Genomic DNA, 111,203 nt, shown 5'->3' with positions numbered 1-111,203 from the left:
ATGTAAGAAATGTAAACAAAATATTTTTAAGTGTTTTAGGGGGCTTTCACACTTGGTTCGATTGCCTGTTCCGAACCCGAGTTCGATTGCTCCCCCCTCACCCCTGCCCCCGATGGACTGTGTTCACATTATATATTTGTATCCGAACCGCGGTACGCTTGCGTCATGAAGCTGCAGCTGGTGCGTAATCGTGTTGCTTGATAACCGCGAAATGAAAAGGCGTCAAAATTCAATGAATAGACTTGCTCGGTTCACATTTGTTCTTCTTTTATTTAACCTTTGGTTTTGTTTTCAACATCAAGATACAGAAACACACTTGCGTCTGTCTGCCACAAAAATACTGAAATCGTTCAAAAGACAGCGGGCTGTCCGCCGAAGACAATTTTTGCGAAGGCAAGCAGAAATCATCTCTCTGCTTGCAGTGCGTGTGCGTCAATCCCGCTTTTCGTCAAGGTAAGTGTATTTACACACACACACACACACACACACACGCACGAAAGTAAACCCTTTCCGCTCATTTTGAAAGTGACGCGTGTGAGACTGACGACCACATTATATGTCATCAATAGTGGTTCACTTCCGCGGTTTGGTTCGATTGCATTCATATCAGCAGCGAACCGTACTGGAGTTCACATGAACCGTACCCCAGACCACCTTTTTAAGCGGACTCGAGTACGGTTCGCGGGTGCGCACCCAAGTTCGGAAGACAGCGTTCACATCATCCAAACGAACCGAACTCTGACGTCATTCGAACCGGGGTGCGCACCAAAAGTGCTAGTGTGAAAGCCCCTCAAAATAAAAAATAAAAATAACAGTAATCCAGTTTTTCTTACCTCTCTCTCTCTCTCTCTCTCTCTCTCTCTCTCAGGACGAGCTCTAACATACTGTATGCAATAAAAATGTAATGGCATGTCATGAATAGGTGCATTTACTGGTGTTTTAAAATCCAATGGTGGGAAACAACATGCACTCGTATGCTATGTGATTTTGACAAAATGATCTTGCTTCTGACAGAAAACATGACAGAAGACGTCCACTGATTGTCACTAATATTTCCCCCAGCCATTTCTGTCAAGTGTAGCATATGTGTAAAGCAACATCTGATATTTCACACATCTCACGTGAAAGGTGTGTGTGTGTTTCAGTTACATTTCTCTCAATTTGTTAAACATTCTTAGCAGTTTGGGTGTGTGACACCCAAGTGATCTTTAATAGTTCTGAAGTGATGTTTTTTAATTAGAAACAGAAAGTTGTTTGCAGTTTTGAATTTGCAAAGGATGATCCTGATTCATGGTGTAAGAAGTAGTTCCATACACAAATGAGTTTTTTTGTGACAGTTCTTAGATTGTGCAAATTTGTTTATTTACTTGTACTTTGAATTGTTGTATAAAAGCAATATTACACATGCAATCGTGCTGTATGTGTCACGATCCTGTCACTCTGTCAGTCTGGATATTTGTGTGACAGGGTCATGACGACATTGTTCAATGTCTGTCTTGTGCTTTGTCTTCTGGTTTCCCTGTTGTGCGCTCTTCGGTCAGTCTCTTGTTTCATGTCCGGAGCATGGTGACTGGATTCTAACTGCCATGTCTGGTTCGTTTCGGTCTGTGTCGGGATCTGGACACTCTTGCTCCATGTTCTGTCTGTTATTGACGTGAGCGCATTATGCGTCAATCGTTTATGTCTTTCTCTCACGACTGACCATTGGTGCCAAACTCTCACACATGTGTCCTGTCTTGTTTTTTCACCTGTTGCATACATCGCGTGCTGTTTGCTTCATTGGAGAATTGTGTTTTCCCCTACTGTTGTTTATGTTTGGTTTTCGCCTTTTTGGTTCAATAAATCCTTTTTGATATTTTTTTCACTCAGCGTTTGGGTCCTGCCTCTGATTCTCTGCTTCAGTCGTGCTGTATGGCCCTAAATTACCACTGCTGTGATTAACTGTGTGCTGCTGTAGGTACATACACTCTTAGCAATCTTGCTCCTGTGACATTGCTTTAACCTGTTGATACGCACCCCCTTTTTTAGCACAAACCATGAAAATGACATACCTGAACTTAAATGGTTGTATTTTTTGAACCCTTTGGAGTATGGACACAGTTGTAGTATCTTTTGAAAGAAGACACTTTGGGCTTTATTTAATTTCAGAATTAATATATGTTGTTATTTTTTAAAGTTAGAGAAGCTGAAGTTTATTGTAAAGGAAATATTTTGTGCTGAACATGTTTTTATAATCTAAAAAAAAATAGAATGTTCTCAAAGCCACAAGTCTAAAGAAGTTATGTTTCAAATTTGAAGATGATCTAACAAAAAATGAGCACAAAAATCCTGCCAGCTTTTGTCTCTGAAAAAAACCCGTAAGGCTCCGCCTTTCAAGATGGCACAAAATTTGACCACACTTCCTGGCTATTATGAATAAAACTATTCCGCATTTAAAAGAAAAAATACTTTGGAGACAGGCTCATTTTGTTTACAGGACTCTAATATATAAGATCATATACAGTTTTAAAACAGGAATGCTGCTCAGATTGCATAGTTTGTTGAAGAACGATGACGAAGGGTAATTCTTTCAGGCGAGATCTCAAGTGAACAATGGAGACTATATCAATATTTTTCAGATTTATCACTTTTATGGACAAAAAGTGCTATTGGATGTTTTTCAATGAATGCTTAACATGGACAATTGACCCCTGTGTGGTGAACTGGATTCATCTTGCGATCGCAATTTCATAACAAAGGTATGAAGTACCGTTATGATATTGCATGTTTTCATTTGTACTCCTGGCACAAATAACTAAATTGCTGTTTATGGAGCATTGCTATCGTGAAACAGAGATCGGATATCAATGTTAAACCCTTAGACCTTTGAAAAGATGTATAATTTGTTAACATTAATAGCATTTATAAACTGTAAATTATATTGTAAATGTAAGCAGAGTGACGTCACTCCCGAGTGCGGTGAAATTGCGTATCAACAGATTAATATATATATATGTATATTCCCCTTTCTCATTATAATGCTTACTATAGTTGCCTTTTTATTTGCTTCCTTAGTTTAGATGCTAGTCATTTTTTTGTCTTTGGAACACTATTATGATTCTTTTGTTGGGTAAATATTAAGGTTTTCTTTCAGATAATAATTTATAACATTTGTTTGATTCAATTATAAGTCCCAGGCATGATAAAAAAAACATTTAAAGGGTCTACAAGAATAGTGTGACATCAAATAAATTGATATTAGTGACGATTGCCATTCAAAAGTAGTAGACATATGTTACTTCCTCTAGACTCAAATTTAAGACATAATACAGTTAAACTCAAATCCTTTAAATTAAAAAAATAAGATTAAGGAACAGCCTTAATCTCAATCAGGAAGCATTATCAAGTTTAGTTGATCAGTCTTGAAGAATAATTTTATTGAACTGCCAGACAGTTACATTGCAGCAGACAAAGCTGGCGAGCCAAAACATTATTTACAAAAACAGAAGGCGAGAACTTAGAGAGGTGAGGAGGGAGGAGGAGGTGCCTACTGCAACTATTGCTAAGACCGAACCATGTTGATGTCATGCAGGGTGTGGTCATGGGTGGGGTCGGAGAGGCCTGGAGAGTGTGTGCAGAGTTTGAAGATACAGGCAACAGCCATGTCTTGACCACGAATGTCGATTTTTCCATGTAACCCTTACTTTCTGCGGCGAGCAGCAGCACCTTTCTTGGAGCTGAATATCATGACAAAGAGAGACAGAGTTAGTGGTGCTGACCTTTAATGACCTGCAAGTGGAAGAATGAGAAAAACACCACACAGGACAGGGATCTGTGATCAAACCTCACAATCTGAAATACAATGTCATAATACCAATGTCCAATTGTCATTAGCACATTGTTTATGTTACAGTGTCAAAACAAATATTCCAACGTTACTGACATAGAGCCTCCCCTTTTTTTTTTTTTTTTACCAATTTTCTCAGTCCAGTCCTGCAAGATATTTTTCACATCTTTTATTTGTTGTGTTCCCAGCACTGGGAGTCTAACTACAAAATAGAACATGCAGTCTTACATGCACATTGATCTGAAATTACATTTCACTCCATGCCAGACTTACCGCTCTTTCTCTGAGCTCTGTCAGTTTGTTAAACAGGCCTGTCTTAGTCTCAAATTATTTTCACCATAGCAACTGCTCTACACATCACATTTTCACCACTGATTACCTCATGTACACCAAACACATTCATCACAATTCTGTAGACACCAATGAAAAATAAGCCAGATCTGCAACATACAAGTGCTTGCTATGAACTGTATGTTGAGTTTTGAATCGAAGTGATAAAAGAATAGGCTCTATTTTTCATTGTCCGTAATTCAATTGAGGAATCATTGTAGGAGTAGCTTGTGTGAGAAGACTTCAGAGAGTGTTCGCTGTCTGCCTCGGGGAAACAACAGTTTAATACAGCTCTGGAGATGCTCACTCTCTCAAAGCCTTCACGCTTCAGGACATCTGTCACAGTGCTACAAAAATGTCCCAAATAATTACCATTTCTACCACAGCCTCAAGAGTGCTGCCCCATGTTCAGTTTTAGGACATGTTTTGTAAAGCCTTGCTGCCAATGTCAGTCATATGCTTGCTAACCAATATGACTGGCATATTGTGTGTGACAGTTTCTTAAGAGTTAAAGGGTGTGGTAATGAGTAGATAATTTAGTAAAGCACTTTTCATACTTGAAATTGTTAACTTATTTTCATCATTCTTAACCCTGGGTAAGCGATATCCTGAGTTATCTTGTTTCATGTTTCCCACTGTTCATAATTTACCCTGGGTTAGGAATTCAGGTTTTGAGGTTTCACAATGTAAATTTGTGTTGCAAGTGATTTATTTATTTGATGAAATGAAATGCAGAAAACAACTATTTTACCTGTCAGATATCACTGTAATATGTGCCATGAAATATCACACCTGTCTTTGTACCAGCCTTAGGCTCGGTAATCAGCAGGGTAAAAGATGTACATGGTCCGCAGTCATAACATTTGTTTAGCCAATCAGAAGACTTTCTGCCTGTCAATCATTGTGTGCATTAAACGGGCAGCCCATATATGCTTGTATAAGTGCCGGTAATTTGTCCTGCTCCCACAAAACACTCAGGGTCGGATAGCAAAAAGCTCATGGGGACCCCATCCCCTCCATCTCTAGTGTGTTTTTGTGTGTGCGCATGTGTCTTTGGAAAGAGGAGGTGTGGCTACTTCGATGGCTGTTCTGTTGGAAGTTCCAGAATGACTAAAATCGCATACAGCACATTTACCATTCTTATTTTTATATTTATGAGGTCAATAACAGTGATTGGATGAATAGAGCTTTCGACAGAAACACAACCTGCATCAATAACTGCTTATCTGTGGAAATGTTGCAAAATAAATTCGCAATTTGAAACATGCAATGAAAACATTACGAATATTTTTATCACAGCTGTTATTGCGTTTTCCATCACGGTTTCCCTCAGATGTAGTACGGAAACAGCTCATGAAAGTTTCTGCAACTGTGCAAAACGTGTGAAAATAAAATTACGTTAACACTGAGGCATCAAATTATTGGTTGTCTTTTGCTAAAAAACGTTTTTTTAACATTCTAACACTCTGAAGCAGAATTTCATAACCCAGGTGTAAACGAGTTGCCAACCCCCTGTGTGAAGTGTGAAACGTTCCTTTACCCGCAGATTTAAAAGCTGATTACCCAGGGTTAAGCACAGTGTGAAAAGCCCTTAAGTAATATTAGAGTGAAGACAGAAGGGAAGTAGTCAGTCCATCCGTGCGCTGTGTATGTGTGGTGGTAACTGGAACTACTCACTGCTTCTGCAATTCATCGATGCGGTTTCTGAGAGAGACGACCTGAAAACAACACATTAGCGTTTTTAAACCTGCCAGATCATTACCTTCATCTCTGGATCCTGGATTGTGACAGCTGTCGTCTACCATGGAGTACTGACAAGCACAAACGCAAACCATTCTGACTTGATTCTGGATTTATAAAGCATCTTTGTGCTTATTTGTATTACACCATGTTGAATGTGGTGGAGTAACCTGTGCAGATAAAGCAAGACTGTGTGGAGCTTGAACAATCACTTACCTGCACACTTACACTTACCTGCAACAAAGACATCTCGGATTGTCTAACCCTAGATTGTCTAAGATCAGATTCTTACTGACTGTACAGTGTATATTGTATTCGTTTAACAATGAAACACAGCTCTACTGAACAATAGGTGTAAAAGAGATCCAGCTCCTCTGTTGGAACAGAACTGAGTTTTTGTAATGGCTCACACACCATACATTCGGAGCAGTACAATTGACCTTTCACCTTTGGACAGAATTGACCTGTTTCCCAGGGGCCATGAAGACCAGAGAGTCTCTTGCATGCATAACATGCTGTCACGTCCCTGTTGCTGACCAAAGCTTGTTGCTTAGCTTCATTTTTTTTCAGTTACTCACTATTTACTGAGCTCCTCCACTCTTTTACGCAGGGCAGTAACCTGCAGAACACCAGAATACAACTGAGACCTGTACTACCACACACATACATACTCTGCTCATGAGTGTTTGCCAAATCGAATGTGATAGTTTATGTCTAAATTTTGAACTATAAACGATTTAGCTTTTATGCTAAAAGCTAACTGCTTTATTTTGCAACGTATAGATGGATTAAACAACATATTTTCTTTCTGTCAGTGAAGCAGAATGCCTGATTATGAATTACTATGTGTATGTGTTGAATGACTATATTTGTATTTATGTTGTGTTTTAATAGTGTGTGTATATATCACACAATGTTTTGGATCGTTATGCTTATAGTGTGTCCAGGAAGTTGGAAAAACTAGTGGATCTCCCCTAGTAAAACAAAGATTGATCATAATAATAAATAAAGGAGTTTATCAACTATGTATTGTGTAATAAACGTATTAAAGACAGTTCTCTCACCTCATACTTCTGCCTCTTGAGTTTCTCCATATGGTCAAACTTCTCAGACTCCAGGGAGTACATCCAGTCCCACAGCTCTTTAGCCTTCTCCCTGTATAACATATATATATATATATATATATATATATATATATATATATACATTCAATAAGTCATATATACTACAATACAAACACAATCTGTTTAAAACAAAATCTGCAATTCATAAGAATGTCAATATATCCTATATATTTTTAAACTTCACACTCATTCTTAAGGGTCTAAAAGGGGTCCTCTCTGTTTTATGTTTTTTGTCAACATAACCAAAAAAATGGCCACCTGCTTGTTGGTTACACCACCTGATATTGATTTGGTGGACACAAGTTTTTCCATTATTCATCTTATTTTAAAATACAACTGTTTCACATAATCAGACTTTTAATGTCTCCAGAAGTGCACTCTTTACCCTAAAGCCACAAAACATTTTTAATGACTTTCAACTCAGAAATGGAAAACATGCACATTATAGAAGAGATGTATTCAAGTATTTTTTTGCATACATTTATTTTTTTAAATGTATTTTTAAGTAATTGAATAGATTTGGACCACAAGAATAAAAAAAAAATGAAAATAATAATAATAATAGCATCACGTCATTGACTCTTAATCAATTCAATGGAAAATGTCTCTTTCTCTATAAGCTTAGATTTAACAGGTATTTTTGCTGACCTCAGCTTGTCCTCATTCAGATGGTCAATGTTCAGAGGCTTGCGTCTGTCTGCCAGAATCTTCTTCTTCTTCTCTCTCTCAGTTTGCTTCTTACCTCCCCTCTTGGAATCAGCCTGTGTCAGCAATACACAAAAGAAACCCCTCACACTCATTTTCACACTCATATTACACGAGTGATGACTGAAAGTATCAATGGTGCAGGTGATAGGAACTATTGTCTCTGCACCTTCTGCAGGTAGCTGCTGTACTGGGAGCCCATGCTGGACAAGGCAGACTTCTTCTTGGCATCCTCATCTGCCCTCTTCTTAGCATCAGCCTCCTCCCTCTTCAGCCTCTCTTCCTGTCAAACCCACAAACAACAACAACTGCATCATTGGCAGAGTTTGGGGGTGCAGATGAAGAAAGGTTGAAATTGTTTAATAAATATTTGAGTGTGTGAATATAACAAATAAAATGTCTTTATTTTTTCATTAACGATTTTGTTGTGGATAGAATGGTGTAGTTATCATAATGAAACTAACATGTCAGTCTACTGAGTCTACCCTATCTCTTTTCCATTGTCGTGACAATCAATGCATGCTTTTTTTTCCTGTCTGCTGGTCACAAGAATCAATGTTCGAGTGCATGATTCATGGCTTCCTGCAGTTTTGGCCATGCTACTGGCAGAAGTTGTAAATGGAGAACTACGTTTTTACCAAATGTGACCACTCACGAGTCTGGTGTGTCAATTAGCGCCCCATAAACTTATTCGACATCTATGCTTAAAAGCCTGTGTCTTCTCTTCCAGGTAAAAGTCCCAAATTCGAATACAATATATCTCCACAACATGCTGGAAAAGAGGAATATTGGGGGCCCAACAATAACAGATCTCTTGGTTATTTCAGGAGTATCTTTAACATGAGCAACTGAATTCAGATTTTGAGATTTCAGAGGTTTAGAGAGCTCAACAGATGCCTTTGTGAATAAAGTACAGAGACTATGGGTGGATGACGTTCAAGCTATGAACCAAGGTTAGTTATATTGATATCATTAACTATTTTGAGTTGTTATGACAACCAACAACTGCACACAAGTTGAGCCTGAACAAATTTTTACTTCAACTAACAGCTAAAATGGATGTTGTTCTCTGTCTGGAATGCTCGTAATGGTAGGAACTTATGGAGACTATTGTCGTGATTTCTGACTCCCTAAAATTGTTATGTTTAGGGGTAAGTGTAGGGGTAAGCGTAGGGCTTTAGAGATAGAGACCAATCAGTTAGTGGGGAGTAAGAATCTGGTGGGGAGTCATTCGTCCATTTGTCCAATTAGATGGTGGTTTAAGATCATCTGTAGATCATATATGACCTCGTATCGGTCACAGCAATATCTCTTTGGAAAATTCAAAATGTTTGCGATTGGAGTTTGTTCAATTCCAAAGTAAAAATTTTAAATACACGAACAGAAGCTCCGGGGTAAGTGGGTCTTATTAGAGTAGACGTGATAATGATGGTGATCTGTAAAATATTATAAATTATGTAAAACCCTGTTTTTGTCCTAATCCAATGATCCTGATGGAAATTTAAAGAAGCCCACACCTGTAATGATCTGTAGGATATGGTTTTTCAACCCCACAAGCAGCACTTTAGGGATATTTTCAGCTCAATATGAGCAAAGCACCCTCTTGGACTCTCTCTCTGTGATGCTAAAAGAGCCCGGAAGTGCCAGAGTGTTTGCTTGTAAACAGTAACTTCATCTACACAGGTTATCAATAGGGTTTCACATAGAGACTGGCTAATAAGACACTACGAGTGACTGTTTATGGTGCTTCTGATATTCCTTCTGTCACTCAGAACTCAGTTAAGTAAAGAGGTTGTAATAATAATAATGGGTTTTGAAATAATATTGTGTTTGTGATGCAGCATGACACACCTCACGTCTTGCCTGACGCTCCTTGTCTTTCTCAGCACGGATCCTCTGCTGTTCTGACCTCTCAGCCCTACGTTTTTCCTACACACACACATATGCATACAAATATGTCCATAATACAATCATAACACATTGCTCATCTTGTTTGATGCGAGGGGATAATAGCATTTCTGTAATTCCATGACACTCACAATTCTCTCTTTCAGAGCGATAAGCTCCTCCTCTTCCTTCTTCCTGCACTCAAAGTGGGCATCAATCAGGGCCTGCAGCTCACTGTGGTCCTTGTTTTGACGCTTCTTCTGAATGTCCTGTTTGCAGATACATAGATATGAAATAAAACATGTATTCATATTTAATACTTTAGCAGCTAAGCTAAATATATAACACCACCAGTCGGATGCAGTATGTCCTTACATCAAAGTCCACCTTTTCCCCATCAGGGATTTTAGGTGCACTTGGTCTGTAAGAAGTAAAAGGAAAGTGTGTTTTAGTGACATTCTGGGTCTCATAGAACAAGGAACTTCTCCAGCTCCTCAGGAAAACATAAATTACTTGTATCAAATCATGTTGTACTGCATCGGTAGAATTTGTCTTCACTGTATTACTCCACACTGACTAGGCACTGAACACAGCATTAAATTGGAAAAGGGTTTAGTGGGCAATTCTACTTACTTGAACTTGGGCTTCTCCTCTGTTATGAAAACAATGAAATAAAAAAGGGAGAAGGATATGTAACATGGTTAGAGAAGTTTTAATAAAGCTCAGTCAACAATCAGTGGAAGTTGAGTTAGCCATATCGATGAGCAAGGAGTTATTCTTAGTAACAACTCAGTATTGGACTCTTGTTACACTGAGCTTATAGAAGTATGTTTATGAAAGTAAATAACATATATATTTTTTTGTTTCAATTAATAAAGAAAGTTAGTGAGAGCTTTGTGAAACAAATACATGATCAAAACACTTAAACAGTAGAAGAATCATTGCATAAACATTCAGGCGATGAGGTGCTTTTGTAAGTACATGAGTGAAAAAAGAGCTCCTCTCGCTTTTCCAAGAATTAACACAATGACAAAGCCTTGTTATAAGGCTTGTTGTCCTTCATTCATTATCCCATCTCTTTTGAATAACAATGTCTAAATGTTAATTTTATCTTTGTGCATCATGGCACTCTGAGTAGACTCTGAAGGTGGGCTGGATGAGTTGTTTGTGCCATTGCAATATTTCAGAAACATTTGGCTTGACCTTCAAACCCACAAACACAAGCAAAAGCTACTCCACAAACTACCAGGAAATACAAACTACCATCTTGTTCTCCTTTCTCCACTGGTGTGACATTCATGCAAAAAGAAAGAAGCAAAGCACAGAGCAATTTCAGCATTTCATATTCTTTCACCCTTTTGAGTTCCTGTGATTCCCCATTCAGAATCTAATGTTGTAACATGAAAAACGTCTTGGACCTGATTCAACAGTGTTCTTGCAGGCATAAGCCCCTCCCCCATGCCTTCCCTCCAATCAGAAATGACAAATACAAGAAAATGACCAACATACCTTCCTCTTCATAGGCCTCTGCATGCATCAAGTGTTGAAAGCAAGAGTAGAACAAAGAACATTAATAATGCTTGTTGCTGCCCTCAGCAGGGCTGTGTGCTCAGATGCAAAGTTCAGCTGAGCGGACACTCAATTTGAGGTGTTTGCTTATATCAGAAAACACTGATTCAAATGACTTCAATGTGCAATAATAAACAATACCAACTTATTTCAAATGGTCTTTTAAATGGAACACCTCAATTTGAGCAAAATGAGCAAAAACTAAATATAAGCTAAATAACAACATTATATTTCTGATTAGTACTGAACAATTATATCTCTGATCATTACACAATTTAAGTAAGCATACATATTTAATTAAACACGGCTTGGAATTTCAAAGTTGACAAAAATGCATCTTAGCAATGGATGCCGGCTCGTTTGACACTCGAAAAGAGGATGTTATAACTAGAATCAAGTTAATCTAATGATATACAGTAGATCAATATGTTGCCCACAGTGCCAAAGAGAGCCTTTCCAGTGTTAAGCAAATTACGTTAGATACAGTTACTTTATTAAAAGTAGCTTTTTTTGTCACTTTGAAAGTTTCATACAAATATATTAACCATTTATTTTGGAATCAGTACGTGCTACCACATTGTTTTAAACATAGTTATCCAGAAGCATCACATGAATGTTATAAATCACACTAGCAAACTGAAACTGTTGTATTTGTTGCAGAATTATTATAACACATGCAATAGTTTTACTGATAGATTCATTGTCAAGGTGCAGCCTACAGTAGCATTATGCTGGTGGCAACCCTAAGAAAGTGCTTAATGCAGGAAAGGAGTGCAGAGAGTTTAAAATAATTGTCCAATTAGCATCATTTCTGCACCAGAATTGGCAAAAGCAGTGGCTGTAGTATGATTTGTTGACATGCCACCTGCATTCATCTGAAAGAAAGCTGCATTTTAAGTGTGATAAGCGCCATGTCTGCTATAGCTTAATCGTTCCAGATCACTCCCCACCATTCTGCAAGTGAATTTGAATAGGAAAACTCCCTAAAATATTTCCTGTTTATTAAGGGGAAATATGTAAAATTCTGATACATACAGTAATTCAAATGGTGAGTGGTAGGGACTGAAATGGCATAGATCCAAGGTCCTCTGTCAGCTTTGTCTGGTATTGCCACACTGGTCTTGTGGTGGGCCAGTAAGAAGAGGAGGTTCCACCAGTAGTGGTTAAAGTTTGGTTTGGTTTGATTGGGGGTAAGGGTACTACTAGGGAAGTAGGACTACATTAACATGACTAAATTTGTCAGGTGAGGTACAACTGACTGTTTTTAGTTTGTTTGGGGAAAATGGGAAGGATGAATGAATATTCATGCCACATACCTTCCTCATGCACCTCTGGTTCTGGCTCTGGTTCTGGCTCTGGTTCTGGCTCTTTTTCTGGCTCTGGCTCTGGCTCTGGTTCTTGCTCAGGCTCAGGCTCCAGTTCAGGAGCTGCCTCTGGGGCTACCTCTACCTCTACTACCTCTTCAGCTAATAATACATGCAGCAAGCAACCAGGGGAAGGAAGGTTGGCAACAGTTAATGCAGTGCAGTGGAGGGAGCAGTCCGAGATTGGAGATTATTTGTTGGTTAAAGAAAGTGAGAGAGAGAGAGAAAATGATTACATTATATTGACTGAGAGGATGCATATAGGAGGAGAACCTGGTATGAAATTATGAGACCAAGAGGCTCCAGGATTCCTCATGCCAATAAAATTTCCAGGAAAAATGTCAAGGCCTGTTTCCTGTTTGTCAAGGCCATTTATAAAAAAATAAATACAAATCTAAAGGTGTCTCTAACTAGTTTGTGCTTGATAGGAAACTAAACTAGAATAAAACCCACACTTTATGAAAAAAGGACTACTCGATAATAATAACATCTCAAAGACAAAGCATTAACACTACAGATTATTTAAATGACCTTTTCAACAGAAATACAGTTTACAACTTCAGGTTTCCATTAATCGCAGTTGTACAGATCCATACATTCACATTTTGCAACCCTTTGTCTGAATTCTGCTGCTTTCTGTTCAAAAGGTCATCATCTCCTGGCATCCTTCAAGCAGGATGGGCAGCACAAACTGCCAATCCTGATTAATATGTTGATTATTTTCAAAATTATGATTTAAATGAAAGGGTTGACTCATTCAAAAGATCCTTGAATGAATCCAAAGTTAGTTAAGCAAATCATCTTCATTTTCTGCTTTCAGTTTTTTTATTTTCAGTTTACTTATTAACAACTTATTTCAGAAAATGTCAGGCAGGTTTCAAAAGAAAACTGAGAAATTGTGTTGAATTAGTACATTGAAAGACTAGTTAATAATCAAATCCTTTTGATTTGTGGTTAATAATAATCTGTTTGTTTATTTGCATTCATTTTACCTTCCCCTTCGACCTCTTCATATGCAAGAAAAGAAAGCAGTAAAGGAATACAAGAATTAAGAATTAATTTTTTTTGCTGCTATTATTGTAATGATATTACATCATACACTTAATGCATGCAGCCTTTTCTTGTTGGTGTTCTGTGGAGTCAGTGCTCACTTGTTCTGAACAGAACCACATTATACAGGCAGTTATTACAAATGATTAATGAGGAATTCTTGTAAACGCAGAAGAGGCTTGTTTAATTTAGTCTGATTTGGCTTCTCTGCCCCCATAAGAGCATTCACTTCAGAGAACACCAGTAACATGAGCATCATTAATACTGCCTTCAGCCACTGCACTTGACAAGTCAGCCTCAAGAGATGTTCCTAAAAAAAGTCTAGGTATCAGTGGCAGATGGCAGATGGCATATGCTGGCATGAGGACTCATAAACAGCTGCCAGACAGCAGGTGGCACATTTTCAGTCACTACAGGCAAATTCAGAGCTCTTGCACTGGGCATATTCATATATGAATAATTGAATAGTTTTTGCATGAATCTAATTTTAATGCTGAATGGAGTAAAGCCAAACCTGCACAGATATTTCATCAAGGCTCACACTGTTTCTACATAAAGAGTGATCTACTGCTAACATACCAAGAATACATTGATGCTAAATGAATAATAATCATAATGATAAAAATTTAATATATCAATAAAATGGATGTTGAATGGAAAAGTTTGTATATATACTGTAGTTTAAATAACAGCATGGCAAAGTGTATGACAGAGTTAAAACTTGAAACTGGTAGAGGTGCAGTAAATGTATCCCAAAAACAACTGCAAAGATGCAAAAAAATAATTGTATAATAATAATAATACAACTGATAAAATATTTTTATACTTACCCTCGACCCCACTGAATAAAGAAAAAATACATTCGATCATTATTGTCTTGACCAGAGTGATCTATACATATGTGTGTGTGTGTGTGTGTGTGTGTGTGTGTGTGTGTGTGTGTGTGTGTGTGTGTGTGTGTGTGTGTGTGTGTGTGTGTGTGTGTGTGTGTGTGTGTGTGTGTGTGAGTGTTTAGGTGCTTTCAAAATCATAATGTCAGAATACTCACACATCCTCTGTGTCAGACATGATGACAAGTAATTTTAGACCTGTATGTAGCAAACAGAGAGAAACACCATTATTTTTGTATTATTCATGGTGTTTTATACCACTGTGACACAGTTCATCACAAACTCTGAGGTTTCAGTGACAGGCAAGACATGGTACCTTGCCATGCTAAGTATTTTATGAAGTTGGTAACAATTTACAAGATCTTTTCATCTTGTCAACTGCATAAAAATCAGCAGATGTCTGAATAAAGTGTGCAGAAAATGTACGGTCTGTCTGACTGTATGAGTGTTATATTCCTGAATAAGTGGCCAATTATACTCAAAAAAAAAAGGAAAGTAAAAAATGCTAAATGATGAACAAAGCGGAACTTAATTAACTAACTTGACTGAAGCAGAGCTTCACACATTTAAAATAAAATGCTCTGCATCTCAATTTCTCAAAGATATTTCACTAAAATTCTGAAATTCAAGGTGACTCCACTATATCATGTGTGTGTGTATATGTGTATGTGTGACTCAGATCTCCAGCACAGCTGCAGTAGTGCTTCAGGATTAACACATGATCAGATTACCCTGCATCAGCTCTCTCTCTTTTAGTCAGTGCTCAGTCCTGTCAGCCTTGCCTTATGTGGGTATGACTGTCTGCCTACATTATTATGAGCCATTAAAGGAAATGAATGGTAGATTTACTTGATGTTTCTATTTAGACATTAGGCAACAAAAAAAAAAGACAAAAATGTGATATCACAATGGAATTCATTTAATTATGATTCTTTTTGTATTAGTGCCAAATGGACTATCTAATTTGTGTTTGAGAAGTCGTTAGAGCATTGCTGTAATACTTCAGCACTATTTGTGCTGTTATCATTCTGTTGTCACCTGTTCTTTGGTAAGCCTCCATTGTCATTGCTCACATTATTGGTATTCAACTGGACAGGACAATGTTGAAGCCAACAATGTGTAAATCTTAAATTGCATTGTGGTGGTTGTTAGTCGCCTTATCTCTGCATTCACACTCTGCATTATCTACAGAGTCATCCCACACTATAACAGAACTGCCTCTTCTTTTATGGTGCTCACCCACAAATAATCAAAGCATTTTAATTTATCAAATAATGATCAACATTATCAAGTCAAATTTCTTTGTCATTCTTCCCCAATGATTTACCCCACAAACACAATAAAGAGACAGATATAATATCATGCTATCATGAAGCACAACAATGATTTATAACAACATGTGAGAAGTAAACCACCAGGGAGAAATTAAATTACGAAAAATTCTGCTAAAAGTCACCAAACGCTGAGCTCATAAATTAGTCAAAGAGACAATTTAAAGAAAGAAGTACCAAGTAGATTTTTTTTGAAGATGCCAAACCTTTAAACCCTTACCTCAGAAAAGCCGAAAGGAGAGAGCGTCTCGATGGAAGACAAACTGGAGGCTCCTGCAAACTTTGAAACTTATTAAGTCCTTGAGTTATACTGATACTTGATCTTCTAAAGAGTCTCATTGGCTGAGGAGGTAATCTTGGGTGGGGTAGGGAATCTGGACCATAAGGAGACCTACAGAATGTGCTGGAGGACAGGACGATCAGATTTGGAAAGCCGAGACACCCAATCGCTATATCTGTCATAGCACAAGTCGAGCAAAAATAAGCCCATGTGAAGTAGGAAAGCATGCTAAGGGCCTACAACACTTATAAAACTGAGCTTGGCATGCAGGAAATGTCTCTGTGTGTTTAGCAGTGGAGAACAAAACTCTCTTTGTGGATGCTGTGTGGCACAGGGCATTGGGTGTCAGCATCAGTCATGCATGGACATAGACATCTTAAGCGTGAAGTGGAGGTCACAGGCTGAAGAAAATGGCTTTATGGGAAAATGATATATTCCATGTTCAGCCAGAAGATTAGTTGGACATAAATTTTCATCAGCATCAAATCTCATGCTCATGTTGATTATTGTTATACAGTATGTTGTAGAAAGTAAAAGGTATTCAAGGCACTATTTGGGGTTTCTCACCCGCCACACCGTCAGCACCCTCTGGAAATCTTCCAAACACCCTTTAAAGGAGTCTTAAATATCTTATTTATGTACTGGAGGAACTTCAATATACTGTATATTTCAAGGGCCTTAAAGCCTTTCTCTTATAATGGGGTTATTGAAAGAAGTGTTGACAATGTCTAGAGTTCTTAAGACCACTTGCCGGCACAAAGAGTAAGTTTCTCAGAGAATTAAAGGTTATTTAAAGCTTAGAGGTTCTCGAAATGGGGTCTTAAATTTTTTTTATGCCAAGCACCCTTAAATATGATGGTCCCCATCCGAAGGACCTCCTTCTAAAAGTAAAAAGGCATCCACTGTATCGGCCGGAAGGACAGCGTCTCTCCTACAGAGATGGAAGGGGAAGTAGGTCAGTCCGGTGACGCCCTGGCCTGAATCGGGCAGGGGAGGAGTGTGATGAGGAGGAGGGCATGAACAGGCCATGAGTGTGCATGGCTGCCGAATCAGCTGATCAGCAGGAGAGTGAGATAAAGGGGAGCCGGATATGCCAGTTTTTTTTTTTTTTTTTGCCTTTTTTTCTTTCCCAAGTTTATTGTTTACTGTCTTTTATCAAGATGCCTTTTTCTTTGACAATACTCTGGACTAGACTGGGATTTACTTGCAGTGACGTGATTTAAATGTTTTTTATTTATTTATTTATTTATTTTTTAGATGCCAAGACCGACTACAAAGTAAATTCAGCAGTTGGCTGAAGTAAAGAAGACAACACCATTTTCTGCCTTAATCTGTTTTTCATGTTCTGAAATTTGGTAAGTTGTTTTAGAAATTAAATTTAGACTGAAGTAATGGAAATAAATTATTGTATTGTTGTTAAAGTGTAAATGTAAACTACACCAATTTTAATGTTTGTTTGAATTTAATGCAACTGAAATGATAAACTGCATTTGAATATTACCATCAACATTGCATTAATACAGTATTGTAAGCAGCATTATTAATTTAGTCACTATTGTCACTGTGTTTAACCAAACCCTTTATAGCCAGGCCTTGCCAGAAAAAAAATCAGACAAACCTCTAACATAAAAATAACACAAATCTTTTACTTGTTCTCTTAGGATTTTAATGATGCAGGCCTCTTAAACATTTCGGTGGGACTCCTCTGCCATGAGGATAATGTGTCCCAAAACCGTGCTCTCTCAGCTGAACCCATCAAGAGTAGGGGTTATCCTGGAGGCCAGTCTCGATGACCTGAATAACCTACCTCAGGCAATGTGTCTCTTGTTTGGACTAACTTATCTATTGTGCTTGCAGTACCCAAAGTACATGAAAAACACTTTTACCTTTATTAAGCAGGTCATGCTAAACCTGGGCAAAAGTGAGCTGTCATCCAAACTTCAAAACCTGAAAAGTAAACTTGCTGAGTGAGACACATTTATGATTATTGCTCAACTGTTCTTAATGTTCCTTTTTCTGTTGTGTGGCACAATTACACTGCAGTGATCTATTTAAACAATCTGCTAGTGCTATTTTAGTTTAGTGTTCCATCTGGTCAGAAATGTGTTTTCTCAATCTTGAATCTGATTTTGTATTTTGCAGTTGAATCCACCGTTAAATTGGCCCTGCTAAAGATGTAAGATATTATATATTCTTTTTAAATAAGAGGTTCTATATTGAATATTGTTAATAGAAATGTCTACAAATAAGTGAAATTGAGCAGTACAAGGTTTATGGGCTGCTGCAAAATATTTAACACTGTTAGAATGAAGAATAATATTAGAAAAGGGAAAAAAACTTCACACTAATGCAGTTTTTTCCACTTTCAGTGTCCAAATGTGGTTCTATATCTGGTTTACCATATTCACATTAAGCAACAATGTATAGATTTTGTTGATATGTCATCTCTAAATAAAAATGTAAAAAGGCATTATTTTTTTGTTTATTAATCAAGTTAATTAAAGTGTTCATAACTTAAACATTTGGGTATTATAAATATAATAAAGAACTAAATACCACAGGAAAAATTTAGTCATTGTAATTTATAACCATGAGTTAAACAGGTGAGCAGCAGGGCTGATTTTGCAGCAAGTTTTGAGTACTAATAATTTGCCTTTTAGTAGACTAAACTTAAATCTTCCAGTCCAAACTTTAAACTTAAACTTTTAAGTTGATTCTACTCAAATAAATCTGTGTTATTTACAATGCCTTGCTTAAAAAATATTATACAATCAGTTGCCTTAAATTATTAATAAAGTAAAATCAACTTATCTGGGCTTACAAACATTCTGAGAGGGAGGGCCCTGAGGACTGGAATTGAGAAATGCATTGTGTTTCATTTTGTTTTATATAAATGTTATACAATTTATAATATTATTAATACATTTTATTTAAACAATTTTTCATGTATGCCTTTTTTTTTAAACATGGCATCAAGGTGAAACTGTTCATAATCAGTACTCAGAACATTAGGCAACATAAGTTCAATATGGCATTGAACTGATTCTTCACCGTCAAGTGTGTTTCCTGACCTATTAAAGGGCTTTGTCCTCTCTGGTTCAAAACAAAACATGAATGGTAAAGAAATGGTTCACCAAAAAATGAATATTCTATCATCATTTACACACCTTGTTTTTCTAAACCTGTATAATTATATTTTTTCTGTGAAACTTTTTTTGTATGGGAAAAAAAGATCCAATGAAATTGAATGACTGAGGACGTCATTCTGCTAATATCTCCTTTTGTGTTCCACAGAAGAAAGTCATACATGTATTGAACAACATGGGGGTGAGTAAATAATGACAGAATTTTCATTTTTGTGTTAACTATCCCTTTAATAGACAGGCCAACAATATTAGAACTGCAGTTCCCTACAGCATATCAAAACATTTTGTGGCCTTCACCAGACAAGAAGTACATTCATATCTATATGCAAGGACGGTAATAGACTGCCAGACCGTGTTAAAAACACATACAGTACACTGGGCCTGTGATATATCCAGGCCTGCCGTCAGGGGGGGTCAAAGGCCCCCTCATAAATGCAAATGTCTAAAGTTGACCCTTAATGGGATCAAGTACAACAATTTACTTACTGAATTATATCTCTGAAAATATAATGCATATGTATTTACATGATAAATACATTATGCTTTATCATTAAAACACATTTCAACTTCTCATCTGATTCTGATACCCCATCTCCTGCTGTTATTGTGAAAATGGTTCGGTTGAAACACCTGGCCAATGAGATGTGTGGAACACACACGATGTGCATTGTGCATAGCGAGGACTGACTAGAGAGTCAAGATGTCTCACCAAAGGTTATCAAATGTTAATGTGGGACACGTTGCCAACGCTGAGAAGTCTAATTTTTTTATATGACGTCTATCTAAATGAAAAAATAAACATCGCGATTTTCCCCGGCGCTATGTAGGCAGCAAATATGGTGACTGGTCCACCTGCACTTGACCCACATTTGCGCAGTTTGATTGACATCAACACAGCCCCTGGATGACAGCCTTCCATGCTTTCTTTACAGCCATTGGATACAATTAATTTATTGACATTTTAGATTTGTTTCCAGTGAGATATTGAGTTTATAGTGACTTTGCAGGTGTAAACATTACTGTTACTGCTCTAGAAACAACATTCTTTTAAAAAATAATATTTTTTTATCAATTATTTAATAATAAATAATCTCCACCATGCAGAGCAGGTCCACTGAGGGAGAGACTAGCATCCCTAAACAGTGAGTGAGTGAGTAACTCAAGGATGGGATGGTTGTGTGGTGGTGGAGGGCGCTGGTGTGGGTGGTGGCGGACGGTGCTGTCTTGGGCAGTAATGTTTTAAGTAGGGGTTGCTGTTGTTTTTTGTTGTGGTTTTTTTTAAATAAATAAAACAAAAATCATTAAGAGTAAGAAAACGCTCTTTATTAGAATATTAGTTTTTCATATTCAGGTTGGCAATGAGCATGTACAAGCAGCGTACAAGCACTAGGCACAGTCAAAGTCTGTCACACCCCCCAATTTGGAAAATGTTGTCCCCCTGTCCATAAATACTGATGGCGGTCCTGGATATATCTCAGGTGAAGTGGAAAACCCCTGCCTGGTTACAGCTCAATGGCTGTCAGAGAACAACATGAATTCAGTGTGGAGTTTTATTTTGGGCATGGAAAAGGGGTAGGTCACCATGTCCTGTATCTCTGTTCCACTGATCTCCCCACACCATTCTGGGACTTGGAGCCTTCAGATGCACACACATTTCCACATCAACACTCGCACAGGTAAACACCCCAAAATTGCAAATTTCATCTTTCAATAACCATGTAACTGTGATCTGTTAATGGCCGCCTGGTGCATGGCTCTGTGTGAGGCATTAGGCCTCTGCTCAATGTGCTAATTAGCACTACAAGTGTCAAGTACTATCAAAGTACACGCTTTAAAGTTGAAAGCTGATTTTGGCATTTAACATATTTGTTTGACATATTGTATATTTATAAACCATTTGTGTACTTTGTATTAGGGCTGTCAATCGATTACATTTTTTAATTGAATTAATTACATGGTGTCAATTAATTAATTGCTATTAATCGCATATACAAATATTTGCTGAGAAAGCCCCTCATATAACAATAATTCAATATATAAAGATTATACATATTTATATCAATAATTATACATATTTATCTTTAAATATTTAAAAATATATATATATATATATATATATATATATATATATATATATATATATATAATTCAAAATATTCAGATAATTAAAATGTATTACATTCTTGTGGCAGAAGAGTTAATCATTGATAAGACAATACAAAAAGCGGCTTTAGAATACAATGTATTGTTTACTATCATATTGCTGACCATAAGACAATCATTGGCATACAGTTCACAGCAATCCATTTCACAAGTGAATTTATCAATCAGTTTGAGATTTATTATGAGGGACAAGGACCCGTCAATGTACAGCTGCGTCAGACATGTAGTGTCTCGGCTGCATTGCATCATAAACATAAAATGTTTAGGTCACTGTTTCAAGTTAAATATAGTTTAATACTCAATCTTTAAACATATCTTGAGATCCCTTAGTTCGCATTTGCGCTCCTTCGAGTGTTTTGAACGCAAGAAAGTAACGTATGTTTGCATTGTTCTTCCTACTGAAGTGTTTTCTTCACTGTATAAACTGCTTGTTGCTCATACAGCTGAAATTTCACTTACTGCCCTCTGGAGTAAACAGGTGGTACTACAAGCTTGCTTTTCTCAGGAATCTTCCTTATTATGGTGCGATTAATTGCATTAATTTTTTTGAACGCGTTGTTTTTCGCACTGAATTAACGCATTAAATCGACAGCCCTAATTTGTATTACACTTTTTTATAGTACTTGTGCAGTACTGCAGTAACTGCATCTGTCCATTCTGTTTTCAGATCAGCATCACCTCTCTTTTCTGGCCTCGCCGTAAGTGTCTGCTTTTAGCACTATCAACTCACCTGGAAATATTCACCTAAAATAATACTGCAATTACATTTATTGGAATATCATACAAAGTAACACACAGTGCAAATTTTTGCATGAGGTCTTTCCACTAAATCGCACATACATGTCTCAGATATCAGACAGCTACTTCTTCAGCACTGATCTCAGAGGCCTTATACTCATACAGGTTCAAGGAAAGCACAAAGTCACAGATTTCAGGAGAGATCAGTCTAACAGGCCTCAGAGCAGTTAAAACAACAGCCAGCAAATTGGGGCATTAAGATTAATGTGTTTATGCTTACGGTTTGCTTTCTAGACTATTGTAAGAGAATATATATATATATATATATATATATATATATATATATATATATATATATATATATATATATATGAGTAAATGTAATTGTATTTATTTTTAAGATAATTATTAAATGCACTCTAACTCAGAGAGTGAGCAAAAATAAAATGTGGAGCAGCTCATGATCATATTTCAGGGACATCACTGCCACACAGGCACTAGAATACTTTTTCTTAAGTAACCCAGAGACAGAGTGAGTCAGAGTCTGAACTCTTTACATTACATATACTTGTAGTTATTTAGCAGCTTATTTAAGGAACTTAAGCAATTTGTCATACAAAAGCCAACAATATCTACAGGTTCAATAAAAAGTATCCAAGATCAGAAGTGGATACTTCTATATTTATAAAAATAATTCCTCGTAATGTTTTGACCTAATATTTTCATATATTTGTATAAGTATGAATTCAAAGAGAATCATATGGACAAAGTGGCCTAAGACATTCACAGATGAATGATCAGTTTTATTGATTATTTGCAAACAAATACATAAAAATCATTATTCAAGCATCTTTTGGCTCATTGATTTGCATGTGGCAACTGTGTAGTAGGACTAATTAACTGAATATTATTCACTTTTCTTGAGCAAGGAGTGAGAGCAGGAACATGAGAGTAAGTAAAAACAACAACAACAACAACAGAGATTTTTATCAAATAGAAAGAAATCATTTAACATTTGTATGAAAAAAATATAAATATTTTGTTTCAGGAATATTTTAATCCATTCGGGCATTCAAATTTAGGCATTTTCCTTTTCTCCCCATCCCATTACAATGTATAGTAGATTTATAAAGTTATTTTTATTGTGTGCTACAGATTTTAAAATACATTTCCATAAATTAACAAACGGCACTGCGTGCTGGCCAATGATTTCAGAGTTCACAGTCAAGTTCTGATCAATGTTTGATTGTCTAATACCTCTAAGACCTGATTCTGTATCTAACACTGAGTATAGCTGGACAAAATACTTATTTAATTAAATACCCTATACAGTTGTGTTTATTGAGTTCTGATTGGAAGTGATAGAAAGATGTGCATGTGCAAAGTGTGAAAACACTTTTCTTGCAGAAATCCTTTACTATAAAAAGGCCTAGCATAGTTTAATGCATAATGCAATGTTTTAGATGTAACTAATAACCAGTAATGTTATTATATCAATGATCACATTTATGTTGTACATTTGTACAACAGCATCTTTTCTTCTGACATCTGTGTGATTAGCAGCCAACTAAAAAGGGAAAAATAGAGAGAAAATCATTATTAAAAGCTTTAATAACAGGCCGTTAACAGTATTTTACACAAACCAAAATAATGAATAGAACAGATATCATACAAACATACAATTCTCTCAATCACAAATTCCATAAATTTAGTCTGAGAGTGGAAAGTAAATCTTTTATATTCTGGGTTCAATACATGTTAAGCTCAATCAACAGAATATTTGGTATAATGTTATTTACCCAATCAAATTTAATAAAAAAATAAATAAATTGGGTTACAATGAGGCACTTGACATTCATATTCACAATGGAAGTGAAAAGGGGCCAATCCATAAAAATACTCAGTTTCATAAGTATAGCCACAAGACAAACTATATCTGTGAACATTATTTTAGTGTGATAAAATCACTTGCCAACCTTTTCTGTCAAGTTATATCCAATTTTACAACTTCGTTGCCATGAGATTTAACCTTTCCATGAGTAGGGTCTAAATTCCCCTGCAATGCCCCTGGAGTGAGTTATGTTATGAGTGAGTTTGATTACTTGTCATTAAAATTTATTAGAAAAATACTGTATATAATATATATAGTAAAGATGTAAACAAATTGGTTAAGACTGCTGTACTGTATTTGCTTTATTTATTTTGTATATACAATATATAGCTATAAAAAAAAATAATGAACCAATAATATCAGCAGTCCAGTTTGCCTACACACCAGTTTGACATCTCAGACATTGTGTGTGTGTGTGTGTGTGTGTGTGTGTGTGTGTGTCAAGCACTAATGTAAACAGACGTGACTGAGTGCATCCGATAATCACGCTCATTGTGTTCACTGTGAGTATATGAGTTTTAAACTGTTATTGTGGTGCTTTTGTAATAGTTTGGCTGTCTGTTTAAACAAACTTGTTCTATGCCTGAAAAGGCTGTTTGAGTTGCTCTTTGTGTGAATGAAGCAGATGTGGCTGCATGCATGGGAAGATCATGTTTGGATATGATGGCTGTGCATATACAAGCTGTGAACTGTTATCCTGGTGCTTTGTAATCATTTGTCTCTGTTTCAGGGAGAAAAAAAACATATTGTATGCCTGACAAATGACAACCGCTATTAATGTAGCACACATCAGAGGGAGATTGCGTTTGATGTATTGACTGTACGTATAAAGAGGTTTTAAACTTTTTATTGTGATACTTTAGTGATTAAGTATTGGATGTATGTATATAACGGCACTTTTCCACTGCATGTTACATTTCGACTCGACTCAGCTCTACTTGCTTTACGTTTCCGATCTTGCATTTCCACTGCAGTTTAGTGCCATCTCAACATGTGTGGGATTATAGGCTGGTCGTCATAATTGCGCGCATCTACTGCCATGACATCATCTTAAGCATGACACAAACTGACCAAAACAATAACACGACCGCTAGCTGTTAGCTACTAGCTCATTGTGCTGCATAAAGCAGTTGTTGCATGGTGATTTTACACAAGTGTAACAGTTAAATTGGCCTTCTTGTTTTAGAAGCAAGCTTTCCAGTAGCTGTCAACTAAATAAAGTGATGCTTTCAAGCAGAATATAGAGTTAACGTACCATCCTCCATCGTGGACTCCAGCCTGGCACTCACCCTTCTATTGCTCGCCAATCTAGATAGCGTCCATTTGGTCGAACCAATCCCACTTTTCCTTGATGGTTCTGTAGTCACTTTTAAGTTTTTTTTTTACTTTTCCCTACACTGTTGGTAGGTCCGGTGGTAGCCGTGTGTGGCCAACAGCTGATACAATTCCTGAGAGACTTTTTTGTTTCACTCATCGCTAACGAGTGGACCTTCTGCACCTTGTTTATTGTCCACGGCATGGTTTTACGCATATCCATTTCTTTTTTATCATTTTGAAATCCCGTGAGCAAATTATACTGTTATCACTGTTGCTAACTTTAAAACTAGTGGTTTGATGTCGCGTGTCAGAAATCCAGTGATGCTGGTAATGACGATTCTCCCTGACCAATCAGTGATCTGCAGGATTTTGACATCACATTTAGTATCAGCTCGGCTCGCTTGGAACCTCGACCAAGGTGGTACTAAAAAAAGAATCAGGTACCAGGTACTATCCACAGTGGAAACCCCAAAAAAGTGAGCAGAGTTGAGTCGAGTTGTACCATGCAGTGGAAAAGCTCCATAAAATAAATGTATTCTGTATCTTTACCAACATTGCCTGTGTCGGCGTGAAAGCCAATTTGAATCTGGCAGCTTGTAATAGGCATGTAATTGTGTGATGGTACGTATGAATGGGTTAACAGAAGAATTAATAAAAGTGCTCTTATAAAATTATAAGCTTCACATTTCTGCCATTTTAACCCTTCAAAAATTGGCCCCATTCACTTCCATTGTAAATGCCTCACAGTAACCTCAATTTTTGCTTTATTTGTATTTATTTTTTTAGAGAAGAGTAGGGATGAGTCAAAATAAATTTTTGTGATAATCAACATTATGGCGAAAATGCTGTCGATTAAGCTTAACTTGTATTGAACGCGGATTATTCTTTTAAGTAACCTAACCCTCATGTAGAAAATGATGACATCAATTTACAGCTTCTGGCTAACTGAACAGCTATCTAGCTATCTAGATAGGTATTGGACAAGACAATTTGCTGTATAATCCACTTCAATTTGACATTTACAGGCATAATGTCATCCAGCTCTTATTATTCTTTAAGCATGTGTTGAGCTCGATGGACTTTCAAAGTGAAATTCAAAATTTGCAGGAAGAAAGAAGGGTCACATTTTTAGCCAAATTTAGCATTAGGACTGGCTTTAAGTTTTAGATTTACCACCAGACATCTATTTGTGGCTTGTCTTTAATGCAGGTGTTGAAATGCTGATGGCTTTAAGTTATGGTAGCCAGTCTAGCCTACTTCCACAGCAGTACCCTCCCCCTCTACTGCCCAAACCAAGGAGAGACAATGCTCGTCTGCAGAAACTACTAAAGAAAAATGCCAAGAAGAAAGTGGGCTCTTCCTGTCAAACACCCATACCATTCCGGTCTAACCTATCGCCAGTAAATGAGGCCAGTCCTGATATGGAGCACAGCGATCACTCCACTCCTCCAAGAACTCCAGAAACAACTTTATTTAGCAGGACCCCTGACTCTCGCTATTGCTCCAGCAGCCCTTTCTACCATTACACCCGCTCGCCATACTTATACTCTGCCAATAGCTCACTCTACAGTTCCACACCCACACTGTCTGCACAATCATACTCAAACCCTGCCCGATTCCTGGAGCACCAGATAGCACCACTACATACATGCTCCTCTATTATTTTTGGACGATGACATGGAGCAGGCCACAGAAGATAACCTAGATTTATCATTTGAGATAGCCTTCAGCCAAACTCTTCAATCCAGTTTCTCAGGAGTGGGAACTACACATCATACATCAGGAGCACTAAAGAGTCTAAGTCATGTAGTAGACACCTATTAAACCTCAGTGCAAAACCAAGCACCCACATTAGCTCCAGTCCAACCTCCTACTCCAAATTTGACATCAGCTTATGCACAAATTTACCAGACACATCCTACTGTTTCTCAGGTGGCAGCAAGCCACTCTAATGGAGAAGGATATAACAATGCTGTACCTGGACTTGTTACTCAAAAGCCTCTTACAAATAATCACATCATGGAAACATCATACTTGAGCAATAGCACGACTTCCACAATGCAAAAAATACCGCAAACAAGGATTTATACTCCAAAGACCTCATTTTATGAGATATCAAAACCACCTACTCAAGACGCTTTGGCATATAATTCAGCTTATCAACCACTATCAACTACAAAAATTGACACAACTACAGTAACCGATGATAAACTAAATTCAATGACAATGTACCAAGCTAAAACACCTTGTCAACCAAACACAAATGCAGACCCAGTGTCATGGGAAAACAGACCCGTTTTTCAACCTTGTGAAGATTATCAACCCTTGTTTGCATTAAACTCTGCTTTATCCTCCACAATGGAAGCAACAGTCTTTACAGAAAATTATTTGGAAACCAACCCTCAAAATCATTTGCTCCAACCTCCCTCATCGATTAATGTAACAACTCAAAGTTCATTAGTTGTTAACGACAATGGCCTGAATCATTCTGCTGTGGATAAAATGAGAAATTCTATTCCAAATGGTGTCGTTCAGTTAAGAATCAAACAATTTATTTCCAAGGCCTATTCTGAGGAATGCTTGACACCAAAGATTTCTAAATGTGAAGTTTCCTTATCGAAGACACTTGCTGAATCTAGTAAGTCAAACGCTAGAGCATGTGAAGTGCATACATCTGCAGTTCCACAGGTGTATCCAATGTCTAAAACTGAAACTTCAGAAACCTCTATGATAATACCAACCAACTCAGTTCCATGAGATCCAAGTCAGAAGACAACCTTGCCTGCACCCTCCCACACTTATAACACACCCAGTACTCCTGTATATTGGTCACCAAGACCACCAGCACGTTTTGTAGGCAACCAGCGACCATCACAAACTGAACTCAACATCCCTAAACTAAAGTCAATGTACTACGGATTGACACCTGCAGAATATATTGCTTATGGTGGAATCAAGGTCCATTCTCACGGCGATCCTCCCTTCTCTAAGCCTCAAGGTCCTGAAGATTTAAAAAACATGAAATATTCCATATCCAAACCTCCTGACAAGATATCTCAAGAAATATCCAATATTATATCTGATTTCAAGGATAAGAAATCCTCTGATGTGCCTATACCAGTTTCAGAGGCTTTACAAACTTCTGTGGCTGCATGGCCATCACAAAAAGTAACAATTCAAGAAAAAGTACCAGTAGTAGACAAAAATGAAAAACAAACTAACAACAATTCCAACTTGGATATACCAGCTGAGACACATCCTGGAGTAAAATCAAGGCTTCTGGCTTTATTTTCTGAAGATTCATTGTCCCAGGGGCTTCAAACAACACCTTTAATAATGTCCAGTGCTGCTGTATTAGAGGCTCGAAGACCACAAATTTCAGGGGTAACAGACATCATCACAAAACCTTTAACGGAGGGGGGAAAAATGGCAACTTCCCCTTTTCCCCTGGCACAATCAAATATTCCGAACTCAAATACAGCCAGATTATTAACAAAGAATTTCTCATTGGTTCAAAATATTCCACAGCAAACAGAACACTCAGAGAATGCACACAGATCTATACATCCAACGAAATGTTATAAACATGCATTAGAGCAAACAATGCAATCACTAGTTTCTTCAAATACAGAGCAAAGACAAAAGTATTTGTCTTTAGAAACACACCAGTCTTCCTCCTCTGTCCACAACTCTACTACCATCAACAAAGTTAGTGAACTCCACAATGTCATAAACACCAACAATGAAATCCTAGCTGTAAATAAAATTGCAACAAACTCGTCTAACATCAAAGACTCTAGAATGCCATCAGCAGACACCAGAAGTAACAAAGTCCCTACTGATATTAAATCTGCAGTCCTCTCAAAGCTAGAAGAACCTAAACCTGGAGCTCTCTTAATGTTAGGTACATCCATGTTTGCAGCCCCTTCTATGACAGAGGCATCCAGACCTGGAGCCTCATATAAATCTAATGTATTCAATACAGTATTTTCATCCAAAACAAATGTATCTAATCCTGCAAGCCTCATGAAAGCAGATGTCTATAATGCTGCAAGTCCTCCTAAGTCAGATGTATCTTATCATGTAGATCCATTTAAATCAGAAAAATCTAATCCTGCAGCTGTCTCTAAGTCAGAAGCAAATAAATCTGAAATTGTATCAAAACCAATTAACACACCTCCCTCCTTGAAACCCACTGCAAAAATCAACATAAACACTGAAGACTCCAAAAGTGAACAGATGAAACAATATAAAATCAACCTGAATTCTATTCAAAGCCCTTCAAACAAAAGAAATACACCATCCAAAATGCCTACAGATGCATTTATATTTTCAGAGAATACTGTAGTTATCACCAACACTGGGACAGTTATACCTAATACTGAAGCCCCTGTCACATACCTGGCAATGGATAAATCTTCCAAGCAAGACAGCAGAAAAGAAAACTTGATACCATTTAAAGGGGTAATAAAAGAGCCAAAACCATCTATAGATTTTACATCAGAATTTAAGGACTCCGGTAAGACAAACACTGTTATCAAAGTTGCAGCTGAAGTTACGGTTGACTCTAAATCAAGCTTCCAAAGTTCAACAATACCACAAACAAAATCAACTGAAAATATCAAGCTATCCAATGAACCATCCAAATCTACAAATATGGAGTGTGTACAGACCAAATTCTTAAAAACTGATACTCAAAACCCTTTATTATGCTCCATATCAAATGCCAAATATAAAGCTCAAAGTACAGAAACCAGCCTTGCTGCCATGCTTCTCAAGGCTGCTAGATCTCTACCACTCTCTTCTTCTGAAGAACCAAAAAACACTGCTAAGTCCCAGACTGAAGTCAAAGCACCCAGTTTAATTTTAAATCATAGTATGGATGTAAAGTCACCATCTCCTAAAGGCAGTAAAGAGTCTAATTCAAAGTTTGAAACTTCAAAACTTCATGAATGTTTGAGAGATTCCGTAACTATTGAGAGACAACATGATTCTGATGACACTGAGGTGTCCAATGAAAATAAGATTCACACATCAGATATGGATGCCAAGGCTAGCAAAGAAACTCCATCTAATCCTGCTTCAGGGGATCACAAGACACAAAATGAACCTAAGGCTGCTCAGAAACCTAAAGGTCTAAAGGCCAAACTCATTGGCTGGTCAAGGCTGAAGAAACACATGGTGACTGAATCTGATGCACCGTTTTCCAGAGTCTGAGACTGAGAAAAATGCTGAGAAAACAGATATAAAGATGAGTGGTGATGGCAAGTCTGCAGGTGCCAAAGAAGAGTCGGCAGGTGAGGATGTAGTGAAAAGAAAGAGGAGCCCAGGTCAGCAATGTGGGATGCTTTACTTTTTCATATGTTCTCCACAAAAGAGAACATTATGAAGCATATGCATGCCAATAAAACAGAGGAAGAGCAGAAGAAAATAGAGAGGGATGACCAGCTAGTTCCGTCCTTTGTCCACTGCCTGCCCATCCTTCTTTATAGCCCACGCTTTGACGCTCGAAAGCTGAAGGAAGCAGCTGCAAAACCTTTTAACAAAATAGCCACAACGTTTGAGAGAGGGCTTTTGCAGTGCAAACAGAAAGGTGAAGAGCCAACAGACTTTAACAGAACAGCCAAAGGATTTGGTACAGTAACATCAAAAACTACAGATGTGTAATTACAGGGGATGGTAGCATAAAATGTTTTTAGACTGGTCTTACAAGTTAGTTTGGTTAATTTTGGTCTTAATTTTATTTTAGTCAGTTGCATAAAAACTTGGATTGGTCTAATTAAAGAAAAAATGTAAGGCAGCAGACCCCTAAGCTAATTATTGTTTACATCTACAACAGTGCTGTAGAAAGTGAGGCCTAGTGCATTCCTATTTAAAGATGGCAGAGGGAGAGGGGGACTCATGTGTGCAGCTGTTCAGGTTGTTAAAGGAACACTGTGCAGAGTGAGGAAGTGACCAAGGACTGATAACTTAATGGTGAGAATGATCAAACAAGGAAAGTGTCTCGGTGTTACAGTCTCTCATGTCAGCTGATTTGGGTAGTGTGAGCAGAAATGTTAAAGACTGCTTCAGAATGTGAAGTTTTGAGGGGTATCAGAGGCCTGCATATTTACATTTATTCATTTAGCAGACGTGGACTACAACTTTACATGGAATTACATTTAAAATGATGTAATTATTAAAGAGATAGTTCACCAAAAAATGAAAATGCTCTCATCATTTACTCACCCTCATGCCATCCTAGATGTGTATGACTTTCTTTCTTCTACAGAAGACAAATTAAGATTTTTAGAATAATATTTCAGCTCTGTAGGGCCATACAATGCAAGTGAATGGGTGCCAACATTTTGACACTCCAAAAATCACATAAAGGCAGCATAAAAGTAATACATATGACTGTGGTTAAATCTATGTCTTCTGAAGTGAAGTGATAGGTGTGGGTGGATAAACAGATCAATATTCAAATCCATTTTTGATTGAAATTCTTCTTCCTGCTAATAGGGGGCATATGCATGAAGAATGTGAATCACCAAAAACACAAGAAGAAGAATGTGAAAGTTAAAATGCAACCTGAGCAGGGAGAAGAATTTATAGTAAAAATGTACATAATATTGATCTGTTTCTCATCCACACCTATCATATCTCTTCTGGAGACACAGATTTAGCCACTGGAGTCATATGGATAACATTAATGCTAATTTTAGCACCCATTCACTTGCATTGTATGGACCAAAAGAGCTGAGAAATTATTTTTAAGATCTTCATATGTGTTCTGCAGAAGAAAGAAAGTCATACACATCTAAGATGGCATGAGTGATTGTAAATTATGAGAGAATTTTCATCACTCCTTGTATCATGATAAAAGTATATCATGAGTAGTTAAAAAGTATATCATGAGTAGTTAAAATGTTGTTCTTTCTAAACTGATTTTGTTTGAAACCATTTAAGTTTTGGGTATTTTCTTACTGATTCTACTGTGTTTCACAGTGAAATAATGAAAGTGTTTTTTTTTATGCTTGTAAATTCATTTGTTTTTGTGAAGAGCTGTGACCTGCATGATTAGACTGACAGGCATGACAACAATTATGTGACATCTACAGAATACTACTCAGGGCTGACAGGAAATCTTTTCATTCTCGGCTTTTAACTATTGCAGCCCTTGACTTTATTATGGCAGGCTTGTACTTTTAAGGACCTCTGTCATAAAATACAGCTGATAACTTACTCCACATGTACATAACTCTGATTTAGGTTAAACTTTAGCATACTACTCCTGTATAATAACTGGCTACACAGATCTTAAATAAACACTTTAAATAGAACCAACACATCTTACGTTTATGTACTATGCTTTTTTTTTTCCATTGGAAGAGAAATCAGAATTTTTTTTAAAACTCTCATCAGTCATCACACACCTGCTCTACCCTGTACATTGTAGGTATTTAATACTGCTAAGTTTGCTTTTGTAGATAATCGACAATGTACAACCAAGCTAATGTAAAACATGCTTATTTTAGTTACTTTGATAGAGCTTGAACTATGTTTGTACACTAATGCACTCTGTATTTATATTTAGTTATTTTGAATAAAAGATTTGAAAAAAGATAGTAAATTTCTTACTTGATCCTCAGTTTGTGTAATCATTAACTGAGACCTTTTCATACTTCCCATGTCCACTCTCGACAAATTTATACCTTTTTCCATCAGATCCCTGAAAAAAAAACATTGAAAACCAGGTACAGATGACTTGAGTATTACATAATATTAAATCTAGAGAATAAGGCACTAATGTAGGCAAACAGCCAAGCTCTCCTGAATCTATGTTGTTCATAGATTGTCTTGGAAGAAGTCAATGATTTTTGCTTTGAACAGCATTTCATGTTTAACAGATGCTCATGTTTCTTTAGAAAGTTTATATATGGTTGACCGTAGTGATGGCTGGAGTCAGATAAAGTTAAAAGAGGGATGTACCTTTGCACATGGTTTGTTCTGTGATGATGTGTCTCCCAGATTCTCCCACATGGATTTTATGTTACGCACCTCACCAGCCTTAACTTCTGGAGACTAACAAAGACAAAGAAAATAAAAGCCATAATATCATTATTAATATTTTTTTCAGTTCTTAAGATAAAACAGCAGAAATTCTACCTGGTTCATTTTGTCATGAGGAAGTCTGTACTGGCCTTAACCACTAAATGGCATAAAAAAAAAGAAGAATAAAAAATATATAAATAAACAAGCCTGATACAGTCAACAGGCTATCACATGACATGACTGCCTCAGTAGGTACTTTAACCTTGCAATACTTTTTATGTTTTCCATAGACCTATGCAGAAAACACCAATTCACAAAGGCACACAATCTAAGCAGACATATTTTAAAGTCCTTCTCAATAGTTTGATGGCAACACAGGACTTTAACCCAGAAGACACCAATGATGTTTTGAAACCGCAAGAAACCACCTAAACTAACCCACTCAGTATGGAGAAAGAGAGAGATACAAATTGATTACCTTGTTGGAAAGGATGACTAGAACAGCAGACACAAGAAAAGTGGGAAGAAAATAACTAAAAATGAAGAAAGGGAAAATAGAGGATACAGTAGGTTCAGATTAAAATGAACTTTGAGAAAGACCCATGAAAGAAACTGATGGAAATTTTGCTGTTAACCGTTTATGTAAATAAATATGTGACTTTATATGGGACCATCATCATCACCATCATATTAGATATTTTGTGGCTTCTCTTTCTGTGATTAACATTGAGAGACTTACTGTATGGATCATATCAACTTACTGCTGCTTTGGTGGTGGGGCTCTTGAAGCTGCCATCAGAATTTCCCTTCACCCATTGGTTAATTAGATCTGCCACACCCACATTCAGTCCCTCCACATCCTGAACCAAATTAATAATTCATCCTTCATTATTGTTCATAATTTATTCACTCACTTACTCATTGTAAGTGGCATGCAGTCAAATCAGACTGATGAATATGCAATACATCTAAAAGATTATTACCCATCTTAATCAAATTAAAAAAAGTTAAACTAAACGCACTGAATGATCACACAATGTGAGTTTGGGTGAGTAACTTTTCACAAACATTGACAGTACTCTGGTGCTTACATGCCCAAATTCATTTATCTACTATAGTCTCTCCCTCTAGATGTTCCTCTTTCTTATTTTAAACAATTTGATAAAAGTCTTTTATTTGGAATGATATACAAACTTCAGTAAGTTACATAGACCAATTGACAAAGGAGATCTAGGCCTCCTCAAAATGTAGTTTTATTACTATGCTTTTAGTCTCAGACACCTGGCCCATTGGCCTCTTCCACCTGAGAGAGCCCCTCACTGGTATAACATTGAACATTGCAGTCTTTCTATCAAATTGCCCAGAGAAGTGAAAATGAATCCTATTATTTCACATTTACATTCAGTATGGACAAAAGGTTTCATGTATTTTTAATTCTGATACTTACCTAAATGTTTCCTCAAGCACATGGCTAAACCCAAAACTATGTATTAACATGTCCAGCTTTTGCTGGAAAGAATGGATCAAGAGGGGTGCTGCTCCACTTAGTAACATTTATGAAAATGTAGCTTTATACTGTATATATATATATATATATATATATATATATTGTTTATTATGTTTTTTTTTATATACAAGAATCAATACAATTTGTTAATAGCAAAAAAATAAAAGAATACTGTATTGATAAATGCTGGATAATCATTATGACTTTATGAACCTTAGAGGGCATGGCCTTTGCTGAATTCTGATTCCAGGTTTCTCCAGCCTCAAACAGGGTCTTCCGAGCAGATACAGGCTCTTGTGGTGTTGTGACATCCATAAGAGTTTGCTTGAATACATTCCCCTCCTTACAGCACTCCTGCACACATGCACAAACACACACTTTATGGGACATCTTCACAGTGACATTTTTTTAATTAAATTTTTTCAAATGTTTCTACAGAGAAAGAAGCATTCAATAGTTTGCAAATTAATGTAATCCTGCTTAGATGATAGTGTAAATGTGTGTGGCTTGCTGTCCTGGGTGAAGGGCTCGAGGCATGACCGGAACTCGAATACCCCCCAAAAGATGTCACCCCGGATGGAGGCGTGAATCCTAACCACCCAGATTGACCTCAAGTCTCCATCCAGGTTGTTTGACGGGTGGGTTCACGTGGCAAATGGTGCGAGCCCCTTAGGAGAAGACTCGGCAGCTGCTCGAGCAGGCAAGCCCAGCCGCGGCCGAATGGGAAAGGCCCTCACTCCATTCAATGGGGGGTCATCCCGAGCCACAAACAAGGGAGCCCATGAAACAAATGAACGTGAATGGCTCACGCTGTGTTCGTACAGGCAATCACTTAACGCAGCTCGAACATGCATGATTGTGTTGGAGGGGTCTGCAACGCCCTACCACGAGGTTCATCCCTGCGATCCCCCCGATGATTGCTCCGAACAGAGGTGTCATGATATGGAGGTCCGAAATGGTGAGATGCATTCTTGGGCAAATTTGCTGTGGTAGAGAGTTCTAAACATCGGAGGAATCCGAAGAAGGAGAGGATGAACATAGTTTCTAGTGGGTTTTTTTTAGGTGTTTGGAGAAATATAGCCCTGACGCAGGGTATTTAGACATCGGATAAGCAGGTTGATGGTGACTGGTAGCCTAGTATTGGTTCTGGAGGTCAGTATGAGGAATGGATTATGCTGGAAATAACAGGCATTTGGAATGGTTTTAGATGTAGAACGAGGGAAATGGCCTGTGTAAACCGTGGAAATTTAATTTGAATGAAATTGATTGATGCGGAGATACAGGCTTATGGTGAACTGTTAAAGGAAGACCTGAAGCAGCCCTATTGTAGTCAGTTGCTAGGTGGGTGATGGTTCACTTGGCGTGGCATGAACGGTTGCGGCGCTTGGACAGCGCGTATGCGCATGTTTGCTGTGTAGTTGGAGTTTGTCCTATGGCCCTAAAGACGTCACGGTTGCAGCGTTTGAACAGCGTATTTGCACTGTTTGCATTGCAGTGGGAGGTTTGGTCACACAGCCCGAAAGACACCACAGTTGCGGCACTTGTACAGAATGTGCGCTGTTTGCAGTGTAATGGGAGTTTGTCGCATGGCCAGATAGATGCCACGGTTGCAGCGCTTGGAAAGCGAATTGCACTGTTTGAGCTGTAGTGTTGAGCCAATAGAAAATATGGTAACTTGGTAAACGTAGCATCTGCGGACACCTAAACATAACTGTTTGCTAGGTAAAATGTTGGGAACATATGTGAAGAAATGTCAGGAAACATGCTTTCGTTTGCATACAAACAATGTAATTTAAAGTTGAACATGAACATGAAATTAGAAGGCTCCTGAATCTGAATGCCCAGCTATATGCCGTAGTCTAATGTTTATTAACTTTTGCATATGGTTTGGAGCTTTGTATATTGTATTCCAACGTAATGCAGGTCATTTCATTATATTATTGGCACGGGGTGGCTTGTCTTGTGTTGACGAGGGCATATGAAATCGTAGGAGCTTGTTCTTGGGAGATGGATTTAATAGATACTATAAGACCACTGTTTACAGTAGTGTGGTGAATAAAAAGAGTTGTTTATATTGATGACTTGTAATAAATTCTACAGAAAAACTGAAATATTGGAGGATAAAGCAAGGGCCAAGCTGAATCACTCAGCGTTGATTTAAACCTGTTACTTTAAACTTGGGTGGAGCGTAAACCTATGACAGATTATTTAAAAAAATAATGCAACGATTAAGCAGTATGGTTAAGCTTGTAAGTAAAGTTTGTAATCCAATGAATCGAGCAAAAGTAGAGAACACTGTCTGTAAAATAAGCAGATAGATTAATTTTACATGCATGAAGCATTTTTCCTGACAGAGGGAGGAAAATGAATGTTATAGTGTAGAGATGAGTGGAAGTTTGTGTGCTTGCTTCATGTTATTGGGCTGCGTGGCGAGAAGAGCTTGAATACTGACAGGCAAGATGCATTGCAGAAAGATTATGAATGAGTTGGGAGGTTTCGTGGGCAATGGGTGTGGCCGAATGCCGGAAGACTCAACGCCATGAACGTGAGTGGTAAGTGGCTGTTTATATACGCTTACTCTGTTGATGTGATTGGTCGAATTAAATTACCTTGCTCCTCCCGATCTTTGTTTATAAAACTCCATTTGTAGTCACTAAATATTTGCTTGGTTATCTCTAAAACTCTTCTGATTTTGTTTTAGATTGTTAGACGTGAAGTTACAGTACCTTGGAAGCCTGTCTGAAACCTGTTTCCTTATGAGGTGCCTTCAAGTTCATACACAAAACAGTCTGTGAAGTTATTAACTGACTGGACAGCGAGGCAGCATGGTAGCTGCCTTAAGTTTCGGATACAGACTTTGTGTGATTTGTAATCAGAAACCATATTATGACACTGAATCAGCTTATTTGTAAGAAGCAAAATATAAGAAATACCTGGGATTACATACACATAAGCACATTTGCCTAGGGTTTTACACTCTTCCTGACAGTTAGGTGGAAGTGAAACACAGAGGACAGGCTGAGAACGAAAATGTTTGACAGAGTCAGCATGACTAAGAGAAGTTAGAAGAGATGCCTGTACATGCATGAGGGTGGTAAACATCAGAGCAGGTGCAGGTAAGCACCAGGTGTGGTAATGAGATTTGTATGTGAATATATGTGAAGACATTTATGTAAAAGCAGCTCTGGCTACAAATGCCAGACAATCACATAGCTGTACAGGTGCATTTGCAGTAGGAGTGTATGTAGAAAGTGTAGTTATACAATTGACTTGATGCAGGTGTATGTGAAGGTATAATTCACCTCAACGGCATGGTTGTACTGCTCCAATCTGCCATCTAACTTTGAGATGATCGTGGGAGGTTGGGTCGTCTTTATACTGTTTCTGTGTTCACAAACAGATGACATATTTATTTAAACTGCCACTGTGGCGATCATCTTAAAACAAGCATGGACACGAAGAGGACCATGACTCATAGAGCAGTGTTAGACTCAAACAAAGGCTCAATGATATTTGGTATAATTTATGGTATATTTATGTTTTATGGTCAGATGAACAATAAAGATATGCGGAAAAGAATACTAAGGTGACAAATTGGCTTTTGAGATTGATATGTGTGGAAAACTGTAAACAATCATTCCTAATTTCCTATTTAGTGACAATGAGAAGGCTAGAGAGAAGGAGATAGAGAGAGAGAGAGAGAGAGAAAGAAAGAAAAACAAGTCAAGTCATGTCATGCCTGCTTGACTGAAATGTGAACCATGTCTCAAACCGTTGTTCATTCACTTATGTTTCACATATAAAGTTAGATTGTCATGTGTATTGTCATATCAATTAATATTTTTGACATAAATATACAACATATGGTCATGGAACACAATATATACTCCAGTTGGCATGACAAACATGAACCCATTATGTCGTCCCTGAGCAGCCTGTGCATGGGTTTGGGTGGTTTACAAAAAGAAATGTAGGTTACAAACTGGAAATTACAAGGGTATATGCTATAAATGTTGTTTTTGACAGACATTTCTAGTGTACCCATAACTCAAATCACATATAAAACATTCTAAACTATGTTTTTTTATGTAAAACTGCAGAAAGTGTTTTGTGAGGGTTACGTTTAGGGTTAGGGTTAGGTTTAAACCAATATGTGTGTGCCTGTGTGTATTCCCTACGTTGTGGGGACCAAATGTCCCCACAAGGATAGTACAACCTGACATTTTTTACTTTGTGGGGATAATCAGTCGGTCCCCATGAGGAAAAGAGCTTATAAATAATACTAAATTATGTTTTTTGAAAATGCAAAAATGCTTTTTTTTTTACTGTTTTCTGTGAGGGTTAGGTTTAGGGTTAGGGTATAGAATGTAAAGTTTGTACAGTATAAAAAACATTATGACTATGGAGAGTCCTCATGAAACATGAAAACCCAGTGTGTGTGTGTGTGTGTGTGGTTTTTTTACAGAAATCTGCTCACCTTTTTTTAATAGAACGGTTTAGAGACTCAGTCCTCTCAGTAATCTGTAGATGAACAGTAAAACAGTACATTTATCTGTAAATGCATTCTAAGTATATGTGAGTTTTTACAGTCTGAAGCATGAAAATGTAAGTTAATATTTTGGGTAATGTTGCCAGGCAACATCGAACACAGGCAATATAGTGCAACTTCAGTGCATGCAACTGCAGAACTTTGTTGGGCAACAGATGAAGATTGCAAAAGCTAAAGCCTGTTAAGCCTATTGATGTTGTAAACAGATTTATTTCGTAACTTCCTTGCTGGGTTCTTTGTATCTGGATGCTCATATTCTTTGCTGATCCTCTAAATCCTTGTAGCAATAGACATTGCTCTTTCTTTTACAAAAGTGTCATGGCCTCAAAAGTGCAGTGTTGCCCAACAGGATGAGATGCATTCATTGCCAAATTAAATCATCCTGGCACCAATTTCCGATGTGTTTTCAAAACGTTGCCTCAAATCACCTGTGATCTGTAGCCTATCAAATACGTATCATCCTTTTTTTAATATGGGTTTCACATTCAACACTCATTTATTTTTAATTTAAGCATTTACATTTCATAACAAATTGAGTTGAGTAATCAAATAGAATAAAATATAATTTTTTATCAAATAGAAAGTAAAAAATATTTTAGGTAAAATGAAACTTAATTTTGTTAAACATTACACAGTTCAATTTGATTACATTTTTTTTATGACATTTAAATGAGTAAATCCAAAAAATAGGAAAAACATTTTTTCAAGTGTACATATTTTTCTCACAGTTATATTAGGTTTGCTAAATTTTGCTAAAGGTTTGCTGAATGTGAACAGGTGAAATGTGTAAGTTTATCAATGTTAAAATTATTTCTTGTATACCAGCTTAATGTGCAGAAGCAAATACAAGTATATATAAGTAATATAAGTAAGTGATTTCCCATAAGCCCAAAGTATACTTTGATTTTGACGTAAATGCTCAGCGTCTGCATACAGTTCAACGTGAGCTTGACAAAGTATACTCCATTTGACGGTGAGCACATACACAGTTGGCGCATGCGTGCTACAACTGTTATATAGACACAGGACTATTTATCTTCAGGAGTTTATACCATAAAGATGTGCACATGTACTGTTGTTGTTTTTACCTTTGCCTCCTGTTGTTTACCATCAGTTACATCTTCTAGCATTTGTTTGTGACAGCAATGGCTCAAATGTGAGTATTGATGCCTTGTGGACCCAGTGATTTGTGCAAATATTTACAGGTGCATACGCAGTCTGTGCATTCAAAGCGCGGTTAGAAAAATCGTGCTGCATGCGTTCAGTGCTCCAGCATTCTGCTGATGATGAGATTTCCTTCACATGTCCTGTACGTGGACGCTCAGCATTCACATTTGACTGAAGTATATTTTGGTCTTAAAAGTGTAAACACTGCAGCTCTGTGACATTTGGTTTATTTGAGATGTATCCTGACTAGCTTGACTCAACAATATTGACTCAATAATCAATGGGGCAGGGCTATCTTTTTGTCCCACCAAAAGAAAATGGGGGAGTTTTGTGGAAACCTGTTTAAAAACAGCCATTATTTTTGCACTGATGCTTGGTGACATAATTTACACATTTTGTCTTTAAATTGTATATCACAATCTATTTTACCACAACATTGCAAAAGAGAGAACAGATGGAAGAGTATCTGAAATAAACATAAAGTAGAAGAGATCTGATATTGGATTAGTTGTGACCACAGCTTTGTAAAGCAAAAGGAAGGTGCACACACATGCACACACACTGTACACTCCTACAAACACTAACATAGAGTTAAATACTGTCATGCTCATGCGCAATTTAGCAACTCACCGAAAGTGTACCCTCTGATTGGCAGTCCTCACCCTCAGCCTGAAACCAGCAAGCATAGACAAAACACACATACAAAGCACCTCAGCAATGTAAAGCAGATGCTTCTGTTCTGTTATTTGTTGACGCAAACATTGCAAGAAAAAGATCAGAACCACGCACAACACAGGAAAGGTGTACGATCACACAAACAGCACATGGAAGATACCATATCTGATTACTGACTGGACAGTGCACAAACACTCGCAAACACATTTGCCATGTTTTATATCAGCCTGGGGACTTCCCATTGATATATATTATTAATAATGATAACCACTACACCATAACCCTTACAAACAGCTTTAAGGATTTTACATGTACATGTATTAAATTCGCCGGCTTACTCACCTTTATATCTTTATATATAAGGGCATTATAGGCAGGCTTCCATGTTACATATCTGAATTTTTTTCTTTTACACAGAGTTCTTATGTTTTACGGTCCCAGAAAACTATTTCATTGAATGTACCTCAAGCCCAGACAGAGTTGTTCAAAAAGGCTTTCATGTTTGTTGCATCTTCTACTTGGAATGACCTACAGAAAACACTTAAACTACAGTGTCTAATTTCCTTAAATGATTTGAAAGGTTATGTTAAAACTATAGAACATGAGTCCATCCACACGTGCAAATGTTTTAATTAATGGCACTTTTATTTAATTGAAATGCACTTGAGTTGTCTTTGCCTCTTTTGTGTTTGTTTTGTGATGCGTGATCTAATTTGTTCTGCTATCTTGGCCAGGTCTCTCTTGAAAAAGAGATTTTATATCTCAATGAGACAAACCTGGTTAAATAAAGGTAAAAAAAAAAAAAATGTGAAACAATACATAATTTATTCCCATTATGAAACATATTTCATAATAACTACATTTGGTTCCCATATGAATAGGCTAACAAGACCACCTAGATCAACATGTGTGAAGTATGAATGCACAATGCACATGTCACTGACACTCTATAAAAAACATTCTAATTTGAGGTGTGACGAGTCTGATGGTGTTGGCATAATTATATTTACCATGTAGGAGGGGCTCCTGGGGCTGAGAGGACTGAAGGGCTCATCTGTATCTGCACTGGATATACTTAACCTCTTCAACTTCTCCATCACACCCCTCCTCTTCTTCTCTCTCTCCTCTTCTCTAATCCTCCTCCGTACCTCCTCATTCGTCTGATCCTCTGTATCTCTGTGCTGCTGGTTCTCCTCACTGCTCTTCACGCAAACTTCCTCAGATGCACTAAAGACACAGAGAAGGCCACAATCAATAAACAAAATGACTGTTTTACCTCAAATGCATTTTCATGACTTTATACCTCTCAGAACTGCTAAGAGCTTCTGAATTGACTGTAGATTCCATGTTACTCTCTAACTTTAGTTCTCAGACTGTGATTAAACAGGCTGAACTCACAAAAGACATTTGCTGTAGGGAAATTGTGTAACTCACCTGATGTGTCTTCATTTCTAACCACAAAACTCAGTCCCTCTTTATTTTAGAGTGTTCATGTCATTGTGACCTTGCATAGAAAAGTACTGAGTAAAACTGATGAAAATGACTGAAAATTACTGCATAATTACTTTGTAGATCTTCTTGTACTTACATATTGTTATGTTATTACAATAGTAATTAATACGGACCCTGTAAAATAAAGTGTTACCCACAACTCTATAGAGCTGTTCACTGTTCAGTTTGAAGTTTTACAACCCAGAACTGAATTAGCATTTTTGAGCCTTGCGTTTCATCAAGCATTTCTAGCTTTTAGCGATATTTGGTTTGTGGTTAAATTACGTCAAGAGACTATTTTCTACAACATAAATTACACAAAGCAATACTTCAAACATGGAGTTTGAAACCCTTGTATGCTGTAAAAACACAATTTGCTACATAAGAACTAAAGAAATAAAAAAAACTTAAAGGAATGTTCCAGGTTCAATACTTAACTTAGTTAAACTCAGTCGACAGCATTTGTTGCATAATGTTGATTATCACAATTTTGACTTGTCCCTTCTTATCTTTGAAAAAAAGCAAAAATCTAGGTTAAAGTCTCTTACAATTGAAGTAAATAGGGCCAATTTCTGGAGGGTTTAAAGGCTGAAATGTGAAGTTTATCATTTTAAAAATAATAAAAATGTGTTATTTGAGATGTAAAGTTATTTAAATTGTAATTTTTATAGTAATTTTAGGGTTTATTGACATTACAACATCATGGTAATGAAGTTGTAAAATTGGCTATAACTTTACACAGAAAAGGTTAGTAAGAGATTTTATCTCACTAAAATCATGTTTACACACATATTGTTTATGTCTTGTGGCTATACTTTTGAAACAGTGAGTATTTTAACATTCAAAAATTGGCCCCCATTCATTTCCATTGTAAATGCCTCACTGGAACCCATATTTCTGCTTTTTTTAAGAAAAGGAGTAGCAAGTCCAAATTATTATTTTGGTAATCAATATTATGCCACAACTGCTGTTGATTGAGCTTAACTTGTAATTAACCCAGAGTATTCCTTTAAGTGTTCTATTGCTGTGAAGTGTTTAAGCCTATCTATGTCAGCACCATTGATTTATTCTCCTCCCGTCTTGTCCATTAATGCTGTTTTGTCTCACATTCTGTTGGAGAAGGATTGTTGACGTGTATGATATCTTCATCTCTGCCTTCTTTTCCCTCACCTGAGAACAACAGATACAGAAGATGCATGCAGTAGTTACAGTAACCACTCACGTACAACTGTGTTCACTGACAAATATATTCTTAAATATTTTACCTTCTCATCCATATCACATTTCTGATTTTCTTTCACCCATCCTGGATTCTCATCCTCTTCACACACCCGTCTGCTCTCTCTCTCCTCTCTTTCTGTTGCCTTAAAGTTATTCCTTCTATCCCACTCTCTGGCACCCCAGACATCACTATCATCTTCCTCAACCAGGTTCCGCTGATGTGAAAGGGCGGATCGGGTCTGTATACATGGGGTGGTGTCATACGCATTTAAATCACATCGGTGCAGTTTACTTTGTTGAGCAGAGCTGGAACAGAGCTGGAGTTGTGTGGTTGAGTGAAGGGAGCCATTCAGATGTGTTTCTACATCTTCTTGTTCCATTTGTCTCTGTTTCCGCCTACTTAGATGCTGTGCCCAATCACTGAAGCCTTCGTCTTCTTCCAAAGATGATGGACCCAGATTATTCTGACCCCTAACAAGCAGTGGAACATTTTCAGAATTGCCACTCACATAGATGCAAATAAAAATATTAGAATCCTGCTTAGAAAGTAGAGATTGTTAGAATAGAATAGAATAGAATAGAATAGAATAGAATAGAATAGAATAGAATAGAATAGAATAAAATAGAATAGAATAGAATAGGCCTCACAGAGTGAATCCAAAAGAGCAGGTGTGGTCTTGACACAAACGCTAACACACACAAAGAGTAAGAGTAAAGTTGGCCCAGACTCTTGGGTTGAGATTCCATGGCAACATAACAAACACAAAACACACTCTGTTCTATGTTTTTGACAAAGATTGGAGTTTCAGGTTTTTGACACTGACTGGTTGTCCAGAGTTTGTGCAGTGCGAGGGCTGTCCTGTGGGGTCACAGTGGGTGAAGGAGGATCTGTAGAGGTACTGGCTCTTGCACGCCGTCTGCGTTCTCTCTCAATTTCTTCTGCATCCTCCAGACTGCGCTGAGCAGTGATCCTGCACACACAAAAATGTATTATTATTAAAAGGAATAATTCACTCCAAAATGAACATTCTGTCATCATGAAAATTGTCATGTTGAGCTAAACCTGTATATTGTTATTTTTTTGTGAAACACTGAATCTTTTTTAAACTAATAATTTTTAATGAACTGGTTGATCCAGATCACAAATTGGACTTAACTTACTGATTCAATCCAGTTGCAAAAGTCAATGACTGAATAATGACTTTAATATTGGTCTCTTTCTCACACAAAGCAATGGCAACTTTAGAAGACTTCGAATATACAACACAAGCCGAATGGACTACTTTTATTGCATTTTTATGATACTTTTTTCTGTTTTTGGTGCTTAACAGACATGGTCACTATGAACTGCTGTGAGGAAAAGCCTCCATTTCTCCTTTTGTGTTCCTCTGAATAAAAACTAACAGCAAATGGGTTTGGGACAACATGAGGTTGAGCAAATACTGACTGAATTCTTAGTTTTGGGTGAAGTGTTCCTTTAGTATAACACTACTAATTAATACTAATATTCATCATATACATAGTATAATGTATATTATACATTTACATAGCAACAATTCTCCTAGGCACACTTGCACATAGATTTTCAGACTTGTTGGCAGATAGTTTGTTCCAAGATGATGGATCTAATTTTCTTATTTGAGTCTTTAATGGCAATCTGAGTGTGTGTTAGGCTTCAAGAAAGAAAAACTACATCTGTGTTGTACTTGTACTACATATATGTTGTTATACAGCATATTTACTAATTTCTTTATATTCATTTTATATATTCAATTTAACTAATTGTTTTCCTTTTTTTCTTGTTTCTTGCTCTTATTATGGATTGTTATTTCTGTCTAATCTTTTGACATGTGATGTATTGTCTTCACAAGTAAGAGATTACGAGTTGTCTCCATTTCAAGGTCTTCAACATCACAGGACGATGCTGTGAAGTGGTTATGTTCTATTAGCTTGAAATTAATGCTTGTTTAGATTGTGCATGTCAGACAAAGTCAGACTAAACACTGAGACAAAGATTAAGATTATTCAATAAACTTTGCTCATTTTAAATTATCACTTTGTCACCTGCCTTCTGCTATATTCCTTTGCTGCCACAACATGAGATCAGGCTGGCTGTCTATGCCTAGCTGGGCTGGTGGAAGAGTTAATGTAAGCTTCTGATGTTGAATTTTGAATATCAGATATGAAATATATGTATGTATATATTAATATATTTGTAATACTGTACAATAGTTTGGAAAAGAAGGTTATATAATACACATATAGCCTTCTATACCTCTGTCTCACATACAACTCATCATGAAAACAACATTTCCCATCTTTAAAAGAAAATAATAAGCAAAAAAAAAAAGATATTTCAGACAGGAGGTACTGGTTTTAACAATCAGTCACAGGAATTACCAGCTTTCATACAGACCCTAATAAAATGATTTTAATATCATACATGCTCTGTGAGATTATGTTTTTATGGCCTAAACAATGTCCATGGAACAGACTCCTAATTGCTAGACTGTGGATGCTGCACTCAGCTGTGTCCAACTGTATCCCACTGTGATGACACAGCGAACCAAACCTTCCGGCTGCACTTACTCTGCAACCTTTCAGATAACCTGCCTGATCCAACAATAAAACTATGGTAATGATAGGTTCTGGGGTCATCTGACAGAAGGTAGGGTCAGGGTTGAACAGGAAGCAAGTTAAAGATGGACAGGAAAGGCCGGGTTCACACTGGTAGGAAATTATAACATTTCCATGCAGACATCCTGTAAAGAGGCAAACATTAAAAGAACATAAAACAGTAACTTCTCATGGGGAGAAACAAACATATCACTACAATATATATTTAACTATCATTTAATAAATGTTTACAACATAAGCGCAGAGCTGTAGCCAGGAGGTGGATAGTTGCCAGACTGCTTCATTGTTTTTGAAAGAAGTGTCACTGTTGCGTTTGACAAAAACAAATGTAAGATAGTATAATAAATGTTTTTTTTACATTTGGATTTTGAATAGTCTTGGCCTTTGTCAAGCCAACATCATAATAACTGGCATCTTTCCTTTGTTAAAACGCAGTTCCACGTTGGGTGGTGAAACTCACCCAACTACTCCGATTTTCCAGCTCAGTTTAGAGGAGCTCCAGGGTGTTAGGGCAGAGTGGGAGTGGCTCTGTATCACAGATCCAACAGATTTGGAGCAGGGGGTGATCTGAGGTACTACCAGATGATGTCACCACCCTTAGGAAAATTCCAGTAATAAAAGAAACTATTGAAGCCTTTCATTGCCATTTCATATGACGTCATGAATTGAGTCACCATCTGGGGACGCTTTGGGGACAACTTTTAACTACACATATTGTAGGACAGACATGTCTGATAACATAACTTAAAACCATGTAACAACACAATAATTTTCCTCAACCCCTGTTCTACCCCCAACAAAACAACAACAATAAAACGAAAACTAAAAATGCATTCTAAATTCTATCTGAAAGTATAATCATATGTGTGCAAATTTTGGTCTCACTGCAGCCACGTCTATGGATTCATACAGGGTGACCACAAAGCTGCCTATTAGAACTTTAACCCTTCCCCCAAACCCACTGAAGAACTAATAAACATAGCAGAATTAACCTATACTTCGTGTTTCCACCTAATGACCCCTAATGATCCACAGACCTCTGCCCGATAAACCTCTCTACTCTAATAACTGTCCGCATGCTACTCAGCATTGCTTGATAACATATCTTCACTATCAGCAAGTTAAAGGAATATTCTGGGTTCAATACAAGTTAAGCTCAATCGACAGCATTTGTGGCATAATGTTGATTATCACAAAAAAACTTATCCCTCCATTTGTCTATAAAAAAAAAAGAAGCAAAACTTTAGGTTACAGTTAGCCCCACTGACATGGTTCGGTTGCGGGTTCCTGTGCCGGTGCAAATTCTTGAACTGTTCCGAGACCAAAAACCTGGGTCTGCACCAGCCCCAAAAGCTTGCTGGTCTCTATGCAGGAACTGATTACATCAGGTGATGGAGGGAGGGATAATGTTTCGTCACCATGGTAAAGTTTTCTCAAACAACAACAGTAGCTACTGTCTGCAGCAAGGAGTACTTCTTCACTCTAACAACAATAAAAAGCCCACAAAATGATCAGACATCAAAAGTGTTCAGGTAACACAACGAAATGAGTGCTCAACTTGCGATATGGTATTTACGAAGATTCAAGATAAACTAGAGAAGTCGCGAAGAAAAAAATACTCAACGAGATAAAAAATACGGTTCGGCTCTCAGGTCAGTGAACCAGCAGAGCACAAGCTCGGCATGAGAACCATCGCGATTTCGGTGGAAAAGGACTAAGTGAGAAACTTACAATGGAAGTGAATGGGGTGAATTTTTGGAGGGTTTAAAGGCAGAAATTTGAAATGTATTAATAATTATATTAAAGCAAATTCTACTGTTAAAATTATTTAACTATTATTTGAGCTGTAAAGTTGTTTAAATCATAATTTTTGCAGGTTTACGGAGATACGTCTTCATAGCAACAACATTTTTAACTTGGATGTAACATTACACAGAAACGTTTATTAAGGGATTTTATCTCACTAATATCATATTAAGGCATAATGTTTACATATTGTGGCTATACTTTTGAAACAGTGAGTATTTTAACATTTATGGATTGGCTCCCATTCACTTCCATTGTACTGTAAGTGGCTTACTGTAACCCAGAATTGTGCTTTTTTTTTTTTTTAAGAAAAGGAGGAATGAGTCAAAATTTATTTTTGTGGTAATCAAAAGTATTCCACAAAGTCTGTCGATTGAGCTTGTATTTGAGCCTTCGATTTAAAGTTTAAAAGTCAAGATTAGGTTTAGAAATAAAGATTCATGAAATAGATTCATAAACTTCATGAATTTGGTGATAATCTACAGTATATAAAGGCAAAAAAAAAAAAAAACAACTTTGTCAACCTGAAATGTCACTGTTGACCAGTCGAAAACAACACCTCTGACCAAATGGCCACAAATAAACACACAAACATACAAAGGAAAAACATATTACCTTTGGAGGTTCTTTAATTCCAATTTGCTGGAATGTCGTCGCAGGATTGAGCTGGACATGTTTGTCTGTTTCACAGGAGCTCGACTCACAGAAAACCCAGCAGCCTTGGTGTGACTGAAGAGACATGCAGAGTACAATGATATCTGACTTTGCGTTACTCTGATTCTCTCTCCTTTCCTGTGAGTCCTCCAAAGGGTGTGAATGTGCTCCCTCCTCTTTCAATGAGCAGGATTTAGTCAATCTCTCTCTGTTCCACTTTGTCCCTTTCTCTCTCTCTCTCTCTCTCCATGTGTTTTTCATTCAGAGCTTTGAAACTGGCTTCTGTCTTTTCCAGTTTTCTTTTCCAATCAGCAGAAAGCTTCCCAGTCATGTGACGGCCCCTTGGGAAAGTAAGATGATACCACACACACACACACACACACACGCACCAAAACAATAGCGTTGCAGAACTGCTAACAGTCTGTGTGTTGTCAGACACTCACTTTAGATTGTGTCTCGCTGCAGAATAAGTATATGCACAGTTTTCCTGTTGCCAAAGGTTATAACGTGATAAGTGAATGGATGTATAATTCTCCATTATGATTCAAACCTAAATGTGAATCATAGTCTTAGTAAAATGATAGGAATAATAAAAGAATTATTAAAGTAATTATTATAACAACCACTACACACTGGTGAGTCAAAACAATATAAATATCAGAGGGCATTATTTGAAGATGTGTAATTTTTCTGGCTTTGATGGCTTCAGCAGATTATTGTATTAAAGTATGTTAAAGGAGTGTCTGTTTATTTGAAGGATGTATACAAAATTATTGTCAGAATTAAATGGCTTCCACTATAATTTCTTTAAATAACACACTTCAAACTGAAGAGGGAAGAAAATACAATGCATTTCATGGGTTCTAAACCATTACTGTATACCTTAAATCTTCCTTTCCATCTCTTTATCGTTCCTTCATTTCCACCATATATCTACCTTTCATTCTTTTCTTAATTCCTTCCCTCACTCCCTCCCTCTCTCCCTCCTTTCTTCCATCCATAATTCCCTTCCCTCCTTTCTTCTTTCTTCTTTCCTTCCTTCCTTCCATTGAAAAATTCAGAAACAGATATTTGGGAATTTAATTTAGTTTTTAAACGTAATTAATCAATGTGATAGGTACCTGGAAAAGAGTATTTCATGTTTTGTGTAAAAACAACAGAACAACATTTTGATTCTTTGATTTGCATTTTATTTTTCCAGCAAACTCCTCTCGTAATGCCTTAAAGTCTTAAAATCGGTTTTACTGTCAATTTATTAGATTCTAATGGCTAAGACCCCAAATCAGATTAATCTTTAACAAATTATCCAACCCTCACATACAACAACACTCCCCATTCATAAATACCTTCTGTAACACTCTAACATCACATCATATATATTATTACCACATGTTTTATCTATCTAAAACCCTGAAAACTACAAACATTAGTACAAACTAGCCCAATAATTCATGAAATGGGAAAATGTTGGAGTGAAAGAGATTTATGCCTCAGACTCGAACATCTTCTTCCTGCCATCCATACCAGCCTTATCCTCGATGTTCTTACGCCAATCACCTACAGACTCCTTCTCCTGTGGTGGCAGAAAAAGCAGAATTTTATTTTACTAAAAGCCTTTTCCTGTACTTCAATATCTTATGACACAGGTTTACCGTTTGACTCCCTTGCACTGTTTTAAAAGTCTCTATATTAATTAAGTGCTAAGATAGACAGACAGACAGACAGACATTGAAAGGGTAATAGTGTGCACTCGCCTCCTCCTTGACTTCCTTCTTGACTTGTTTGAGGTTGGCTCTCAGGTCCAGGGACACCTTGTGTTTGGAGCCCAGCAGTGCCTGCAGCATGGCATCAGCAGACATGCGTACTTTCTTCAAAACAGGCTTCTTGAATTTACCTTTCAGGTCCTGAACCTTTATCTTCAGATCATCAATCTCAATAGATCAAGGAAAAAGAGACGCTTTTGAAAAAGAATACCCAACATAGAAATGAAATATATTTTTGTAAGACCTGAAGGATAAAATTGTACTGCCTGAAGTACCTCTTTGTCTGACTTAGACACTTTGCTCTCCATATCGTATCTTTGTTCATCAACGATATCAATCTGCTGGTGCAATTTCTTACACAGTTCCTTTACACACAAAGACACAACCAGACACATATACACTGACAGTTATTCATTCAGTTATACTGTGTTATACAAATACTTACTGAAATTTGTGTTATCACACATTCAGCTGTACTCTTGCATGTTATAAGTCACTCAGCAATAACTGTAACGGAATAAGATGGTGTATCCAAATTTTATTTTAATTTTTTTATTGGTTGGTATCTGTAATAAATTCTTAGTTTAAAGGGACACAGTAGTTTATCCAAAAATGGCAATTCTGTCATAATTTACTTACCATGTTTTGGAATACAAAAGGAGATGTTAGGCATTATTTCATACAATGAAAGTGAATGGTGACTGAGGCTGTAATTCTGCATAACATCTCCTTTTGTGTTCCACTGAAGAAAGTGTGATTCTGTGCATCTTTACCAGTAGTTCCTGCATGTTTCCCTGCAGCGAGAGAGCAGAGCAGTTCTCCTGCATGTATCTCTGTTTTTCTTGTTCTGAATTAGCTGCTTCTTCCTCCAAAATCCCGTGAGCAATCTGAAGCAACAAACTCTGCAGCACAAAGACAGAGAAGTAGCACAGACAGTATTCAGTAAGTGAGTCATTGACGGCTCATGGCTCAGAATATCAGGCCAGTGCTCATGAAGAAAGAGATGACCTCACCTTCAGATTGTGCCTACGGCTGGATGTCATCTTTTTTCTGTCATAATTAGAAGTTTGTAAACAGTGAGCACAGAACATTTCATCAGCCCACTGATTGTTATGATGATTATAATGGGTGAAACAGAGAGATTATGATGCACTCCAGATAATGTATCAGGCCTTTTAAAGAATTGTATGGATTAGTTCTCTAGTATGAGCCATTGTAATAAAAAAAAAAAAAGAATGCTCAGTTATTACCAATTTGCAGCTTGTTGATGCTAAACTTATTAGTGGAGTTGAAAAGTGCAGAATTGAGTGATGCTGTCATTCACTCCGAGTATTAATGTATGTAGTATTTTGCGCATATGTGGCTTCTCACACTTTCATACCACATAAAGATCATGATGTAACCAATACTTACTCAGACATCTTGGACGTTTTTTGTGGAGACCCCGTGAAGGTAAAGACGCCTGTGGGTGGAGGAAGAGGAGTTTTGTTGCCTTCAATCAAATGAAAACAATTTGCCTTCAGTCATCAGCAGGTCTAAATTTGGCCAAGGATAGTGTGTGTGTGTGTGACCGATAAAGGGTCTTTGAAGGATGCATATGTGTGTGAGAGTGCCAATACCCACAAAAGTGTTTAAGGGTTTGACTTTGAGGAACAGTTGGCTTGTGCTCTTTTTTGGAGTTCCTTTGTAGGTGGCAGGAGGTCACACACACCCAAAATAGGAGATCTAGACAGCTGGGAGACAACATGCTGCCTCTTGAGGAATCTCCTCAGCTTCCAGACACAACAGCTGAAACCCTCAATGGCAGACATGCTTTCTGAAGTTTGTCTTACAAAAAAAAAATATTAGGGCTAAAAAAGCATTTTGGACTGAGTTGGAGCAAAATGTCATTATATAAAAATTCACTATGGATATATCATCAGCCATTTTATAATAAAAGTGATTTATATGGATAAAAAGCGCTGATGAAGTGAAACTAGAAAGTTGCACCTAGAGATGCTTAAAGAGATCTGAGAATATATTCTATTATGTAGAATATAGAGATTATATACATGTTATACATTTCTCTACAGAATATAGAATATAGTGATTCTGTGAAAATATTCAAGTCTTCATATATTTTACATTGAAATAATTATACACCAAATTTTCCAAACAATACCAAAAATATGCACAAAAGGCTGGTTTAATAATTACATATTCCAGCTGACCAGTGTGTACATGCTTACACATTTATAAATCTCACAATATTCTCTAGTGAAATCAATATAATTGTTTCTGAATTAATATCTCATGAGACAACAGGGTGATAAAATGTATACCCCAATAATCCCTCAAGCATGCATGTTCAATATGATCAAACAATACTTCCTCCAGACAGAACTGATGTACAACTATCATAGCCAATTATCAGGGAGAATTGCCCAGTATTAGTTTGATGTGCTGTCTGCTCAGCATGTGTACAAACTTTGCCTGTTATTGAGATCTGTTACATGCTCTAATGTTAGAGTGATAAACCCCAGTACTTTTGCAGCTCTCAGAAATGGACAGAATAATAAATAGATGTACCTTTCAGTGTGCAGCAGGGAGGTCTGATGGGATTAGAGGTAAAGCGTGTGAGGCTATGTCATTAAATGGGTTTATATAGTCTTCCCAAATGGCTTCTCCATTCTCTTTAAGGAAACAGATCTTTCCTTAAGCCAATGAGATTTCAATTCTCAACACCTGCTCTCCTCAACAATCACCAGACAAGCACATGCACGCACACACACACACACACACACACACACACACACACACACACACACACACACACACACACACATACACACAAAGCAGCTCAGCTATCAAAATGGGACATACCATAGTCTTCTGTTGGTTTTGTATAAATAATTACTACGAATTAATGCTAAACCTACATTCTTTCTCTATCAGCAGTTACTGTAACTGCAAGATATGTACAAATTTAACCCTCATTAAATTGCTAAATGAGACTTACTGTAACCTCACCATAATGATGTAACTGTATCACTGCTGTTACTGGAATCTGTGTGTTTTCCCACCTGTGCTAACAACAGTGTTAAGCAAAAATAAAAAAAGGTAACTCAAACCTTCAACCCTCTACACATACTGCAGACTTTTATAAACATCACAAATATTTTTAGAATTGCCATAATAATGCACTATTTCAATATTTCTACAAACTCCTCTGAATGTTGGCAGGTCTCCTTGAGAAGATTATACAGTTAATTGTTTTTGTCTGTTCTAAGTGAATATTGTGGAAATTATGAATCATAAATCATTCAATTATGAAGTGGTAAATTGGTCAATCCGTTATGGAGGTCCAAATGACTCAAAATGTAATTATTAAATAAATATTTCAATATTCAAATAAACATTGAATGCATAATGAAACAAAACAAAAACTATAAAATCTTTAAATTATTCACTGAATCATTAAAAGAATCATTAAATGTCCCTTGTATATAATTTTTCCACTAGTTTACTTCCATTTTCATTTGAACATTTTCTTTGTGTTGGATTTTAATCTAAGCACAAGCTGAGCTAGGTACAGTAAGAGATTTCTTTTTAACTCTTGCAGATGAAGTTGCCAGTAAAAATGTTTACTTAATTTTAATCCATATATAAAATGGAGAGAAGGTCACTGTTAAAGAAGTTATACTACTTTGAAAGGCTTGTTACACCCACTGTTATTGACCTTCTGATACTCATAACCCTGAAAACGATAAGACACGAAGTTTACACACAAGTTTATTTTTTCGTCAGCCCAGCCCAGTGCTAGGTGACGTAGCTAAGTGATAGAAAGTAAAATACTTTACTGTTTTACCAGACTCACACATGTCAGTCGTCCACGATTTTAGTTGAGTTTTTTTTAAAAGTTTTTTTCGCAGTTTAAAACGTAATTTGTATTTAAGGTTAGATGCATAGGGAGTTTTGATTCTGATGGAATAAGTTCAGAAGCTTTGATGACCGGTGTCAGACTTTCAGCAGCACCAAATAGTTTTCACACTCAGTCATTTTCGACCACATCTGCTCGCAAGGTAGAGACCTGTTTTTACATCATTGCATGATGTTTTTTTCAGCAAATGAGCTCAACCTTTCTAACAGTGTCAAATGTGACATAAAAAGCCCCTTGAGCTGAGCAATTGCACAGATACTTAATGCTCGAATTCGGCCGACAATGATGCGCAATTCCAGGCACAGAACCAACTGCTATTCTTGCATACCGTGCATCTCAATCGGTAAGCCATTTATTCAGTGTGTATATGACTAATATAACATGTACGAAACATGTACAAATATAACATATTTAATATAAGGGAATTGTTAAAATAATTGTGTTAAACAGACATATTTTCAAATGAACTTGTGTGAATTTGATCTATGCGTTAGAGCAGTGTTTCCCAACCACTGTGCCACGGCACACTAGAGTGTCGTGAAAGATTGTCAGATGTGCAGTGGAAAATTATAAAATTCCACAAAATAAATAAATGCATGAAAAAAAATATATAATTTCATGGATCCAAATTCGCCATTTTGAAACCATAATCGCTCACTTTTTTTATTAAGAAGAGCAATAATTAATGTGCAAAGTGACTGATATTTATACACATAAAGGGTCTTTCATGTGACTCGTGCCAGCGCAGTAAAAAGTTTGGGAACTACTGCTTTAAATAATTCTTAGGTCATAGCTATAGGCCTACGTGCATTTATTTATTTAATCATTGCCACTGACATGTGTTGCTGTTTAGCCCGACTTATTCTACCTTCTTGTTTGCTCATTGCACAGGGATTGTAGTACTCTCCCATGTGTACCTTTCACAGTAAGCCTGTGTTCTTTGAGAGAAAGGCTCTTAAAGTAGAGTTGATTTTAGTCCATTCACCATGTCCAGACCGTCCAGCTCTTGGATCCACACACGGGCCTGTCAGATAGCTAAGAGGTTAGTAGAATCTGATCACAATGTTCTGGCTTCAAATCCCTTTAATAGATGCCTCTGCTTTAAATCTTCATTGACTTCCTTCTTGACACATTTAATGTTGGCTCTCAGATGCCTGAATCAACAAACAACATTTTTAGGTATTTCTATGCTAGTGTGACAGAGACTGATGCTGAGATACAGAGATGAAACAGACCAACTAGACAGGTGCTGTTCCAAGAGAGGCAGTGTCTGTACTCTGCCAAGACATGGAGCTAATTAGATTCAGCACATTTAAAGTCTGGTCAGAGAAGTTTTACTTGTGAAATTGACCACCTGGACTCAATGACCTAACTCACTCTTGCTGGTGAGGTAACTTCAAATCAGTGTACAGCTAATCTGAATTTTATTCAGAAAGCATATTTATTTGGAAAATAGACTTAAAACCAGAATTCTGTTATTCTGAGCTGAGCTGAGCTGAGCTGATTTTTGGGAAAGCATTGTGATGCCACTGAAGTTTTCACAATGAAACTGTTGGCAGAGGTAGCTTGAATTTCATATATGCATGTGTAGTCATATAGATTCAAATACTCCTATGTATTGTTATTCATATGTGTTATTGTTATTATGTATTGCTGGTTAACATTTATTGAGTATAGCTGTCTGTTATCATCACTTAAACCTGTGTATACTGGCGGGTGACACTAGGGGACAGTGGGGAGCCGCGGGGTGGTTTCACTTGTTCACATGAAGAAGTCACACTGCCAACTATTTCAACACTGTGATACAGAAATTAATTTACTGTTGTCTTTGTTGGATTTGCAGATCTTACAGTGTGTGACAGCAATAAAAATTATATGTGCCACCAGAAAACAGCCTCTTCTGTGTGTGTAACACATGTTTTAAAATAAATGTCAGGGAGACTTTCAGTGAGAATGAAAGAAACAGGCCATATGTGGCATATAAAAAAGTTGTATAGTTTTTTAGCACTTATTTGAACAGTTTTCTGTCAGTATACCATAAATCACTTACATCTCAGTACATTTTTATACACACACACACACACACACACACACACACACACACACACACACACACACACACACAAACATACACAAACCATGTTTTTATCTCATTTTGGGGACTCTCCATAGACTTCCAAGCATTTTATGGATTTTATACAAATCAAACGATAATTTCTATCCCCTAACCATAACCTTACCCTTAAACCTAACCCTCAAAGAAACCTTTTTGTATTTTTACATTTTCAAAAAAACATTGTTTAGTATGTATAATAAGCCATTTCCCTCATGGGGATCGCTGGCTGGTCCTCACAAGGTAGTTTTTTTTCAGGTTTTACTATCCTTGTGGGGACATTTGGTCCCCACAATGTAGTATAAACATGGTTTTACAAACACACACACACACACACACACACACTTTTGTTCTAGTCACTTGCCCCACAGGTCCTATCAGTCACATTTCAGAGTTTTCTATGGGTAATCAGCACCCTGTAACCATTTTAATATTCAAACAATAGTACTGCTTAGATGTAATAAGCAGAGTGCACACAAATATGCTTCATTTACACCACAGTTCTCCTCAGATTTAGAAAGAGAAATGGACTGAGAGAAAAGTATTAAGCTCACTATTTTCTATTCAGTGGAGTTAAATATAGAGAAAGAAAAAGGACAGCAGAAGAGATCAGATTGGAAAGAAAATTTGATGGAATAGTTCACCCAAAAATGGTCTCATCATTTACTTACCCTTATGTCATCTCAGACGCTATGATTTTCTTTCTTCGGCAGAAAGCAAACAAAGATATTTTGATGGAGATATAATGCGAATATATCCGCACAATGCAATTCACTTCCAAACCCCAAAAAGGACATAAATATGGCATAAAAGGAATCCATACGACTCATGTGGTTTAATCAATGTCTTCTGAAGCGATATGATTTGTTTTGGTGAGAACAGACCAAAATGTAACTACTTTAGTAACTACTAATGTACTACTGTAAATCAAGTTGTTACCAGACATGAGCTTAATCTGATAAAACCTCCCTTTGAGGGCATTTTTGGAACATCCTCAGTTGGGCAAACGATCCATTAAATAATACTTAGTGTTTATTCTAAAAATGCATAAAATTATTATTTTAGAGTTTGCATTAGTCTATAGCAACTATAATTAGCTTTATGAAAAATAAGTTGACATCTATGGTACGGTACCCCATTTAGAAATTCTGAAGATCCCATTCTAAGGAAACAAGTGTGTGTCATTGTGTGTTTGTATATATGGTAAAGCTACACAATTGATTAGATTAGTTCAGTGATGTGATGTGATGTAAAACCTGCTGATGAAAAATGTAACATAAATATTTCTGTTAGTAATAATAAAGAGATAATGGTGTTGCAGTAGGCCATGATAAATGGCATGAGGATGATTGATTTAGTTAGCAGGGTGAGAATCATGATGGAATGTGAGAAATGATCAGATAGAATAAGGAACATGAGGAATGACCAGACCAGATGACGCCAGTTTCTTTTCCCATGTTTATTTGCAAAGGTGAGTCCAGGAGTCCTTCATGTTGTACATGACTGAATGTTAACGATGAGTCTAGTTACTTCTGGTTTGGTGAATGTTTAGTTTGGATGCAAAAGCACCTTTTGACAGCAAAGCGTGCAGCAGCAACAACAGAAAGTCCATCAGAAAACAACAGCTCCAAAACTGAAACGGCTGCCGGTTTAAGCCTCGGATTCAAACATCTTCTTCCTGCCGCCCATGCCAGCCTTATCCTCAATGTTCTTACGCCAGTCACCCACAGCCTCCTTATCCTGAAACAAGACACAGTATTCATATTTTGACATTAGAGTGAATGCTACACTAACACTGTACTGCTTTGTGGCCTGATTTTTAACACTGATTATTTGACTAATTAAGTAATTAAGTAAAAATATACTTGTCCTGATAATATTAAAACTTTCATTTTAATAGGTTCAAATCTACTTTCATTTTACAGAGTAGACCCTTGCCTGAATGTACATCAGTTTGGTTTTACTTGTATACCTAACAGCTTTTACAAAAATATGCAAGTGAAATTTTAGATTTGGGGTAAAAAAAATATATTCTAATTTAAGATTCTATTGAACTACATGTAATCGACATACAAACACTCTGCTAGAGAAAACACACTTGCATAAATGGACTATTGTCTCCACATCTCACTTCTCTGTTTGACACCTAGCCATATATCTCCCTAGTATCCAAATGTGTTTGCCTATGTTTGGCAGGTGAGGTTTCCAGTCTTGGAATTGAAATCATGAGAGTGGAATATCCTCTGCCTAATTTTTTGTGTGGTAAAACTTTAAAGTGTGTGTGGGTTTATTGACTGCAGTAGTGCGCTTACCTCCTCCTTGACCTCCTTCTTGACTTGTTTGAGGTTGGCTCTCAGGTCCATGGACACCTTGTGTTTGGAGCCCAGCAGTGCCTGCAGCATGGCATCAGCAGACATGCGCACTTTCTTCAGAGCAGGTTTCTTGAATTTACCTTTCAGGTCCTGAACCTTTATCTTCAGATCATCAATCTACAGAAACACACAATGCCATTTGATGAAAATCACACTCACAAAATGTGAAGCGGAATGAGCATAGAACATATTTACATAGAAATAGAAAACGTCTCTCTATAGCCAGTCTGCTCTTGGAAATTACAGAAACAAACTCTGGATAACAAACCTCTTTGTCACTCTTAGCTACTTTGGCAGCCATGTCATATCTCTCCTCATCCACCGTATCGATCTTCTGATGGAGCTGTTTGCACAGATCCTAAACACAGAGGAGAAAACATTCACATACAATGGCTTCAAAAATGATTTGGACAATAAGCCACTTTCTGGTTGTCAAACATTGTCGGTAATGTGAATAAACCTACACAAGTGGTTACTTTGCAAGGACACGTGTGTGTGTGTGTCTGTGTGTGTGTGTGTGTGTGTGTGTGTGTGTGTGTGTGCGTGCGCACCTGTAGTTCTTGCACAGAGCCTGGCAGAGAGACTTCAGGGCATTTCTCTTCCATATATTGAATTCTATCCTCTACTGCCTGCTTTTCCTCAGCTATCAGAAGGTCCTTTGCTATTGCCAGCACCAAACTCTACAACAAACAATAAACAAGTGACATGGGCAACCAAAGCACACAATCCAGTAGAGCAGACTTAAATGCTTTAGTTTACCTTGAGATTATGCCGGCGGCTTGAGGTCATCTTTTTTCTGCCATGAGTTTTAGAAGAAAGAAAAAATATTTCAATCATTTAGGTTTAGAGTTGTGTATTGGTGTGTATTCGTGTTTGTGAGATTTCCAGTTAAGTTTACAGACTTACTCAGACATGGTGACAGACTTTGTTTTGTGTTCTGTTAAAGGAAATATAGAAAATGTGGAGAGACTTCCCTATAGAAATGATAAAGAGATACAGCTAATAAATCAGAGTTTGCACACTCTACACTAAAATGACATATGTTAGATTTTCTTAAATGATAGATGAGTTAGAAACATTGTTTCATGTCACACACGTTGAGCAGATGACAAATCTATTTGGCTACACATGTTTGTTTTTTGGTGAGTATGTTAGACTGATGCCTACAGAAAGCCCTGAAGAAGGAGCTGGATTACAAAAAGTAGGATAATTTCAGCCCAAATCAATTACTGTTGCAGAAAAATAACCTGACAAAACTACTCCTGGTCACAGTGCTGCCCTCTACATGCAGAAACCAAAAAAACTACTCCTGGTCACAGTGCTGCCCTCTACATGCAGAAACCAAACAACTACTCCTGGTCACAGTGCTGCCCTCTACATGCAGAAACCAAAAAAACTACTCCTGGTCACAGTGCTGCCCTCTACATGCAGAAACCAAAAAACTACTCCTGGTCACAGTGCTGCCCTCTACATGCAGAAACCAAAAAACTACTCCTGGTCACAGTGCTGCCCTCTACATGCAGAAACCAAAAAACTACTCCTGGTCACAGTGCTGCCCTCTACATGCAGAAACCAAAAAACTACTCCTGGTCACAGTGCTGCCCTCTACATGCAGAAACCAAAAAACTACTCCTGGTCACAGTGCTGCCCTCTACATGCAGAAACCAAAAAAACTACTCCTGGTCACAGTGCTGCCCTCTACATGCAGAAACCAAAAAAACTACTCCTGGTCACAGTGCTGCCCTCTACATGCAGAAACCAAAAAACTACTCCTGGTCACAGTGCTGCCCTCTACATGCAGAAACCAAAAAACTACTCCTGGTCACAGTGCTGCCCTCTACATGCAGAAACCAAAAAAACTACTCCTGGTCACAGTGCTGCCCTCTACATGCAGAAAACAAAAAAACTACTCCTGGTCACAGTGTTGCCCTCTACATGCAGAAACCAAACAACTACTCCTGGTTACAGTGCTGCCCTCTACATGCAGAAACCAAAACTCCTCTCTGCTCTCTGCTGCATTCACCAGGGATCACACCCAGGATACACCAAGGTATTCTGGCCCCCCTGACTCTATATTGCTCTGGGCCCATTTACTATAAACTATACTAGTATACTAGTACCACAACTGTTTAGAATTAGTTGTGGGGCCCCCTGGACCTGTGTGCCCCTAGAATTGTTACCACCTTTCACCACAGTAGCAACAGCCCTGATCACACCTCTTACTCAGTTACAGCCACTGAGTACTGCTCTCAAAAGTAACTACTATAAACACTGTAAACTGCAGCTATAAAACTTTCACTCACAGATCTCAATCGCTGCCAATCCTCCACACTATATTACACACTCATTCATAGCACACAGAGAACACCCCAACCATCACATACAAGGATATCAACCAGTTGTTGTTTTTTCTGTTTATTTATAAATGTTTTAGCTAATGGATTAATACAATGAATCCTGTTGTAACCTTGTTGGAGGAAAAAAACTACATTTGCATTTCCTAAAGGAAATAACTAACAGTGCTTGCAAAGCCACAAAAGAATAGCGTTCGTTTTAGGTTAGCCTTTTAAGATTTGGTTGTGTCTAAATGAAATTCTGGATCTGTGCTGTCTTTGCAGTGTAAATAAATAGATGTAACATTAAAAAAGACCACAATAACAATTTAGTCTGTAAATATTACAATGGTGTCTTCACTGTCTGTTACAGAGATACAATGTTTCACATTCAAAATGTAAGCCAAAGGGAGATTTTCAAACATCAATCTTAAATTTCCAAACAATGTACAGAATAAAGTTGACTAAAACTAAAAAGACAGCAAACATAAAGCAGGAATTATCTACAAAAGAATGTTTGAAAGGTGTATGAATGTTAAGCGGTTCAGGCTGAATCGATTGCAGAAGTTTTATACTTTGGGTCAGGGCTATAGAAAGGAATATTAATACAGTGCTGTTTTGCAAGCACAGTAGAAAAATGATATCAACTGACAGCTGTATACAGTTAGTGTGTGTATACATAGGTATGTGTTGCCTATATTATTTAGCTGTGTGTGACATAAATATGAGTGAAGCAGAAAGCTGATCTGTGTGTAAAATGATCCAAAGTATGGTATCCCAGGCAAAGAGGTTGAGACGTTGATTCATTAGAATCTTTAGTTTCTTAGTCTTTGTCCCATTGGTTGACACTGCGTGTCTGATTGACAGGAACAACAAGTGAGGCTGTTAGTCTGAGCAGACAGTCATAACGAATGTGTGTGCGCTTGAGCATTTAGGACTATATTATTAGATTTATTTTGTCGTTCTTTGAATTAGTTTATTCTATTCATTTAAATCTTTTGATTGTTCATATCTTAATTATATTTTATATTTTTATAAATAGATTCAGCTCTTCTAATATGCGAGCCGGCTCCCAATGTTCACCTACAAGAGCCGGCTCTTAGATCCGACTCGTTTGCGAACGACCCATCACTAATTTCCAGAATTCCTCAAGATCTAAAACTGGAACGTTGCTGTAGTGTTGAGCTGAGTGATGGACTGACTGAAGCCTCGGATTTCAGGGTTATTGAAATGTTAGCGCATAGTGTTCCCTCAACTCTGCCACATCACCCATATTAGGTTGTCTTGACATTATCTTGATATTTTGCAGGAATTCAAAACTCAATATGAGATTCCAGCACTGCACATGAAAAGGAAATACATTTTTACCATCCATTTTTCTCCTCTCTGTCTCACTATCGATGATACATAACCACTGTGTTAATGAGCAAGGCACATAACCCTTGGTAAAAGTATCTGATAAAAGACTACTCCCAACACTTGCTGCAACACCTCGCATACTCTTAAATCATGCACGCAAGAGGATGCTAAAAGTATTTTATACTGAAGACTGTAAATTATTTCTCTAAAATGCACTAACAGTGGCAGCACAAACGTCTCGTAAATATTTCTAGAATACAAAGTTTTCAAAATTTCTATTTTTCATAATAAACTTAGCTTACAAATGACTGAACACATTCCTTTGAATCACGCACTAACTCAGTTCTAATAAAACACATCCATATAATCCTCAAAAACACATCCATGCAGTTTGCAAATGCCACATTGTCATAAACCTCATCCAAACAGTCCTCATAAAACTCATCCCAAAATCATGTACACCATTAAGTACTTAAGTAAGTTACGTACACCATTTTTAAAAGATTTGAGAAAGTAGTGTGTAATAGGTCTGACATCATCTCACCTTTATGAAAATCTGGGTAACAGAACAGACCAGGAACTGTGTGTGGCCTCCGTACTGAAAGAGGGTTTTGATAGCATTCTTTGATGGCTCAGCAAAAGTCTTAAACTCTTTTTGGAATTGGTGTAAAGCACAGACCAATGAGCCTTCAAGCTGCAGAAAGTCAGCCATCCCCTCCCAGTTTCACAAATATAAATAACCTTTGCTTTCAAGATTGTTATTCTTATTTTATTACATATTTACTTAACTCTCTATCCTAAATGAGTTATAGGGCTCTAGAAAGCATAAATCACTAAAGAGAAATACTCATACATTCACACCTGCTATAACAATCATGTTATTAGTGGATCAAAATCGCCAGTCTTTTTAATTAAACCAATTATTCATGGATGGAAATACTATAAATAAAAAAAAAAGCATTATGATGTGACCCATTTTGAAGGCATGAAGTACAAATTTGATCAGAATCAGTCACAAAAAGAATATTTTTGATGCAATATAAATCTTTTTTTTTTTTTTACCTGTGCAGGGTTGAAACAGATCCACGTAGCTAAAATTGTGAAAAACATTCAATATAATTTATTTTCAAAGTGATTCAAATATGTATGGGTCACAATTGGCTGTGTATAACAATGACACAGTATTGTGGAACTATTACTATTAAATAATAGTTGTCAACACAGGATCCATAAATACTCAATTAAATATCAACGTAGAGTAGAGTGTTAGAAGCAGAGTCACACAGAGCAAAGTTTAGCAAATATTCCTACACATCTGTAGTATTTGTCATGTATGCTATTGCTCCGTGTTGCTATTCTGCTCCTTCCATCTATCAGCAACATATTTTAAACATCACTGAACTGCAGCAATTGCATTAAATCCACAACGTGCCAGAAATATACTAGTCATCCTCAGGAGAAACTGTATACATCTAGCCTGACTGACCTTACATTTAGCACACAGTTTCTGTGTGCTTGAGACTTCTAGGGCTTCTAATTCCAAGATGGAAAGGGAAGGGTGTCAGAGCTGTCAGCAACATGTGTGTATATGTGTGCATGGTGGTTTTGATGTTAGCTGTGTCTCTGTGAGTGATTTCTCTTTGATGACCCAATTGGTTCTGCCAGTCCAGTCCTTGCGTGAACAATCTTGAAATAGTTAGGACATGATGTCAAACCACTTTTACCCATTAACATATTTCCACACTGACTCCTCTGAACAAACAAAGTATTTATTTTCTCAGTATTAATTAATTTGACAAGCTCAATATAAGCAGCATCACAAACCCAGAGCAAACATCGAATTTATTATGAAATATGAACGTTTATGCCAAATTCATGTCTCCAACAACTAATACCAGCAGTAATTTAATGAAAATGCAACAGTATATTAAAAATATCTTCATCAGAGAAACCTTAGCAATTGTTCCCGGGATCCTGAGGCCCACTGGCACCTTATTTACACACCATTTCAGCATTAACTATCTCTCACTGAGAAAGAAACACAAGTAATAGTTTACAATAATTGTACACATTATGCAGCTATAGTGGAACAAAGCTATAAAAAATAAATCCCACAAATATCCCTTCCTATGTTTCCCTGTTTTAGGGTACTTTTACACAATACCATACAGCACATATTTATTAGCCGTGAAAAGTGGTAAGAATCAGAATCAGTTACTGTGTAAACCAGAATTCCCACAGTGCAGAATAATGTACTGAAAGCATATACTGAAATTATTTTCCTGCACTGCAAAACAACTCTGCCTGTCCTATGTGTCATGTGTCACAATTTACATTCATCAGGGGCAGATGAGGGAAACACAGGGAGAGAGTGAGGTGCTCTGCTCTGAAGTAAAGACATGATCATGGTGGGGAAAAGGAGGTGGAAAAATAAAGGGAAAGCAAATGAGTGGGGGTGAATGAATTGTTGAAGTTGTAATTCTGTTCATAAGGGAACTGGTAAGTTCTAAGTAATCTTTTACCTTGTTTGTATTATATCAGACTCAGTACCCCTTCTTCTCCATTGACCCCCTCTTTCCTGTATAAATAACTTATTCTGAAAGCTTGTACTCCTTTTAACTATTCAATCATCTATCCATTTCCCACCTACCTTGCCACCTGTCTGACAGTCTGTGTTCTGTTACCAGGTCTTTTTGGTCAGCCATGTTGAGCATGTTCCTTTTGGTTTGCATACACCAGTGATCAGCCTGATCCCCTATACTAACAGATCCTGTTTGAAGACATACATTCCATAAATTATTTGTACACACAACTTAGGTCTACCGGGCTGGGTGAAGGGCATTCTGCTATGACCAATATTGTCCTGTTAAATAAACGGTTTCTTTGTGCAGTGATTTAATCAGCGTGCCGGTTATTTACTTTTATGCTACCTTTATGTGCTTTTTGGAGCGTCAAAGATTTGGATACCATTCACTTGCATTGTATGAACCTACAGAGCTGAGATATCAGTCTAAAAATCTTTGTCTGTGATGGCATAAGGGTGAGTAATGATGAGACAATTGTCATTTTTGGGTGAACTATTACTTTAAGAAGAAAAAAATGAAACGTGAAATGTCGGAGGACGGAGGGAGGGCCGAAATGGAAGATCAAACAGCAGCTCATCACGTTGTTTATGTAGGAAGTGCTGGAATTACCCAATCCACTTCCCATGTAATCAGTACTGAAACTATTTTATGTCAGTGGGAATGTGTAATCTTACGTTGTTTTAGGTCAAACCAAACGTTCTAATTCACAGCGTCTTATGGAGGTTACCACATCGGAGGACAACAGACACTCTCAGAGTATTTCGAACGCAACTATTCAACAATTCATAAGAATATGGTGTTAAGAAGTAGCTGAACCCAGCAGCCTTGCGTGTTATACCGAAATGGCGACTTGAAAAGCAATGTTGGAGCGGTATATAGCCTACTAATGCCTGCTGTGCTTTTAGTGTTGTTTTGCACATTTGCTCTGCGATGGAATCATGCCAGCTGCGAGCAATCTGTTTACTCTCTTCTGCGTGAGTCAAACGCTCAGCGCATGGATCTCGGCAGTGTCTGGAGTCCTGCTGCAAGAGGGGCAGTGGACCGCAATGGGGACGAGGTACGCTGGCCAAAACACACCTCTGTGTTTCTAAAAAATATATATGATCATAAATATTACAATTTAAGACGTATTGAATGAAAATAAAGAAAATGAACGTGTTTAGATCACTTGTCATATTATACAGACACCTTATATATTCAATATCAGTTGAATGTAGACATCTTTCATGATAATGTGCATTAATTTGACAATAGCACCAGTCATATTGCACTGTTGCATGTGTTGATCTGTGTTGCAGTGTGATGTGGTAATGAACCTGTCTGCCAGTCAGCGATGTGACTTTGTGAAGAACACACAGGACTGTGCTTCAGATGAAGGATTTATCAATTACCCATGGGTCACCTTCTGCCTGTTCTCACCTCATCTACTGCCCCTAGTCATCACACTCTATGTAAGGGTACAATTAGCCTAACAGTAAGCTCACAGTTAAAGCAACAGCCCACCCTAAAGGAAAATTATGTAACTTACTCACCCTCATGTCATTCCAAACCAGATTTTCTTTCTTGTGTTGAATACAAAAGAAGACATTTGGAAGAATGGTTGTTCTCGTGCACATTGCAATGACAGGGAACTAGACTTTTCAAGTTTCATTGAAAAGCATGCAAAAGCACCATAAAATGTTATGAAAGTCATCTATAAGACTGGTTTGCTATATTTTACGTCTTTTGAAGCCATAGGATTGCTTTTTGTGAAGAACAGGCCCAAATTTTAGGTTGTTACTCACTGAAAATCTTGACATTTGCACTTGCTCTCCTGGGCGCTTTCATGAGTGATGAAGCAATGTCTGGTTTGTGAATAGATTTCTCTTTTGAGGTCTGAATATCAGATTGATATTAGACTTATTGGTTTTCGAGTTCAGCTCACTCACTCAGTGATCTGATTGCAGTAGGTAACAGCAGCTCACTGTAAAGAAGTATTATTGAGGATCGAGAAAGTTTATTGACTTGTCTTTTCCTCACACAAAGCTACTGTATTAATTCGGAAGATATAGTGCATGAGTGATATTGAATACTTTTACGATGTGGTGTTTTTGCATCCTTTTTGAAATCGTTAGTGCCAGTCCCCATTAATTGTGATTGCATGGTAAAAAATTACTAGTGCATTCAAAATATTTCCTTTTGTGCTCCACAGATGAAAGAAAGTCATTCGGGTTTGAAATGACACAAGTATGTGAAAAGAATAACAGAACTATTACTTTAACGCTGTGGTTTGCTGGACGCTCTAAAGGGGTGCCGTATTTTTTTTAAAGTTTAGAAACCGCTGCTTGAATATGTTATATTAGTGTTTCGGGTATTTCTTGGAGAGAGGCAAACTTGTTTTCATATCATTATACTGGAATTCTTATGCTAAAACCAGTGATAAGGTCAGTCACGCTCTGTCTTTTTTGCCATCAGGTTCTCTGGCTGTTTGTGCTGTTCCTTATTCTTGGGCTGATTGCGTCAGACTTGTGAGTTTTTGTGTTTTGAGAATGCTTTAAGGGTTATTATTGGTAATTCTTTGTGGTCAGACACTGCTCTTGAGGACCACCAGTCCACTCATATTTACCAACACTCTACATAGCTTGGTGTGTAATCCTCACTCTGTGGTAATTCAATCTGACTGAATCAGGTGTAAGTCAGGTGTTGTTCGTGGCTGTAATCTCTCAATCGTTTGTATCTTTCCAGTCTTCAGCCTGTCTGAGATGACAGTGAGTTTCACTTTTTAAACAAAATATGGGAAGTGTGTTTCACACTACATTCCGCTTTTCATTATACGTTATATTTCCCTGCTGTGTCCAACTGCATTAATTATATCTGCAGCTCTTTTCAAGCTAATGTGTGTAATTGTTTTCAATGTTTAAACTTTTTCTCTTATCCCAGCTTAATATGCAGTGTCAACTTAAAAATGTAAACACTGTAGCTCTGTGGCACTATCAAAACTTTCCTCTGTTTTAGAAAAATACTCCAGAAGAGTCTCTATTCCTTCATGTGAACTCGGGCAATATCAAGAGAGCTGACTCTTCAGCCATGACCCTGTCTTTATGGGCATTGTGTTGACATTTTAGTATGGATGACGTGATTGACTTCCCTATTTACTCATGTGACACTCCATTTCACTATTTAGTGAATTTTCCAAGTCTTTTTATATTTGAAATGTTCTGCTTTTTGAAGATCAAGAAGCCAGTTAGTTAGTCTTTGGGTTGCAAAGTTCATTCAAATACATAGCTGTAAAAGAGCATAAATTGCAATATAAATATGTGTATTAATAGAGTGTGATGTGTATTTTGAGCTTTAGTATGAGTATAAAGAAGTTGTGTTGAGTATGTTCTGTGACATGGGTTGTAATATACTAACATTTTTGTGTTTTGTAGTTTCTGCCCAAATCTTTCAGCCATCTCCTCCACACTAAGACTGACTCATAACGTGGCCGTATCCTTTAAATGGTTAAACGTGACAAACGTGATAGCATTTATAGCACATCAGCTCATTCTTTTCAATTGTGCTCATTTAGCTGTGGTTGGATTATTAATTCGACTACTCCTCCTGTGAAGGTGTAGATCACACATTTTTGAGTCCTTACCAACCACAGCAGGGTCTTAACCAACAGAGGGGTTGTTCTTAAATGGTTTTGCTTGAGGTATCCGATTTTACATTGGACACAAATTGATGACCCAACCCACTTCAATAAAACAATTGACTTAAAATCAAACATTGAAATTAAATAGCAAAGGCAAATAAAAAACTACATAGGCTATAAACATTTCACTGTGCAATGCACATGTTTGCTAGTTCATGTAGTCTGGATCACATTTTCTTTTACCTCATGGTGTTTAGTTCATGCTTTTCAGGGATCAGGGCATGTTGCACAACCTGTCCATGTTGGAATCTGCATAATTTAGTAGGCTTCTGTCAAGTGACATGAATTTGCAGCAAAATACCATATACTTTGATTGTATACACGGCCTTTGATGGTAAAACAGCAAAAGATATGGAAAGCATTTTGAGTTCACTTTCCATTTAAACATTTATTTTTGCTGGCTATTAGCAGTTTTTCAATTAAATCCTTGTGTGTTTTGGCTATGGAAAGAGACCAAATGTGTTTGTGTGTGTCATGTTTTTTTATGTTGTTTTCTGTAACATTGGAGTGGAACAGGGAGTGACATTCCTGGCTTTTGGAAATGGGGCTCCTGATGTGTTTAGTGCCATGGCTGCTTTTTCTCGCCCTCAAACCGCTGGTCTTGCCATTGGAGCTCTATTTGGTGAGTGAACAGCACTTGAAAGTATTGTTAAACACACACCAAACCTTCCTCACTCCCTCACACACACAGACATAAGAGCATTTTAGAGTATTTAAAGGTGAAGCGTGTCATTTCTGTGCCACTAGTGGCAACAAATTGAATTTCAAAATGGTCATATATACGGCCTGACTGGGCCAAGTAGGTATAGCTGCAGGCCGGAGACCTCTAAATTGGGGCAGAATCTCCAAAAGAGGGTGGGGTTACTCGAAAAGGGGTTTGTGCCCACTTCAAAAGGGGGCGTCACTTCCACACAGGTTTAGGGTTAGGGAAAAGATCAGGGACTCTTTATTAGGGCTGAAATGATTAGTCGAAATTATCGACAACGTCGACAATAAAAAAATTTGTTGAAACAAATTTTCGATGTCAAATAGTCGGTTTGATCTCATTTAATGTAACATGAGATCACATTAAACTCAAATGATGACACACAAGAGCAGCACTGCAGCTAGCGCAAGACTGAAGAGAGGAATAATTACAAAACTCACAGTCCAGTTGCACTCTAAACTTTCCAAACAGCCTCAGGTGATGGCTAGATTGTAAATTATGAGGGAATTATAAAAAAATGAATAAGTACATTCAGAAGAACTCTCGATGTGGAATAAGTGGAGCCGGAGCTCTTTAAATTAATCACCCTGGTGTTACATCTTAAATGCAGTTATATTTAATGTGTTACAGCTTTATTCATGTTCAGATATGGAAGCAGGTCATGTAAATAACTACAAACTCAGATCCACACTCTGTCACAGAGACACTCGTCTCTCAGGTACGCACAATTAATGCAGCTAGATTATAATGTGATGTCTTGCGTCTTATTGAATCATAATATGTCACTGTGCATTTCTTATCTTGAAGAAAACTGGCAATACGCAGCTTTATTAATAATAGAGAGTTTATTTTTTTGTGAGTTAAAGATGGATTGAAGTGAACAGAAAGGTGAGAGAGTGTAGTCTTCACCCCAATATACACTGCAGCAAAATATGTTTTGATTTGTTTTGGCTTGTTTTCCAATATAAAATTCTTAAACTGCTTTAAAACAATGTACATTTACTTTATCAGCTATAATGCAGAAGAACAGATTGTTATCTGAGAATGTTGAATATTAAAAATACAAATATTTTAAAATATCTAAAAATCCTTTAAATAAAATATGCATTCACCTGAGAAGCAGCATATAAGATATTCAGACTTGCTTTTAGAGAATTGATCTTGAATATGAGTATATTTTGTCTTTCATAGAAAGTATAACCAAGTGATAAAATACACTTGTATACAAAATACACTTATATTTAAGATACATTCTCTTAAAGCAAGTCTAAATATCTTATATGTTGCTTCTCAAGTAAATGTATTTTGTTTATATCTTTGCTGGTGGTTTGGAGCTCTTGCTCCTTTTTGGAGTTCTGCCTACAGCTATATCCTTCTCGGCAAAATAACATTGCCGTAACTAATCTGGGGCGGGACTATCTGTTTTTCGAGCAGTGGGAGATGGGGAGATTTGTTTTTTGCAATTAATTTTGGTGCCGCTTGCATACTTCACCTTTTAAGTTTTGTGTGGTACTTTGTGTACCTCCTTAAAGATTATTCAACTATAAAAGACATAACATTATTATATAGATTATTTCATATAAATGTATATATTTTTCCATAAATTAAAGGAATAGTTCCCCCAAAACTGAAAATTCTCATCATTTACTTACCCTGATGCCATCCCAGATGTTTATGACTGTCTTTTTTCAGCAGAACACAAATTAAGATTTTTAGAAGAATTTAGAGCTCTGTCAGGTCCTTATAATGGAAGTACACGGGTGCCAGCATTTGACGGTCCCAAAGTCACATTTAGGCAACATAAAAGTAATCCATGCAACTCCAGTCAATCAGTGAATGTCTTCTGAAGTAAATCGATATGTTTGTGTAAAAAATTTATTGATAATTGAAATGTTTTAACTTTTAAAAAGCACCTGTGAGCATGCATTAAAGGACTGACAGAGCTCTGTCTTCTAAAAATCTTTATTTGGGTTCTGCTGAAAAAAGACAGTGATACACATCTGGAATGGCATCATGGTAAGTGAATAATGAGAGAATTTTCATTTTTGGGTGAACTATTCCTTTATATATTTATCGACATTGAATATGGATAGTTTATTGCGCTACAACATTTTTTTTTCTAATGTGTATTTTTTTTTCTAGGTGCAGGGATCTTTGTGACAACAGTGGTTGCTGGGAGTATTGCTCTGGTTAAACCTTTTACTGTGGCGTCTCGGCCATTCCTTCGTGATGTCATATTCTACATGGCGGCTGTGTTTTGGACCTTCACTATCCTCTATAAAGGCCACATTACCCTGGGAGAGGCAGTGGGTCCGATAACCATTTTTCAAATAATCTGATCTATGCAAACTTTTCATTCAACCATTTAATTTTACACATGCTTTTCATTCTGTTCGTTTCATCCAAATTCCTGCAATCTTTCCTATTCCTTTGCTGCATATTCCCGCAGAATGCATAAGAATACAGTTTGACCTATACATACATTTTTTGGGTAAGATGTTGCCAAGTTGTTTAACATGTTTTGTCTTCCCCTCTTCTTTTAATCTTTTCTGCAGGCTATCTGGGGCTGTATTTTGTATATGTTTTGGCTGTGGTCGTGAGTGCATATGTGTACAATCGTCAGAAGCATCAGCTGAATGGCTCAATCCAGGGCTCAGCTAGAGCACAAGGTGAGGAGACGTATATTCACACACCAAACACTTTCTAACCTCCTAAAATTCGATTGCAATTCCTGAATGAAGAGTCACATTCTTTATGCAGAAACCTTTGTTAACAGATAAGTGCGATTTATTCAAGTCTACCTTTATTTAACCAGGTTGGTCCCATTTTTTTTTTTAAAGATAGACCTGGCCAAGAAAGGCAGCAACCCGATCTAGACATTACAAAAGATACTACATATAGTTTAAGTCAGAAGTTTACATACACTTAGTTAACTGTGCCTTTAAGCAGATTCTAGATTCCAGAAAATGATGTCAAGCCTTTAGACAATAAGCAAATTAGCTTCTGATAGGAGGTGAACTGAATTGGAGGTGCACCTGTTGATGTATTTTAAGGCCTACCTTCAAACTTCGTGCCTCTTTGCTTGACATCATGGGAAAATAAAAATAAATCAGCTGAGACAAGTCTGGTTCATCCTTGGGAGCAATTTCCAAACTCCTGAAGGTACCATGTTCATCTGTACAAACAATAGTACGCTAGTATAAACACAATGGGACCATGCAGCCATCATACAGCTCAGGAAGGAGATGCATTCTGTCTCCTAGAGCTGAACATAGTTTGGTGCGAAAAGTGCAAATCAATCCCAGAACAGCAGCAAAGGACCTTGTGAAGATTCTGGAGGAAACAGGTAGACAAGTATCTATATCCACAGTAAAATAAGTCCTAAATCAACATAGTTTGCAAGTGAACATGAGGACAAAGATTTTACTTTTTGGAGAAATGTCATCTGGTCTGAGGAAACAAATATTGAACTGTTTGGCCATAATGACCATAGCTATGTTTGGAGGAAAAAGAGTGAGGCTTGCAAGCCAAAGAACACCATCCCAACCGTGAAGCATGGGGGTGTCAGCATCATGTTGTGGGGGTGCTTTGCTGCAGGAAGGACTGGTGCACTTCACAAAATAGATGCCATCATGAGGAAGGAAAATGATGTGGATATATTGAAGCAACATCTCAGCAAATGGGTCTTCCAAATCTACAATGACCTCAAGCATACCTCCAAAGTTGTGGAAAAATGGCTCAAGGACAGCAAAGTTCAGATATTGGAGTGGCCATCACAAAGCCCTGACCTCAATCTGATAGAATTTCTGGGCAGAAATGAAAACGCGTGTGTGAGCAAAATTCCAGCAACTTATTGTGAGAAGCTTGTGGAAGGCTACCCAAAATGTTTGACCCAAGTTAAACAATTTAAAGGCAATGATACCAAATACTAACAAAGTGCATATAAACTACTGACCCACTGGGAATGTGATGAAATAAACAATTATTCTGACATTTCACATTCTTAGTAGTGATCCTAACTGACCTAAGACAGGGAATGTTTTCTATGATTAAAAGTCAGGAATTGTGAAAAACTTTGAAGTATATAAAATGTATTTTAAAGTTTAAATGTATTTGGCTAAAATCTATGTAAACGTCTGACTTCAACTGTAAGTACTTAAATCAACAACATAAAAATGCAATCAAATCAAATGATTCTGTATTATGACTGTCCTCTCCAAATGCTGAAAGAGGAGTTCTGAACTAGAATATACAGCTGTCCAAAGTATTAAATGCACATTTGTTTCCCACCATTTTCACAAATCCAGATCTGGTACTCGCAATGCAAAAAAACTGCTTCGCACTTGTCTGTTGAGGGCATGCTTAAGTGAAGATTTTTTCTTTTTCATAGTGAGATTATAATTTCTGCTGGGTTTGCCTTTCAAGGATTTTGTGTTGTAAGATTAATGCTGTTCTGGGCAGATATTTGAATTATGATTTTTTTTTTTTCTTATAGAAGAGATTCTATCCTCTAATTCATATCATGAACCTTTGAATGGAAGCATACAAGAACACGGTGGGTCACTTCCTGCGTGGCTGGGATTTCAGTGGTTTCATAAGGCGTGTGTGATTTTATTTTATATAGTTTTGAATTCCAAAGACTTTCAGCAATATGGGAGTTTTGCAAGCATCTGCAACTTGTGTTTGTGTGTGTTTGCATATGCTTGGGTAATAATGAAAGTGAGTGAAACTTAATTTTGAGGAAGCTCTGTGTGGTGTGAACTTGTTGCTCTCTGCTTGTACATAAAATGTTATGATTGCGTGCTTCCCTGGCTCTGAAATATCACTTCTAAAAATGTCTATTTCTTTCTGAAATGTAGACAGCTGGTTTGTGTGTTTCTCTACATTATCCATGTTTATACTGAATGTTAAATAAATTGCATGAATTTGTGTTTTGTGTATACTGTATGTGTGTAAAAGTGTGTCGTTTTGCATATGTTTCGGATGAAGAGTATGAGCCTTTGCTGCCTTACACTCAATCAACCATTCAGATCTTCCTGAATGCCATTAACCCAGTAGACAGCCGGACTTGGAGACGGCGGCACTGGAGTGGCAAAGTTCTCAAAGTGATCAAGGTGACATTTGCACATTCTCTTTCATGATTTCCCTGGTTCCACTCAATAAATGAGGCATGCTCCATAGAAGTTCTTTTAATAAACGTGATTGTATTGCATTGAGAGATCGGGTCTGATATCACTGATGAGAAGAGCATAAACCTGTATAAATGTTCTTGTTTTAACTCCACTTGTGATTGGTTGATGGTGGGAACCTTCCATTCATGCCTGTGTATTTTGAGTCTGGAACTTTTTTTTTTTTTTAATGGTCTTGATCTCCCCTTTCATTCCTGTCTGACTTTGTAGGTGCCTGTAGAACTGCTGTTACTGTTGACCGTTCCTGTGGTGGACACAGATAAAGAGGATTATAACTGGAAACGTCCTCTTAACTGTCTTCACATAATCACTGGGCCTCTAGTGTGTGTGCTCACCTTCCAGTCTGGAACCTGTGAGTCAACCTGCATTTGTTCTAAAACATGAAAACAAACCAGTTTCACAAACCAGTTTCACAGCAATCTCGCTGCACAGTTGAGCCATCTGAAAAGTAGAGTTACAACCTTTTAACACCCTTGTTAAATTGGCTCTTGTTTACTGACAAGGCAAATAGTGGTAGGGAAGTTCTAACCTTATGTAAACCGCACATTGTCATGTGCCTTTACTTGCACCTGCTGCCTGTTATGGTAACTGTCAGAGGAACTGAAATTCTTATATTTAAAAAAGATAAATGTTTATGCAAATATCGTGTAATCACTTTTCGTGTTCACTGTGTACTATTGTTAAATAGAGGTGATTGAAACTAGGGATGAAAATAATTTTAACTAGGGCTGTTGATTTAACATGTTAATTTAGTGTGATTATGTGAAAAATGAACACAATTAATCATGCCCCCAACCTGTACTTAAATTCCATATTAAGGAATGTTCCTATCATACCACAATTCAATGTACAATGGTAATTTACTGCCTTGATGTATTTACAAAAATGTGATGGTAGGGGGCAGTATGTGCAAATCCAGCTGGACAGGCGTGCCTAGTCAAACCAAGGAGAGCAGGCAGCTGAGCCAGGGAAATGTTGGGGTGATCGTTCTTTTTCAGTGATGGCTCTGAAGCTATGGAATAGTCTGCCTTTGCATATTAGAACTGCATCCACAGTGGTATCTTTTAAATCTCGCTTAAATGCGTCTCCTGTGAACACTTTCGATTTGCATTTGGAGGGACTCCAAATGTTTCATGACAACATACATCAATCACTATGTCAGCGTGTTAATGCATGACATTCAAGCACAACAAAGTCAGAAAAGACAAAGAAAGCACGGAAAACTGCTCGCTGTTTCTCTCAGATGCATCTGTGTGTGTGTGTGTTTCCCATTTTCAGATGGGATGGTCATTTCCTTTTTAATTTCATATGCGTTTTTGACCACATTCGTATGTGTTTTTTGTGATAAAAAATGTTGACACCATTTAGACCTGTATTTAGCGCTGACCACCAAAAAAAGCATTTTATTACCTGGTGTAAATGGGATCTTAAACACCCATAAGGTGCCAATTATTCGTTCAGCTTTTTATTAATTCAAATAGTATTATCACACTACTTTATCTCTGTGTCTAATTTAATGGGCAGAACTCTAGATCTAGTGACCTGTAGTGAAACGTATACTTTATTATTATTCTCCCACTCTAAATTTACACTGCAAAAATGAATGACAGCTGTAACTAAACAATGCTACAAATTATCGTGAGATAAAAGCGGGATAATCCCCAGCTAAATTATTTTAATGCACTTTTTGTGGAGGCAACCATGGGTTCTTCACCTCCACGTTGTGCATTAGTCAGCCAGTTGTTTTCACAGAATAAACCCAGACAGGGAGATCAGGACCCAGACATTACATTTTGATTTGCATTTAAATTATGTAATTATGTGAAAAGAAAGTACTTGCTGAACATCTGAAGTCCATCTCTGGTTTACGTCGAAGTTCTTTTGGTTTAATCAGTGAAAATGATGACTCCTTATCCAGCCTAATACAAGGATACTTGCCAAATAATCAAATAAATGGGCAGGGAGAAATTATTTGCGGTAAAACTTTGTAATTGTGTGAGAACAGCTGAAATCCACCTCTGGTTTGTGTTTAAGTTCTGTTTGTGTTTATTTTGTAATTAATGAATGTCTGACTGCTTATACATCTTATTAAAAGACTTGCCAATAAATGCAATTAAAACATGGGTTTGAGTTAAAATTACCATACTTGTAGAGATTGAACAGCGATCCAAGAAGCAGGAAAGATTGCACGCAATACCCGGATGAGCGGTCTGATATGTGATTGTTACTCAGAGATTGCACCCTTGACCAATTAGAATCAAGTATTCTGTAGAGCTGTGTAATAAAGTTAACGCACACCTAGCCCTTACTTACCCAATAGCATTGGTTGAGCAAATTGTTAATTGTTGAGAAATAATTAATTGGTTAACTGTCTACATCCCTAATTAAAACAAGTGATCTTCCTCTCTCATTCTAGATGGTTTGTACCTCATTCAGGGAGAGGTTCCTGTGTGGGTGCTCACAGTTTGCATTGGAGTCTTCCTTTCTGCTCTAGTCTTCTTCACTACCACAAACGAACGTCCTCCTGCATATCACTTTGTATGAGTCTTTTGACTGTTTTTGTCAAAATATGTGTTGCCATCGGCATGAAATGGCCTCTCGCCATTTCATATGTGTACTATTTACGCATACATATACTTAATTTGATAGTCACTTCTGTTGTTCTATTAATTCTTTTTGTTTATGTCTGTAGCTGTTTTCTCTGTTGGGTTTTGTGGTCAGTGCTCTGTGGATCAACACTGTGGCATCAGAGATTGTCAGTGTGCTGCACCTGCTGGGTGTTGTTCTCAGTCTGAGCAACACTGTACTGGGCCTCACCTTGTTAGCCTGGGGCAACAGCATAGGAGGTATAAACTCACTTACAGAGTGAAAAATCCACACACAGAACAAAATCTTCCTATTTGTATTTTCCTTTGACCAATAGCCCATCTCCTTGTTTGTTTTAATGGCATTTTTTTGTTTTGTTTTCAGATACATACATACATACATACATACATACATGCATACAAACAACGATCAGCCACAACATTGAAACCACATGCCTAATATTGTGTAGGTCCCCATCGTGCCACCACAACCGTGCCAACCCACATCTCATAATGGCATTCTGAGCTGATATTCTTCTCACCACAATTGTACAGAGTGCTTATCTGAGTTACCGTAGACTTTGTCAGTTCGAACCAGTCTGGCCATTGCCCATTTGGCACCAACAATCATGCCACATTCCAATTCACTGAGATCACATTTGTTCCACATTCTGATTCTGTATCTGCATGATTTATGCATTGCACTGCTGCCACATGATTGGCTGTTTAGATAAGCGCATGGATGTTTGTTGGTGCCAGACGGGCTGGTTTGAGTATTTCTGTAACTGATCTTCTGGGATTTTCACACACAACAGTCTCTAGAATTTACTCAGAATGGTGCCAAAAACAAAAAACTATCCAGTGAGCTGCAGTTCTGTGGATGGAAATGTCTTGTTGATGAGAGAGGTCAACAGAGAACGGCCAGACTGGTTCAAACTGACAAAATCTACGGTATCTCCGATAACCACTCTGTACAATTGTGGTGAGAAGAATATCAGCTCAGAATGCTATTATGTGATGCGGTTACACAATATTAGGCAGGTGGTTTTAATGTTGTGCGTGTGTGTGTGTGTATATATATATATATATATATATATATATATATATATATATATATTATACACATGTATATAATCATTTTCCTACCTAGTGAAGTATGTTTGTTTTTTCACAGATTGCTTTTCAGACATTACTTTAGCTCGTCAGGGATATCCACGGATGGCCATCGCTGCTTGTTTTGGAGGCATTATCTTTAGTATCCTTTAACCTTTGATCTATGAAAAGTTTTCATCTTTGTGTATGTGCTATAAAAACTGTATTAATAATATTTATTTTTGATATAAAGTATTACATCTCAAGGTAAATAATAATAACCATTTCCCCATTAACACTGAGAGATCTTTGTATGCCTTTAACCATCTCAGACATGATGTTTGGTGTGGGTCTGGGCTGCCTGCTGCAGATGTTCCATCATAATCACATTGTGATGGTAAGTACAAAGATGCTCTACGTACAAGGTCTGAGTGCTCCGAGTCAGACTATTGTTAATGTTTAGCGATTATGATGTGTTGACTGATGGAGGCTGATCTTTGTATTTGTAATCTGTGGTCAGCTGGAGCCAGAGGGATCGCTATGCTGGGTTCTTTCAGGAGCACTTGGTCTGTCTCTGGTCTTCTCCTTCGTACTAGTTCCTCTTCAGTGTTTCCACGTGAGCCGGGTCTATGGTGTGTTTCTCCTGATCTTCTACATCATCTTTCTAATCACCGCCCTCCTCACCGAGTTCAAGATTATCCAATTCTGACTTCAGCAGGAACACTAACCGGACAAGTGCAATGACTCTCATCAAATTTATAAGATGATCTAGTTTTTTTAAATGTATGTAGGCCCTAATAAAAGTTTTGATCTGAGCCAGTAATTACTGTACACTAATTGAATAGTCCTACCAAGCAATGAAAAAGTTGAATCATGAAATTGTGGTCTGTTGTTCTTTTGAATCAGGGGAGTGGTGGTGGTGTAGTGGTCTAAACCACATAACTGGTAAAGGGGTCCATGCCTGTGGTGTTTGCATTTTATGGAAATACCTGTAATATGCTCAGTGCTAGCAGCAGATTACAAACAAATCAAGTACTTGTATTTAAATAACATTTAAAAATAGCTGTAATCATTTTTTTTGTTTGATTACGTGATTACATATTAATGGATAACATTACACTGATAGTGGAGATGTCTCAGCGCTTGACCACTGGATTTAGAAAAAAAATAATTTCACACATGTAACCATGTCTTTGAAAGGGTTTTGTCCATCGAATGCATCAAAATACACAAACACACCATTTCATATTCATAATCCACACATAAATGTCAAACCTATTGGATTAGTGCTTTAGTGAAGTTGGCTTTAGTTTTGTGAATTGCTTTTGTACTTCGCTTCAAAAATGTAAATGAGTGCACTTTTGCTTTTGTGAGAACTTCTGAGACTAATATAACAGGACTGGGCTGCGTTTCCCAAAAGCATTGCAAGCTTATGTTGATGCAATGCTTTTAGGAAACAGCCCTGATTTGTTAGCACACATGCATGTTGTTTTTCATTTAGCTGGTGTTTTTCACACGAATTTGTTTTCTCCATCTTGTATAAAATTTAAAGTACATATCAGTTAAAGTTAGTTTTTGTGTTTCATGCCCCTTTAAGTAACTTTTTTTTTTTTTATCAGGCAGAGTAAAACACAAAAATCATGTCACTTCTCATATTTTGATTCATCAAGTAAATTTTATTAATTACATTTAAGCAACATTGTCAAAATGGATTTACCCTACTCAAATGCAAATAGCATTTTAATAAAATTACGTAACAAATTATAATTTCAGTCATGTAACTTGTAATCAGTATCGGACTGCAGAAGTAATCTACCGAGCAACGCTTGTGTTTGAAATCAGCACGTGGATTAAGTACCTGCAGTTTCCGCTCCAAACCATCAGATGTCACTCTAGCTTCAGTGCGCTCTTTGAACGGGAGAGCGCAGAGCGATCCGCGGATGTTTTTTAGTAGATTGAGGTTACGTAGCATTGAAATTTAATCAAATGTACCTGCTGTGACATACAGCAGTATCCAGTATATCCAGTTAGAAAGTACGCCAAGCTAAAGGCCTGAGCCGTTGAATTTAATTACTGTTATATAATTTATTTGGTCGAAGCAAACGATGTCAGCCAGCTGCGGGCGGAATCCTCCTCCTTTCCCTGATAATGAAGATCAGGAGGCTGAATTAGACAGCCGAGTCCTGGACAGCGATGATGATGATGAAGGGGAGGACATATTCACCGGCGCTAGAGTGAGAAACCTGTTCTACAATAAATTATATTTTTTCGTGGTCTAATTAAGGCAAATATATTAGTGTAATTTGATAAAATCTATCTTATCGCTTATAGTCAGTGCCTGCAGCGGTCGTGAAATTGTGTCATGATTATTAGCTGTTATGGTGGCGTTATTTGAATGTCTTTGTACAGAGTAAACCGGTCACACCCACGTCTGCTCCTGATGAGGGCCATGAGGGTGATATCTTCAGTGAAGAGGGCTCTTACATTAAGAGAAATGCTCATCACACCACTAATGGCCTTAACTCTGATGAGGAGCTGGATCTGTTCACTGGTATTTCCCACCACTCCATTACTGCTGCATTTCTCTTAAAAACACTCGCATTTGACTTCATGCAGGTCAATTGGCCTCTCAATTAAAGTTGAAAATTTGAGGGAAAATGTATTACTTAAAAGTGCACTCAGTAGTTTTTCCACATAAAAAAAAAGTGTTTCTTCTAAAGAAATGAATTGTCATTTTGAAATATATGTATACAATTGTGATCACTCATATGAGATAAAGACTATAATCATATTATAAAACCGTTTTTTATTCTACATGTAGAGGGGTCCCCACATGGGGGCTGCCATGTCAGGATCACATGATCAGCTGAATGCTACTTGCTTAGGAACAATTCACCCAAAAATGAAAATACTCTCATCATTAACTCACCCTCATGCCATTCCAGATGTGAATGACTTTCTTTCTTCTGCAGAACACAAATTAAGATTTTTTAAATAATATTTCAGCTCTGTTGCTCCATACAAAGGAAATGAATGGTGGCCAGAACTTTGAAGGTCCAAAAAGCACATAAAGGCAGCATAAAAGTCATCCATAAGACTCCAGTGTTTAAATCCATATCTTCAGAAGCAATATAAGTGTGGGTAAAAAAACAGTTCAATATTTAAGTCCTTCCTTTACTAACAATCTACTTTCAAACAGCCCTCCTATGCACATTCATGAGAGTAGTTCTTCTGTTTTTTTCCAATTAGCATTTTTCATGCATATTGCCACCTTTTTGTGCAAAAATTATTAATTAATTTTTTTCCATTGGTTTATCACTCCCATTTTTGTATTACTCCTTCCTGGCCAGTAGATGGCAATTTGCAGAAGAAGTACTCTGTCCACGTGTAGGAGGGCTGTTGAAAGTGTAAATATAGTAAAAAAAAAAAAAAGAATGATTACTTATGGATTACTTTTATGCTGACTTTATATGCTTTTTGGAGCTTCAAAGTTCTGGCCACCATTCGCTTGTATTGTTTGGACCTACAGAGCTGAGATATTCTTCGAAAAATCTCTGTTTGTGTTCTGTAGTTGTAAGAAAGTCATACACATCTGGGATGGCATGAGGGTGAGAGAATTTAAATTTTTGAGTGAAATGTCTCTTTAATATCAGTAACCACCTTGTTATTGGACACTTACACTCCTGGATTAAATTTATCATTGCATATGGTTAATAGTAAGTTTTTGCAGTGGCATTGGTTACTGAAAACATTTGTGCTTAAATGATGCTGCATCGATGCCCCTAGGCGTCAGTATAAGTCCAAGACGACAGCCATATTGGCCAGTGCAACATAAACAAAAAAATATTGAGTGCACCTTTAATAAATCGTGCCAATATCATTGGCTTTTTCACCATGGTTCTCTTTGCGTACATTCCAGAGGCCACTGTAGAACTGACACTCACCAACACAACAAGTCAAGGGAGGAGAGAGATTGTTGGCCCGACTGCATCAGGTTCCAACCCCACACATGTTTCTAATTCCATACATAAACCTAGCATTGTCACAAAGACCATGGAGGAGGTACAGACACAAGACCTCTCTTTTGACTTAAGTTGCAACAAGTTTTAATTTCAACAGTTTCATAATTCAAACTAAATTCTGATGTATTTTAACAGTTGGAGGAGGAAGAGAGTGGAGATCTATTTGAGCTGAACATAGCTGTCACCAACCCAGAGAAAATGGGTATGTGTGAACTACTTGCATAATCGAGTCAAGCTTCATTATCTGGATGTTCAGTTGAGAGTTTAAGTGACTGTGTCCCTCTTGTTTAATTGTGCTGCAGGAGATGGCATGAATGCCTACATGTCTTACAAAGTGTCGACTCAGGTTCATCAATGTTCTCTCTTTATAGTTATTTTTGATTGTTCAAAGCTTTCTACATCAGCATTACACTCTCTGACTCCACGCTTGTCTCTCTCTCCAGACTACATTGCCCACGTTCCGTAATAAGATGTTCACTGTGCGTCGGCGTTTCAGTGATTTTCTGGGTCTGTATGAGAAGCTGTTTGCCAAACATTCCCTACTGGGCTGCATCATCCCACCTCCACCTCAGAAGAGTGTAGTGGGTAAAGAGTCTTGCTCCTAGTCTAGTGGATTTGTTTTAGATAGTATACTGAACTAGACATTCTACAGTGGTCCAGATCAGGGTTTTTTCAAATGTTTTGATGCCAAGGACCCCCAAAAATGATCCCTGCCTAGTGAAGGACTCCTGTTCTAAAATATAAAGGCAGCTGTATAAAGACCCATTTATACTGTGTGAAAAAGAGTAAGCATGTTATTATAAAGACTAGGGCTGGGTACTGCTAGCTACCTCACATTTACATTTATGCATTTGGCAGATGCTTTTATCCAAAGCGACTTGCAGTGCATTTATTACAGGGAAATTTCCCTGGGGTTAAGGGCCTTGCTCAAGGACACAATGGTGGTGGCAGTGGAGATCAAACCATCAACCTTCTGTGCTTTAGCCCACTACGCCACCACCACTCCATGATATTATATGTTTTTCAATGCACGTCACGATTCGATATGCCGCAATTAGTCATGACATCATGATTGAATTCCACTTTAAATTCTAATTTATGTGGATTTATTTCAGTTATAATATTCATTTTGCTTACACTATGAAAGAAATCCTCTTTCAGCTAATGCTTTTATTAATCATACAGATGAACTAAATGTTATTTTATCATTAGTTTTTCATTATTTTGGTCTCATTTTTATTTTTTTTAAATATTCAAAGTGGTTGTATTAATAAATAAGTCTTGAAAGTGCATATATTATATTGAAGATTGCGATTAAGTTGAAAATCTATATTTTTTCCTGGCCTTAGATCCACATGTGTGAGAGAGTCTCTCTCGTGCCTCAAAAAAGCATCTCTGACTGCACTGAGGAACACTGCTTACCAAGTTTGCACTTGTACAGCCTGCTTCTTCTTTATTAAAATGATGGACATTATAGGATTACACAAATAGTTTAATATAAATATCATAATACATGGATCTAAAGTATTGATACAATATCGTGAGAAAAAGTATTACGATATATCAATATTTGAACAAATTGATACAGCGCTAATAAAGACATTTTGTTGGCAAAATTAAATAGTTGGCTTTTATGTTGTCACTTAGAGTAATTTTATGTTTATAAACCTTTACAACAACAAAAAATCATTTGACTTTTCAGTTCAATTGAAATTTATTTGCGGTCTTTGGAAAGCAGAATAAAACTGAAAGAATTTTGCATTTTTGTAAACCCCCTTTTTTTTCTCTCTCTCTCTGGAATTTTCCACAGACCCTTTAGCACCCCAATGCAGCCCCAAATTTGAAAACCCCTGGTCCACATAACTGAGAATCTGTGCTCTGCTGAGTCTGGTCTCATTCTCTCTTGCTTCATGTCATGCTCACTCTGAGTGTGATGTGTTGAGTAAGTGCGTGTTTGTGGTTTGGTGGTGTGCCACAGGGATGACTAAAGTGAAAGTAGGGAAGGAGGATTCATCTTCATCAGAGTTTGTGGAGAAAAGACGAGCAGCACTGGAGAGGTGAACACACCCATAATTACACATACACATAAAACACACTTTTACATGCTAAAACACAAACCTAGACTCAGAGTCAAATTCTTGAAGTTCATTAAGTAAGTAAGGGTGTTATGCTTGATCACTAAGTGTATTTATTTGTTTTATTTATAATTGGTTATGTTTGCTAGAAGTTTGTTTATATGTTCTGTAGGTATCTGCAGAGGATAGTGGCCCATCCGTCTCTGCTGCAGGATCCTGATGTCCGGGACTTTTTAGAGAGAGAGGAGGTAATCACTGTCATGTTTCTAAACACATCATCTATTTTTAGTGAAATGTTTTATATCTAAATGGGTTTTTTGTTTTAGTTGCCTAGGGCATTGAATACTCAGACATTGAGTGGACCTGGCCTTCTAAAGATGATAAACAGAGCATCAGATGCAGTGAATAAGATGACTATTAAAATGAACGAATCAGATCATGTAAGAGGATTTTAGTAGCTACATATTCTCTCAAAGTCAGCTGGTTGGTTGCATTTAGGGAGAGCGTGACACCTGTGCATGTACTGTATGTGCGTTACACAGTGGTTTGAGAGTAAGCTACAGGAGGTGGAGAATGAGGAGCAGTTGTTGAGGAGACTCCATGCTGCTGTTGACTCATTTGTAAATCACAGGAAAGGTGAGAGTGCAAATTATACCTTATAGCCAATGTTACAGATAGATCCTGTTCCAAACCATCTCTGTCTTTTTCTTCCCATAGAGTTGTGTAGTAATTCAGCAGTGTTCAGTAAGAGTGTGGCAATGCTGGGTAGTGTGGATGAGAACTCTGCCCTGTCTCGTGCGCTGTCACAGCTGGCAGAGGTGGAGGACAAGATGGAGCAGCTTCATCAGCAGCAGGCCTTCAGTGATTTCTTCATCCTCGCAGAGCTGCTGGCCGACTATGTCAGACTGTTGGGGGCCGTGAGGGTTAGAGAGTGCAAGCACCTATACAGATATCCAGCCTACTAGTGATGATAAACAGAGCATAAACTGTGCCCACCACACACAAAAAGGAATAGTTCACCAAAAAATGTTAATTCTCTCATCCTTATGTATTATCAAAATATAGGATCAAAATATTTTAATGGAAATATGATGTCTGTTTGTCCATACAAATGAAGTGAATGGTGAGCAAATTTTCAAGCTCCAAAAACACACAATTGGACTCACATGGTTTAAATTAATAGTTGGTCCACACAATGCAAGTGAATGTGAATTGTGGCTAGAACTTTAAACCTAAAAAAAGTCTCCAGTGGTTAAATCCATGTCTTCAGAAGTTATATGATTGGTATAGGTGAGAAACAGATCAATACAGATCAAAAGTCCTTTTTTACTATAAATCTCCACCTTTGACCAGCACCGACCAGTAGGTGACAATATGCATGAAGAAATTTGAGTTTGAGATGACATTAGGGTGAGTAAATAATGAGAGAATTATCATTTTTGGATGAACTATTGAAAGGGAAAATATATTTCAGTAACCAGTTAATTATTATCAGAAACTGAACTTTGTCATGAATGATGCAGTGCTGTATTTTCTGTGTTGTATTGCTCTCAGTGCTGTTTCGAGCAGAGGATGAAGGTGTGGCAGCGTCTGCAGGAAGCTCAGAGCACACTGCAGAAGAAACGAGAGGCAGAGGCCAAACTGCTCTGGGCAAACAAACCTGACAAGCTTCAGCAGGCTAAAGATGACATCAATGAGGTTAAACCTTTAACACTAAATGCCTAATGTAGCAACTACCAACCATTGCATGTATTATTAGGCCAACACAATGCAATACATAACATCCTTGTAGGAGGTTTTTGTTGAATGAAATTGTATAATAAGATTGGTTACTAATTTAATGTTACAAAGGAGTTCTGCACCAATTTATGCATCGTTAATATCTGGTGCGTTGAGAATCCGCGCACCAAACTAATTGACTTTTCGCTAAGCCCCGCCTTAAAGGCGCTTCTGACCAACATTTGCTCCAAGGTAAATTAAAGATAATAACTGAATATTAATTCATTGAGGCTATATATTGATTCAAGTCATAATATAAGTGATAATAAAACAGTTCACAGCATCAAAATGAGTGTGTTATGAGACGTTATAAACAGTTCTGTACTCTTACAATACTGTTATTAGATGTGTAATCGTTTGCCTTGATTCTGATTTACAGTCTACAGTTTTTAATCAAATTACTGTGTAATTGAACCATTCCTTTTACTAAAAATGTCTGATTAATATGCATAACAATGCCACTCTTTATACCAGCCCACATAAAAATATTAACCATTCCATTTATGAGAATATTTTGCCATAAACTGTGTCATTCCCAGCAATCTCTCGCTCAGTTCAATGGGGAGTTCTGCTGATCTTGTCAGAGTGAGCAACTGTAACCAAGGGGGGCGGAGCTTAGCATAAGGTCAATTTGAATTAAAAAAAAAAAAAAGAATGCGGCTTGAAGTCCAAAATCCAAATCAAGGAGAGGAAAATTTTATTGAATATATCAAATGTGCAGTGTGACAAATAAAACAATTTAACAAAATTGCACAACAAATCAGTGATTGTGCACAAAAAAAGCAGTTTGTGTTTGCCGGGTGTGGCCCCAATGTTCCAACACCATCCATTTACATGGCTAGTCTATTGGGTTGGTGAGTTTTTACACACTCCTTATTGGATTCCGACTTCCATGGCCACTGGAAAGTTTTCCCTTTTTCTCCCAATTTTTCTCCGGTCTGAGGCCGTCAACCCACGCATCTTATCAAGTGGCTTGTTGAGCGTGTTACTGCGGAGACATGGCGTGTGTGGAGGCTTCACGCCATCCATAGCGGCATCCACGCACCCCATTAATGTGAACCACATTATAGCGACCATGAGGAGGTAAACCAATGTGACTCTACCCTCCCTAGCAACCGGGCCAATTTGTTTGCTTAGGAGACCTGGTTAGAGTCACTCAGCATGCAAACTCCAGGGGTGGCAGCCAGCATCTTTACCACTGAGCTTACCCATTCATTTCACAAAAAAAATGCTGCAGTAAAATTTAGGCTTGCTTGAGCATTACGTTTCCTTTCAAGTTCTGGCTTTCGTATGTGGACGTGTTTTTAAAATGTCAATTGGTGTTACTAGTAGGCTGCGACATAAGGTATGATGCCCAAAGACATAGGGTGTCTTATTCATTGTGAAACTGTGTTTTCTTAATGGCATGAATCACACCGAAGGTCTAGACTGTAAATGCACAGTCCACCACTGACGCTAACAGAGATGTTCTCTGTATCTCTGTGCAGTGGGAGTCTACTGTCAGTCAGTATGAGAGAGATTTTGAAAGAGTCACCTGTACGGTGCGCAAAGAAGTGCTGAGGTTTGAGGTAAGACCTTTTTTACTGCACTGCACTAAATGTAGGAAATGTCACAAGTGCAGATCAGTATAAGATTAAAAACAAAATGTGTGTGTATATTGGCTGTTGCAGAAAGAGAAAACCAGAGATTTCAAACAGCATTTAGTGAAATACCTAGAGTCTCTTCTTCACACACAGCATCGGGTAAGAGTGTGTGTGTGTGTGTTTATGTGTCCATATATATCACAACTGGATGCGCTTTCATTACATTTTTTTTTTTTATTCAGCTGGTGAAGTGCTGGGAGGCCTTCCTGCCAGAGGCCAAAGCCATCGCCTGATCAGTGTGTTCTCTCACACACTCCTAACCTTTGACCTTAACAGACAATCAACATTTCTCTCTTCTTCTATCCTTTGCTCTCTTTGTTTGTAAAATAACATGTAATTAATACCTTTCAATGATGATGAATTGACTAGTTTTCACTGCTGGCAATTGAATGTTGAGTTGAAAGTCAGAGCAGCCTGAAGCAGGAACAGCAGTGTGTGTGTGTGTGTTTTAGTGTTTTCTTTAAGGTTTGTGACGGTGCTTAACCTGTATAGTGTTTTAGTGGATACATTAAACTGCCTTGAAGATTGTTGAGTCTCATGCTCTTCTTGTCATGGATGTGCACAGGGATGAGACTGAACATTTGAAGTACATAATCCATTCTAGACAAAAATAGAGAACATTTTAGAGGACAAAGCCAAGCACTGCACCCAGCCTGATACTGCACCACATTTTTTAAATAGTACCAAACGTTATGGTATGATATAGAGAATGAATTACAGATTATGAAGGGAAAATAATGTTTAGTGATGTATGGGAGATTTCTGTTGAAGTAAGCCCCAAAATATGTGTTGATAATTTTAATTGCACTTTTGATGAATATTTTATGTTCTCCACCACATGCACTGATCTGGACTGGTCCAGATAAAGGTGGACATAAATTTCTATATAAAAAAAAAAATTATATGAACTTGTCAAAAAGTACTCAGTTTAATGCCTATTTTGTACTGAGGATGCTTTTAGCCTTAAACATTTAAAGTTCTACTGGCATATTCATGTTATCATGCTACCTGTAGGAACCAAGGCTGTAGGCACTGAAGGGGACATGTCATCCTCCCCATATTTAAAGTAGAGGTTGATCAATAGAGGTTTAAAGACTGACCCTCCCCTCCCATTTTGAATATTTAGATACAGCCTTGTTGGAAACACATAATTATTTGCATATGTATGTATTGTAATTGTTTAACAGTCCTGTCAAACATTTGGCCTATTTGATTAAAATAAAGAAGAAAAAAAAAGGCATTAAAAAGTGTTTGCTTTCTTAGTTTGTCATCAGTGAGGTGAACCTCATCTGAAAAACACAATTGCAATATCTTTAATGTCACTACAGCATTTGCTAGTTGTACAATAATCCGGTTCGGACTGTATCCAGCAGTGTCAGAAATTAAGGGGCAGTATTTGCCCCAGAATTGATTTTCAAGGGCATTTTTACATTATGAGGGCATATTTTTGTAATTTACTGCATAATTTAATAAACTTAAAATCATTAAAATACACATTTGAATCTGAGTATTGTATCACCTCACATTTTGAATGATAATACATTTAACTAAACAGATTTTATTCTATCAGATGATGTAAACAAAATAGAATGAATTCAGTTTCTGAATCAGGTTTCTACTCACGTGAACATCTGAAGACTGACAAAAGGCAATCATTTAAAATGCCAAAATAAACATTTAAATGTCAATCAATTAGAAACTTGTGTTGGAATATTTATTTCCAAATTCCTTTTACCATGTTTACCAATCTGACAAGATGTTTGTATTAAATATGATGCACATGGAACAGAATTATAGACAACATCCTTCACAAATGTAACAAAGTCAGATGTGTTCAGACACACCATAAACACACAGCAATGATTTAAACAATAACCACATTTATCTGATCTGCGTTGGTGAGAAGACACCAAATCAGTAAGCTGTTTTTTTAAATTCTGAAATTTACAAATCAATCTATATTGTTAAAATGAGATTATCACAATAAAAGTTTATTCAATGAATAAGTGTGATAAGGCCTCAATGTTTATCCAGTAAGCCTATTTTGTGAACATTCAAAATTGAATAAGACACTTTCATTGCACGACCTGAATCAGGCAAATGTATCGAGTACAATCCTCTCATAAGCATACTTTAACTAATGGGCCAGGAGCTCAAATGGGGGGCACTAGTAGTACTTGCGTTTAGAGAGGACAGACACCTCTGGAAGAGCAGCTTTAATCTGGTCCACTTCTCAGGAGTATTCTGAGATTTAAAGTAAAAGTTGTAGCTCCGCCCTCCTTGATATTTGTAAACAACACAATAAAGATTCAAAACTATTAACACAAATGAAGTCACTCAATGCTGTTAATGTTATTGAAACAACCATAACTTTTGATTCCCTTTGCTCTCTCTAAACACTTCCAGGTACTAAAACAAAAAGGTTAATAAAACTGCCACGTCTCCCCCAATATAAATAAAAGTTTAGGCCAAAAGTAGTTGAGACAGTCTGTGTTGGCTTACAGTTTCTGATATGTTGAGGTTGTGTCCTCACAGGTCCTCTTCACTGTCCCAGGTTTCCTCTTTTCGGAGGAGCTGGTATGATTGTCAGGAGTCACTCTCATTTATTACATGTCTATAGCCAGCCAACGGATCTCTCTGACAACATAGCACTACAAACAGCAGTGATATCAGTAGGAAGAGTAAGCAGCCACACAAAGCCAGTCCAATGATGACCTCTACAAACACATGCAAGAGAACCATTAACATTTAAAAGGCATAGTTAAAAAAAAAAATAAATAAATTCAAACCGTATGACTTTCTTCTGTGGGTCACAAAACAAAATACTTTGTCACAGTCGCTGATTTCCATACAACAACAGTTGACTGAGCCTCATTTTAAAGCTAAAAGGGCAACAACAACAAAAAATGTCACGAGACTTTAAATATGACGTATAGGATTACAACTATCGATTATTTCATAAAATCGATTAATCACAAATTATTGCAAAGATTTATCATTAGCTCTTAACCGACTATTCAGCTTGTGGCCCGACTAAAAGGTTGTATTAAATGTGCTTACTAACAATAAAGAGGACAAAATCATCTTTTAAAAATACCTCTAAAAGACATTCTCTGAATTAACGGGAAATAAATACTTTTTATTAAGTTTAATTCAGTAAAGAAATCCCATTTTAATCAAGTGTTTTTCTCTTGTTTTCCATACGTAAGCTGAAGCTGTTTGGACAGTTTGGAGTGCACCTGGACATTCCTCTCCTCAGCAGTGCTGCTCTCACGCATCATCATTACACTTAAATGTGATCTTATGTTACATTAAATGAGATCAAACGACTATTTGACAATGAAAATTAGCACCCAGGCCAATTTGGTTGCTTAGGAAGCCTGACTGGAGTCACTCAGCACGCCTTGGATTTGAACTTGTGAATCTAGGTGTGGTAGTCAGCGTCTTCACTTGCTGAGCTACCCAGGTCCCCCGACCATGACATTCTTTAAAATATACCCCTTTGTGTTCTGCAGAATAAATGCTTATGGGTTGGAACAACACGAGGATGAGAAAATAATTACAGAATTTTTGGGTGAACTATTGCTTTAAGATATCCATCATTGTTCTCATGATCATGAATATATATTAAAAAACAAAAGGTCTAAATCTTTTGTTATTATAAACACAAACATTCTTCTGTATTTATTAAAGCACTTGGGAGTACAAATATCACAGTTTAAATATAGATTTTTGTTTAATGAAAGGTTGTAGAACAATAGAGTTTACCAGTGTCAGTGGCTTCTTTGCTGATCTGGCACTCTCGTGTCCAGTCTTTTGGTATAACTTCATGTGTGAGGTTTAAAAAGTCCTGTAGGAGGCAGCGCTGAGAACAACCTGGTAATGACAAAGCATACGGCTCCAGCATTGAGCTGTCATTGCGATAAAACATCTCCACTGAAAATGACCTGAGAGAGAGAGATAGGCAAAGGAATATTTTTATTGACCTAAGATGTATTCCATATGCAGAATTTTAATTTTAGAAAAGGTGTAGACAATGTTACCCATTCTCCTCCTGGTAAAGCTCAATTAGATGACAGGAAGCATAGGGCGGTTGCAGTCCATTAAAGACATTCAGAGCTTCTTGCAGAGCTACAACAGTTGTGTCATGCTAGTGAGGGAAAAGTTGTGAACATCATGAACTGCTTTCTCAAAACAGATTTATTTATTTTTTTGGTCAAGAAAGCATTGTTTTTAATGTGTCATGCTATTGTGATAATAAAAGGGATGATTTGGCTTTTTGTCCACTGATGGTTAGGTGGCACATGACTTACAGCGGAGTATACAATCATCTTCAATTCTTGTTTAGAGTCTGAAGCAGCAGCAGCAGCTGAGAGATTCTTAATGATCTGTTCTAACAGCAGGCCTGTAAGTGCAAGTAGATGTGCTGTTTAACACATTACAGTGACACATGATCCCAGTATTGCTTTATAACACCACTGCAATAGCATATTTTAGTCTGTATTTAGACGAGTTACTTGTTTTTTTACATTTCCCCTGCACTATATTAACCCATCGCTTAAGCATGCAGCCTCTCCCTCTGTTATTACCGTTCAACGCTGCACAACAAACCTGATTTGCAAATGTTTGCTTAAAAGTGTCAAACTTTTAACTATGAAAATGCTCTGTGTCCTAGGATTAGTTCTCACCTCCCTGAAGTCTGCACTTCTCTTTTCTCTTATAGACTCCAAACATGATCTGAAAGGCAAAGTCCTTTAAAACCCTCAGCATCTCCATCACATCTGGAGTCACCCAGGGAGGTGGCTGCATCCCATGTTTTGCCTGAGAAAATAGAACAGAAAGAGATGAAGGGAAAGAATGGTGTCCCTAGTGTCTGGTCATTTGGATTTAAAAGCATTTTTAATAGGACGTTAAAAGACAGGCATTGCAAGTCATTCTTGTCTGGGTTGAAGTCATTGGTAGAACCTTGGCATTTAACAAGCACCAAAATATTTAACACACAAAAGGTGCACAGAAGAGTACTCAATATCATCAAAAGACCTTAGTAATGCCTCTTCAAACTACTGCCATCTAGCAAATGATTCCAGTGTGTGAAATCTATGACCACCAGACCAAAGGAGCAATTTTACCCACAAGCCATTAGACTTGTGAACGACTCAACAAATAAGCCTCCCTCAATAAATATGCCTCATTCACTTCCCACAGTCTACTGTTACATACCTTTACCATCTTGAAATTTACAGCTGAATGTATAATGCAAATACAGCACATTTACTGTTTACAATGTCTACATATACACTAGTGGCCAAAAGTTTGGAATAATGTACAAATTTTGCTCTTGTGTATAGTCTGGACATTAATAATGGGAAAAATTACTATTAAAATTAGAATGTATTTTTCTCAGAACTTCTTTAAGTACTTTATAGAGTGACTGATGGGCTGGTTTGAGTATTTCTGTAACTGCTGATCTCCTGGGATTTTCACACACAACAGTCTCTAGAATTTACTCAGAATGGTGCCAAAAACAAAAAATATCCAGTGAGCTGCAGTTCTGTGGATGGAAATGTCTTGTTGATGAGAGAGGTCAACAGAGAACGGCCAGACTGGTTCAAACTGACAAAGTCTATAGTAACTCAGATAAGCGCTCTGTACAATTGTGGTGAGAAGAATATCAGAATGCCATTATGAGATGTGGGTTGGCGGTTTTTGCGGCACATGGGGGACCTACACGGTATTAGGCAGGTGGTTTTAATGTTGTGGCTGATCATTGTGTATATCTAGACATAATTTACAGTATACAGAAACACTTTTGTGTTCAAAAAACAGTTTGATTGAGCATATCAGAATGGAATAGAATGCAGGGGCACAAGACACATTTTGAAAAGCCAGGCTTGTTGCCAGTCTCAGAGAGAGAGAGAGAGAGAGAGAGACAGAGAGACAGACATTTCTCACTGAAGTGTCATACAATAAAGGGTAACCAGACACCACTATAAGACTTTAAGTTAAGACTTTAACTTTGAGGCAGATATTACAGTTGCTACTGTCAGCACTCAATATGCTTGTCCCAGCCGCACCTTTTTAGACAGTTACGTCATTTTAAAACTGACATTGATGCACGGTGTAACAAATGTATAATGTACTTTTAAAGCAAGATTCTAGGTTCAATACAAGTTAAACAAAATTAACATCATTTGTAGCATAATGTTGATTACAACAAAAATGTATCTCGACTCATCCCTCCTTTTCTTTAAAAGAAACAAAACAGGCACTTACAATGGAAGTGAATGGAGACAATTTAAGAGGGATTCAAAAAGCAGAAATGTGAAGCTTATAATTTTATAAAAGCACTTACTTACACATATTTCTGTTAAAACTATTATTTGAGCTGTAAAGTTGTTTAATTCTGTTTTTGCGGCTGACTACTAAATTACCGGGATTACCAGGTTTATGGTGTTGTCATGGCAATGAATTGTAAAACTGTATATAATTTAGCACAGAAAAGGTTAGGAAGCCATTTTCTCACTCTAAAATCATGTTAAAATGCATATTGTTTACATCTTTTGGCTATACTTTTGAAACATTGAGTAGCCTATTTTAATGTTTACGGATTGCCCCATTCACTTCCATTGTAAGTGATGTGCCTCACTGTAGAGGACGAGTTGAAATACAATTTCGTGATAATCAACATTATACCACAAATGCTGTCGATTGAGCTTAACTTATATTGAAGCCATAATATTCCTTTCACTAAACCTGCTGTCTAAAAATGCAGCAATTATTGAAAAAGATTCAAGACACAATTTAAAGCCCACAGACATCTGTCAGATGCATATGGACATAGACCAACAACAAAAAACATGTCCCATGTGTCCGTTCCCTTATCTGTTTTTCCGTGCAAATGACAATAAATAACTTGACATTACAACGAGATGCTAAAAGTGAGGAGAGGCACAATAACCTACATCAGCTGCACACTTTGTCTTTAATCTATCATTGATTCATATTGGCAATATTTAGACAAGAAGATTAGCAGTGTTTTAACACTGGTTGAGTGAAAGTCATGAGTAATGTGTGTGCAGATGAAACTCACCTCACAGAACAATGTGTCATGGACACTCCAAACTGTCTCAATGGAGGCGGTCTTAAGTCCCGTTTTATTTCGCACCATCTCTATAAAATCCTGGATAAAAACACAACAAAATCACTATTCAACCCTAAATGCAGAATGCTTTATGAGTTAAACTACATTATTATAGCCGTTATCATGTTGTCAATAGAAAGTCCATGAGCAGGTTACAGACACAATGAGCTGCTTTTATCAGCACGTACCTTGTACGTGTCGGTCATGTTTAGAAAGATGTCTGATTTTTCAGTCTCGTTCATGAGCTGTTTGTAATGTGGACAGTTTTCCAGCGGGAATGAGAGCAGCTGGAAGAGAAAATAAAAACACTATAGTAGTCATGGAAACAGGTTTCAAACATACAAGGACACTTAATGAGCTTACTGCTTTACAGGTTTTTTTATTTTTTAACAAACCGGGATTACAAACGTCACAGGATGGAGCCCAACAACACGTCAACACAGTGGAAATAATACAAAGTGTCTGGGAGTATAATGGGAAAAGCACTATACACTATGAACTATATGGCTTTAGAAACTATTTTCAATTATACACACCATTGCAAAATACAAAATGTCCCTCACGTTCATGTATATGGGCTCGTACATTGGGGGAATCCTAGAGTTTTATGTAAGAATGAAACCCCACTGTTGCAGCACAATTTAGCTGCAGCTGCAATTTCGCAATAGAAAGTAAAGGAAACAAACAACAACAATTCTGGAATATTTGGAAATAAAGCAAAGCAACCAAGAATAAAATACAGCAAAGTCATCCTTGGATGCCATGTTTGTTATTTACACCGATGTTGTGAGAAAATGATGTTGCTGAGGAAAAAGCTGCTTACTGAGAGAGCCGCATGTATACAGGAGTAAAGAGTACGCTTCCTGCTTATACATTGGATGTAAACAGGAACGCCACTTTCTCGCAATAAGCTGCTTTCTTGTGTCCATGTAAAAGGTAGTCAATGTGATATCTTACCATCTCTTTATCCTTGGGGACAGTGTGAACAGGAATCGGAAGCCATTTTAGATCTGGCTGAAACACTTCCGAACCGTTAGGTGGGAACAGGCCAGCCAGGTTAGCCTCTGCACTCATCAGAGTCCGGTCAACATCTGTACTTCGTATAAATACCTATAGCACAAAGACAGCAAAGTTAATGTCCACTACATCTGACACAATTAGCACAAAAACACAATGTTTTACATGCTTAGAGAGATAAAGACCTCATGCCGCTCATAGTCCTCACTCAGGAATCCTGTGTAGCGTTTTCTTAAAAAGTGGCCTAGTTCAAAATGCTGCCTCATTCCCTCCTTGAAAAACAAGAACAATAAATTACACCAATAAAAACCCACTCTTCTAGGTCATCTCTCATCATTTACTCATCCTCATGCCATCCCAGATGTGTATGACTTTCTTTCTTCTGCAGAAAACAAACACAGATTTTTAGAGCAATACCTCAGCTCTGTTGGTCCATACAATGCAAGTGAGAGGTGGTCAGAACTCTGAAGGTGCAAATATCACATAAAGGCAACATTAACGTAATCCGTAAGGCTCCAGTTGTTAAAGGAATAGTTCACCCAAAAATGAAAAAAATAGAATTATTCACTTACACTGATGCCATCCCAGATGTCTTTCTTCAGCAGAACACAAATAAAGATTTTTAGAAGATAAAGCTCTGTCAGGTCCTTATAATGGAAATACACAGGTGCCAGCAATTTGACGGTCCAAAAGTCACATTTAGGCAGCATAAAAGTAATCCATGTGACTCCAGTCAATCAGTGAATGTCTTCTGAAGTGAATCGATAGGTTTATGTAAGAATAATTTGTTAATTAAAACATTTTTAACTTTAAGTCAGCGCTTCCATCCAGGCTACTGATGCTCTTTGAAATGGCCAAACTCTCACCTGGCATTTGTTCTTCTGTTGTAAATAAGAGCTGCTTCCGAATTCTTGTGTGAACTTGCCGACGTGCTAACGTCATGTGACAGCAACGTGATGCCTCAATTGCAGGCAGGAAGTGCTTTTTAAAAGTTAGTAACATTTTAATTATCAATTTTTTTTTACACAAACTTATCGATTTGCTTCAGAAGACATTCATTGATCGACTGGAGTCGCATGGATTACTTTTATGCTGCCTAAATGTGAACTTGGGACCGTCAAAGGGCTGGCACCTGTTTATTTGCATTATAAGGACCTGAAAGAGCTCTAAATTCTTCTAAAAATCCTCAGTTGTGTTCTTCTTAAAAAAGACAGTAATAGACATCTGGGACGGCATCAGGGTAATTAAATGATGAGAGAATTTTCATTTTTGGTGAACTATTCCTTTAAATCAATGTATTTTTTCACTGTATATCTTGCCATTGCAGTCGCTAGGTATGATCATGATTTCAAGCTTGATTACACTTCCTAGTGTTGATGCATGCACAGAGCACTACATGGCGCTATATGAAATCAAACTTGAAATCATGATCGCTAAGGAGACTGCTATCAAGATTTATAGTGAAAAAGGAATTACATGGTTCGGTCTTTTCTCACCCAAAACCAGTTGAATCGCTTTATATTGATTAACACACTGGAGTTGTATGGATTACTTTAATTCTGCATTTATCTGCTTTTTACAGTTACAAATATCTGATAACCATTCACTTGTATTGTGCGAGTCTGCAGAGCTGAAATATTCTTAGAAAATTTTTCATTTGTGTTCTGCAGAAGTGAGAAAGTCATACACATTTTAGATGGAATCAGGGTGAGTAAATGAGAGAATTTACATTTTTGTGTGAATTATCCATTAAAATATTAGCCAACAAGGAGCTGCATAGAATGCAATGTAATTTAAACACAAAAGGTGTGCATGCTGGCCTGCACAAGGCCCCTTGTATATTGTGTGTACCTGAGAAAGTTGTCCAAACCCCTGGGGCCAGTTGCTCTCCTGGTATGGATCAGTTGGATAGGCTTTGATTGGAGATCTGTCCCCATGACGATACAGCTGTCGGAAAGCAAGTTGAATACTTCATGAATATTGGAGATTTATATCGGTGTCTATACCGTTTAACTGCAGAGGTCAGCAAATCCATCTTGTGGTCATACTGGCACTCTGACACAGCCCACATAGAAGTCAAACACATTCTAATTGGATTTGCAGATTGTGTTTCAATCTCCTCATATTTATCTCTTTTCTTATACAGAAACGATCTTTGTCTGAATGTGTACCAAGCACAACCATACTCTGTGAGCTTCTCCTGAGCTTGCAGCCCTGGCTTGGGACTGATCTGCTCAAAGTAGCTGCTCCAGTTACTCTCCTTCTCTCGTTTACACTAAAGAAAACTGAAACCAATATGATTCACCTGAAAATCTTTCCAAACAGAGAGCAAGTTTTCTAGGAATGTTTTCAATTATAACCATGTTTTTGGGATGATTTAATATCTGCATCATAATTACAAAATATTATTTATGTGTCTATTTATATACCTCTTTATTATCCTTCTCACCCAATAATCACATCATTTTGTTTGTTCTTGCCTAATACTGCTGCTGATTTTGGTAATTTATCAGGCAGTGTGGCATACAATATATGGTCTAGTAAATGGTGTTTTAAAATAAAAAATGTATCAACTACTACCACATGTTCTTTCTCATCTTTATGTATTTAAAATAATTTTGTAATATATATATATATATATATATATATATATATATATATTATTTTTTTTAAATTAAGTTTTATGTAGTATATTGAGAAACAAAGTAGAAATAAATTGCTTATATTTCATATTTTACAGCAATTATGGACAACGCAATGTTACAGTTTTAAATGTGCAAAGCATTGAAAATCAAAATGAGTAAAAATTATTAACTTTTACAATTATTTTCAAACAGTAAAAACATTATAAAAGATTTTGCGTACATAATTTCTACAGCACCATACCAACAACATATTGTATTAATAAATGTAAAGGTAAAATCTTCTAAAAAAATCTATTTATTATTTTAGATATAATGGTCACTACTACCAAAAACAATCAGTCTTCAGCTGAGTGAAAATACCAAAACAGCTGTCACAACCAGCACCAACATCTGTCTACCAGTGTCCCAAGGTGCAATCAAAAGTCATCCACACACACACAGTCTTCACGTCTAATAATTAGAGGCCAAACACCGGAAATCCGACATACCTGTACAAATGGGTAACCATGCAAGCCCGGAAAAGTGGGGGTAATGGGACAGGGCCAAGCTTAAATGCATTAAGGTTGAACTGCCTTAGTTACAGGCAGTGACACCAATTTCGTGATTAAGCTTGAAACCATAAACCACTTATTATCAGTTTTGGTTTAAGAAAGGAGGCGGTATCAAATAGCACTGTCCAGACTCCAAAAACGACATCTGATAGTTTTTTGGAGGGGAGGGGGGTGAAATAAGCCTAAAGCAACAAGAGCAGGATCTCACTGTCATGTGATGAATAAGATTGAGCAAGTTTTCAGGATTGCAATTGCCACAAAAATCACATGGTCAAATTTTTGTAAACAAAATCGGTAGCAAATAAAAGTTGCTCATGTTATACTACGGCTTACAAGTTGTTGTGTCTGGATTACAGTACCAGATTGACAATGAAAGAAAAGATAATTAGCGACATTATAGTAGAGCAAATCAATTTGAGAGAGAAATAAACAAAAAGGTGCTCTATGGTCAATGGTTCATAATATTAGTCAAAAAGCTAAACAACTATGGCAGTCATTATACATTCATGTTTTCTGTGTAGCCTATTTATAGTGCTATTTTTTTTTTTTTTTTGGACAGATGTGAACTTAATTCACAACCACAGTGCACAATGCCCTGTGCAAAACACTTAGTTTTAATGCATAACGCATGAATCATGAACCCATATAATGACAATAATCCAGAATAGGGTGTGTAGTTTTATGAGCGTTTCTGAGACGATTGATTTCGTCCTACCAGCTGCAGACAAATGTGCACAACACAAACTGACAGCACACTTTGACGGACACATGCTACTCACCACAGTGACAAATTTGAGTGTCCACTCTCCACTGGCAAGACTGAAAGCGAAGAAAAACGCGAAAATCAGAAAGCAGGACTCCATACTTGAGGACGAGCAACAGCGCTGGATTACAGTAGCCTCACTGAAGAATCGGTGCTTGACTGTTCTTCTTCTTCTTTCTTCTTTTGATTGAGGCTCGCATTCTAAAATAGAGCATTGCCGCCATCTACTGTGGGTTACGGATAAGATACTCTTTCCATTCTCTCCACAGACCTTCAGGACCCGTGCTTCCAGTGGCGCTGCGTGTTCAGCTCCTACATTTCAGCCCCAAGTCCATCCCTGCCCATGATGCTTGACTGTTGTTCCTGCAAACACAAGATAAAATTGTAAATGAGAGTCCATGCCTAAATAACTTATTGTTGAAAGTTAGATAGCTTCAGGGCCGGCGCTACCTATAGAGATTGCTAATGTGACGTCATCGTGACGTATTACCAGTGGTGAACGCAAAGCATTTTGGGAATCCGCGGCACAAACAGAAGGCGCCAGACTTGATTGCATGGAGGGAAGAACTTAGTGTTCAAGATGCCGTCTACCTGCTGTGTTATAAACTGCAATAGTCGTTCTCACGATAAAAGCATAAAGCTTAAGAACGGAAAATCCTTTTATCGTTTTCCAGCGTGGAAAAATAATAGTACAAGCCGTGTTTCAGAGGTGACAAAAAGTGCGACGAATGGCATAGATAGCAGCAGTAAGGAGGCCCAAGATTACCTTCGATAACACTCCACCACACATGGTGTGTTTAAAGAATTTTCACAAAGTTAAATTACAGAGAGTAATTGTAAATGTTATGGGCAAATAACCAGCGTGTTTTGTTTGATTTAACCAGACCATTAGATTTGACGTTAGGCCAATGTTTACTGTTAACTAGCATGAAATGGCTAGAAAATGAGCTTAACACCGTGTCCTAACTACACGCGACACGCGATAAAAGGTATCTTTTCCATGTTAATCAGAGTTTTTGTCCTAACCAGACGCGACGGCGATACGCGACGTTTCTAATTTAGAAACGGTTCCTATTTCTGCGACGTCGCGGCTGACAGATCCGCCCACACAGAGATCTAATTTGATGGAAGTTCTGCGTGTCATGAATATTTAATCATCAAACATGAACGGCGAGGAACTGACACCGTGTCCTAACTACACGCGACGCGATAAAATTCCAGCGACAGCAAGTGTGTCTGTCCACACTAGACGCGACGCGACTGTGAGACGCCACACGTCAATCAAAAATCACAGCCATTCAGAACAGCGTGTGGGCGGAGTCTCTCTGTGAAAGCGCACTGCTGGCCCGCACTCGCATTGGAAATGGGTAAGAACATAATCAAATCAAGAAATAACATTATTAAAAATCAAAACATTAACAAAATATACTCATTGACTAATTTTGTTATGAAGTACATTTGTATGTTTGCATAGAATTCAGTTTGAGCGCTATATTATATGCTTTCAAATCCATTATAAACGTGGCACAGTGACCTATTTTTAACTAAAATGTGTACCACCAGTAATAAAAATAACCAGTGTAATTTCTTCATATGACAATCAGTTTATTCGATCTTGTTCATAGGGAAATTCATATCCATCCGTCAGCTTTATTATGGATGGAAGGAAAATTATATTCAAACTCAAATGAAACAATTTTAATACTATACTGTCATTGCGACTCCCCACCCTGCCTGTATTTCAGTAGATTGTCTGGAATGACACCCTGGATACAGGGACACAAATCGTCATGCCTATTCACTCTACTTTACATTGAAAATAAAGCGGAATTTGTTTTACACAGGTTGATGCGTCTTTAGTAGCCTACAATAGCTAAATGCTACATTCATTCATTCATTCGCTGTAGATGAAAGTCTAAACTTAACTTACCATGTGTATTCAATGCTTCAGCTATACTTCTCCAGACGGAATCCTTTTTCCTGATGTCTTTGTGGGATTTATCGTAGAGAATTGAATGCCTTTGAACTTCGACAGTCAGTTCCTCGTCGTCCAGGTTTGATGATTAAATATTAATGAGACGCAGAACTTCCATCCAATGAGATCTCTGTGTGGGCGGATCTGTCAGCCGCGACGTCGCAGAAATAGGAACCGTTTCTAAATTAGAAACTTCGCGTGTCGCCGTCGCGTCTGGTTAGGACAAAAACTGTGATTAACATGGAAAAGATACCTTTTATCGCGTGTCGCGGCGTCGCGTCGCGTGTAGTTAGGACACGGTGTGATTGTCGAAGTTCAAAGGCATTCAATTCTCTACGATAAATCCCACAAATTCCACAAAGACATCAGGAAAAAGGATTCCGTCTGGAGGAGTATAGCTGAAGCATTGAATACACATGGTAAGTTAAGTTTAGACTTTCATCTACAGCGAATGAATGAATGAATGTAGCATTTAGCTATAGTAGGCTACTAAAGACGCATCAACCTGTGTAAAACAAATTCCGCTTAATTTTCAATGTAAAGTAGAGTGAATAGGCATGACGATTTGTGTCCCTGTATCCAGGGGTGTCATTCCAGACAATCTACTGAAATACTTTTAATCTTTTTTGGTCATTAATAATCTCAGGTGTTCATTAGTTTTTTGTATAGTATTAAAATTGTTTCATTTGAGTTTGAATATAATTTTCCTTCCATCCATAATAAAGCGACGGGATGGATATGAATTTCCTATGAACAAGATCGAATAAACTGATTGTCATATGAAGAAATTACACTGGTTATGAGTACACATTATTTATTTTTAGTTAAAAATAGGTCACTGTGCCACAGCGATAATGGATAATTTACCTCAGATTTTGAAAGCATATAATATAGCGTTCAAACTGAATTCTATGCAAACATACAACTGTACTTCATAACAAAATTAGTCAATGAGTATATTTTGTTAATGTTTTGATTTTTAATAATGTTATTTCTTGATTTGATTATGTCCTTACCCATTTCCAATGCGAGTGCGGGCCAGCAGTGCGCTTTCACAGAGAGACTCCGCCCACACGCTGTTCTGAATGGCTGTGATTTTTGATTGACGTGTGGCGTCGCGTCTAGTGTAGACAGACACACTTGCTGTCGCTGGAATTTTGTCGCGTGTAGTTAGGACACGGTGTCAGTTACCAATGTACTAAAGCGTAACGTTAATCAGTTTTAAATGTTGTACATCTAGGCTACATAGCAATTTATTTGGTGACTTTTTGCAGGCAAACATGCCTATGAAATGTTGGAGTGTGATCCTGACTGGGCCTGGCATATGTGGTGCCTTGTGAGGGGGAGGATAAGACTTTGCTGGATAAAATTGTGGTTGTGTGCTGTGCTTTGACCAATATGTGTCCAAGTATTGTTGTGAAGCCGTCGTGTTAGAATTATACACCATGCTCACATCTAATATGTAAATATATATATATTGTTTTTTTTTTTCAAAAGATTTTGTAATGTCACTTCTCACATGTAATGATTTTTAGCCATCTCTGTAAATAAAATAAACAAAGACTGAATGAAATTCTGCCTCCTTTATCTGTATTAAGGAAGAATTGTGCAAAATCAGTTTGGATTGCAATCCACAATTACATAACTTAAATGGTAGTAACAACCAACTTAATTTCAGTTTCTTTACATATTTAACATGTAAATACAGTTAGATGAAGACATTTATAAAGAGTCCATATAAAAGATAACTGGAAATGTATGAGGTAGGTTGTGGGTGATAAGTCACAGACATGTGCAAGCATCGCATTGCCATAACTCTTCTCTGGCTGGTGCGCTGCTGAATCCCACGCAACCTAAATGGAACCACTGTATAGGACAGTTCTGATTATCGCAAGCAACCATGTCTGCGCAAACATTCAGGCTGTCTGCAAAAGCACCACAACACAGCCTTTTCAGGTTGACCTCCCCTGACCAGTCACTATGCTCGTAAGAATCCAGTCCTTTGATTCCCTTTATTTTCTCGTCATATCTCGCCTTTGCATTAGGATGTAGTTTTAGGCAGTATGGTCCGACAATGTTTTCTTTAGCCGCTGCATTTTGTAGGAATATATTCTGTTTTTCACGCAATTGTTTTTTATTATTTTCATGCCACTAGCCTGCTATGCGATGCCAGCCCATGTAAAAGGGCCAAATATACCCATAATGCTTTGCGTTCTGATGACGTTGCCGCCCAGTTGGTCACATGTCTTAGCAATATTTATAGGTGAACTAGGCAGTTGCCTAGGGCCTCGGCCTTGGAGCCAGGGCCTCCAAAATATACACATGCTTATCCACCAATCAAGAGCAGCAAAATACTATGCTGTTTGTCCATTGGATATAACAATTGTCATTCACCTGTAGTTAAACCAATTAATATCACCGTTTACATGCGAGTCACTCCCAACCTCTGAATTTATGAACGAAGAGATTGTAGATGAATAAAATCCAACTTTTCTGCAAATTTATCTGATGGCGCCGAAGCGAACTCATCCTTCAGGGGCTGTTAAGCGTAAGGCTAAGCAGGCACGCAAAGAAAGTGCAGCTCGTGATTCAGGTATCATCTATTTTTGAGTGATTGTAATGTATTGTAAAAAATAAACTGATTCTAACGATCAGCGTCATTTTGAGATAGATCATTTGACGGTTATTTCGAGTTCAAAAGAGCGCGAGCACTGTTGATGGACTGAATTGACTTCTGACACTTTGAATCCGAGCGTATGTAGCTACAATCGATTTCCAGCCCTAGTCAGGAGCTGACTCGCAAAACACTACAGAAAAAGTCAAGTTTGTCAGTCAAAGAGCAAACGCACTATACTAAAGCATTGTTTATTATGTTTCAAAACAGTCTGTATATCTTCTAAAACGCAGATGTTTAGCCTACATTAACTGCTCTAGTCTGTCATAATAGACTATAGACCATAATAGACTTCATCTTTTTTTCATTTTCCAATCATAAATACTGTTGCAATATTTATTGAAAATAAGTATGCAATCTTAAGCATATGAATAAGCACACAATTACAGTTGACGAAATTAACTTGTCTTTTCACTTCCACTAGCAGCTGATTTGTGTATCATAAGGTATTTCTCTACAATAAATGCCTAATATGACTATATTTAGTCTATCAAAAACAAAACTGTAAATTATCCCAAATAGTGGGTTAGTGTGTTACCATAAATAAATTACTGAACAAATTACTGCAAAAAACTTCCTGACTGCTAAAAAAAAAAAAAAGATGACTTTTCAGATAATTTTTTTTTTTGTTTACCTTAATTAAAGTTACATTAATATGCACATTTAAGTAAAAATATAAAAATACTGATAACAGGTTTTGTATAAATAAAATGGTTAGGAATCATATTTGTTTTCAAGTCTTTTTTATTAAATGATGTTTTATTAACAAAGTTCGGGAGGAGCACATTCAGATAATCAACGAGATAAGAGGTATATTATATACTGCAGACTTAGCTCTGTTCATTGACAGTTTATCAGCATCCCTCCACCGCCCCCATCTCCTCACTTTGATTTTTAATAATCTCTTATTGGATGTAAACAACACAATCCAAAATACAATGCAATCCAATGTAATACTGTGTAAATCTGGCCAAAATTCAGAGCCTGGAGCCCTCCCCTGGACAGCATGCCAAATACGCATAATCTTTACTCTATTTAATTTGATGTAAGTGTGAACTCGTGAATTCTGAAAGGTGGAGGGGAGGAGGGCATGGCAGGGGGCCTCCAACATACATTTTGCCTAGGGCCTCCAAATGTCTAGAACCGGCCCTGGATAGCTTGACAGGGAGTTTTTGAATATCATAATTATATGACACAAGTGTTATCAGTTATTTAATATTATGATTAATTATATATTTGAAGAAGTTAATCCAGACATCAACACATCATTATATGCAGATAATGGAGTATTGTGGAATAGGGGTAGTTTCTAAAAAAAATGAAAAAAGCAATAGGGAATGTTGAACAATTATCATTAGAATGGGGTTTCAAATTTTCTGTATCCAAATCTTATTGGCAGATCTTCACCAGGAAAACGATAGGATCAAATGTACAGTTACTTATGTATAGACAACCACTGGACAGAGTGACAAAGTTCAAATATTTAGGATTATGGATGGACTGTAAAATGACATAGAAGATTAATATAGAATATATAAAATAGAAGTGTAACAGAGTACTTAATGAGGTGTGTAGCAGGACAGGACTGGAGTGCAGACAAACAGTCACTGATGGGAATATACTATGCACTTCTTCGCTCCGTAGACTATGGATGTACAGTGTATGAGTCTGCATCCCAATTGTTGCTCAAGAAACTGGATGTTATACAAGCTAGAGTATTAAGATGCATTTTAGGACCTGCTAAAACAACACCAGTAGCAGCAATTCAGGTGGAGTTATCAGAAATGCCTTTACATTTCGGCGTCAAAAACGATCTATGGCATATTGGCTAAATCTAAAGAGCCACAATAAGGAACATCTAGCAAGGAAAGTATTAGAAGAAAGTTGGAAGATAAAACATTCAAATGGATCAGGATTCGCATGGAAAGCTAAGGAATGGGCAAAAGAAATGAAACTGGACTGCACTACATGACATAATCAAAAAAGGAGAGAGTGGAAGGGATATTAAATCTATAGCACAATACTGCCCATTATGCATTTACTCCAGAATATACAGATGGATCAAAAAACCCTAATACGGGGTGATCAGGTGCAGCATTTTATGTCCCAAAATGTAAATGTGGAAACAGAGAGAGATTAACTGATGCAACTTCAGTGTACACTGCAGAGTTAGTTGTCATTCAAATGGCACATAGTTGGGTTGAGGAAGTGATGACAGAGTGCGAAATGCAAGTTTTAATTTGGCTCAATTGTATCACTTTCAAGCGGTGAATCTTTCCAGTCATGTCGAAGTGATATATTGATAGAAATAATGTTTATGTTACATAGACTAAGGCATATGGGAATTTTAGCACACTTTCTGTGGGTTCCAGCACACATTGGGGTACAAGGAAATGAAAAAGCAGACAAAAAGGCTAAAAAGCACTTAATTTGGATAATATTAACTTGCAATTTATACAATTTAAGTAAGTTAGAAGGAAAGTGTCTGATTCAACAAGCATGTTGTAATAAATGGCAGAAGTATTGGGACACATGTCAGAAAATCGGACATTTCCATAAAATAAGTAACATAAACCTAAGTGTAATTAGTCATAATGTAAATAGAAAGGGATATATTATATTTCCAAGATTAAAAATGGATCACACTAAACTTAACGGAACACTTCACATCATGGGCAAACACAACAAAGGTTTGTGTAATATGTGTCAGGAAATGGAAACAGTAGAAAATGTTTTGATTAAATGTACTAAATATGAACAGGAAAGAATTCAACTTATGAGAGCCTCTGGATGCATAGAATTCACTATATGCATTATTTTAAGTATTGGACCAGAAACTGGTAGAACAATAATGACTATAATGAGGTTCCTGAGAAACAGTGGTTTGAAATGTAGAATATAGAAAATCTTCCTCATATTCCATCCTTGTCACACTCCAGCACAGTAGGTGGTGGTATGTACCTTTTTAATTGGTTTGACACCTGCCAGTAAATCCAGAAATGAAGAAGAAGTCTGTTCCCCTTATGTTTCCCCTTAGGTTACTGTTCCCGTCGTGTCGTTAAAAATTAAACATGGGGCGAACAGACTTCAACACTAACCTAAGAGAAAACATAGGGGGAACAGACATCGACAATAACCTTAAGGGGAAATATAGGGGAGACAGACTTCAACACTAACCTAAGGGGAAACATATATGGGGAACAGACTTTGACACTAACTGTTAGAAATAAAAGTCATATACTTTAAAATTATTTCTCAGCAAACAGTAAGACTCAACCCTGAAAATTAGATTCTTACCGTTTGGAGAATCCCGGACAAGCCCCCAATTGTTAGAACTTTAAAATGATTTCTCAGCAGACAGTAAGAATCAACCCTGAAAATTAGATTCTTACCGTTTGGAGAATCTCGGACGAGCCTCCAATTGTTAGAAATAAAAGTCTTCTAAACGATAGCAGTGCCTTTTCTCTCCGTCCTTTATTAAGTCGTGAATGAATCAGTACAAAGCATCAAACGTTGGGGAGCGAACAAAAATATGCAGCCCACTCGTCTACAGTATAACATGCAAGGATATACTGCAATAGTGGAAAGGGGGGTTATAGTATTAACCAATGAGAACAGACATTACCTCATACAGATAACAATTCCATATGGCAAAGGCTCCTCTTATTCCTTGAGAGCCTAAGACCTATATGGCAAAGGCTGCTCGGTCCGCGAGAGCCTGTTGGACCAATGCCATACACACTAATACACTGTACACACAGAGAGGAGGGGGCTCCTTACAACTCCATGTTAATATGAAACAGATGTTTGATAATGTATTCAGAATGGAATGTCTCAACGCAGCAGTTCTCTCTTGGACAGAGCTGAGATAGAAATAACATTCTTACACTAACCTAAGTGGAAACATAGGGGGAACAGACTTCAACACTAACCTAAGGGGAAACATAGCGGGAACAGACTTCAACACTAACCTAAGGGGAAACATAGGGGGAACAGACTTTGACACTAACCTAAGTGGAAACATAGTGGGAACAGACTTCAACACTAACCTAAGGGGAAACATAGTGGGAACAGACTTCAACACTAACCTAAGGGGAAACATAGGGGGAACAGACTTTGACAAATGGAAAACATAGGGGGTACAGTTTTCTGCACTAACCTAAGTGGAAATATATATGGGGAACAGACTTTGACACTAACCTAAGTGGAAACATGGGGGAACAGACTTCGACAAAGGGGAAACATAGGGGAACAGACTTCAGCACTAACCTAAATGGAAACATATATGGGGGACAGACTTTGACAAATGGGAAACATAGGGGAACAGACTTTGGCACTAACCTAAATGGAAACATATATGGGGGACAGACTTTGACAAATGGGAAACATAGGGGGAACAGTCTTCTGCACTAACCTAAGAGGAAACATAGTGGGAATAGACTTCAACACTAACCTAAGTGGAAATATAGGGGGAACAGACTTTGACAAATGGGAAACATAGGGGGAACTATCTTCTGCACTAACCTAAGAGGAAACAAAGAGGGAACAGACTTTATTAATTAACCATGGTTTCTACTACAATATTACTTTAGTAAAACCATGATTAACTATTTTATTGAATTATTTATTACCAACAATTACCCACAAACTCATTATAAGAAATGTCACCTTTAGATATGTTGTTATTTTAGTGTGAATTTACTCCAGAAGCTGTTTCTCTGATTTTCTATCATTACCTCTACAAGGCACTGATCCCTCTTGTTTGAATGAGACTTGTGATGGTGCAAGCTCTTGTCTGCTTGTGTTTTTCAGCATGCAAGTTAAGATGAGCAGAAGAAGAAATAGTTCCCAATATATGCTTATGATTATTGTTAATGTTTATGGTAACCAAATAATAATATCCCTAGTTAAAATTTTTTTTTTAGAATTGATATTTTTGTGTGAGGATCAATATTTTTGATACAACATCAGTATCGGAAATATCGATACTTTAGGATCGATCCGCCCATCCCTAGTTCATATCCACCATGAGTGGGGTGGTTGCATTGGACGTTCATATTTGCCACATCTCTTTCGCAAGAAACAGCAGAGTAGTCATGTCTAGATGTGTTTTTGGTCATGTTTTGTTTTCTGGTCTTTTCTTTTGAAAAGTTTTGTTCCCTTTTCCTGGTCATGTGATGTCGTGTTTTCCCTCCATGTTTATGTGTCTTGTTTTCATTGGTTCTAAGTCTTGTTATTGGTTCTTTCTTGTAATTGGTTTATGCTTATTGTCTTGTTATCTTGTTTAGAGTTCTGTTTGTTCATTGGCTTATGTTTTCCCATGTCCATGTATTTAAGCCCTCATGTTGCCATTGTTCAGTGTTGAGTATTGTTTATTGAAACTGAGTTCTAGTAATGTCATGTCATGTCATGTCAGGTTTATAGTCAAGTCAAGTTTCAAGTTTATGTCTAGTTTAGTTTATTTTTCAAGGTCATGTTCATGTTCACACATATAGTTAGGGTTTTTGGTTTTGCATGTCTTCAAATAAAACTGCACTTTGTATCATCACACTTCGTCTTTGTGTCCTGCCAGCTACAATACGTTACAGAATACTCGACCAACAACAATGAACCCAGCAGTTCAGCTCCTCAGCCTACAGCAGAGGTATCGTCCCCTGGAAGAATACATGGAGGATTGCTGTGATCTGGCCAGCAAGGTGGGCTTTACTGAGGTGGCCCTCAAGGAAATTTTTCAGGTGGGACTTAATGAGCCCATCGGTCACAGTCCACTCAATCTGGCCCAATATATTGATCTCGCCCTGCAGATCATTAGTTCCACGTTCACTGTGGGGGAGGTGGATACCGAGCCAGAGATCCACGACATGGCCGCCGCCGAGCCAGAGTTCCTCGTCATGGCCACTGCCGAGCCAGAGATCCTCGACATGGCCGCAAAGCCAGCATCCCACGTAATTTCCAACAAGCCAACACCCATGCCTGTGTAGGATATTTGGTATGCTAAATTTAGAAGGTAATTTTATAGTGCCTTCATTCTCACACCATTATATGTAAGGGTATTTAGGGTCTCAAAATATGTGAGCTATGAACTAAATTAAACTGTCCTTATTGTACATTATTAGTAATGAACAATGTCGACA

The 111,203-nt window shown here is 37.4% G+C and overlaps 7 protein-coding genes across 15 annotated transcripts; 2 read left to right on the top strand and 5 right to left on the bottom strand.

Annotated features, from left to right (window-relative positions):
* Positions 1–3,386: 3,386 nt before the first annotated feature.
* On the bottom strand, positions 3,387–13,717 carry LOC127645348 (troponin T, fast skeletal muscle isoforms-like). Its single transcript, XM_052128940.1, has 13 exons — positions 13,697–13,717; positions 13,538–13,550; positions 12,498–12,647; positions 11,122–11,139; positions 10,246–10,264; positions 9,988–10,033; positions 9,765–9,881; positions 9,577–9,654; positions 7,895–8,008; positions 7,669–7,781; positions 6,961–7,051; positions 5,834–5,874; positions 3,387–3,716 (listed from the first exon to the last, which is right to left on the bottom strand). Exons 1-13 carry the CDS (start codon positions 13,715–13,717, stop codon positions 3,680–3,682), a joined length of 858 nt encoding a protein of 285 aa, XP_051984900.1. The 3' UTR covers positions 3,387–3,679.
* A 9,203-nt stretch (positions 13,718–22,920) lies between these two features.
* LOC127644312 (lymphocyte-specific protein 1-like) lies at positions 22,921–49,329 on the bottom strand. 5 transcript variants are annotated; one of them, XR_007970635.1, is made up of 14 exons: positions 49,054–49,328; positions 44,820–44,966; positions 44,040–44,466; positions 43,832–43,944; positions 42,294–42,510; positions 41,239–41,277; positions 39,370–39,413; positions 38,195–38,276; positions 35,106–35,246; positions 34,147–34,245; positions 33,864–33,918; positions 33,500–33,542; positions 33,323–33,415; positions 33,015–33,062 (listed from the first exon to the last, which is right to left on the bottom strand). XR_007970635.1 is itself a non-coding variant. In XM_052127440.1 (13 exons), the coding sequence occupies exons 1-12, from the start codon at positions 49,110–49,112 to the stop codon at positions 32,979–32,981; spliced, it is 1,545 nt and encodes a 514-aa protein (XP_051983400.1). In that variant the 5' UTR covers positions 49,113–49,326; the 3' UTR covers positions 22,921–23,710; positions 32,972–32,978. The 5 variants fall into 5 exon arrangements, 3 of the variants coding, with proteins under 3 accessions (XP_051983400.1, XP_051983408.1, XP_051983415.1); XM_052127440.1 differs by lacking the exons at positions 33,500–33,542; positions 33,864–33,918 and adding an exon at positions 22,921–23,710 and having other exon boundaries at positions 32,972–33,062; positions 49,054–49,326; XR_007970637.1 differs by lacking the exon at positions 33,864–33,918 and having other exon boundaries at positions 49,054–49,327.
* Positions 49,330–50,273: 944 nt separating this feature from the next.
* Positions 50,274–53,472, bottom strand: LOC127649603 (troponin I, fast skeletal muscle-like). Of its 3 annotated transcripts, none has more exons than XM_052134809.1 (7): positions 53,424–53,472; positions 52,269–52,317; positions 51,869–51,905; positions 51,629–51,757; positions 51,131–51,220; positions 50,847–51,023; positions 50,274–50,665 (listed from the first exon to the last, which is right to left on the bottom strand). In XM_052134809.1, the coding sequence occupies exons 2-7, from the start codon at positions 52,274–52,276 to the stop codon at positions 50,576–50,578; spliced, it is 531 nt and encodes a 176-aa protein (XP_051990769.1). In that variant the 5' UTR covers positions 52,277–52,317; positions 53,424–53,472; the 3' UTR covers positions 50,274–50,575. The 3 variants fall into 3 exon arrangements, with proteins under 3 accessions (XP_051990769.1, XP_051990777.1, XP_051990762.1); XM_052134817.1 differs by having other exon boundaries at positions 52,269–52,347; positions 53,424–53,463; XM_052134802.1 differs by lacking the exon at positions 53,424–53,472 and adding an exon at positions 52,479–52,628 and having other exon boundaries at positions 52,269–52,347.
* Positions 53,473–58,343: 4,871 nt separating this feature from the next.
* Positions 58,344–63,574, bottom strand: LOC127649623 (troponin I, fast skeletal muscle-like). 2 transcript variants are annotated; one of them, XM_052134841.1, is made up of 7 exons: positions 63,496–63,574; positions 60,166–60,196; positions 60,019–60,055; positions 59,811–59,939; positions 59,528–59,617; positions 59,200–59,376; positions 58,344–58,627 (listed from the first exon to the last, which is right to left on the bottom strand). In XM_052134841.1, the coding sequence occupies exons 2-7, from the start codon at positions 60,171–60,173 to the stop codon at positions 58,538–58,540; spliced, it is 531 nt and encodes a 176-aa protein (XP_051990801.1). In that variant the 5' UTR covers positions 60,174–60,196; positions 63,496–63,574; the 3' UTR covers positions 58,344–58,537. The 2 variants fall into 2 exon arrangements, with proteins under 2 accessions (XP_051990801.1, XP_051990790.1); XM_052134830.1 differs by having other exon boundaries at positions 60,166–60,233; positions 63,496–63,536.
* A 2,499-nt stretch (positions 63,575–66,073) lies between these two features.
* On the top strand, positions 66,074–79,808 carry LOC127644652 (mitochondrial sodium/calcium exchanger protein-like). Of its 2 annotated transcripts, none has more exons than XM_052127945.1 (15): positions 66,074–66,593; positions 66,835–66,987; positions 67,991–68,043; positions 68,947–69,004; positions 69,729–69,834; positions 72,061–72,228; positions 72,474–72,587; positions 74,414–74,473; positions 74,878–75,032; positions 75,318–75,459; positions 77,524–77,645; positions 77,800–77,953; positions 78,867–78,947; positions 79,117–79,181; positions 79,305–79,808. In XM_052127945.1, exons 1-15 carry the CDS (start codon positions 66,423–66,425, stop codon positions 79,491–79,493), a joined length of 1,791 nt encoding a protein of 596 aa, XP_051983905.1. In that variant the 5' UTR covers positions 66,074–66,422; the 3' UTR covers positions 79,494–79,808. The 2 variants fall into 2 exon arrangements, with proteins under 2 accessions (XP_051983905.1, XP_051983913.1); XM_052127953.1 differs by having other exon boundaries at positions 74,908–75,032; positions 79,305–79,805.
* Positions 79,809–80,671: 863 nt separating this feature from the next.
* LOC127646329 (sorting nexin-1-like) lies at positions 80,672–89,839 on the top strand. Its single transcript, XM_052129887.1, has 15 exons — positions 80,672–81,018; positions 81,194–81,335; positions 82,704–82,846; positions 82,942–83,008; positions 83,109–83,152; positions 83,250–83,391; positions 84,785–84,863; positions 85,054–85,129; positions 85,208–85,321; positions 85,424–85,517; positions 85,599–85,804; positions 86,436–86,579; positions 88,148–88,228; positions 88,331–88,402; positions 88,486–89,839. The coding sequence occupies exons 1-15, from the start codon at positions 80,890–80,892 to the stop codon at positions 88,534–88,536; spliced, it is 1,584 nt and encodes a 527-aa protein (XP_051985847.1). The 5' UTR covers positions 80,672–80,889; the 3' UTR covers positions 88,537–89,839.
* A 176-nt stretch (positions 89,840–90,015) lies between these two features.
* Positions 90,016–100,622, bottom strand: LOC127647382 (lysosomal acid phosphatase-like). The gene is made up of 11 exons (XM_052131593.1): positions 100,437–100,622; positions 98,313–98,408; positions 96,647–96,733; positions 96,402–96,554; positions 95,633–95,731; positions 95,394–95,483; positions 92,992–93,124; positions 92,617–92,708; positions 92,347–92,453; positions 92,072–92,250; positions 90,016–91,020 (listed from the first exon to the last, which is right to left on the bottom strand). The coding sequence occupies exons 1-11, from the start codon at positions 100,518–100,520 to the stop codon at positions 90,890–90,892; spliced, it is 1,251 nt and encodes a 416-aa protein (XP_051987553.1). The 5' UTR covers positions 100,521–100,622; the 3' UTR covers positions 90,016–90,889.
* Positions 100,623–111,203: the final 10,581 nt, after the last annotated feature.

The sequence above is a fragment of the Xyrauchen texanus genome, chromosome 1, assembly GCF_025860055.1.
Source record: "Xyrauchen texanus isolate HMW12.3.18 chromosome 1, RBS_HiC_50CHRs, whole genome shotgun sequence".
NCBI classification, from domain to species: domain Eukaryota; kingdom Metazoa; phylum Chordata; class Actinopteri; order Cypriniformes; family Catostomidae; genus Xyrauchen; species Xyrauchen texanus.
This window is presented reverse-complemented; position numbering and strand designations above follow the sequence as displayed.

Excerpts from the sequence above, each read along its gene's own strand:
- LOC127647382 (XM_052131593.1), bottom strand. The coding sequence starts at position 100,520 with ATGGAGTCCTGCTTTCTGATTTTCGCGTTTTTCTTCGCTTTCAGTCTT. Across the intron at positions 95,484-95,632 it reads ACATGACCGACACGTACAAG|GATTTTATAGAGATGGTGCG; the intron begins GTACGTGCTGAT and ends GTTTTTATCCAG. Across the intron at positions 93,125-95,393 it reads ATGACACATTGTTCTGTGAG|GCAAAACATGGGATGCAGCC; the intron begins GTGAGTTTCATC and ends CTATTTTCTCAG.
- LOC127645348 (XM_052128940.1), bottom strand. The coding sequence starts at position 13,717 with ATGTGGTTCTGTTCAGAACAA. Across the intron at positions 8,009-9,576 it reads AGCGTCAGGCAAGACGTGAG|GAAGAGAGGCTGAAGAGGGA; the intron begins GTGTGTCATGCT and ends TGGGTTTGACAG. Across the intron at positions 5,875-6,960 it reads TCAAGAGGCAGAAGTATGAG|GTCGTCTCTCTCAGAAACCG; the intron begins GTGAGAGAACTG and ends TGTTGTTTTCAG.
- LOC127644312 (XM_052127440.1), bottom strand. The coding sequence starts at position 49,112 with ATGTCCAGCTCAATCCTGCGACGACATTCCAGCAAATTGGAATTAAAG. Across the intron at positions 41,278-42,293 it reads CCAGGAGCCCCTCCTACATG|GCTGAGGGTGAGGACTGCCA; the intron begins GTAAATATAATT and ends TGCTGGTTTCAG. Across the intron at positions 38,277-39,369 it reads AACCGTTCTATTAAAAAAAG|AAACAGTATAAAGACGACCC; the intron begins GTGAGCAGATTT and ends TTGTGAACACAG.
- LOC127644652 (XM_052127945.1), top strand. The coding sequence starts at position 66,423 with ATGCCTGCTGTGCTTTTAGTGTTGTTTTGCACATTTGCTCTGCGATGG. Across the intron at positions 68,044-68,946 it reads GGGCTGATTGCGTCAGACTT|TTTCTGCCCAAATCTTTCAG; the intron begins GTGAGTTTTTGT and ends TGTGTTTTGTAG. Across the intron at positions 72,229-72,473 it reads TACCCTGGGAGAGGCAGTGG|GCTATCTGGGGCTGTATTTT; the intron begins GTCCGATAACCA and ends TCTTTTCTGCAG.
- LOC127649623 (XM_052134841.1), bottom strand. Across the intron at positions 59,618-59,810 it reads GCTCTGTGCAAGAACTACAG|GATCTGTGCAAACAGCTCCA; the intron begins GTGCGCACGCAC and ends CTCTGTGTTTAG. Across the intron at positions 59,377-59,527 it reads TAGCTAAGAGTGACAAAGAG|ATTGATGATCTGAAGATAAA; the intron begins GTTTGTTATCCA and ends GTGTTTCTGTAG.
- LOC127646329 (XM_052129887.1), top strand. The coding sequence starts at position 80,890 with ATGTCAGCCAGCTGCGGGCGGAATCCTCCTCCTTTCCCTGATAATGAA. Across the intron at positions 83,153-83,249 it reads CTTACAAAGTGTCGACTCAG|ACTACATTGCCCACGTTCCG; the intron begins GTTCATCAATGT and ends CTCTCTCTCCAG. Across the intron at positions 85,805-86,435 it reads GACTGTTGGGGGCCGTGAGG|TGCTGTTTCGAGCAGAGGAT; the intron begins GTTAGAGAGTGC and ends TATTGCTCTCAG.
- LOC127649603 (XM_052134802.1), bottom strand. The coding sequence starts at position 52,602 with ATGTTGTCTCCCAGCTGTCTAGATCTCCTATTTTGGGTGTGTGTGACC. Across the intron at positions 52,348-52,478 it reads TCAAACCCTTAAACACTTTT|GCAACAAAACTCCTCTTCCT; the intron begins GTGGGTATTGGC and ends ATTTGATTGAAG. Across the intron at positions 50,666-50,846 it reads AGAAGGAAGTCAAGGAGGAG|GAGAAGGAGTCTGTAGGTGA; the intron begins GCGAGTGCACAC and ends CTGCCACCACAG.